This window comes from Sebastes fasciatus, chromosome 12 (assembly GCF_043250625.1).
Source record: "Sebastes fasciatus isolate fSebFas1 chromosome 12, fSebFas1.pri, whole genome shotgun sequence".
NCBI classification, from domain to species: domain Eukaryota; kingdom Metazoa; phylum Chordata; class Actinopteri; order Perciformes; family Sebastidae; genus Sebastes; species Sebastes fasciatus.
The window spans coordinates 15,769,810-15,911,496 of record NC_133806.1 but is presented as its reverse complement, the minus strand read 5'-3'; the positions used below and the strand labels follow the sequence as shown (position 1 = coordinate 15,911,496).

The window sequence follows — 141,687 nt, the reverse complement described above, 5'->3', positions numbered from 1 at the left end:
GTTACTCAGACAACAATAAAAGCAGTAACTTCCTTCTACCTCCAACTCAAATGAGGCAAATACTGTATATCGATTCTGGCATTAAAAAATCTATTTGAAAATCGTAAAAAAAAAAAATCACGATACAAAGGTGAATTGATTTTTTTTCCCTACCCCTAATAATTAGTTTGACATGCTGGTTTTTCAGTAACTTAACAGAAATGTAGTAGTAAAGTTGTAAATTGTTATGGTGTCATGTTGATCACTTTAAAATTGTTTTTGTTCACATCCCAAGCTTGTATATCAATTACAGTTTGACTAATTTTAAGTAAAAGAGAACAGTTATATTTTGTACTCCTTATAACACAAAATCTACAGTAATGATTCCTACAAAACCATCTTTGCTTTATCCTAATCTCCATCCTTCCTCCCTCTCTCTCTCGGCCCACACTTCACTCCCGGCCTGTTTAGATTTTAACCTCACATCTCCCTCCCCCTCTCTATCTCTCCCAAAGCCTACTGCTGCTGTATTTCCTCCCTTATCTTTTCCCTTATCTTTTCCCTTTTGTTCTCTGCTCCGTTGATATCTCTCTCTCCATTTAATCTGCACTCTCTCCTCTCCCTGCGTTTATCACTCCCTTCATCTTTGTTCTACTTCAAACACAAGTGTTCGTACATACACACACATTATACACAAACACACATAAACACACGCGCACACATCTGTTTGGTCACGCCGGCATCCGCAGATCTCAGTGTAGGTGAAATTAAAGTGTGATAAGCAGCTTACCAGGTGTGTGTTGTCATGCTTCACTGCTCTCCAGGCAGCACTCTGCTCCCTGTTCTTTGATTAGAGCCTAACCAAAGCCTACAAACACACACACACACACACACACACACACACACACACACACACACACACACACTTAGACGTACACACACTGTACTTCCCATAATACACTTGATGCCTAATGAATTATTAAAAAGGCACCACAGGACAAGTAGTTAACAATAACTGATACAGCAGAGGATCGATGCACATATGAAAAATATAATAAAAGTTTGTAGTAGTGATATTGATTACATGCAGAAGGTGTGACAGCGCTCCTTAGCCGATAAATTGGAACAGTTCCAGGGTTACTGAAATTGAGCCTGGACTGAAAAGAGAGGGAGTGAATTTGTTATTTATGTCCCGGCTATATTTATTTGCTTGCACACACAGTATGGACTCACATGGACTCAGCTGGGTACTTTCAAGGTGCAGCAGCTCAATGGTGATGCCACTTCTGTATAGTCAGTGTTACATTTTCAATTCAAAGTAGTGGTATGTTCGACGTAGTGTTAAGAGAATGACTCAAACAGTCCGTGTAGTTGATGTTTATCAGATCCACTGAGGACGTGTGCATGTTGTGTACGTTCTGTGTGTGTTTCCATGTGGAATCTAAGATGCCTGGCAGGCAGCCTCCCTATGGGGCAAAGCTATGATGAGCAATTATCCACTAGGGCGACTTTGTAGGCTAATTTAGCATATTTATGTGGTCAGCAGCACTGTTTACTATTCCCCTTCACTGCTTACTGCTGCACTTTCAATTCAGAACAGACCCCAGCTCCCTCTCTCTTTCTCTCTCTCTCTTTCATTTCCTCTCCGTCTCTTCCCTCTCTGCCATCCCTCTGCCTCTATCTCTCCCCGCCTGATGGGGTTTGTGATGTGTATCGCTCCCCCCCTCCCTCGTGCTGTTTCTCTATTTTTATCCTCACTGTGTGTGGGATGGGAAGGGAGTAGAGGGACAGGTGTAGAAAAAAAGTGTGTGTGTGTGCGTGTGCAAGAAGTAGAGAGAAAGAGGAGGAGCCAGAGAGCGTGATACAGAGGGGGTATGCAATGCGAGTCGAGGGGTGTTTGTGTGGCGTTGAGGACAGCTAAAACCAAGGGGGATTTAGCTTGTTTGTTATAAACAAAAGTATTTACTCTGTGTGTGTTTGTGTGTATGTGTGTGTGCGCTTGTGATGTATGTGCATGTGCATCTGTGCATGCAATATGGACAAGAGTGCCTGCCTCATATTTCATCACAAAATTGAGGCAGAATCTAATCATAGCCTCATAAAAGCCTGACCCTGGAGAGCGCCTGCTTTTCTAAGGCCTGACACACACACACACACACACACACACACACACACAGAACATTTGTATCTTGTCCAGTTTGATTATGTTTGTGTGTACACATGATTACCAGGTTACGTGATTGCTCGCTGCCAATTCTGCGCCTCTCAGATGCTGAGCCCTAAAGTAGCCCCAAAGTTGAGTTGAGTCCATATCACACACCATCTGTTTTGTAAATCCAGCCAGCTATAAAAAAAATAAATAAAAAATCTGCAGGGCCTATAGTTTCTCACATTCACAGATTGAAAAGAACTGTTTAGTTGCAGTTATCTGTCATCATTATGGCATCTGACGCTGCATGGACGTGCTTTGTTCTCTCGCAACTTAAAGCTGGCTTCAAACCTGGAGTGAAGCACAGCACGGGCAGCTTTTTAAATCCTGGATTCACACATGGCTTATCGCAAGATGCACACTTGAAGGTGATGAATTTAGAAATCAAAGCATGTCCAGTGGTCAAATTTGCATATTTGAACTAGACATTAAATATCGATACTACACATTTACAGATACAAATAGTTTAATTTGACTGATTATTGTAAGCACACAAGAGGGGATGTCTTTCATTTATGTATTTGGGTTTTTAAGGGATTATCAAGGATGAAAACAAGTGCCAGAAAGCAGAGTGAGCCAAAAAATCACTTAAATGCAGCGAGCTTTAACAGATGCCCAGATCTTGGGTCGGGCTTTGATCATTGAGCAGTGTCACTGACTTCCAGTGCCAGATCATATAGCAAGCATCACTCACTTTTTACATCAGTTACTGTAACATTCACCCTTTCATTTCCTTCCCCAAGCACAGATCTTATTGTGCTGCTTTTGGTACATTTGGCCACCAAAAATGTACTGAACTCCCTGAGTCTGGATTTCAAGTAAAACTAAAAAATCCTCTGCAGAGCTGTAGAGAACGATTAATCGATCAAATTAATCGGCAATTATTTTGATAATCGATTAATTTGTTTCTCTGATTCCAGCTTATTAAACGTGAATATTGTCCGATTTCTTTACTTCTCGATGACGGTAAAATTAATATATTTGAGTTATGGACAAAACAAGACATTTGAGGACATCAAATTGGGCTTTTGGAAACACTGATCGACGTTTTTCACCATTTTCTGACATTTATAGACCAAACAACTAAACAATTAATCGACAGATTAATCCACAGTTAAAATAATCATTATTTGCAGCCCTAATCCTCTCTAATATATGTTATTAAAAGTCAAGGATGATGTTCATACTGCCCATGTGAAACTAAAACCAGCATCCAGACACCTTGTCTCAGCATGTAATATTTATATGTCTGCACTAAGCCCGACGTATGGAGCAGGGCCCGTACAATGGGGGGTGAATGAGTGTGTGAATTCGTCTGAATGAAATGGGGGGTTAAGAGTGGTGGAGGAGGGCCATGAAGAGGTTTTGGCATGAATAGGGGTGTATAGACATGGAGGGGGTAGGGTGAGACAGGGGAGGAGCGGAGGAGGTCGGGTTAGAGGGAAGGAGGAAACAAGACAAAAGTTTGCCATAATGAGCGTGGAGGAAGGGGCAGGCGGGTGGTGCGTGGAAGAAAAGGGTTGTTCTGGGTGGTGGAGGAGTGGGAGGGAGTCAGGGCGCACTTCTGTCAGTTTAAACAGAGACATCTGTCAGAGGGGGCCACTGGTGTGTGTCTGCATATGTGTGTGTGCGTAGATATAAGTGTGTGTGTGTGATTAGGCAACAAGGGGATGACGGGACTTCAGTTGCACCTGGGGTGTGACCTCCGCTCTGAGGTTTCCTCTCTAACCACACTTCAACCTGCTGTCTCGATTATGGCCTTTCACACTGACCACAGGGCAAAGCTGGAGCTTTATACAGACCAAATTACACTATTGTTGATCACCACACACACACACACGCACACGCACACACACAAAATGCTCTGTCCAATAGCAGAAGATAGGAGGATAGGACAACAGGGCTTGTGTAGCTCTGGTGTCTTTGGTTTTCAAGTTACGTCTTGTTTTAATAATGCACACAAAGGATTTAGATTTACGGTTTTCGTATTTAGGGTTTGTTCAGTTCATGTAAAGTTTGATTTTGAAGCAGATTTTTAGTTATTGAACGTAAGAAAGTTAATACTTCTTCTTCGCTTTCTGTGTATGGTATATCACATTTTAAGGTTTGTGATAGGGCTGCATAATATGAAGAAATACATGATACGCGATTACTTTGTTGAATATCACAATAACAATATTACTTGCGATGAATAAACAGACATTAAACTCTACTCAGTTCTGCCTTTCTGCTTCTTTCAGTGTTCTGCTAAAATAATTGCTTGTTGAATTAAAAGAAATGAAAGGAAATTATTTCCAACATTCTTTTATTGAACAAATTAAACGTTGAACTGAACACAAAAGGCATCAATAAAATAAAGAATGATAGTTACATTTTAAAGTGCAGTTTGTTATTGATACTCTCTTTCAACTAACTAAATCCCTGGGTGCAATGTCTTTCACATTTATTGTGCAAATTGACATCGCAATGATGATAAAATAACAATATATTGTGCAGCCCTAGTTTGTGAAGTTGATCATAATTGAATAGGATTGAGATTTGGGTATAACATCTAATTGCCAGACATGTAATCTTTAGTATATACACCCATAGGCCTGTGTATTGAGTGTAAGACTTCAATCTGAATACTCAAATATGTATATAAGTAAATAAGTATTAAAATAAGTATTTTCTTCATTTTATGCCACTGTCCTTGACCTTGATTGATGAAATACCATCATCAAATAAAGATGTAAATTCACAGAGAGTTAGTAGAAAACAACAGCAGGAGAATTTAACAACATTTACAAGGCAAGCTAGACATTGCTTGAGAGACTGTCTTGCAACTGATTAGCCAAATATCTATCTTGTTAGTAAAGTGAGTTTTAGAAATTGTAAGTATGCCTTATGAGTTGTTCCCCTATGAAATAGAAGCGAGTAGTTTAAGATCAGATAAAAAACACACCACTATAAATTAGGGCTGTCAATCGATTAAAACATTTAATCCCGATTAATGGCATGATTGTCCATGATTAATCGCAAATTAATCACACAGTTTTATCTGTTCAAAATGTACCTTAAAGGGAGATTGGGGGCAAATATGTTTGCTTTTTTGCAAATGTTTGTATACATTTATTATTAGAAATCAATTAACAGCACAAAACAATGACAAATATTGTCCAGAATCCCTCACAGGTACTGCATTTAGCATAGAAGATATGCTCAAATCATAACATGGCAAACTCAAGCCCAACAGGCAACAACAGCTGTCAGTGTGCTTACTTGACTATGACTTGCCCCAAACTGCATGTGATTATCATAAAGTGGGCATGTCTGTAAAGGGGAGACTCGTGGGTACCCATAGAACCCATTTTCATTCACATATCTTAAGGTCAGAGGTCAAGGGACCCCTTTGAAAATGGCCATGACAGTTTTTCCTCGCCAAAATTCAGTGTAAATTTGGAGCGTTATTTAGCCTCCTTTGTGACAAGCTAGTATAACATGGTTGGTACCAATGGATTCATTAAGTTGTCTAGTTTCATATGATAATAGTTTCGATTTAGCTTTAAATCTAAGCCTGCTACAACATCTGAAAGATCGATTGTGTTAATGCGTTTTTAAGAAATTAGTGGCGTTAAAACAGATTATTATCAACCCTACTATAAATACATTTTACTCCTATGGTGTACACATAAACAGTTAGAGTCAATATTAGGCTGTTTTTCCTTCTGATTAAACCTTCAAAAGAGCATACAGGTCATTTGCATATTTGGCTTGTCTAAATTTTACGGGATGCTGCCTAACGCTGTAACCGTCTGAGCATCACTGGCGCTGTTCTGAATGTAATCTCAGTGAATATGAGATTTTTCGCAATCATGAATTTGTATGGCTTTGAGCAGCCTTTTTAATTCACCAGCTCATTTCCCAAAGGACTTACACTTCCTAAAATAGAAAGAAGGTCCAAGTGCATAGGTCTAACAGTTATCCGCTATAGTGCTGTTGGATTATGTTGGGCTAAATCCAAAGGATCAAATTTCAGTGAGTGCTCCACTGCTGCATGCAGAACGTCCTCATTGGGGTTTGACAAAAACAGCATAATATTATAGGGATCAACAGGGTAGTTAGTTCTGCTATATGCATGGTTTGCTACCATTACTATGGAGAGTGATAAAGGCAAAAAGAGAGGAAGAGAGAGAGGAGAATATGTTGGTAATCCACGCTCCAGTAGAGAGGCTGATGAAGGGTTAACAGCCAGATAAAGTATTGAGTGGAGGAGAAGGAGGGCAGACTTCTCAGGTGTGAAGAATGGAATGAGAGAGACAGAGGAAGGAAGGATGAGAGCAGGGGGATGGGCTGCTCCAGAGCTTGTATTATGGTTGCAGGCCCCCGTTGCCTGGCAACGGTGCTGAGCGAGATGCCAGGTTGCTAGGTAACCTGGGGGATGCAAAGCCTAACGTGGTGCGATAGAGAGAGGTGGGGTGGAGCCGTGCTGCTGGGCTGCTCCACCTTCCCGCTCGCTCGCTCTGTTTCTCACATCTCAGTGTTTCCATCCAGCTGTGAATGAGAGCCGTAAACTCGGTGTCATCAGGGAGTCAGGGTGTTGCATGCTACAATATCCACGGAAATATAAACACACTGAAACACACAGATGATACCTGAAATAGAGCTGATATATGGATGAATCACTGATACTGGGATTCTTATTATTTTGGTAATTAGTTATCATGATATGTAGTATCTTTCTGTCTTTTACTGGATTACAGTATAAAGTAGGGGTGAAAGAAAATATCGATACACATGAGTATCGCAATATTATGTGTTGTGATATTGTATTGATTCTCCAAAACACTGTATCGATTTTTAATTGACTGCTTAAACATCTGATGGCCCGCTTGCGGACGCAGCCGCTATTCCATCTTTCAGAGGATGTAACGGGCTCAGTTTTAGAGCTAGAGTGAAGATACTGGCATCATGTCATACTAGCTTGTCTTGAAAGAGGCTAAACAACGCTCCAGGTTAGGCTACATTGTGACGAGGAAAAACTGGCATTGGGATTTTCTAAAAGGGTCCCTTGACCTCTGACCTCAAGATATGTGAATAAAAATGGGTTCTATGGGTACCCACGAGTCTGCCCACTTTAACGTAATCACATGCAGTTTTGGGCAAAAACCATGCACTTTTTCTGCATGCAGTATATTTTTGTCTATTATAAAATGGTGTATTTCTGGTGTGTTCTTTATGCTATGCCAGTTTTCCTAAAATTTTTCTTTTTTTTGTGTGGTATTTTTGCTTAAAAAACACGTCTTAAATTATGAATTTATTGTTAAAATAGTTGCATATTAATTCGCTGACAGTGTTTTAATTCCTGAATTTATCAGAACATTCTACCTGTGTGAAATAAAAAAATGAATTCCCCTACCGTCATGGTCATCATATGCATACTACAGATTATTGCTTGTCAAATGTGTGGGTCAATATCTTGTGAAAACACCAGCAGTTATCATCATCAAGTTATTAAATCAGAAATTAGGGCTGCAGCTAACGATTATTTTCATTGTTGATTAATCTGCTGATTATTTTTTCGATTAATTGATTAGTTGTTTTTGTCTATAAAATGTCAGAAAATGGTGAAAAATGTCGATCAGTGTTTCTCAAAGCCCAAGATGACGTCCTCAAACGTCTTGTTTTGTCCACAACTCAAAGATATTCAGTTTACTGTCATAGAGGAGTAAAGAAACCAGAAAATATTCACATTTACGTAATTTGACTTTTTTTTCTTAAAAAATCACTGAAACCGATTAATAGATCAAAATAGCTGGCGATTAATTTAATAGTTGACAACTAATCGATTAACCATTACAGCTCTATCAGAAATATTATGATATTTTATTTATGTTATAAGTATTGCGGAGTTCTAGCGTAAAAACGTGTACAGTCTAAGCTATTTCACTTATACTGGAGCAGAAACAATCGATACAGCATCTGATTTTACAGTAATCAGCTTGAAAAGTAAATTTCAAGTTTAAAATCAGGGCAGAATTATATTAAAAATGAATTTAGTTTTATGTAAAACAATGTTTTTTTAAGAGGGAAAAAATATGGGGTGAACAGCCCTTCTATTTAGCTCAATTTCGTTTTTTCCAAATCAACATAAGGGTTCACTACACTGATGATAATGAGTTTGTAGGCCTGTGAGGCATGTTACGTCAATGATTGAGAAAAAATGAGAGAGCGACACGAGAGGAGGAAGAGAGAGAGAGAGAGAGAGAGGAGGGAATGGAGGGAATGGAGGGGAAAAGATAAAAAATCAGAGATGCCCATGTCATCAGGCAGGCAGGGTATGGAGGGATTATGGAGTTGAGAGTGGAAAGAGGGGAAGAGGAAGAGGGAGAAATAATGCTAGATCGTGGAGAAGGGATAAAAATAGTTTTCCTTTCTTGTGCACTCTGGAAAATGGACATCTGAAATTGTATGGATGGAGTGTTCCAGAGGGAAATTGAAGGGGGGAGGGTGTGTGCGCGTTTGTGTGTGTGAGGAAGACAGATATGAAGAGAGAGTGTTTGTGTGTCACACACACACACACACACACACACACACACACACACACACACACACACACACCATTGTCTGTTGTCATGCCGTACACTGTAATCAGTTTTATATTTTTGTTTGCGGGGACCTTTGTGGAGAATTGCCAAACTGATAACATTGATTTAACACTACTTTAATCCATGTTTCAAATAGTGCATGTACACACACACACACACACATTTTACATAGATACGCACACTACCCCCTACCCTCATGATGTGGCGTGATGGTTTGTTCCACTGATTTTGCGTAGGTGGGGGAGGGGGTGGAATACGATTTGATTGGATAATCCAAGGATTTAATATCCCCTAATCCTGGCACAATCCTCTCTGCGTTACTGCAGGGAGTAAGATTAACTGTATGTTTGTAGGATGTTTGTCTCTGTGTGCGCAAAAGGGCGGGCGCTCTGTGGTGTGGAGAAAAGTGTAGTGTATATACAGTGTGTGTGTGTGTGTGTGTGTGTGAGTGACATGTACTGTTTGTGTGTTTGTTTTGGCACCACACAGCATGCAAATGGAGCTGCAGGGTTTGGTCATGCGTGTGTCAGTGGACGTGCCTCCACTGAGCGGTCATGCAAGCTCACACACACACGATCATATATCACATATCTCGCCCTCGTGCATCGTCGCGCCGCTGCTCAAATACGAATTCCCTCTCCTCAGAGATCCAGAACGGGGCTTCTTAGTATTCAGCAGGACAGATCAAACCTCGCTACAGTACGAAGCCAGCTCCTTGTACGTGCGCACGCTTGCAGATGGTTACTGTTAATTAAGTCTTAATTGGAACGTGAGTAATTAGAGGATAATTTTACTTGAAAGGAGCGTGTGGCCGTTCATGTGTGTTGGAGTAGAGGAAGGGAAAAGAGTGGAGTACAGTGTGACTGACTAGCAGGGACTGTACTTTATTTGCATTTTTCTCCCAGGCTCAAGGGAATTTTAATTACTCTACTACAATATAGATTCAGTTCCCTCACCTTCTCTTGCTCAGAGCCAAATCACACTTACTTCTTCCCTCTGGGTACTGCCCACATCTCTACATCATTCTCATAAATCTCCTGTTCTCATACATTTTTACTCAACGCTCACTCTTCCCTCCTAACATGAACTCAGCGAGAGATAAAATGGGTCGGGGAGAGATGTTGAGGAGGATAGTATGAAGCCAGCAAAGCACTCTCTTTGTTTACGCGAAGAGCACAGCAGTCGCCCTTGGCAACCAGCATCCTTGTTTACCTACCCAGTGTGCCGTCATATCATTGCCATGACAACGAGCCGGTTGCCATGCCAATTTTCCGATGCCATTGTGTTGTCTTTGTAGCAGCGGTGTGCACCTCTCACCTGCTGTCTTGTGTTCGGTTTCTTTATCTCCTCTGATTATCCCGCTCATCATTTGAGCTTTATATTATCTGATTACTTTAAATCATCAAAAGGTCAGTGCAGTTCAAGCAAACACATACACACAGAAATAGATTGATAAGGCGTGATTGATAAGCTGTAGTTGGGAATCATTAGGTTTGTCTGTTCAGTCTGTTTTACAGTCACGAGGATGAGCTTGGATAGGGCTAATGAAGGAAGTAATGGAAGAGGTGATGGATGGATAGACGGATGGAGAAAGGGTTAGTGGACACAAATCTAGCTACAATCAGCCTGCTCTACAACACAGGCTGGAATCAATGAACAAGACACGACTGATTGATGAGTTGATAGTGCAAGATGGATGGCAGCGTGGATGGATAGCAATAGGACCAGGACTGGGATATGATGGATGAATGGATGGATGGCTGGATGGACAGTTTGAATCCAAGGTCACTGGAAGCTGTGAAGACGGGTGTATCGGTAACTTTGTTTATGACAACAATTCAAGTCAATAAATGTGCGGGTTAAAAATGTGCATCATTCCTTCCTCTGCAGACCTTGTGTGTGTATTTGTGTGTGAACGTGAACGTGCGTACAGATGTTTTTGCATCTGCGTGGGTTTCGTTCCTCCGACTGTGTGTGATGGCCTTGCCTTAGATCAATAGCTTTGTGGTGACAGCTAAGAGCTGATTAATCAAATGTATGGATCTGTCTCTCTCTACTCTGCCCTCTCCTCAATTACCAGCTTCATTACATTGCCTTAACACCCCACTGGGACCTCTCTCCATTCTTCCTCCTCCTCATCCCCTCCCTTTCCCCTCCTCCTCCTCCTCCTCTCTGTCCCTTTTCGTCCCTTTTCTCATCCTCTGTTCCTCCCTCTGAGTTTTTCTCCTCCCTGTCATAGATGCAAAATGCATCTATTTCAACACTAAAATCACTTTTTGACTGGCAGCGAGACAAGGCATTAATTAGTACATTTTACACGTTGTTGCAGCTGAGTGAGGAACTTTAAAATCTGAGCCTGACTGATAAGGATGTTTATTCAAAAATGGTTGTTTTGATTTGTTTTTTTGCATCATTTCAAAGCTTGGATTGGAAAATATGAGTGTCTACCCCACAAGCACGCTGTGTTCTTCTATTTTTGGCTTTGTGTATCCATGTTGCTCTCCTCCTCTGGATCCATCCATTTTTCTCCCTTCCTTGTGCTTCTTTCCTCTTTTCATCGCCATCATTCTGCAGCCCTTCTCCTCCCCCACCGCATCCCTCTGGCATTAACACTCTGTCTCATTGCCTCAGTGCTATGACTAAGCACTGTGTGTGTGTAGCATGTTTGTGTGTGCATTTCTGTGTGTGTGTGTGTGATAAACCTGTGCATCTGTACATAGTATATGCATGGGTGGGCCATTCAGAACCTGTGTATGCTTGCATGCATTAGCACTCAAGACGATGGATCTCTGTAGTCGTGACAGTTTTTAGACTGAGCGAGTCACGACTGAATCACGCCCCGCTCCCCCCTCCTCCTCCTCTTTCTCTTTCTATTCTTTTTGAATCATCCTCTCAGGGGCAGCTTTGCTTTCATCCTCCCACTCTCCGTCTCTCCGTCTCACTCCTCCTGTAATACTTCTTTTTTCCAGTGTTTCCATTCACTCCCCGGGTTCCTCTTGGCCTCCACCTGCCCTGTCAGTCGGTCGAAGTCAGTCGGGGTCCCCCAGGCCTGACTCTCGTTCTCTATCCTTTTATTTTTAGCTGACTGCGCCTGTTCGCTTCACACACTTGTCATCTCATCTCCCCCCCTCCTCCCTGCCCCCTCTCTCTTTTCTCTATCTCAATCTACTCTTGTCCCTCATCTAATCCGTAGTTCTTCTGTAATCCAGATCAGCTGGCCTGCATCCTTAATCTCGTCACTTCTCAATCCCCCCTCCACCCTGTGTGTGTGTGTGAGAGAGAGGAATCAGAGGTAGTAAGGTTATGTGTGTTTTGACAGAGAAAGAGAGCAGACACACCTGTCACCTGCTAACCTTGATTTATCAGTAACTAAAACACACACACACACAAACACACACACACACACACACACACCATCAGTGCCGTAATTAAAGTTTTAACATTTTATTCAAAAGCCTCCGTAAGAAAATAATTTGTCAACATAGATCCCGACTTCCTATGCTAAATATAAAATGTTATTGTTTTTAAAAGCTATTTAATGCAGGTCAGTAGCTGACATTTGATATATTTTCATTTACTCTTGCAGTTGTATTACTATCTTCCACTAGTTTCTCATTTCACTTGCCACTTTTTTTGGGTTTCAAAATAGTTCTCTGACCTCTGGCACATTTACAGAAACGTTGATTAATGTGCTTAAAAATACGTCCATGAAATATATAATGAAATAACCGTGAAGCAAATGTCACTAGACTGTTTACTGTAAGTGGAGTCAATCCTAAAGACGTGTCCCTGTGATAAGACAAATGGAGAGAGACTTGTTTATGTTGACCATCTGTGTTGATGTTGTTTGTTCTGCAGATGAACCGGCCAATCCAGGTGAAACCGGCTGACAGCGAGGGCAGAGGAGGTGAGACAAGCACCTTAACATAGTTACACACACACACACACACACACATTTCATTGTGGCAGAGAGAGAGAAGGGTAGATGTCAAGTTGGATCAGATATACATGGAAAGCAGTCAACGGGGTGCTAAATACACACAGTTACACATAGACACACATTCAAATCACATTATTTCCACTCCCCTCTCTCTCATTACCCATCTAGTCAATACTGCTCCCTGGTGGACACAAATAGCAGCTTCCACTTCTATTAACTCTATTAACTGCTATCGTCTGATCAACATAGGTGTGACCAGTTTAGGGGAAATATTGTTGATTTCTTATCATTTCCTTTAATTTCTTCCACATTATTGGCCTCTCAGAGGACAGGAAGTTGTTTGTGGGCATGCTGGGAAAGCAACAGAGCGACGAGGACGTCAAAAGACTGTTTGAGCCCTTTGGCAGCATAGACGAGTGCACTGTGTTGAGAGGACCCGACGGCACCAGCAAAGGTAAAACACACACAGTGCATTTGCTTAACTACTTTATTTAATTTAGTAGTAATTGAATGCAGTCTGTGTCGCTGTGACTGACTCTGTTTTGTTGCAGGGTGCGCTTTTGTAAAATTCCAAGGACACGCTGAAGCCCAGGCTGCCATCAACAGCTTGCATGGAAGCCGCACAATGCCTGTAAGTTGAATGCACGACATTACAAATACACACACACACACACACAAGGCAACCCGTACAAAAAAGTAGTATTCTTTAAGTTTATCTTATGAAGTATATTTCATAAAATAATAAATACTATATATACAATATGTATACTAAAGTTCAAGTATATTTCCCCCAAGTCTACTTTATGTAGTAAGAATACTAATATCAATGTACTAGTAGTATAATTGTAAGTGTACTTCTTCAGTACTTCTTGGGACTAAATTGGCCCACTTTTTAGATTATAAAAGTATACTTTTAAGTGTACTTTAAGGGTAAGAATAGTAAACTTTGATTACACAACTAGTGTACATCTAAGTTGTATTTTGTACTGCAACTATACTATGAACTATACTATAAGTGAATAGGTAAGTAAATTCGTATCAAAACATTCATTTACAAACTCTACAAGCCAAGTATACCTTTCTGCAGGCTTATAAGGCAAGAATACTTAATCATACTTTTCTTAAGTATATCTCGATCAAAAGATTAAGTACAAGTATAAGCCAAGTATACTTAGACTTTTCCCTATAAATGTTAGTATAAGCTAAATATACTTAAGTATATCTCTGATAATTACATAAAAAGTAAACTGAAAGTATATTCTCTTATTTTAAGTTTAAAATAAATATACTAATAGCACGCTTGAATAAACTTCTATTTGGTAAGGGAAGCACACACACGGTCTTCAGAAGACATGTGCATGAGTCACGTGGGACAGTTTAAATTTTCTGTAGGTAATAATGTAAGTAATGTAATCATCTGTCTTCTTTGGTGCTGCCCTGGGCCTCATCAACATGCTGGGATATAGGCCTGAGCCCCATGTGAATCGTAAAAGGATTAAGTGGATAGAGAAAATGAATGAATTAATAAACATGGAGCTCGGTCCCATTAACACATCAAGAAGATAACATGTAACATTACATGCAGTTGAAACGCACTCTGTCTCCATCTTTCGCTGCACAGGGAGCGTCGTCCAGTCTGGTGGTGAAGTTTGCCGACACAGAGAAGGAGCGGGGGCTGAGGAGGATGCAGCAGGTGGCCTCCCAGCTCGGCATCTTCAGCCCCATGACCCTCAACTTCCCCGCCTACAACGCCTACACGCAGGCGGTCAACGCACAGGCAAGCAATGCACAAACACTCACTGCACCGCACGCACGTATACACACTAAGTTTGTAAGGGGAGTGCTGTGCTTATGAAAGGATGTAATAAGTTTGAAGAGGCTATCAGTGGTCTAATTGGGGCTAATGTTATTACCCAGACAACAGAACATACGTCATCTGGCATTAGCTTTCCCGCAACACACAACCATTAACCCACTGACTCAGGACATAATGGCCTTGTAATTAGATCTCTATTCATCTGTTCCTCCATCACTCCCTCTCCCTGCCCCTTCCTCTCTCTTTTCCCTCTCTTTGTCTCTCTCTCTCTCTCTTTTTCCCATATCCATTTAACTGTCTTCTCTGTCTCTCCCTCACTTTTTTCCCTCTTTCTCCTTCCCTCCCCCTCTTTTTCTCCATCCCCTTCCTCTCTCTCTGTTTCCTTCCCTGTCTACAGCTTGTCCAACAGCAGGCCCTGGTTGCCCAGTCAGCGTACTTGTCTCCTGTGGCAACAGTTGCCTCCTTACAGATGCAGCAGATGGCGGCGCTCAATGCCAACGGAATCATTGCCACACCCATTACGCCCATCACGCCGTCCTCGGGTAGGCTCACACACACACACACACACACACACACACACACACACACACACACACACACACACACACACACACACACACACACACACACACACACACACACACGCACACTCACATGCCATGCATACTCAAAAACACTTGTATGTGGTCAGACACATTCACAGGAGCTGTAGAATATAGTGGTTTGTAGATGTAGTTATCAGCTGTATATTATAGCACAAAACGTGAAAGTATTTTCATTATGGTCAGCAGTCTTTCCGCTCAGATGCTTTGCTTCATCACAATAAAAATAGAAGTTTAAAGCACTTAGTTATTAATGTGATTTACAGTATTTTGTATAGGCACAGCAATGTATAAAAAAAGGATTTTGGAGGTGTATAAACAGGTGTAGTTATATAGGAAGTATAGTTAAAGAGCTGCAATGACAGAGAGTCATTATCTGGACTGTGATCTGCATCTGTAGGTACTAACACTCCACCAACCATCGCAGCAACACCTGTACCAGCTCTCCCTCCGCCGCTAGGAGTGAACGGTTACAGCAGTCTGCAGGCCCAAACCAATGGACAGCAAGCAACAGAAGCACTATACACCAATGGCGTTCACGCATATCAAGGTTTGTTTTTTTTATAAGTCTTTTTACTGGGTTTTCCAGCAGACAGTACAGTGCAATTCAACATGTATAAATATACATAAGATGTCTGTAGTATAACATCCCAGTTCCCCCCATCCAGCCCCCCCCCCCCATCAGTTGGTCAAGGTCACTAATGGAAAAAAAGTATATAAGACATATAAATAAATAAATAAAACTACAAAAATAAATGAACGAATAAAGAAAGAAAGGAAGATGGAAAGATGGAGAATTGGATTACTGTCATTCTCTCCAACAGGTTTTACTCAGGCAACATAGTGAGGCTATTAATAAAGTCCAAAAGGGGATTCCAGGTCCTATTTTTTCTAGCTTTATGCATTCCAAGATTTCCTGTATCCATCTGTCGTGTGTCGGAGGGGAGGCATGTTTCCTTTTAAGAAAAATGGCCAACAGAGAAGTAAACACGATGACATGCTGTGTCGTGGTGAGAGTATATATTCGGAGTTGGGGGCAGACCGAACAAAGCTTGCAACACCGCATTATGTAATAACTGCGCAAAATGATAAAAAAATAAATAAATAAAAAAAAAAAAATGTTTTCACTTCATAATGTAATAACACCAGCATTTTGTAACAATCTGCTGCATTTTGTATTTAACAGTCTGAACGCAATGTGTAATAAATGTCCCCGCATTTTGTAATAAATTATTACATATCGCAGTGGTTATTACACAAAGTGGGAGTTGCACTTTTTTTCATGAAAATGTAATAAGATTAGATTAAACTTTATTGTCCATTCACATGAAATTTTGTCTTGCATCACATACTCCAAACAATCAACACAATACACAAAAACAAATTTAAAACAGCACAAAAAACATCTGCAAGGTCACCCTCCAGCAACCATCAGAAGACAGTTACAGGGTTGGGGTCAAATATTAAAGTATTTTGATCAAATCTAAGAAGCATACAGACGTATAGACTATTGCAACTGAGACATTAAGATAGGGGAATCCGAGATTTATTATCACATTGCTTGTATTTTTTTCATTCTCACTGTTTTTCTATTTTCTGGATCTCCAGCTCAGAGTCCAGCGGCCCTGGACCCCCTACAGCAAGCGTATGCAGGCATGCAACACTACACAGGTTGGTGTAAGTAAGACCGGTGACAAAAATGATCAGATGAAGTTCGTTGGGTTTGACGCCTTCTCACTGTGGGTTGGGATAAATGCAGTTCATTCAGTAATGAGACACATTTGGCCATGTTAATTACAAGTGTCAATGTAAAATCTAATCCACATTAAATTGTGCAATCAGAAATAAATCTTCATGTGCAGCTCAGCAGGCAGCTCATGCAGTAGGTTAAATCAGGATACATGTAAGTAGGGAACAAGGAAGGCCAGGTGTCTGCTTTCAGTTTGACCGCCATCATCTCAAGGATGGAAGTGTTTCAAGGGCAATTGGTTGAATTAATTTTGTCGTGATTTATCTGATTTCAGTGTCACACGACAAGAGACACATTAATGTCAATGGTAATAATGTAATCCAACTAATGATACCTTTACATCACCCGAATACATGATGCATACTTATGGAGTAAATGGGGAATGTAATGTACTAGTACCAGACTCAACAATGTCATTGTTGTGTCTTGCTCCATTCGAGTGTTACATTTAATAGTTTTCACCTTCAGCAGGAGACGTTTCAGTTCTAACGAAATGATTCTATTGGACGCTGCTATGTTGCCACCTGTTGTTTTCACCCAATCACAATTTTGTTACTGTCTCTCCCAATAGCGGCCTATCCTGCTGCCTACGGATTGGTCGGGCAGCCGTTCCCCCAGCAGCAAACACTGGTTGCCCAGCAACACCAGCAGCCCCAGCAACAGCAGCAGAGAGAAGGTGATGTGACTTCCTGTCTGTCTGGGGGGCCACACCCCTCTCTCCAATGATCTTATTCAAAGTTGTTTATCACAAGGTTTTCACAGCCTGAGAGAATTTATCACGCTCTGCCTAATGTGTGTGTGTTTCAGGTCCAGAGGGCTGTAACATCTTCATCTACCACCTGCCTCAGGAGTTCAGTGACTCCGAGATGCTGCAGATGTTCCTGCCCTTTGGCAATGTCATCTCAGCTAAGGTGTTTGTTGACCGAGCCACCAACCAGAGCAAATGTTTCGGTGAGACGCGCAGGCGGGGGAGAAAGAGGGAGGGAAAGGGGAGAGCAGAGAAAGGAAAGGACGAGTGAAAAAGACAGGGTGACTTTGTGGAGCATAAGATATTGTGTCTGTTTAAAGGGTACCTATTAAGCTTTTGTGCTTTTTGTCTTTCCTTCAGTGTGTTATATCGTTTTTTTGTGCATGTAAAAGGTCTGCAAAGATACAAAGCCCAAAGTCCACGTCAAAGGGAGTTACTCTCCCCCACAGAAACATTGCTCCTGAACTGCCTGAAACGCTCTGCTTTAGCCCAAAATACTAGTATGCACCTGGTCGGCATGGTGATGAAGAGAGGTTGGATTAAAATAACAACTCTTCTTTTCCTCTCTCTTCCAGGATTTGTGAGTTTTGACAACCCAGCCAGTGCTCAGGCTGCCATCCAGGCCATGAACGGCTTCCAGATCGGCATGAAAAGACTGAAAGTGCAGCTCAAAAGGCCCAAAGATGCCAACCGCCCATACTGAGTGACAACCAAGAGGAGGAAGAAGAAACAAAGAGAGGTGAGGTGGTGGTGAGGAGGTGATGAGTGACACGACATGAAGAGAAGTGAGGTGTTGTATGTTGGGGGAGCAGGAAGATGAAATTAGGTTAAAAACGTGGATAAGGTAGCATTAGCTTTGACACTGCAATGCTAATTGATGGTACTACAAAGTTAAAAAGAAAAAAGGCTTAACATGACATATCAGTGAATATACGTTGGGTTACTCATATTACAACAACTCAGGAAAAGTGAAAATACTAAAATATTGTTTTCCTTTTTATTTTCTTTCACAATCTTATTTACTTTTCTTTCCTGCTGTTTTGATCTTTTCCTGAAACGGCAACTTACCTCACCCAAGATCCTTCCGTCCAATCATAATTCACGAGGACCCCATCGCTATGGCAATGGTTGCCTAGTGACCGATAAAGCCCCGACCCCCCCTTCCTCTCGCATTGTTGTAAGTTGATTGGTTGGCCTGTGTTTGGGTTGCTGTGGCGATTGATTGCCTGTGTTGGTTGCCCTTGGCAATTTTTGTTCTGTCACCTTGAGCAACCAGCCATGCGTTGACCTGCATGTCCTGTTGCTGTAGTGACCACAGACTGTGTTTGGTGCATTGTGACTTTATTTTGTATTGACCTGTGCACATACTGATCAATAACTGTCAATAGCCAGGACTGTACTCAGAATCAATTGATTAAATTGGATATTTGATACACTTAATCATTGTATAGTCATTTGATAAATTCTGCAGCAACGCTCGTTATTATTTTGCAGCTTTGTTTTTGATCAGTTTCTGTAGTGTTCTGTTTGGTGTCATTATTATTTGAACAAATTGTTTGGGTTAAAGTAGTGAGTGTGGGCATCTATGTGTACATATGTGTCTGTGTTACACTGTTAGTGTGTAATGCAGTGAGTGCATAATCCTCGTTGTACTGGTGTCTGTAAAGAGAGGTTTCCAGATGTTTCCGGTGGAGAAATGTAGAACAGTTTACTGCAAAATATGACATTATTTTGATGGGAAAAAAAGTAACATGCTAGTATGATTTTTATGCAACATACAACAATGGCAGGCCATGTTGGACAAGAGGCCATGAAATGATTATGCAGCACAGTACATAGACGTTTAGATAAGGCTACAAACAGGTTAGGACAGAAAAAAAGTTTTATGACAAAAGCACACTATTTTTGGGCGAGCATGCATTTTGTTGAGCTGTACTCTGATAGGCTGAGTTTTATATTCCTGGATTCTGATTTGTTACACTGTTTGATGTGGCACTTCAGTTTTTTTGCTCCTTTGTTTCTCTTTCTTGGTCTCTTTTACATCTTCTATCACTGCTTTTGTGGTATTTCCTCCCTCTCCCCCTTCACTCCTCCCCTCCTCCTCCTCCTCCGGTCCCCTTTTCTCCTCCTACTTGTTCCCCCTTTTCTCTGTCAAATACTTTCTATCCCTCTAGCTCGTGTTTTGAGGTAAAGGGTATGTGGTTGTTATGGTGGAAAAACAAGTGCCTCTTGCTTATTGGAGAACAGCCTTCAACTATAGGAATTCTGGGAGAAATATAACAAAGAGAGAATAGAGGATATCTTTAGTTTGAGGTAAATTCAAACCAACACAAACCCCAACCTTTACCATAGAGGAGAAATGTGTAGCTGCCGTGTGTGGATGCACCGTCACACGGCAGCACACATTATTAATAAATGATTCTGTTTCTATTTCTAGACAAAGTTTTACATAACAAATCAGTGTGCGCCCCCTACATCAGTCAGAATAAAATTATCACCCAGAATTTCTATACTGCAAATGCCAGAGAGTGATGCATGTCGGTAGTAGTGTTTGCTTGCCATGATCCAAGGCACACGAGTGCAGCACATGCTCATAAGATCACCCACACATATGGAGCTCTACAAACACACGCATACCTCCAGACACACACTTCCAAATCACACAAGGACACGAATAACGGTTTTTCACTGTATTGAGTTGCATGATCCAGACACTGTGTGTGTATGTGTTAAAGCACCATGATTTATTGCTGTTGAAAGACGAGAGCTTTACAACTGTGAATGATGCCTTCTTGATTTAACTCACCCGAGATGAAACTGAAACAAAGACGAGCTAGGAGCATCCTAAGGTGCAGTTTGCCGCCAGACGTATGAAAAGCAGTTCAAGTCGTGCCTACAAGAGTTTTGTTTGACGGGAGGAGCATGTCTGACAAGATCAGACGGATATTTATAACTTTGCTCTCTAACATATTCTCCCTCCTTCTCTGTCCCTCCCTCCTTGTTTATATATCACTCCCTCCACCCCCCGACTCTCCCTCCCCACTCACAGGTGACCTTTCAGAGTCCAGCCGAGGTGGAGTCCCAGGGTTCATAGTGCTTTCAGACTGTCTGCTACCTTTGAGCGTCCGGGGAGTGCAGCCACACACACACACTCACACGAATACACATGCACTCTCAACACTGAACCTCGAACGGTACAAGGCTGATATACAAATGTACATAAAGTGCACAAACACACACACACAAACACACACATACACGCCAACACAGAAATACACACGGTTCACACGAGTCAGTAATCTTACCCTTACAGCCAAGAGTTGGGTTTGACCACGGTCTGTGTGGAGTTTGCCAACAGGGTGTTTAGTACAGTTAAGACAACTCAGACCGAGCATGTATGGAAAGGTACTGATGAAAAATGATGATATATCACTTCAGTAGACTTTAACATGTCTATACCATGTCTATTCCATGACAAATATAGAGGGGCTGATGTTTCATAATAAAAAAAGAAAGAAAATACAAAAAAGACGACTACATGAGTAGGTTAGAGAGACTTTGGAGAAAATCCTAATGACCTGTAAATAATTTAGTTTACAAAGAGCAGCATTTAAAAAACAAGAAAAAATGCAAAAAGAATACTACTTTAGATAAACACTGAACAGGACACAGCGACATTATTATTATTGTTATTATTATTATGATTATTATTATTACCACTAGTAACATCATCATCCTCATAAAGGGATATTACATTCCAAATTGTAAAATGGGAAATCACTAACCTATTTTAAATTTCTACTTAGATTTTAGGTGAAACTCGGGGGAGGGGGGGATTGCACTTTTATTCGGGAGGTTTTAATATTTGAGCTATTTTTTATTTATTTACTAATTTATCAATTATTTTGTTTATTGGGAGAAGGGGTTTGAGTGGGTTGCAATATTTTGATTTTAGAATTTTCTAGAGAAAACCTTTTGAGGGCCTGTTTCTGTCAGACTCTTGCAATCGAGTAATTATAATGTATGTATTAATTATTACAGCAATTCTATTTATTTCTAATTTATTGAATCCTGTTTTTGATCCACTCTCTTTTTAAGTTAAAATAAAAAGTATCATACTAAATGTCCTAATGTGATTTGTTAAGTGTGTATGTGTGGAAGAGAATGATAGAGAATGTTTTAATCACTATTTTACACGAAAAATTGAAGGATTCAACACAAAAATGCCACAGAAATGAGAGAACACGTCCATCTTCTGACCAGAAGGGGGCGTGAGTGCAGAGCATGAGAGAGCAGGTTTTCACCCACAATAAGCTGAAGTGCCAAGCTTATCTCCTTTATTCGTTTATGGGAGTAGGCTACTTATTTATCAGCAGAATTAAATAAAACTGGAATTGTTTTATCTTGGTTAACATGCTTCCAGTGAACTGTCCTCCCTCTGGGATGAGGTTTTTTACTATTCTTTTTCGCTTGATGAGCTGATCTCAGTTCAATTTACCAAAAGAGAAAGAACATGTGCAAGTGCTCAGGCCAAATTATGAGTAGAGATATGATTATTACTGAGCTTGATGACCATATAATAAAGTATTTCAGCCCAGCCCTGAGGTTAGTGACAGACAAAAGCTTTGGCGATTAGACTCCATCAATGTAAAGCGGATATTAAAGTTTAGTTCCAGGACATTTTTCTTTAACTTCATAAAGATGTTTAATGAGGCAGTTGTGGGGTAGTTGCAAGGAACCTACTTTAATGACAAACTGTTCATAATTGACAACAGTTGGTTAATTTTTTTGACCCCTTGGCTTCCTGACTCATTCAAAATCTCCCATGACCCACTGGTGAGTTGCAACCCAGACTTTGCCTCTCACCTTCATACAAGGAGCTGTGGCAACCTCACTGACCTCGTCCATGTGAACCTGTCACACACGTGCAGTCTGTCACTATCTGAGCTGAGCTCATTTACAGGCTCTGGGTTTGTCAGACCTTACAAGCCATTCTGTACTGCATGCCTGCCTATAACCCCTCACATGCTGTTTTTATAGTTCACTGTGGGTCACAAGGATAGCACGATAGTCTTCCTGTTATCCCCTTTGAAAAACTGCTGTGGCTCAAAGACGGCCAACTGCAATGCAAACAGTACAGAAAAACTTAACTGCCCTGCTAAGGCAAACATTTGGAATTGCTTTTGTTTCTTTCTTTAAATGGGTCAAACGTCACTTGTTTTTAAATAAGTATATTTGCAGATGCCACTGGATGATAACCTGTTAAGTCACTCACCAAACACTGTTTTCCAGACAGGAGATGATTTGAGGTAACATCAGTGTTTCATCACAAATGTAGGTGTTGGCCGGTGGCTCTGAAGGCAGCTTAAACCCGCTGTAAGCAGAATAGTTTTGGCATCATTCGGCAAAAATTCCATAATAACCTTTCAGCATATTGTAATTCAAATGTTCTGAGAGAAAACTAGACTTCTGCACCTCCTCACCGTTCAATAAAATTTATTTTACATTCAGCTGAAGAAAATGGGTGCGACAGTAGATCATGCTAGGTTTTTTTTATTTATTTATTTTTATTATTATCATTTTTAATTTACTTATCTTTCTGTTTTTGGTCCTTTCCTTTTTCTTCTCTTTTTTTTGGTATATGTTTCATTTATGTTTCTATCGGATTGAATTCATTTATATGTATAAATGTAATTGTTTATGAAATTAACTCCGCTTATTTAATGGTGCATTAGGGACGGGGGGGGGATATAATTTGTTTATACAATTATTTCTGTGATTTATTGGATTTTGTACAGAATACCAATAAAAAAGACTTTGAGCAAGATTATGCTACGTTTGCAAATAACAAGGAGGTCAAAGGTCAGCTCCATTAAAGGGAATGTTTGTAACTTCTTACACGTATAAATCACCCGGGTCGGTTTCCCATGCGCGCTCGCATATGCGTGCTGGCGTGTGGGTACGCTGTTCAGACAAGACTCCAACACAAACTACACGGAAGCACCAAAACCGCAAAGTTATATCTAGTGAAGCCTGTCTTGCAAAACAGTGTTGGCCGCGGTCAGAGAACGCGGGGGAGACCATAGCTTTGGTCTCCAGGGCCGGAGTCTCTGCTGTACTCTGCTCCTCTGCCTGCCTACCTGCCTTCACTCAGCTCGCTCCACCTCACATGCATGTGCGCACACTACACACTGCAGGAGAGTTAGTAGCTCTGAGAATATCTAGTGAATGTACAGTGGACGTTTGTGCAGAAATAACTGCTGCAGCTCCTCCAGACCAACAGAGGTTTTTCGTGTCTTGTGAAGTGACGGAGATCCGCAGCGAGAAACGTTATTGTCTCCGACCGGGTGCCGGTGTCTCCCCTGTTCCCTCCCCGGCCGCGGTCGGGAGGCTGAAGCAGGAAAAGCCAACACTAGGATCAGCATTGATTCATGGAGAGACCTTCGTCTGGTCAGCTAACATTACTGCCAAGCAGATGAAATATAGAGTGATATTGTGGTTTTAGCTGACGTGTGTCGCCTCACTGTTTTGAGCGATGCTCGTTCACGTCTATGTAGTGCGAGCACAAACGCGAGCCCGACGCTGACTTTTGTTGACTTAACGGCCACAGGTGTCGCTGTTAACAAGCATTTCTGATTCTTACAAACAGTCCCTTAACTCTGCTTATTTAATGGTGCAGTAATATTGCTATAGAGAAGGGGGGGGGGTATAATTTGTTTATACAATTATTTCTGTGATTTATTGGATTTTGTACAGAATACCAATAAAAAAGACTTTGAGCAAGATTATGCTACGTTTGCAAATAACAAGGAGGTCAAAGGTCAACTCCATTAAAGCTGGGGCAAAAACCTGTGACTCTAGAAAAATAAGTAGTTTTATCATCCATGAAAATACAGAATAATAGGGCTCGGGGGGGTTTGCTACCCATTAACTCATTTATACAAAACAGGGGGGTAAAACTTTGCCCCGAGCGGAAACAAAAAGCGGATGTGTGTGTCACTGTGTGTGTGTGTGTGTGTGTGTGCGCGCGTGTGTGTCACTGTGTGTGTGTGTGTCACTGTGTGTGCGTGTGTGTCACTGTGTGTGTGCGTGATTGTGTGCGTGTGTCACTGTGTGTGTGTGTGTGTGTGTGTGTAACTGTGTGTGTGTGTGTGTGTGTGTGTGTGTGTGTGTGTGTGTGTGTCAGCCAAATGCTCTCATGTGCTGCCTCTTGTTCGTCATCATCCTCGCAGCCCCTCCCTCCCCGTTATCCCCCCTCTCTCTCTCTTCCCTCTGTCTCACCCGTCTCCTCTCCTCTCCTCTCACTCCTACTCACCGTACCGGCCCGTCCTCCGCCTCTGCCCGGCCAGACACCCAGTCAACACCCCGCCGACGACTCCACCAGCGGGGACACAGTACCCATAGTGGGGGACAAACTAGCTGGGACACGACGAGACAGAGAGCAGAGAGTTGGGAGGAAAAACTGCGGGTCGCATTGCAGCATCTCATCTTTTTACCTTCCATCAGTGTTGTTCTTTAAGAGGAGAAACTAACTTTGTCCGCCATGGAGAGATGAGAGATGAGAGAATCAGCCCGGAGACTAAACTTGGACACAAACTGCGCCCTTCTGAGCAACAACCAACCAGCAGAGCAGAGGACCGTTAGGTTGTTTTAGCTAGCTAGCTAAGGTGGGACCCGGACGGACGACTTTGTGGACATTTTTATAACAAACAACACCGTCTTCTACCGCGTCACTACGGCGGGACAACACCAAAGTAAGTACCCGTTAAGTGACCGTTAAGTTACCGTTTCACTTTCGAATCTTTGAGAGTAGCAGTTATTCATTTTAATGTGAGCGTGAGTGGGTTATAACGGTGAGCGTACGTCATTACGTCATCACGTAGTCATGTAGTAGAGGGTTAATTAAACATAACTAAGAGGCTCCTTTTTGGGGGGGGTTTAACGACACATGTCGGTGTATTGTTGTAAATATGTGAAAGTACGTTAATAACTGTTAACCTTTGTTGTATAATGTGAAGAAGCCTGGCTCCTGGCCCACTGGTGGTGAGTCTAAAGTTTGCTAACTAGCAGCAGATTATGTCACATTATCACTAAATATACACAACTACAGGCTGCAGGATACAACATCATGAGGTGAAATATTCAGGGTGATACCACATGTAGACCCTTTTAAATGATATCTACTCTTAAATTAGAGATTAGTTTGAGTTTGGGACCCCTCCTGCTGCCATCATCTTCACTTAGCTATAGTTTAACTCCCTTCTGAACAGCTAGCTACATTTAAGATAGATAGATAGATAGTAACTTTATTGATCCTGAGGGAAATTAAAATTCGCAGCATCACAGTTCCATAGTGCAAAACATGTTAGTAACAAGGCAGTAAAAAAGTTAGTAGTGCAAAGTACAAAAAAATATACCAGATAAAAAATACAAGGAGATGAAGAGACTGTTAAAACTGAATATAGTGCAGGGTAACTCCAGTAGCTTAGTCTAAAGTGTACTGTATGAACACCACAGTGACAGAAAGACACATTTAAAAGATTATATGAGAATAATAATCCCATGAATGAATGACTTTATTTCGAACATAAAAATAAATAAAAATAGATACAAAATAATAACAAACAAAACAAGAGTAATAGTGTCCAGATAAAGGAGTAGGTAGAAGTAAAACTTATATTTCCCTACCCCTTCCTCACTTCTCCTCTAATAACTCACATATCATAGAATGATAATATAATATAATATATAAACTATTCCAGATTTATTTACATCCCAAATTAAATATATGAACAGCATCCCAAGTTTATTTACAACCCACATAGACCAACCCTTAACACAACCTTTATCACAACTCTTCCTCAACCATATACCTCCCAGAAATATCTTTTTTGTATAGCTTTTTAAATTGATTTATATTTGTGCAGACTGAAATACACATACTCTTATTTGTTGTACAAACAGAATGCTTTTTAAAATTAAATTTTACTCTTAAATTATAACCCCCCTGGAATCGAGATAGGGTAGCTGTAAACTCAGCCACTAGGAAGTCCTGATGAATATGATGGGAATAGTGTTGTTTTGCTTGTAACCAAATGCTTGTTTATACTGCCATGAGTTCACACTCAAATTAATGCAACTCTATGACATAATAACAAACAAATGCATTTGCATGCAGTCAAACATCCTGTTAATCATTAGTTGGAAGTCCCATGAAAGACTGGCAGTAGTGTTGAAACAATATGTCAAGTAATCAAATAGTCTTTTATTAGTTATTATGAAGTATTGAAGCATTTGATGGTTTTTAGCTTCTCAAATGTGATGATTTGCTGCTTGTCTTGTGTTATATATCACTGTAAATTGTATATTTTGGCGTCATAGTTTCATAGACAGATCAATTAATCCAAAGGATAATTGGTATATTAATCAATGATGGAACGTATTGTTCCCCAGACTACAAGATACTTACTTACCATATGTGATGGTCAATTTAAAAGACTAACTGAATAATTCATTCTGAAGAGAAACCCTCTCATTGATGAGAGAGCTCTGTGTACAGGTCAAACATTATGTTAGCCCCACAAACCCCTGACAGTCTAGAGAAAAAGAAAACATCTTATATATGGTTTTTGGTTTATCTCTTCCAACTAGCACCTGTCAATGATTACAACTTCTACTGCTACTAATCAGTAGTTGAGTTGAAGGGAAGGAATCATTACCATGTAGAGCTTCCACTCAGCAGAAAGAATAGCCTCGCATAGATATATACCCAGGGGCCATCTGATTGCTCTGAGCAACTGTACTTACTCAAAGCGCATAATTGGCCTGAATCCAGTCAGAATCAACATGACAATATATTACCCTCACACCTCCTGAGCAGGTCTATTCAAAATCAGTCTGCTGACTGATTGAATCTCCTCATTAATAATGCATGAGGGTCACAGATCGGTGCCAAAGGTACTGAAGTTGACTTTCTTGTGATCTCTATCTTTAACACAGAAGATTGCATAACAGTGGTGAGACAGATCACCACAGACTTGCTGTCTGCTCTTGGGATGATCTTACATTTTCTCCCACTTGCATTATATAATTTTCTGCAATCTCTTGTGTTTGCGTAACCACTGTATCTGGTACATTACATGTACATCTTGTAAATTGTAAAAACAGATGAGGATGAGGGATGTTTTCGGTGAAACCAAGATCCAGAGGAAGGTCTAAAATGTGAAGAATGTGTCTGACTCACCCTCCGAACCCTCAAAATGACCAAGGCATGACCTGAGTTACAGCTGACGAACCAAGCCTCCGGAAACTGACACTTCATCCCACAATATGTGCATTCAGGATGTCATAGTTTTTACTGTGATATACAAACTGAGGCTGCTTGTTGGACTACACAAAATGAAGGATGTCAGTACAGAAAGTTGGCATAGGCTACTTATTAATCTGCACTTTGACTGATGTTGAAAATGGCCACATTTTTGCACCAGTACATTACATGTATCCAGTGTTTCCATCAAATATTTTACTCTTGTCAGTGTTGAAATCACAGTATTACAGCATTTAAACTAGGGCTGCAGCTAACAATTATTGTCATTATCAATTAGTCAGCCATGTATTTTCTAAATTAATCGCTTGGTACTTAAAATATCCGAAAAATACTGGAAAACACCCATTATAAAATCTCCCAAAAGCCAACGTGATCTATTCAGATAGGTAAATGTAACAAACCAACAGTCCATATCCAAATATATTCAGTTACCATCATATATGACAGAGAAATCATAAACTATTCACATTTGAGAAGCTTGAAACAGTGAATAGTTTTCATTTTTGCTTAAAGAAATGACTGAAATGATTCATCAAATATCAAAATAGTTGCTAAATATTTTTTTGTCAATTGATTAATTGACTAATCCTTTCAGCTCTAATCTACCTAAATGCTACACTAAATACCATACTAATTAAATTAGGAAAGGTGACCCATTACATCATTTTACTACATCATTGAGTTAATTTACTAAACAGTCAGATTTATCAGTGAAATGTGATGCCATTGCAGGTTTATAGCCTGTTTTATTGTAGCTTTTGCAGAGAAATCCTCCATCACCTCAGCAATGGATGGCATTACTGAGAGCTAATTACTACAGTGCCATCATCAATGTCAGGCTTAGAGCTGGGTATCATTTCAAATCTTGTTATACTGGTGCTAATATGATACCTGAGTTTTGGCACTGACATCTAATTACCTTTTTTCATTACCTCACAAAGAAGTCTGATTGTATAGAAGTCTATGAGAAAATGAACCTACTTCTCACTTGATTTATTACCTCAGTAAACATTGTAAACATGAGTTTATGGTCTCAGTTACTAGTTTCAAGTCTTCTTCAATACAACATGATGTTCATTTAGTAAATTATGGACCCATTTAGCGTCAAAAAGACCATAAAGCAGGGTATGCTTTTGGGTGTGGCTACCTTGTAATTGACAGGTCGCTACCACGGCATTGTCCGTGTTTTCGTCTAAGAACTTTAACCCTTTCACAGTGTTTTTTTTAGTTCATGAAAGTTAATTATAACTCTATGGTCTATGGTTTTTCGCCAAAAAAAAAACACTCACCGAAATAAGCGAAACTTTGTGTTTAATTTCCTCTTATGGGGCCTTCAAATGGGGTCGTGTTTACCGTGTTCACGAGAAGAGAACATATGAACGCCCCCCTCTTGTGGTATTCACGACCTCGTGAAGTGGAACGTTTCTGAAAGCTCAGAGTTCACGAGTTTTGACGTGAATACTGACATTGTCAGGAATGGCGGAAGCAATGGAAGTTAATTTTTCAGTACATAATAAGTGAGTATATTGTAATTTTAGTCATATATTGTACTTCTTCGTAATTTTATGATGTCTGAGGAAAATGTTGATATTCCCAAAGTCCTCATCTTTTTCCTCTGTCATTATGCCTTTGTATTTACTGCATTATGTAATTGTTATCCTCTGTGGCTTCTAGACATCGACAGTAACGTTAATATTGCCGTTGCTTAGCAGCGGTGTTCTCACAACTTAACCACTTGATAGCCAAGCATATCGGGCTCCGATGTTGTACATACGAGCTCACGAGTTTCATTTGAAGGCACCATATATTTAAAGCACCCATATAGAAGAACTTTGCCTATATAAAATGCAATCTAGATTTCGCAAAAACAATTATTAATTTCAGCAAATATCTAATCAAGGAATAAGTAAACAAGAATCTGAACAAGCATTCAATGCCAACTTGACAGATCATTACTTGGGGCTACAGACATATTTCAGTCAGTACTCAAAAAGTATTGACCTCGATATCCTGTCCATACAATATTTAAAACCTATGAGCTACAGTAATGTTCAAGGCCATGATGACTTATCTGACAGACTCATTTTGACTCTTTGGTCTTGTGATCTTTTGTGATATCAGCATGTAGTCAATGTAACATTCTGTCTCTGACTTATCAAACCTTCAAACTTGAGGCACTGAAGAAGACTCTGCTTTGCCCTCTCATGTGTGCACTGTCCAAGCTTTCTGTCTCCCAGTATTTAAATGTTGCGGTTTGAATGAGTCATCTGTCATTTAACAGCTCAAGTATGGATGGATATGAGTAAATGGGTAGTTATGTGCACATAGATGGTATGTTATGAGTGACTCACTTCTATTGCCTCATGACTTATGTTCCTTTTATCAACTCAGTTTCCTGTCATTCAGATAAACAAATTATTGGGTGACTATAAAACGTATTCATCCGTGGAGAGTGATAGCTGGAGCGCTCCCTTGGTTTGGTGGCAGTATGTTTACATTCTCCAAATACTCCTGGACTCAGTACCAGGTTCTAGTCTGGTCTGTTTAGGTTTTTCTCTTCCCTTTATTTCATCCATTTTTTGAGAAACTGCATTATGAGTTTGTAAACCCAGGATTTGGGTAGAGCTGAGAAGAAACATATCAGTAACATCTGGAGCTGTCCTCTGCTGGCCTGAAGCTGGATCTGTGTTTACAATCACCACATCCGTTTAATGTATGGTCATAGTGAGGAGGAGAGAGGAGACAGTGAGATAACTTCCGTTCTCCCTCCCCTGCCAGAGGCATCCTTTATTTTTATTGGACCTTTGAAATGGTCAGAGTCTAGTCATGTGATCCTGTGGGCCAATGGGATACCTTGTTAGGAAAGCTATGGGGTGGGGGGGAAGAGCTTTAACATGCTGAATTCACTGGATGATCTCAACTAGAAACCCTAAAAATATCCTCTCGAATCCTAAATCGTCTCCACACAGCAGCGATGCAAAATATAAAGAATTTGTCCTTGTTTAGTTGCAAGTATTTCCTCCTTGATTGTTTATTTTTGGGTGCATGTTTGTATGTTGAGCCTAATTACAGCGGGTACACTTATTAACCGTTACAGTTCATTGTTATTAAGGGAAATCATTTAATACACAGACAAATCAACATAGTCATACCTGTGTGCATTCCTTAGCACTTCTGTCCCTTGAATCATCTTTACTTGTGCTCAGAAGCTCATTTCTGTTTTTGGTTAGATGATCACACTGCTTCTTATGGAGTCAGACTTGGACACAAACAAGCTGTTCAGCAGAGCTCACGAGATCTGTCAGGACACTCCAGGTGGAGAAGTGAGGTGTAGTGCTACTGAAGTGGAAGAGTTGGCAAAATAACTTGGAAAAAAGATGTCACTCTTCCCATCCACCACCACCAACTGTGCTGAGGAGAGAGAGAGAGAGAGAGAGAGAGAGAGAGAGAGAGAGAGAGAAGGGAAAGCCCAGTGCTCAGCCAGCCAGGCTGTTCCAACAGGAAACAAGGGCCATGGCTAACATGACATGATGTGGAAAATAAGCAACACACTCAAGCATGACACTGTCTCATCGAAAGTGTCAGAGCAGCAATATTCTTTATCTTTAGGACTCAATGAAGGGTGGTGTATCAGTGTCAAACACCAAGAGCTGATCTGAATAAGTTGTATCTAAAGAACTAATAAGGCAAAGATAAGGACATTGACAAAAAGGGCTGGGTATCAAACTTAAATACTTTTTTGGTACGAACCAAAAGGTGTCCATAAAACCGCCAAGCACCAAAAGCTGCCATGACGTATCTGGTCAGATTTCTGAATCTGACCAGATACAGAAATGTCCAGATTTCAATCAAAATGTTGCCAATTTTAGTCTAGGGATGCACCAATCCGACTTTTTCAGTCTCATTACAGATAGCGATACCTGGGCTTCAGGTATCGGCCAATACCGAGTACCGATGCAATACCAGTGTTTAATTAATAAGATGTATGCCTCACTGTATTTATGTGTAAGGCAACATCAGGCTTGACATGAACATTGCTTTCCTACCTTTGTAAAACTAAATGTGACCAATAAATACATTGACATAAATTTACTGAATTGTTATTTATCATTAAAATAATAAATCGTACACCAGCAACTTGGTTAAAAAAATCTTCAAAATTAACAGGAATTACAATTGAGGTGTAAACCTTTTTAATGCAGCAACAAATTGGCAAATTTATATTCCAGTATATAATGTAAATAGTATAAAAACATAGAATTGAATTTAATAGATCGGCCCCATTGTCACCAATATCCGATTCAGCTATTTGAGTCAGAATCGGCCCGATATCCAATTCGGTATCGGTAAAGTTAATGTGCGTTTGATTGTGTTAAGATAGCATTTTGCAAACTCTGAAAAGCTGAAATGATTAGGTGTTTAATTGATTTGCCCATTGTCAAGCAAAAAAAACTAACAATTTTGAATTCATTAATTGTTTAAGTCACTTTTAAAGCAAAAATGCCAAAGATACTCTGGCTCTAGCGTGTTAAATGTGAATATTTGCTGTTCTTCTTAGTCTTCTATGCTAGTAAATTGAATAGTCCATTTTCACATCTGCCATTTTGACATGTCATTGCAGGGTAAACACAGGTCTAATGAATAACATTGACTGGTATTGTTTAGCTGGCTCACTGGAATGGCTATGACACACTGAATAGAGCGGGATCAAAATGAATGTTATCAATTACACCTGTGTTTACCCTGAAAAATGGCTGCTGTGAAAAGGGCATATATCTTGGGGTTCGGGACTGTTGGTCAGAAGAAATGGTGCCTTCAAATGGGATCGTATTTACCGTGTTCACGAGAAGAGTCCATATGAATGCCCCCCTATTGTGGTATTCAAGACCTTGTAAGTGGAAAGTGTTGAAAGCTCCAAGTTCACGAGTCGTGACGTGTTTGTTGACATTGGAAGCTCATTTTTCGGTGCATATATATAATGTATAATTTAAAAAAAAATTTAATATAGTATATTATAATTTTAGTCGTATATTGTTTTTCTTTGTAATTTTATAATATGTCTGAGGAAAATGTTGCTATTCCCAACGGCCTCATCTTTTTTTTTTTTCTCTGTCATTCTTTTGCACTTCCTGCATTATGATACCCACTTGCTAGCTTGCTAAATTGTCAGCCTCTGTGGCTTCTAGACGCCAACTGTAACCTTAATATGGCCGTTGCTTAGCAGCGGTGTTCTCAAGACTCAACCACTTGAACGGCAAGCATACTATGTACACGATTTTCCATGTTGTAAACACGACCTCACGGGTTACATTTGAAGGCACCAATACAACCAATGTGAAGAAATCACCTTTGGATCCAGGAAATTTGAATTGGCAATTTTTTACATTTTTGTCTCTTAATCAAGGAAATAATCGGTAGACTAAAGTTCAATATTTGAAAGTGAAACTTTTGCCTGAAGCACACTGTTACTTTGGTTAAAGTCCTTGTCAAAGTTGTCTAACCACACTGCTTCTCTTTAGGCAAACCTATACCAGACCTTTGCATCCGAGTCTAATTTCAGCTGCATATTTTAAAGATATTCAAGGGGGGGGGGAGCATTACGCATGGCTCTCCAGGCCAAAGAGGGAATCCTTCTTGATTACTGGCAGGGAGCAGCAGGGTGGGAATGGGAGTGGAAGTGAAGCGGTTACAGGACTCTGGCATTTACAGCTGCAGTGGGTGGAAGGGGAGTTACTGTAGTTCTGCAAGGGGACTCCAGAGATGGAGTATGTGGGGGCGCCTCCACTGCTACGCACATATGGATGAATCATGACTCACATCTCTCAGACTCTGGTTCTCCCTCAACACCACCCCTTTTTACTCCCTTTCTCTGCCACTCCCTGAACTAAGCAGCAGAAATATTCATCTCTGTACTCTCTGAATAAAACTTTCGCAGCTGCTGTCAACTGTTTAGGAGGGCGGCGGTGTTGAAAGCACGAAGCTCAGTTGTTCGTCTGATTTGTCCTCCCTCACATGGGCCTCCTGAGCTGAGCTCCCAGCATGCTGCTTGTGCTCTGTTATATGCATTAGGAAAAACCTACAGGCAGGCTTCCAGTGAGAGGGAAACGTTGGTGTCATCATCTAATTCTCTTAATAACATGGTAGCAAACATTCCCAATCACAGATGTCTTCCCCTATACACAGCCCGGCCTGTATAGCTGCTGCCCCTATACACTGCCTGTGCATTCAGATTTTAGATAGAACTATATTTTTGAGGGTGTGGATTCTGCCTCGAGAACACGTGTACTGGTATCTTGGGTCTTGAGCCTTTAGCTTTACAGCCTAATAAACCCATAGAGTTGACTCCTTGTGTGTCCTGTGTTTGTTGTAGGATGCTGTCGGGGCTGAGCGAGTGGTTCTGGCAGGAGCGGCTGTGGTTTCCGAAGGGCCTGGGCTGGGCTGACCTGGAGGATCGGGATGGACGAGTATACGCCAAAGCCCAGGACTTGTGGGTGGCGCTGCCCATCGCTCTCGTATTCCTTATTATTCGTCAGGTCTTTGAAAGGTCAGTCCATTTTTCACGCTGTCTTACTGGATATCTGTGCCCCTCATCTAAGTCTTTGGTTATTAATTGAAACATTCGCTTCCTCTATATTTACACATTTCTTTCTGTCCAGTCCAGCTGCTTCCTTTTCTTTCTCCTTTAGTCTGCCCATCGGTTATCTCATCATCTGACCTCTAATTACATTGTATTACTCCAGGATTTTTATCTCAGCAATGATTTAATGTTCCCTATGCTGCTGTGCCGTACATTATATTAAGTAAAGCTCCATTCTTCCAAGTGACTGATATTGTTTATCATACAAGTACAGTGTTCCTTTTGTCGTTACAAAGTCCACCTGTGTTTTATTGCTAATGCCAAGAAGCTCTCTTCCTCATTATTGTTTTTGTTTTCCTAACTCTAATCCAATCATACAGTGGTAAAATATAAAGTGGGCTTACTGAAAATGTAATAAATATGATAAGAAACAAACAAATAACATTATTATTCCATTTACTTGTATAAACATGAATGATACTTGTTGCTCTTTGGGTTATTACGCTACACATGGCATTGAGGCCTTCACTGGGCAATGTAATCATTTTAGTATTTAACACTATCCTTGCGTCACCCTGACTTTCAGCATCTTAATCTCTCAACGTATCCTCATACAACGGTTCGTATGATGTCTTACGGAAAGTTATTCCTCATTTTTCGTGCATTTTCCTACGAATGTTCAGCAACATGTCAATTTCCCCTCGTTACATGCATACATTCTTTTCAAAATAAACTTCCGTTTAGGTTAACAAACAAAACTACTTAGTTAGGTTTAGGAAAAGATCATGGTTAGGGTTAAAATAACTCAGGAAGGGGCATAATTTAAGTATGGAAGTTACGCGACAATTGAATCGACGCTGACTTCTGTTTTCATCTGGGGTACGAACACCGGTCTCCTGGGCGAAAGTCTGGCCTTTTTTTTTTTTACCTACCCGTCCACCCCAACCTGCTCCCTATGTGGCGTTTGATGTTCTTTATACTTCCTGGTTCACGATTACGTGGATTACATTCAAATCGATTTTGTGGGATACAACAAGTTACTTTTCGTAGGTATAGCTACAAACGGTGTATGAGAACAGCCTGAACCTCTAATGACTTAAATTACTTTTTATGTCTATTCGCTTAGTTTACCTCAAATTTGAAATCATTTCTCACAAATTAAAAGAGTTTCCATGATTGCATCTGTACTGTCTTTAACTTCTCCACATTTCATCTCCTTTTAATCTCGACAACCTGTTTTGTGATTGCAGGACGGTGGCGACGCCCCTGGCTTCTCTACTTGGGGTGAAAGAGACAGTGCGGTTCAAAGTCCCTCACAATTCCACACTGGAGTCCTACTACTGTAACATTACCAAAAACCCCACACAGGTACATGTTCGCACACACCCATACACACTTCAAAAAAGACAGAGCGTGCTGTGTGTGTTGTCAGGAAATTAAATACTGAAATCTGACCTCTTTGTGCTGTTCCCAGACTTCAATAGCAAGTCTTTGCAAGCAGACCGGCCATTCAGAAAGACAAGTGCAGCGATGGTTCAGGAGACGAAGGAACCAGGACAGACCGAGTTTGCTCAAAAAGTTTCGAGAGGCCAGGTAAACACGCACACACACACACACACACACACACATACATATAAAAGCATAAAAACGTATACGGACATATGTCTATAGAGCTATGGAGCAGGTTGAAACAGCTGCAAACCGTTGCGTTCCTCGGGCTATATGAGCACATATCTGAGGGCAAAAGTAGCCCTCTATTTTTAACATGCACTCATTACAATGCCACTCTGCTGCTGCCATGCCCGTAGCCTCAACTCTCCTCACACAAGCACAAATTCAACCATCCACACTCATTAGCACAGGGCCTCTGCAACAGGGGCTCCGTCACTGCTGTTGGTTATTTTTATGTGCGAGCATTAATTGAGTTAAACAAACAGTATGATCACCTACTAATGAAACTAGCAAGTGTCAGCTGGCAAGATTCACACCGTGGCAACAGATGACACTTAGAAAATATGTACAGTGCTACAGATAATCATATCTACAAGAGTGCCATAAACAGCGGCAGATAGCATAATACTTTTAGCATCACACACAGGCAAACGTTCAGTAACATGCATGTCGACAAACCCTTTGATAGCTGATCTGTTAATACATTATTCCACCCCATGTGTTGTGTTCAATGTATAACTTCTCTGTAGTGACGTGACTATCATTAGCTTCATTGTCATGGTCATTGTTCATGTGTGTCGACGGATCCATAAAACCCTTTTTAAAAAAAAAAAAATGTTAACGTGACTTAAAGGATGAGTTCACCCAAATTACAAGAAGACACAAACCTCATTGGGTGCAGTTTTCACCGGAACTAAAGGGCTGTTTTTGTCACCCTATAAAAAGTGTTGACAGTGTGTTCTGTTATCCACATCGGTGACACTGTTGCTGAGTAATTTCATTTTTAAGCGACATCAGCTCAACAAATTAAGTTTAAACTTGCTTTCATGGTGTTGTGATGGAGGCAGAAATCTTGAGAAAGAGAAATAACTCAAAATCTGAGCAAATTAAACGAAATCTATCTGCATGAATAAAAGTTTTTTTTTGTAATTTTGGTGAAGTGATCCTTTAATCTGCAAGAAGAGGAAGTGTGAATGTCTCTGTTTCTGCTGTATATGTGTGGTTGGCAGATGATATTTAAGAAGATTGTTGTTCCGCATATGTTGCTTGTGTGGATGTGTGCAGACGTGCATGTGACTGCATTCCCCGGTTATGTTGTGTCTCGCTGTGCGTGTTGCGACATTTCTCTCCTGAATCAGCCTGTTGTTTGTGTGCACACAACAGGCTTTCTGTTACTCTCCCTTATTTCCCCCACTGGTGTATCTATCTCTCACACTCTGTGTATCTTCTTTCACTGTGTTCACTTTTCTGTTGTTATGTGTGTTTGTCTCTGCTGCTGTGTTTGCCCTCTTTACACCTGTACGAGAGGCTGTAGTGAGAGTGACCCCTCACTGTCTCTGTTACAGGATATTCACAGGGAGGAAACTGTCTGACAGCGCTCATTGTGTGTCAGCACGTGTTTGGCTGTGTGTGTGTCCTGATTTGACATTCTCAGTGCAGTTCACCAGATTTTTCCAGACTGTTCATTCAGCCTGGCATTTCTTTCCAACTGCCATTCTTGTGTGTTTGCGACTGTGTGAGCATGTGTGATGTGTTTAAGTGTCTGCAGGTAGAAAATGTGTCTATTGTCTATTCCCCATTGACTGAGTAGAAAGTGTGTTTGTATGTGTGTGTGTTCTCTTGCAGTTGGAGATTTACCTTTTACCTTCTTGCTTTCATTGCTGGCCTGGCCGCCCTCATCGATGTGAGTACTGCCATGTTAACCTCGACCCCTCCTCCTCCTCCTCTTCATCTCGTCTCCATATGTTCACTTGCTCATTTGTCACCTGCCCCGCCATCGTAACATGACAGTTTCCACGGTAGTTTGTCTTTTTTTGCTGTGATAACCTCACTTCTCGCACTGTCAGAGGGGCAGCGTTGACTCGTTGCCATGCTGAGTCAGTTGATATAAATACACCTGTCGAGCTCTGCTGTCTCATTCACAACACATCTCTCCTTGCAGAAACCTTGGCTATATGACCTGAAGGAGATGTGGCAAGGCTTCCCTGTGCTGGTAAGTCTCTGGGATGGCTATTTACACTGAATGCACCAGGGTTTCTGCAGAAAAGTCTTCAAAAGCATTGAATTCCCTCACAAAAAGGCCTTAGAAGGCATTAAAAAGTTTTCTTCAATGAATATTTTCTCTACCTACTGAATGTTCTTTGCCACTTATCTTGGTCCAGGTCATGTGAATTGATTCATGATTTTACTTGGAAAGTTTTATACAGCTGGGAAGTACTGACAAAATGATATAAATGTCGATAAAAACTATTATACTTATAATAGTCTGCCTTATTGTCCTTTCCATCATTCTTTGACTGGTATGACCGTGAAAAAGGTATTAAAGTGTAGAGATGTTCCAATACCATTTTTTCCTTCCTGATACTGATACCTGAACTTGCGGCACCGGTCGATACCGAGTGGCGATCCGATACCAGCGTGATAAATATAATATCTTCGTCACTTTTGGGCTATCTTTTTGGAATTTAATTAGTTTAACTGCCACGGTTTGTCCTTTTTTTCACCTTCTGCCTTGGGGAAGACGTTGTGCTTTTTCACGTGATGCGTCTTCAAATGTTCTATAAGATTGCTGGTGTTGAAATTGGCAACACATACTGTATATATCGCCGTTTTACTGTTGGATTTTCTACTGTGAAATATTGCCAAATGGCTTATATTTTTCTCACTCTGACTACCGTTACCAAAGAACGTACATTGCCAAGAAGTAAAAATCAATTGTTTGTTCCATTGCAACATCAGCGCCCAGCAGCAAAGCTACGCTTCCACCATTTTGGACTGAAAGCGACTACCGGACGCCAGTAAAACGTCTGCCTACAAAGTGCCGTACAAAAGTAAAACTAAATTATTACTAAAAGTGGTGTCAGCGGCTGTTGTAAAAAAAACACCGCCGTTTCGTCTCTTTGCTTCTATACTCTTTGCTGTTACCGTTACAATCACAAGAAATCCTCCTAATACAGAGTTACTAATAGAGCTGATATCATTAGTTCATTCATTTAGTAAAAATGCCAAAAAATCAACCGGTTGGTCTCTGTCTTCTGTAATAATCAACAAATATCTCTGGGTTTTTACTCTTAGCAGTACAAAACAAGCATTTATAAAGTGCTAACCTGGGCTCTAAAGACTTGTAATGGACATTTTTCAATATTTCTGACATTTTATAGACAAAACAATAAATCAACTGATCAAGAGAATAATAAGATTAATCAGAAATAGTGATGATAATGGTTTAGTTGCAGCCCTATAGTTCCCAATATAGATTTGCTCACATTGGTGTACCGATTTCAAAAGTAAAGCTCTGTTTTCTCTCCGTCAGACTCTCCTGCCATCTCAGTATTGGTACTACATGATTGAGCTGGGTTTCTACGGCTCTCTGCTCTTCAGTGTGGCTTCTGATGTCAAACGAAAAGTAAGTAATTTTATCTCTCAATAGTCACTCATATATGGTCATTACATGATTAACTGTACTCAAGAGGAAGACAAAGTCTGTTCTTACTCTGATAAGTTTGACATCTGGCATGGACTGTGGGCTGGACATTAGACTGTTGTTACACGTGTGTTTGTGTATGTATGTGTGTGTGAATGTTTGGACTTTGCTCAGCCGGGGTCAGCTGAGCGCAGTGGGGGGGAAATCTTGCCAAAAAAGCACAATGTGTTCCTCCAACACATTGTTCTAACCTAGATGCCTCTTAATCAGGATTTACACACACACACACACACACACACACACACACACACACTAAAAACATGCAACACACAAATATATTTTCCCAACATTTTTGTTGTCTCAGCATAACAACCATTTCTCCTTTCGCTTCCTCTGTAGGACTTCAAAGAACAGATTGTTCACCACGTGGCGACCATCCTCCTCATCAGCTTCTCCTGGTGTGTTAACTACATCCGCGCTGGAACTCTCATCATGCTGGTCCACGACTCCTCCGATTACTTCCTTGAGGTAGATGTCATTCATACATTCATAGTATATCGATTAGCACATGCTGCATCCCCACTGAGTTTTACATTTAGTTCACACGTGATTCACTGATGACACACTGCCACCTTGTGGAGGAAACTACACTTTGGTCATCTTTAGTTGAATAGAGGCAAACTGGATACCATTTTCATTATTCAAACAAATACATGATCTTTTTATCTGCAACTTTCCTGTTAAACACATTTTCTTTCTTTCTCCCTCTGACAGTCTGCAAAGATGTTCAACTACGCTGGGTGGCGAAATGCCTGTAACTACATCTTCATTGTATTTGCTGGAATCTTCATTATCACTCGGCTGTTCATCTTCCCCTTCTGGTACACACACGCACACACACACGCATTATAAATTATTGTTTGATTGTGTTGTTTTAATATGCACCTGTGTGTTAATTAAGCTACCTCCTCATTAATCCTCAATATCTCTATTGCAGGATTATTTACTGTACGTGGGTTTACCCAGTGACAATCTATGAGCCCTTCTTTGGCTACTACTTTTTCAACGGACTTCTGATGACTCTGCAGTGTCTACATATCTTCTGGGCTGTCCTCATCATACGCATAGCAATCCGCTTCCTCACCCACAATGTAAGCAAACAAAGAAATCAAATGCAAAGCTCAATACTCTGTTTATTCATCCATTTATTCTTTGAAATGTCAGCACTCACATCACATCTTCATCATCCAGCACTGATTCAAATACAAATATACAGTAAATAGAGATAAAAAAAATAAACTAGAAATAATAGTCGTACTAATGTACTACAAAAGAAGTTGAAGTTAAAATGAAGTTCCTCGAAGAAATTGAAGTTTCAGTGTAAGCATGTGTAAGTGTTAATTTAGGTGTTAAGCGCTGAGTGAAGTTGAAATGAAATTGCTGACAGGAGTTGAAAAGGGAAAGTGATGAATTGAGCTGGAAGAGTCAGTCGAAGTGAAAGTCTTGAGAGAAAGTAGTGCCAGTTCAAGTTTATGAACTAATAAAAATATGTCAGTTGAAGTGTCAACTAAAGTGCAAGCACTGAAAGGAGTTGTGTATAAACACTGAAACACTGTCAGCTGTGAAAAGAGTTGGAGAGTTTAAGTGTAATCACATAAAGCAGATGAACTCACAGTCAAAGCATTGCACTCCTGTAACATTGTCAGACTCACGATGAACAGTTTTTAAGAAATCATCAAAATCGATGCAGCAGAACCAAAGATATCGTCTTCTTTAAAATCATAGAAGTTTAAGAGCTCACATCCACATCATCCAGCAAGGACAAACAGAAATACCCATACATCCATCCATCCATTTTCTTCCGCTTATCTGGGGTCGGGTCGCGGGGGCAGCAGGCTTCGCAGGGAATTCCAGACGTCCCTCTCCCCAGCAATGTTTTCTCGTGGGGGACCCCGAGGTCTTCCCAGGCCAGACGAGATCTATATTCTCTGCAGCGTGTTCTAGGTCTACCCCACGGCCTCCTACCAGTTGCCCCGGAAAACCTCCAAAGGGAGGCGTCCAGGAGGCATCCTGATCAGATGGCCGAACCACCTCAGCTGGCCCCTTTCGATGCGAAGGAGCAGCGGCTCTACTCCGAGCTCCCTCCGGATGTCTGAGCTCCTTACCTAGCCAGCCCTGACACACCAAGCCGACGGTCGGACAGTTTGAGGCCGTCAGTGAGCGTCTGTCAGTCTAATTTTTTTGGTGTGCCCCGCACCGTCTGCTCTAGTCTGGCCGTGTCTGAGGTTTTTCGGACGATTCAGCTTGTTGAATCGATGGCGGAGCCCATCGGTGAGAGAAATCCTTCTGATTGGTTGTTCAGCTTAAATGAATTAGTGCTCGAGAAGAGAAACGGAAGTGAGGAAAGCAAGCAAACGAGTAAAGTCAATCTTTATCTCATCTGATCATTCCAATACACGGATATTTTCACAACGACATGCCCGTCTGGAATGAAGCGATGTCGTGAGTGAAAGTGGTGTGAACACTGCTTTATTTCATGTACGTATCATAACAACGGCTTGTATATCCGCAGTCCTCGGTCTTCCGGTTTCCCTTTTTGAATGACGATACAGACTACCGCGACCTGCTGGTGTGGAGCAGGCGCAGAATGTCGGTTCTAACTGGCTGCTGGCTGTAGTGTTTACAGTGTGTTCAAGTGCAACTTGTCGCCCAAAACAAAGGCGACGTGAAGCGACGCAACAGGCAGCCTTCGTCGCCGCTCGTTCTCTGATGTCGGGTTGGTGTGTCCCCAGCTGCCACCCCACAAAGGAAGCTCAAATATTGATACCCACAAGATCAAATATAACGCTTAAAAACTATAACTACATGCAACATAAAAATATATTGCATACAAACTATGAAAGAAATATGCATTATATATAATACATATTTCAAATTCATGTCATTTTACAGATCTCTAATGCACAACCAGATGTGCAGGCGCGCACACAAACGCACGCACACACACACACACATACACACAAACACACACACACACATATTTTCATGCATGCAACTGGATGGTTTGAGTTTGTTCTGACACTGGCCAGAGCTCCAGTACAGTTTGAACATTGATTAATGACGTTTTTTGGCCTCTTTTGTTTTTCCAGGAAAAAGTGGACGATGAAAGGAGTGACAAAGATGAAACAGATGAATCAGAAGAGGAGGAAGCAGAGGATGATAAAAAGGACATGAAGAAAAATGGGCCAGTGCAGAACGGCCACAGAGTCCACAACAACAACCACAACAAGACAGAGTGAAAGCAAACAAGTGTCGGGACGACCGAATGTGAGAAGGACTCATATCCCTCAGTGGGGGAGCCGGAGGGAGGGATGAACAGAGAGAGAAAAGAAGAAGGGATTGTGGGTTAGGGAGGGGGCAAGTCATTCCCTTAAAACCAAGAACAGCAGGAGGAAATTTGACACTGTTACTTTTGCACAACACAAAAACACACTCACACACGTTCATTCGTACTCTTAGAGGGCACAGAGATCCAGCAGATGGTATACACTACATTAAGTGGCATGGCTCTTTTGCTTTGTCATTAGAGAAAAATGTATCGTCGTCAGTCCCAAAATTTCAAAGAGACAGGGGAGAAAATGGACAGAGGAGGGGGGTGATGCTGCTTCTACTTTAGCTTTCCTTGTTCTGTGTGCCTTAGAGCCAGCTAATGGCTGTTAAAATGCCATTTTTAAAAAGCTTTCTGCTTTAATCTTTTGTTGCGTTATTTCATTGCACCTTTTTTTGTTTTCCAATAGAAGAAACAAAAGAGAATGAGTTTTAAGAAAGCGAGACATTAGGGCATTTAATTCCCTAATTTTCTGTCTATGCAATTACGTAAGTGTTCAGCTATTGCAACGTCTTTGCACAAACATACAGTGTCTCTTATATACTGTAATAACTTGCAGTAGGACTGAGTGCCTCTGCTCTCCAATGCGGCCTGTGCCATTCATAAATTAACCTGCCTTGTAAGGTGTAAGGAGTAAATTTGGGGTCAGTTTTGTAAATAAAATCAAGACGCTTTCTTGTTTTAATTTCAGTTCTATTCTTAATCCAGCAGCTAATTATGTTCAATACCTTCTTCCAAAAGAGATGTCTGACCTATAAAGGTCATCAGTCTCGGTTCTTTGCTGTTTGATCAGTCAGAAATGCCCAGAATCACTGCAATATAAATCACAGCTTCCTGCTAGTTCTGACGAAGCTGAATGTGTTTCCTCTCTGGTTTGGCTGAAGCTGTTTGATCCAGTTCAGAGTCTTGAATCACGCTGACGCTGCCATCCACTGAAAACCGATGATGACTCTCAATAAAAAATCATGGCGCAAGTGGTTTGCTTTGTTGAAAAGCCATGGAATGGGACAGATTTCCAGATTTTACAAACGTGGGCCAGATTTCTTCAATCCATTGCCTTGTAGCCTGGGTTACGTTTGTTAACCTGGGTTAGAATTTTAAGTGTTGATCTAAGTGAATGATTTTAGGTATGATTGTGTGTATGAAACGGGTTTTACAGGTTATTTGATGTTAAGGAGGTAAAATATACTGAAATCAATTTTTAGCAGTTTAGTGTTTGTGAGGGAATCAAGAGATGAGTGTTGCAGTTTTGTTGTTATGCTTTAAAGTTGTTTGTACGTCAAGTGCCTTATCTGTAATGTATGGCAAGCTCTCTCTGCTGTCTTCATGTCCGCTCGTTTTCTTTCCTGTCTCCACCTCACATCACAGATCCAACTCCAAGACTAGCATCTCCTCACTCCTCTCATCTCATCCATCACTCCTCTTCTTTATAAATTACCTTCCTCTCAGACTCGCCCTCATTCCACCACCACGTTCTTTTTTACTAACCCAGACCAACCAGCAACCTCTCTTCCCTGTGATACAGAAGAAACAGCTGTGTCCTAATTACAGTGTTATTTTTTTTCTTATTTTGTATTTTTTTTGTTTAATGATGCCTAAGTATTGTTATTAATAATAAAAGCAAAGATCATGAATCACAATGAAAACACTTTTTTAAAATTTGAACGTCATGTCTGCAGTGCAAACATCCCACATAGTAAATCTTTTAAGTTTCTAAATCTCAGTAAATAAAACATTAGACCAGTAAACACAAGTGTATCTCCATCAAAAGATTAAGTACAAGTAGGCCTATAAGCCAAGTATACTTAGACTTTTCTGTATACTTGTCAGTATGAGCCAATGCTAAAATAGTATATAATCGTTAAAATAGGGCCCTTAGACGCTGCTTTTTATCGGATGTGGAAAACCAAAAGTAATAGAAGACACTTCTGATCAGGCACAAATCTCACCATTGTGTGACTTATTGATTACACAAATGTAACCCGGTAGCTAAGGTAATGATTCAGGGAGTTTTTAAAGAAATTTCAAAGAAGTTATTAGCTAATTATCATCTATTTACCAGCAGACATTGAAATAAAGCATATCAATTAACTTTGTATTCTTTTCCTGGAAATGTATTAAATAAATTACCAGCTATTGAGAAATAGCGGAATATCATTATTAAATAATGTTTATAATAAAGTAATTTTCAATAAATTTCTAGGTAAATATTGGGGGTAATTTGGCAGTAATGACAAAGAAATTTCAAATAGGTTAATTGCTAATTATCACCTAATTACCATGAAATTTGTGGACCTGTAAAATGAAGTGTTACCATATATATTTAATTTAGGCTTTAGAATTGCTTTTTAAAAATAACATTTCTTAATATAAGGAAAGACCTTTCTGTATACTTGTCAGTATAAGCCAAGAATACTTTTACTTTTCTGTATACTTGTCAGTGTTAGGTATATCTCCGATAAGTACATAAAAAGTCAACTGAAATTATGCTCTCTTATTTTAAGTTTAAAAGAAGTACACTAATAGCCCATTTTAATAAACTTATTTTTGGTTAGGGTATCTACAGTATATTGTCCTATAATATAACACTGACAAGTATCATTCTGCACAATAACAACTTTAGATACTTGTATTTGATACTGTAGCTAGTTATTTCCATGAACACTTTAAATAAAGGAAGACAATTTGCCTGTCACAGGGTGTTTTATAGTGTGGTATTGTTCAGTAGAGGAACTATATTAGCAGGGAGGAGGAGAACATGGATTTCCCAACATTGTCACGTCATTAGTATCTGGCTTGTGTGACGTCCAATAGAAAGAGGAGGAAAGAGAACTAGACAGCTTGTGCTCTGCCAAGGCCTGTAGAAGGAGGTTAGGACACGGGTCTTGAGGTATGTGGTACAACACATGCGCAGTGTGACTCAAGAAGCGGTCGTGCGTTGCGACTTCTGCTATGTTATGAACCACCCAGACCTCTCAGGTTCATCTGGATCAGGTCTGCTTAGTGTCCACCAGAGTCAGAACTAAACATGCAGAAGAAGCAGCGTTCAGTTTTTATGCACAAGAACCAGCTCCCAGAAACCTGCAGGAAACCCCAACTCTGAGTTCTTTTAAATCAAAGCTTAAAACGTTCCTGTTTGCTGCTGCCTTTAATTAAACCAGATAATGATCTTATACTGCACTATAACTTTTACTCTTGTGTGTTATACTCTATGTTAGCTTCTATCCTAGCTTTTATTTTTAGCTTGTTTTTATTTTCTAATCTTTAATGTTTTTATAAATGTTTAAATTATGTCTTAATGTTCTTTTGCACTTTGTCGCAATGTTCTTGAATGTTTATGTAAAGCACTTTGAATTGCCCTGTTGCTGTAATGTGCTATACAAATAAAGCCGCCTTGCCTTGCCTTACACAGACACAGAAATAATATGTAGGGACAAGGACAATAAAGCTGGACCAATAAAGGTAAGGAATAGACTGGACTGTTATGTACACAAGTAGTGACAAAATATGTATCTATATAACTATTATAAAATATATATAGAAAGCACCAATTATCAACAATAAAATAAGAATAAAATGCCAAGTGTTCTGGAACTTGTAAACAATACAAATAAGTTTTAAAGGGACTGTTTGTAACTTTTTACAGGTATAAATCTACCGGGTCGTGATCCCATGCATGCCCGCATATGCGTGCCCGCGTGTGGCCGGAGTCTCTGCTCCTCTGCCTGCTTGCCTTCACTCACACACCGCGCGCGTTCTCGCTCGACCTCGAGATGTGCATGCTCGCTCACTACACACTGCTGAAGAGTTAGTTTAGCTCTGAGAATATCTGGTAAATGTACAGTGAACGTTTGTGCAGAAATCAACTGCTGCAGCTCCTCCAGACCAACAGAGGTTTCCCGTGTCTTGTGAAGTGACGGGGCTCCGCAGTGAAAAAAGTTATCTTCTCCGACCGGGTGCCGGTGTTTCCCCTGCGGGGGCAGTCGGGAGACAATAACGTTTCTCTTACTGCTTCAGCCCCGGCACCGACCCGCTTTTCTTGAAAAGCCAACACTAGGATCAGCAGTGATTCATGGAGAGACATTCGTCTGGTCAGCTAACATTACTGCCAAGCAGCTGAAATATAGAGTGATATTGTGGTTTTAGCTGACATGTGTCGCCTCACTGTTTTGAGCGATGCTCGTTCATGTCTATTTTGAGCGAGCACAAGCGCGAGCCCAACGCTGACTTTCGTTGACTTAACGGCAACAGGTGTCACTGTTAACAGGCAATTCTGAAAAAGTTACAAATAGTCCCTTTAAAGTTTTTATAACTGTTTTAATTATGTCTTAATGTCCTTTTGCATTTTGTCTCAATGTTCTTGACTGTTTATAAAAGGCACTTTGAATTGCCCTGTTGCTGAAATGTGCTCTACAAATAAAGCTGCCTTGCCTTGCCTTGAGTGCAGACCAGATTCTACTGCGCATGTGCAATGCCCCCCGGAGCCATGACGCGCTGATGACGCGTGTCCAAACCTCCTTCAACAGTCCTTGTGCTCTGCGAGCCTCGAGGCGCCATCTTGAATAGAAAGAGGGTTTAAACGGAGAGAAACAGGATTGTTTGTTTATGTTATTCCAGACGGACATGTCCTCTTCAAACACAGGTAAAGTGACATAAAACTCACAGCAACTATTCACTCACATGTGCATCTGTTAGTCTGCTATGGAGGTTTGTTCTCACGGACAGCTGAAGAGGACTCTTTCCCAAAGATAGCGTGACAGTGTGAGCTAAAGTTAGCTTAGCAGCTAAAGCCACAGCAAGGAGAGCTGGTTGTTGCATAAGTGTTCACTCTGCTTACATGCTAGCCAGCTACATTAGCTGCTATCTGGCTTTTAAAACAGCTCTGTTGGGATGTTAGTGCATGTCTAAATGAGGTAGGAAAGGGAGAAACTAAATATAAGTTAGCCATGAAGCTGTGGTTTGAATATCTCTGTTCAGTTTCTGTTTGTTGTGAAGCTAAGATTGATTAGCTTAGTGTCGTGGCTGTCTTAACTAGCTCTCTACTATCTGCAATCACGATTTAGGAACAGTCGAAGTGGAGCTTTTCTGTATACTTGTCAGTATGAGCCAAGTATATTTAGACTTTTCTGTATACTTTCACAGTATAAGCCAAGTATACTTAGACATTTCTGTTTACTTGTCAATATGAGCCAAGTATACTTAGACTTTTCTGTATACTTGTCACTATAAGCCAAGTATACTTAGACATTTCTGTATACTTGTCAATATGAGCCAAGTATACTTAGACATTTCTGTATACTTGTCAATATGAGCCAAGTATACTTAGACCTTTCTGTTTACTTGTCACTATAAGCCAAGTATACTTAGACATTTCTGTATACTTGTCAATATGAGCCAAGTATACTTAGACTTTTCTGTATACTTGTCACTATAAGCCAAGTATACTTAGACATTTCTGTATACTTGTCAATATGAGCCAAGTATACTTAGACATTTCTGTATACTTGTCAATATGAGCCAAGTATACTTAGACCTTTCTGTTTACTTGTCACTATAAGCCAAGTATACTTAGACTTTTCTGTATACTTGTCACTATAAGCCAAGTATACTTAGACATTTCTGTATACTTGTCAATATGAGCCAAGTATACTTAGACCTTTCTGTTTACTTGTCACTATAAGCCAAGTATACTTAGACATTTCTGTATACTTGTCAATATGAGCCAAGTATACTTAGACATTTCTGTATACTTGTCAATATGAGCCAAGTATACTTAGACCTTTCTGTTTACTTGTCACTATAAGCCAAGTATACTTAGACTTTTCTGTATACTTGTCACTATAAGCCAAGTATACTTAGACATTTCTGTATACTTGTCAATATGAGCCAAGTATACTTAGACATTTCTGTATACTTGTCAATATGAGCCAAGTATACTTAGACTTTTCTATATACTTTTCAATATGAGCCAAGTATACTTAGACATTTCTGTATACTTGTCAATATGAGCCAAGTATACTTAGACCTTTCTGTTTTCTTGTCAATATGAGCCAAGTATACTTAGACTTTTCTGTATACTTGTCAATATGAGCCAAGTATACTTAGACATTTCTGTATACTTGTCAATATGAGCCAAGTATACTTAGACTTTTCTGTATACTTGTCACTATAAGCCAAGTATACTTAGACTTTTCTGTTTACTTGTCAATATGAGCCAAGTATACTTAGACTTTTCTATATACTTTTCAATATGAGCCAAGTATAATTAGACTTTTCTGTATACTTTCACAGTATAAGCCAAGAATATTTTGACTTATCTGTTTACTTGTCACTATGAGCCAAGTAAACCTTTCTGTAGACCTATAAGGCAAGAATACTTAATTATACCTTTATTAAGTGTATCTCTATCAAAATATTAAGTACAAGTAGGCCTATAAGCCAAGTATACTTAGACTTTTCTGTCTACTTGTCACTATAAGCCAAGCATAATAAGACTTTTCTGTTTAAATGAGGTAGGAAAAGGGAGAAACCAAATATAAGATATGGATTAGATATGGCCTAGATCCATGGTACCTCTCAGCTGTTGATTATGTCTCAAAGGGCTTATTATGATGTTATTTATTTATTGGTGTATTGTGAATACTGTGTTTTTGTTGTTTGTTTGTTTTTGTCTGACTTGGTGGCAATCGCCTACGGGGATCAATAAAGCTGTCTATCTATCTATCTATCTATCTATCTATAAGTTAGCTACCAAGCTGCGTTTTGACCAGCTCTGTTCAGTTTCTGTTTGTTGTGAAGCTAATGTAGCTCTCTAGGATTGATTAGCTTAGTGTCGTGGTTGTCTTAACTACAATAAGATAAGTAAAATAGAAAAGATAAAGTAAGCTAAATAAATTAATACTTTAATACTACTTTTACTACTATTATTACTATACTACTTAATGCTTATACACTTATATGCTTTTCTAATGATACTTAGTTTTATTTAATGCAGGATTTAATATTGTAATAGAGTATTTATTACAGTGTGGTATTACTATATTTAAAGATTCTTACTACAACAGGGGGGGGAACAGTTAAGCAACTGTTGCTCCTACTCTGACATTTTAGTTAGCTCTCTGCAATCTGCAATCAAGATTTAGGATTTAGGATTTAGGAACAGTCAAAGTGGAGCTTTTCTGTATATTTGTCACTATAAGCCAAGTATACTTAGACCTTTCTGTATACTTGTCAATATGAGCCAAGAATATTTAGACTTTTCTGTAAACTTGTCAATATGAGCCAAGTATACTTAGACTTTTCTGTAAACTTGTCACTATGAGCAAAGCATACATAGACTTCAAGTAACTCAGTGCTGAATACACAGTTTGTGAAATTAAACCAATGTCAGTTGTGTGCGTTAATGCTAATTTAGCTTTTTTTGTATGGGGATCCACTGAGTGGTTTGGTTTCTTTTTGAGTGCTTGAGGCTCAATAGGAAATCACCTGTCATCCCTGCTACATTTCCGTCTCTCTATGCCCTCTGTGTTATTAATAGAGTTACCAGACCCAAATCTGGGTATGGGGGCAAGTGACCCAAGGAAGTGACTACATTTCAGCGAGAAAAATTGACCTGTTTACTCCACTGCATTATTTGACAGCTGGAGTTACTAGTAAATACTATTGTAGACACAAAACAAATATGATAATATAATAAAATATGAAGCAATGTTGTAGTTTAGTAGCATATAAAGTAGTTAAAATCTGCTCCACATTGACCAACTGCAACAGTGAAATGCTGCTTACACATGAATGCATCACACTTTAATAGGCTACTCAGCACAACTACAAGCCAAGTATACCTCTCTGTAGACCTATAAGGCAAGAACACTTAATTATACTTTTATTAAGTGTATCTCCATCAAAAGATTAAGTACAAGTAGGCCTATAAGCCAAGTATACTTGGACTTTTCTGTATACTTGTCAGTATGAGCCAAGAATACTTAGACTTTTCTGTATACTTGTCAGTATAGGCCGAGTATACTTAGACATCCCTGCTACATTTTGTCTCTCTATGCCTCTGTGTTATTAATAGAGTTACCAGACCCAAATCTGGGTATGGGGGCAAGTGGGACCCAAGGAAGTGGCGGGGCTGTTGTACCAAAAGGGACCAACAAAAGAAGAGCTGCGTAAGTTTGTATGGCAGTGGTGACTTTTGTGCTGATTATGTCAGTATCGTGTTGTGTGTATTTGCTGACTGGTTTAGTTTTGACACTTGTGGTCAAAATTCATGTGATAATATGTGTGTGAAACTACAGATGTGTCATCTCTTCTCTTTATCACAGGCCAGATTTTGACGACGACGACGACGACGATGAAGGAAACAAGCTGTTCAGGTACATTTGTCTCAGTTTGTTCTGCCATAAATCAAGATGAGGTGGTATAACAAGTGTTTGGTATTGTCTGGGGCTGCTGCGATAATGAGCAATATTTTCTCTGCTTTTCCTCAGGTGTGACGATGAAACAGGAGGCGGCAATGACAAAGAGCGCTTTGCAAGGTAGGAGGATCAATTGGGAGGAATAGATGTGTGTGGAGGGGGGTGTAGGTGAGCAACATTATTTATACAACGCTTACCCACATGCTGCTCTGCCTCTCTGTTTTCTTTTTTACTCTTACACTTATTTTATTTTGGTAGTGATTTTTTGGGCCTGTGTTTTAGTGGGTTGATTTCATTTCCAGGTTTTTGGAAGAGGATCAGAGTTTTGCGGATAAGGAAAAACAAGCCAGGTATGGCCTGTACCACTGTGGAAGGCTCTCTCTCCTACTTGTATCCATATCAATATTGAATGCGCTGATCGAATAGTATCCTGTCCTGCTGGAACCCCAGCACATTGTCACTTTGACAGCACAAAATCAGCGGTATAGTTCACTGCTCTGCGCGTCTGTTTTGGTGCCTGTCAGAATGTTATGCTTCTTTGCCCAAGACAGCTGGTTGTCTCTCTTACCTGACCACTGTTTTATGTGTCACTAACTGCTACGCTGTGTGTGACTAAGGGACTTTGGTAATCCCTTCCTCTTGAGCAACTGTCCTCTCTGTCTCTTTTCTCTCCCCCTTCTCAGGATATCCAAGTGGTCTTTCTCTTTCTGCACTTGCTCTCTTTTGTCACATCAACTGGGCTTGAAAGACCAGACTCTCTCGCCTTCTCACTATCATTTTATAGATAATTGATTTATAGTTTTTTTGCGTCTATTATTTCTCTCACCTGCTCTCATTCCCACCTCTTCTTCCCGATTGGCATACTTACATTGCAGCATTAACTCTAAACTCTACTCCATGTTGTCCACCTGCCCGTCTGTTTCCCCCATCTCGATCCTTCCTCTCTACTCCACTTCTGCCTCCCTCCCTCGTTTCCTCGCTTCAGGGAGAACCACAGTGAGATTGAGAGGCGGAGGCGGAACAAGATGACCGCCTACATCACAGAGTTGTCAGACATGGTGCCCACCTGCAGTGCACTAGCACGGAAACCAGACAAACTGACCATCCTGCGAATGGCCGTGTCCCATATGAAGTCCCTGAGAGGAAGTGGCAATACCAACTCGGATGGGTCGTACAAACCTTCCTTTCTCACTGACCAGGTAAGGGCAGCTGAGAGAGAAATGTAGAAATTGAGATGTGAAATATACATGTATTCCACTAAATCGACTTAGATTGAATTCACAGTGGGGAAATCTTCGAACTTGCTGAAGGCATGTTCAGAGTAGGCAACAGGTTTGGACAAGGCAGTACTACTTGTGTAGAAGTCAACAAAGTCTTTTATTATACAGGTCTCACAGTCACAATGTTGTTCACACGAAACCTCTCTGCTCAATGGAAATAGAGTGAAATAGTGAAAGTAGCACCTTTTTTAAGTCTGCAAGTTTTCTCAAATGATAGCTGAAGGGCAGTTGCTATTTTTACTGACTATCTTTGACTTTGCTGGTGTAATCTAAATTTGTAACGCCAAAACATAAGATATAAACAAAGATATTTCAATGTGTGTTTACTGCATGGTTTAGCTCCACCACCCCTTAAAGAATTTATTCTAACAGTTCATGGTGAAATAAGACACACAGGATCATCAACAGATTGAGACTGTAAATATACGTCACTGCTTGACACAGCGCGCTTGGTAGATACTGTTGGGTCTCTAAACTATGGTGTACGGTCATAGACCTGCTCTATATATAAAGCGTCTTGAGATAACTTCTGTTGTGATTTGACGCTATACAAAAATAAATTGAATTGAATTGACAACATTTGCTCACACTGCTTTTTCAGTTAAAGCATCAAAACAGTGGTATTATTGTGCAGTGCAGGTATAGTATATAGTACAGAGTGTATTTACACGTAATGCTAAAAGAAGACATAATATACAGAATAACCAGCTGGAGGTATTTAAATACAGGGGTATTCTAATCTTAATCACAAAAAATGGAAAAACACAGAGTCTTTAGATTCATGCTACATGATGGGTTTCTCATCCGCACTGCTTAGCCTGTCTTATCTGCCATCTGTCTATAGGAACTGAAGCACCTCATCCTGGAGGCAGCCGACGGCTTCCTGTTCGTGGTGTCATGTGAGACTGGCCGCATTGTTTACGTCTCTGACTCCCTGACACCCGTCCTCAACCAAACGCAATCTGAATGGCTCGGCTCCTCCCTTTATGATCAGCTCCACCCAGATGACACAGAAAAGCTCAGAGAGCAGCTCTCTACTGCCGAGAATAACAACACAGGTACAAAGCAGACACTAAATATGCAGACAGTAGTAGATTTGTCATCACAATGAATCCCTAAAGCGTCTCCTTTGTCAATATATAATATGTTGATTGCTTCATTACACCCATGATTGAGTCAATTCCGTCTCTTTTTACCTTCAAAGGGAGGATGTTGGACTTGAAGACGGGAACAGTGAAGAAGGAAGGCCAGCAGTCGTCAGCCAGAATGAGTATGGGAGCCCGTCGATCATTCATCTGCAGAATGAGGTGTGACTCACGCTACAGTTAATTATCCAGTTCATTATTTATATTGATGTGTGCCTAGATGCATAAATTGTCCATGTGGTGGCTTGTGTGTATTTGCAGGTGTGGCTCTTGTCCCGTGGAACCGTTGTCTATGAACAGACTGAACTTCCTTAGGAATAGAAACAGGTGACCAAACAAAAATTTTTCTTTTGCAATTTTTTTTTTTTTTTATTGAGTTGGAATTACTGTGCAGAAGATTTACATAAGCACAATTTTATTTCTGGCATACTAATAGGATTGATTGATTTTTCAGTATATTTTACCATTTCTTCCTTCACCTCAGGAATGGTTTGGGTACAGCCAAGGAAGGGGAGCCCCAGTATGTAGTGGTCCACTGTACAGGATATATCAAGTCCTGGCCCCCTTCAGGTAAACTAGTCATTTTTACAAGGGTTCAATTTGCTTCATAATATGGCTATGACCTGTAAATGATTCTAAATTTAACCAATCCTGTTCATGAGTTATTCTTTGTGGCCTATGTTAACAATTGTTTTGCATGTTTGTGTTTTAGGAGTATCATTAACAGAAGATGAATCAGACAACACTCAGGGGAGTCGCTACTGTCTGGTTGCAATTGGGAGATTACAGGTATGATGGAGGCCACGTGTGTAGAGATATGCATGTGTCTTTTGCGCTGAAACAAGTTGAGCAATGACAAAATCATTTCTAACTAATCGTATAAGTTAATCATTGAGCAGTATATATTTGATACAAGGAATAAAAGTTGTGTAATTGTAGAACTGTAACCTTTGGTATGGATCTTTACATTTTAACTGCAGATTTGTATTCATCTCCAACAAAGTGAAGTAATATTTGACCCTTGTATCAACAATATAAGAAAAAAATCACCTTTACTGGTGGTGGAAGCGATATGTATTCTTTTGAAATTGCATATCTACCACAAGGCAGTATTTTATGGTCACAATCTACAGTCCTATCTGAAGTGGATTAGGGCTGATGTTTGCACTGTTGCAGTGTGTTTTGAAATATTTTTTTGCCTGTAAGCAGTTGATTGTAGAACATTGACTTTTGAGTAAGCACTAAATACATACTGTAGGTAACCAGGTGAAATTGAGCATATACAAATATAAGTAAATGTGATTCATGCACAGTATGGCTTTTAAAGTATCTGACTTGTTTTGACCCATCAAACATTATGGTGGTAGTTTGCATCCTTTAGGGTATAATGCTTATGTTAATAATCGGTTTTCGTCTGTTCCCTGTAGGTGACTTGTTGCCCAGGTGACACAGACATCAACAGTATCAGTGTTCCAGTGGAGTTCATCTCACGCCATAACTGTCAGGGCACGTTCACCTTCGTAGACCACCGCTGCATGGCCGCTGTCGGCTACCAGCCCCAGGTAAGACTCTCTGCTGGTGGAAATGTCATGGCCAGACGGCATCCTCTAACAACCTTTGTGCCAGAAGTTGGTGTTAATGTCTGCTTAGCTAATGGTGGTTTCATTATCTGCTGTGTGTTTGCAGGAATTATTGGGGAAGAATATTCTCGAGCTCGCCCACCCTGAAGACCAGGGCTTACTCAGAGACAGCTTCCAACAGGTAGGAATGTGTGCAGCTTTTTGAGGACTGTTTGTACTCCCACATCAACAAGTTAACATGCACTTAAAGCCCCCTTCCAGCCACTGTTTTTTGGTTAATGTTCTTTCTCAAACAGAGAATGGGGGTGTGGTTAATAGTCAGACGTAATTCATTACCACGGCAACCAGATTACATCGTTTTACAACCCAGTTTAGACGAAACCAGCTACAGTAGCTTTGAAAACAGCTAGCTAAATGACACTGAATTTGATGAATTTACTGTTTATGACAAATAAGACGAGGATTAGCACAACATACCGACTCTCTCACTCGCTGTCTCCTTTACCGTCTCCTTCTGGCGAGGCGGCTGTCTGTCTGCTGTTGCCCTGAGGAGCTGTACGCCGGCCATAGCGCACCGTAGGACGGACATGTTGCCGAGGTTCACCGTTTGAAATGCAGTTGCGCATCGTTTTGGAGTTTTGGCCGGACACAACACCGCCATGCGGTATCGGCTGCTTTCCGTTAATTTATCTCCAGCAGGAGATCGTAAAAGAGAGAGCGTTAAGTAGCATGGGTGCACCTGCGCAACCTTGGAGGACGACGTATGACCTGCAGCTTCTACTATAGTCATACGTCATATTCCTGTCTAAGCAACAACTATCTTTTTTTAAATTTTAGCACAAAATTAAGTTATTTGTCAAAAACATTTGGGCGAACAGTGTGGCTAATCAACATTGTCAGGAAATGACAAGTAAATATGAAATATCATAGAAATGATAAAATACAGCGGATGGGGGCTTTAAAAGAATGAAAGAAAAGATGACTACATGTAGTGACCTTGTTTTCAGAATAAATTAATTCAAAGTCAGACCAAAGCTGACCTAAGTATCCTCTATAAGTCTAAATCAACCACAGCAGAAAAATTAACTGTTGGCAAAATTCAGACATATTCGTGCTGTAAGGAAAACTGCTCTCTCTCAAAGAGATGTAAAGTGTTGTCCAATTACCTGTGTTAGCTGATATCTTCCTACAACTCTGTTTCTTGTGTGCAAGTAAACATACTGCTCATTGATTATGAAAACACCAGATTATTATATGTTTGGCATGCTGGATTTGTGTCCACAGGTGGTGAAGTTGAAGGGCCAGGTCCTGTCTGTGATGTTTCGGTTTCGCTCCAAATCGAGAGAATGGATCTGGATGAGAACCAGCTCCTTCACCTTCCAGAACCCGTTTTCAGAGGAGATTGAGTATATCATCTGCACCAACGTCAATGTCAAGTGAGTCACACACTAATTTTACTAATACCGGTGATTATGTAACATGATTACACAATCAAATACAGTACATAATGAAACCATTGACGTCTTGAAATGTGACTGTTGTGAAAGATCCCTCTGCCTGAATGCTCACCTACCACCCTTAATCCCCAGTTCCTCTTACACCCATACCACAACCCCTTTTAAAATAACACACACTGATCACTCTCTCCCTGCACCTCTCCTCTGCACCCATCTCTGATTGTGGGGCGGTAGAAACTCGACTCAGGACCCCCTCACTCCCATCTCCTCCCCAGGGGGTTCGCTGCCCCCCTCCCTGGGTCAGAGCAGCCCAAACTGCCCTCCAGTAATGCTCAGCCCTGGGCAGGTGGCCGCCAGGTGAGACCAGGCCTGGCCTGACTATCCTCCCCCTGCATGGGAGAACAGGGGCTGCTTCTTCATTGGAGACTACTGCTGTTTCTAGCAAACTACAGTCCTTCTGTTTTAGTTTTCATTTCCCACTCTGGGTGATTCTTCTCTCCATTGTCTCTGTAGCGTTATAGAAAAAATAGTGCTGTTGTCTAATGAGAAGCATGTCTAGTAGTCAGTAGTGAATATGGACTTTTAACACAGGTGGTGTAGCATGGTAGCGGTATGTATTTGTATAACAGACCTTTCGTGTCACTGTCTTCCTCTTCTCTCCTCGTTTCTCGTTTATGTTGCCATGGTGACCGGTGGCGGGTTGAGTGCTATTCTGTCAGCAGGTGTTTCAGCTTTCTCACTCAACAGTGGAGGGGCATGGAAATGGAAATGAGGCTATTTTAGACAATCTCTCCTTCTTTCTCTCTCTCTCTCTGTCTCTCTGTTTCCCCTCTTCAGGCAGTTACAGCAGCAGCAGCAGGCCGAGGGAGGTGGAGCCAGAGACGGTCTGTACGAGGCAGGACCAATCGCCCTCTCACAGGTTAGGCCATGCACGTGTGGGGACACATGAATGTACATGTCCAGTTTGATTTAAGCAAAGATTACGCCCTGTTTCTCTTGGGTCCCTTGTCCCTTGCAGTAGTTACTGGTCAGAGCTTTTTTAGGGAAACAGTGACAGGATGTTGATCATTTGCTCAGCAGGAAAACAGAACCGGATGTTGGGAGAGATCCATTATCACAACTGACTGCCTGTTGTTCATACTTATATTAACACCTTCCCTCTAGTACTTGGTTATCTAAAGAAATTTGAAGCCTGGAAGTATTCAAATCAAAATTAAATTGGATTTGTTTGTAGGTTCATGACTAAAAGTGCCACATTTGATCACAATCTTGAATTAAAGGTACAGTGTGTAGGATTTGGTGGCATTTAGTGGTGTGGTTGCAGATTGCAACCAACTGAGTACCCCTCCGCTCACTCCTCCCTTTCTAGAACTGTGGTAACGTAAGCTGCCAGTGCAAAACCATAGAAACGCCGTTCACCTCTCTCAGAGGCCAACATGACGATAATAACACTACTTTAGGAGCAACGGAAGTCAGACGGCGGCTGGCGGTACCACGGTTTGGCTACTGCAGTAGGTAAACAAAAAAACACATTTGCATGAATTTGGATACAAAAAGTGTTATGACCTGAATCAGGTCATAACACTTTTTGTATCCAAATTTGCAAAGTCTGGGCTTTGCTGAAACTCTATCCACACACAAACACACACTGTTAAAAGCCTCAGGCACAGGCAGAGGCCTCTATCACACTTCAGTCCTACTCCTCCTCCCCCTCAGCCTCCTAAAAAGAGCTAAATTACACATCACACAACTGCACTCTGCAGCTCACGTTACCGCAGTTTCACAAGCGTGTTGGAGAACTACGGTGGCCTTCAGGTAACGTAAAAACATGAAAGGCTCTCGATAGAGCCAGTGTTTGGTTTGTTCGTTGTGGACTACTGTAGAAACATGGCGGAGCAACATGGCGGACTCTGTGAAGAGGACCCGCTCCCTACGTAGATATGAAGGACTCACTCTAAGCTAACGAAAACACAACAATTCTTAGTTTCAAGTGATTAAACACTAACGAAAACATAGTTATGAATATTATATTCAATTTCTGGTAATAGATCCCTCGAAATGTTACCGACTGTTCCTTTAAACTCCTCTTTTACCTCCACTATTCATGTAGGTGCACACCTATGCAGTCAGCTAGCCTTTGAACAACACACACGGATCATACGGTTATGAAAAAGTTAGGAATATGGAAACTGTTTTCCAGGCTTGGAAAAGGTTTGGAAAAACAAAAAATCCCAAAAGATTTTGGAAAAATAATAAACAAAAGGTTTTATAAAGATTTCAATGTGGTTTGATGAATATCAGTTTTAAACATGACCTGTGTTTTTTTTAAATCACTCAATGTTAGAGCAAACATGTGATCCACTTTTGGCCTACACTCACAGTAGTACCTTGACTTGCCTGACGTCAACGTCCATTCTAGGTTTCAGGCCACACGTGGGCATCTCATAGTTATATGAAGACCAAGCAAGATGTGGGTTGTGTGGGACAGCGCTGTGAGAGGATTGATAGTAGATTTATCATACACATAGAGTTTGAGTCTTCAGCAGACAGATATTTAACTATATTAGTCACTCTTTCTTGCTATTGCAGTTATATGTTATGAAATGCATCTGTCTCTTTCTCTATCTCTCACACCTTTGTGCTCACACTAATATCTCACATGACAAACAACAAAATAGCTACAGTCCCTACAGATGACAGTACAAAAGGGCATTTGAGGGAATAAATAAATATGCTTGTCAATATTTGCTTGGGCATTGATCCGACAAAATGGTGCATGTAACAAAATGTCAGTTAAACTGCCACGAAACTGTGCCAGTAGCGGTTGCTACTAGCAACAGGATGTTCAACTGAAACCGACTGCCGACGGCAGAGCACTTATTATTTACTTTATGTCAGTACTCTGTATTTACCCAGTGTTATGTTGTCCTAATTTTACGACTGCTGCTTCTGTCTACTCTGTAAGGATAGAGGGTTTTATATTGTACAAGTTGTGAAGACAAATATGTGGTTTTAGGCTACAAACAACTAAATAGAGCTTGGGAGTTGTGTCTCCTCCTACCATGATTGCAGCCTCCTCCATCTGCTGTGAATGTCATTAAATCAATTGCAGAAACAATACAGGCATTTGGGTGGGGTGCCATATTTGACAGTCTGATAACCTCAGGTAAACACTACAAATTCGGGTGTACTGTAGCGTTATTATTGATTTCAAGCAATTTAACTTTTAGGCCGAGATGATGAACGTCAAGATGGAGTCAGGTCAGTTTTTCAACACTTAAAAGCTTTTTTTGAGTGTGATCCCTGACTGATTATTTTTGGTGGTCCTCAGATGCCAGTGCAGGCAGTGACGGCGGCAGGGCCGGACCACAGCAAGAGCCTTGAGAAGCCAGAGCTCTACCCCTCCCTTTTCCAAGGCCCAGATCAGACCAAGGGCATGGCCTCCACCTCCGCTCCCAACACACAGATCTACCCTCCAGCTAATAACTTCGCTGCTGGTCGTTCCAATGATGCATACAGGTAGGAAGCCTTCTGTGTGTATGCACGTCTGTGCATGTGTTTACACGTACACCAGATCTTAAACCTGGAGGCTGTACTTCATCTTATCAATTTCTTGACACTCTTTCAGACAGTTAATACCCCGACACAGAAACCAGGAGCATACCTGTAGATCTTATCCTGTTATCTTGAGATCTGACTTAATTAGGTTATATTATTAAAGCTGGGGTAGGCAGTTTATTTTTGGCATCATTGAACAAAAATTCCATAATAACCTTTCAGCATATTGTAATTCAAGTGGTCTGAGAGAAAACTAGACTTCTGCACCTCCTCATGGCTCTGTTTTCAGGCTTTAAACAATCTAATCACAGGTCATATCAGAGAGAGAGCATTCCTATTGGCTGTTCTACAAATGCAGATGCATGTGTACGTCCCTTCAGATAGTGAAAACCTTTTTCAACGACGGAATATCCTGCAGAAAAAGTTGCTATTCCAGCATTGGCAACAACTGCCTACACGGCAAAGCAACCCAAAAAAGAAAGACGAACTTATCAAAAAGAAAGTGACAATATCAGCGAAGCGTTTCGGAGATGGAAAGAAAACGTTGCTATTAGTGTAGACTTCTGCTGACCGTAGCCACAGGCTCAGCTGCGGCCAGCTCACGGCTACGGCTAACAGAAGTCTGAACTACTAGCAACGATTTCTCTCCATTTCTGAAACGCTTTGCCAATATTGCAGCTTGCTGTCACAGTCTGTCATGTCAATGGGCTTTACAAGCCCACAAGTTTACAAAGAAACAGCAAGGTAGTTCTCATAGAACCACCGCTAAATAATGTTAATGTGTGAAGCGTTTGCATATGCTTCTCTGATTGGAGGGGCTTATTATTATTATTATTATTATTATTATTATTATTATTATTAATAAAAATAATAATAATTAAGTTTATATAGCACTTTAAAATACAGCAAACTCTCAAGGTGCTTCATACAAAGGGTAAAACAATCTTACAGCTTTAAAGCAATTTACACGAAACAAACATGCAATTAAAAGCTTTAAAATTGGATAAATAAAGTTATAGACAAAATATTTCAAGACCCAAGTGAAAAAGAAAATAAAATTATTTTAAAATTAGGACAGAGGGGAGAGCATTTTTTTTTCCTTTTCCAGAAAACTACCTACCCAGGGTTACCACTTGAATTACAATATGCTGAAAGGTTATTGAACAGGATTTTTGCCCAATAACGCCGAAAATAAACTGCGTTAACTTGGGATAACAGTGAATTTACCAACCACAGTTAGCAATGTGCTCGAGTTGAGATCTGAAGATAATGGGATTGTTATCTACTGTAAATTGTTGGAACAGCCACAGCGACTCCTCGCTGTAGTGAGGGTGAATGAACTGACACGTTTATGTAACTGGTTTGCATGTGTGGAGGTTTTGCTTATCAGAGCAGCGCTAGTTGGGGAACTTCCTTGTATGATATTGGTTTGTGTGCATCAACAGTCCCTGGGAAAACTCCAGTTCTCCCCAATTCGAGTCTGCCACATACTGTAGCCCACATGAAGGGTTTAGGAGAATAAAGGCTTCCCACATGTCTGTTAAGTGGGTACAGATGCTGCTGGACAAAGATGACGGTCCCTTCAGAATGTATTCCTGAAAGCAGTTATTATATAGTTCAAGTATATACTCTCAGTTTCTTTATTTGATACTAATCCTGAATTCAGCGTTTTGTTTTGTTTTTTGCATCAGAAGTGATTTCCAGGGTTATTTCAACAGAGTTTCTAACATCTATGATACGGGGATCATTTTTTAAAGAGGTCCTATTATGGTTTTGTGCTTTTTCCCTTTCCTTTAATGTGTTATATTGGGTTTTTTTGTGCATGTAAAATTTCTGCAAAGTTACAAAGCCCAAAGTCCACGCCAAAGGGAGTTACTCTCCCCCTACAGAAACACTGCTCTTGAACTGCCTGAAAACGCCTCGCTGGAAGTCCTGCATTTTCTTCCGTAATGTGGTGATGTCACCAAGTAACACATTATGTTCAAACAGAGCATTTCAGACAGAGGGTGAAAAGAGCCGGTATGAGAAAAGTAAAGCGTTTTTTGAACATTAAAGCATGTAAACATGTTCTAGCAGAAACCCAAAATACAAGAATGAACCTGAAAATAAGCACAATAGGTCCTCTTTAATGATATTATCTTCTCCTAGTAAATGACAGCCAGGTACCAGAGCTCTCACTCCTTTCACTTTGTCTGCAGGCCAGTCAGCATGGCTCCACAGATGGCACAGCCCGCCCACTCAGCAGGGCAGATGCTGGCTCAGATGTCTCGTCAGAATGGAGTCCCGCAGTCAGTTCCCCCTTCCAGCACCGGCAGCTCCCTTCATGGAGGACCAGCAGGAGGATGGCCTGGAGCTGCAGCTGCAGTTAGACCACAATTTAATAACCAGGTAAGCCAGTACAACAAGATTCATTATCTGACTTTGTTTTGCCTTTGGTGGTACGGTTTTAGTCAGTCTTCATTCACAAATTATTCTTTATATAATGATTAGGGTTGGGAAGTTACACCTATCTCTTGATTTGACACTATCATGATTCTTTGGTGCCGATTCAATAGGTAATGCAATTTTTATTGCGATTCTACTAATATTGTGATTCGATATTATGATTTATTGCGATTTCTGTTAACTTTTTTAGCACTAGACCATGAGATAAAGTTGAATCATACACTTCTAGGGACTTTTACTTTGAAAAATATCTAAATTAATACATTAAAATGTGAGAAAGTCAAATATATCAATCAATGTCAGGCATTATTTATAAAAACAAATTCCAGCAAGCTAAAAATTAAATAATAAAGACATTACCCTCACAAATTAGTGGTATTTTCTTTTTAATTTATGAGGAACATGTAATGTTTTATACTTCTGGTGAATGTTATCCAATCAATCTTATTTTCATAATGTATTTTGTATATACAGTTCTCTTTGTTAACACCTTATTTTGAAAACTGGACGTAGTCCCACGTGTACATTTCAAAGTCTGTCGCTGGCTCTCCCTGTCAGCTTCGGTCTCTTTATACATCCATGGTCAGCTCTGTTTGACTGTATCTACCATGAATGTCAGTATATGGGTGCTCTACAGTTGCGTCGGCCAATTTGTCGGCCAATTTGACCACGGAGATGCGAGTGGCGGCTGGCTTGACCGCACGTTACAGCTATATGATAAAAGTTTCCTGTCCATGACAGCGTTAGCATGCAGCTTTAGCCATGATGTCTAGCTCTGCTTTTCCTGGTAATGTGTGAAACCCCCCCAAAAAATCACGATACATAGGTAAAATGATTTTTTATCCCACCGGTAATAATGATAGGTTTATGTGTGTATCCCAGTTTTTGATCACACATCACTTATGTAACTTCAACCTCACCTATCTAGTCAGTAAATGGAGTCTTTCTTCCTATTTCTAACCAGCAGGTGGCTCCCCAGGCAGCAAAGACAATGTCTCCACAGTTTGCTCCCATGGGAGGATTTGGCGGTGGCTCTTCCAACTCTTTTGGACAGATGCCAACAGGTGCTGCTCCCACCCAAACCAACAATGCAAACTACCCGCCCATTAATGCACGTGCCAGCCTCAACACCAACGGTTATGGTAGGTTGTGTGCATATATACTGTATATATATATATATATATATATATATATATATATATATATATATATATATATATATATATATATATATATATATATATATATATATATATATATATATATATATATATATATGTGAATCTGTGAATCTGTGTCTCTGTGTTATACCGGTGCATCCTCTCACCCCTCTGTACTTCATCCCAGATGGCTCTCAGTCCGGATCGCAGTTCCCCTCTCGAGCAGCGGAGGCGGTGTGGCCTCAGTGGCAAGGCCAGCAGCACTCACAGAATAATGCAGAGCATCATCCTCATGCTCAGGGCAACCAGCAAGACATGTTTCCTGTGAGTGAAACGAGCCTAATCTCTCTCTCCAGCACTTTTTTTCCCTCCCTCTCTCTGTCACTTAAAATAATCTCTCTGTCTCTTTAATCTGATTCAGGATGTGTTGTCTATGCTGGACCAGCCTCCCAACTTCAACGGCGACGACTTTGAGATTCCCATCTACCCTTCGTTCGACCAGTGACCCAGTCGATACTCTTCTACCCGTTTTGTCTTGAGTGTTTTTGCCCTCACTCTTTCTTATATCATATAGCTCTTATAGCTCCTCTGCTCCTCTTTTTCTTCCTGTTCCTGGGAGTAGCACTCTTCCCTTTGCTTTGCATGGCTTAAATTGCACTGCCACAAGCCAGTTAAAGATGGAGGGATGTGTCTGACTGCAGATATAAAGGGGAGGAAAATCAAGGATTTGCTACTGACTAAAAGATCATTAATTTAACAATATTCCAGCCATTGTAAGAGAATTCTCTAGCTAGCACTGCCCAAAGCTCAACAACCTATGTTGTAGATATGTGATATATATAAATATAAATATATAATTAAAAAAAAGCGCACAATCACCCAACCACACTTGAATAGGAGGCACAAAAACACTCTCTTCCACTCTGGTAAACATAAACAGGAAGTAAGCACACAGACACACAACGGCCTTTTATTCTAATATGTTCCTAGTTTTTCTCAGGCATTGATGAAGAGTGTATTTTGCTGTTTTACCCTTTTTAGCGTGTCGACTAATCACTCCAATCGTTGATTTAAACTCTCAGGAATTTGCAGGGATATACAACTTTGGTAATTTTGTTTTTGTGTTGTTGCACGCAAACCACCGCTGTCTGTGCTAACGTCACTCACGGTTTTAAATCCACAGCATGTCTCTGCATGCCAGCACCGCTTTCATGGAGCGCTTCTACAATGTGTAGATTTATACTGCGTACAGTTTTCTATGTACATTGGTGGCTTCACCTATAAAGTTAATTATTTTGTTAATCCTCTTAAGGAACGTGAGGTTTTTCCTTAATTGAATGATGTCCTTCAACAACAGACAGTGTTACAGTGACTACACACTGTTTGTCTCGGTGCCCGCTGGAAACATGTACAATCTATATTTCTTTGCCTACATAAAACATATATACAGTATGCATGTGTGTATGTATGTCAAATGGATGCGTACAGTATCTTTATCAGCTGTAAGACAGTCGTAGGGTTTCTGACTTGCTTCATATTCTTCTCTCTGTTGCCCTTGCATTACTCTGTACCAAGTATGGGCTTTTGTACTCCTTTTGTAAAAAATCAAAAGAAAAGAAATCACACAGCAATAATTAACAAGCAGGAATTGTGTACTTTTAAAGCCATTCTTTATTTGTCGTCCCTTGATTAATGTTATTTTAAAAAATGGAGATATGTGGTAGTAATGTTTGATTTAATTGAAATGTTTCCCAAGTATTTTTGATCTCTTGACCTTTCCATTGCCATATTCTGATAAATTCTGATATTTAATTAATGGTTTGATCAGGGTATCCAGGATTAAAATGGAACAAACTGCTAAAAACAATATGATTTACAAATGAAAATGCTCTAAAAGATGTTCTCCTCATTTGTGTCAAACATTTTGCCACCAACCACCTGTGTTATACAATCATTTTTGGGGTAAATTTGTATTATAGAACAATGTTGTGAGATGAAAGATAATGCTTCTAAAATGATTAGATTTTTAACAAGTGGAATTAGTTTTTAAATTTGACCCTTTTCATTACAGTCTTCAATTGTCTGTATGAAACACTCACATACTTATAACAAATTATGTAATTGTATGTAAGCCCATGTTGATAATTGTCCCGTTTTCATCTTCAAGCGGATGGTATGTTGGTGTTGTTATTGTTTGCTCTGTATCCAGGTTTTCTTTTCCAATGATGTGAGCTTTTATCACTCATAGAAACACAAATATATAAATATGCTGTATATGAAATGCTAAACGAGAGAAAGAAATGTTTGGTTTTTGTATTAAATTGTTGAAAGTGAGGAAGCTGGACTGTGTTTTGAATGCTTCTTTTCAGCTGTGGTACAGAAGGTCACAGCAGGGTTAGTCCAAACACACAGCATCATTTAATCCTTAATCAAAGTCATATATATTTCCAGTCTTGTTCATGATAGCTGTTATTTAGCCGTGCACTCCACTGATCACACTCATGCAAGAGTCATGGCTGTTTTCAGTTACACCTGTGCGTGTATTCACTTTCTTAAAACAGTTTTAAGTTCTTTACTGGTGAAGAAACAAAAGACAACTTTGGTTTGATTGGACTGTATCTGTTTTCTTTCCTCATTCTGTTTATCGGCAAAGATTCAAGAGATCTGTGGGTGTCTCCTGGGATCAGTTTCCGCCTTCGTCTTTCCCTCCTCTCTTTCACAGCCTGGGGGTGAAAACGGATGGCATTAATGCTGGTACTGGTTGAAGATAGGTTTACTGTATCGCCCTGTTTGGGTTGCACTTGAGTGATGTCTTGTGCTGTAAATCTTGTTCTGCCGATATCATCTCAACACCTACGCTCTTCTCACAGTTTTCTTTTCACTCAGATCCACTGGTATTTGCATAGAGTCACTTTACTCTTAACTTGTGTGCGTCTCTGTAGAGGCATCAGAATACAAGCAATCTGCATTTTTTTGGTCAGGATCAGTTTCAACCCCTCTCAAGTGGATTGCCACTAAAGGCGTCATATCCTCTTTCTCTTCCTCAACCTTTTTCGTGTTCCTTTCTGCATCTTGACCACTATAGGCTACTCTTATTTTTCCAACATTTACAGGCCATGAAATGCTTGCATGTGTAGGGTGAACTGATTGGTTCAGTATAGACAGAGTATCCTAATCTGCAAACACTTGCTTTATAATGCTTTAAAACTTGTGTACGGCCACATGTTTCTGTCGTGTTGTCATGTGTCCAGGCCTTGTACTGACCAGGGATCCAGTGACTCCTGTTAAGGTGTCATCTCCTGTAAAGGTCTCCTCTCCTGAAGATACCAGAGAGATGCCTGATGGGTGTTCTAATCTCAGGAACGGCCTGATCGTTACCAAACCCCTTATTACCTATTCATGGAGGACACAGGTGCCAAATAGGGTTCTGTGTGTCTCGTCTTTGGGAGGACGACATAAGGTGTCAATGTTGGGAGAAAAAAAAACAGACCAAGACACAGAGGAATTGGATTGTTGAATTCAGACAAAACAGAATAAGAGTTGGTTTCTCCGATAGGAACTGCAGCAGCACGATGGGTTATATGTAGGCATCACTAGAGCCCATTCAGATAAAGATTTTTATATTTTTGATTTCGTAGAACTAATTTGATGGAGTAAACTATCGAGAGGAACCGAGGAATCGATACTTTTAGTTTTCTTGGGGGGTTGAATTTGTCAACATGGACCCTCCAGTCGACCCCGTGTCCAGGTTGGACGTGGATGTGGACCTTGGTTTTGCCTTCTTCTTCTTCTTCCTGCTCTGCTTCTTCTTGTTGGTGACCATAGTGCGCTGCTGTCATATGGTGCTCGACCCTTACAGTAATATCTCCGTCACGGCGTACCAGGAAGCACAATCAGAGGAGTGATGGACCTACACATTATATTCAAACTCCTCAAATGGGATTGCAAAAAGTTGAGTTGCCAAAAGCCAAAGAATATTTTGAGGCCTCTTTTATGACCGAGTCCCTCCGGTTGAGATTTGTCTCACACTATTTCAACTTTCATATAATTTCTATCAAAATTTTGTACAAAAAAGTTGTCTACCAGCAGCATCCAACAACTACAAATAATGTAAGTATACAATGTAAATTACAAAATATACTTAATATTTTGTGTTGTATATGCTTGTGAATAACACAAGGTATTCATGGTTTAAAAATATGAATATAAAAACACAGTTGGAAAACTCAAAGAGAGAGCATGTTGTTGAAACTCATTGAAATGTAAATACATGTATTTAAAATTACTGTTTACTATGTGTGCTGTATGGTCTAGACATAATTAAATCTTTTAACCACGTAAATTTTAAAAATTTAAAAGCTAATGATTCCATCCTGGTAGGTATTTCTCGTATGATAAACATAAATGCCTGCATATCCATAGATTGAAACATTTATATATTGAAAATCAGAATACAGTAGTACAAAGAGGCAACCAGCTCCATCCACCCAGTATCATACAAATAGCCAAACTGTTGACTATAACTACAGAGAACAGAAAGGCTGTCTCCAACAGAGTAAGTGTGATTTATTCATTATACCAGAATGTACATTGTGAAAAGCTGCTCGATAAAGACAGAGACAAATGTTTTCCCTTCCACACTAATATAGCACAGATGCTTCAAAGTTCTCAATGATGGAAATATAATACAAAACAGATGTTCAGCTCTTTGCCCCAAATTCTGTCACACAATGTTTTGGAGGTTTTGCACAAACTTTCATGAAAGTTGCTTGTTTTTTAACAAATTAAATAATCCACGCATGTGTTGGTAATTCATCAGTGGTGGGTCTTTCAATAGAGGCAGTTTCATAATAATAAGCAGAGCCAACAAAGAACCAGGAGAGATTATTGAAGTGCACCCTTAAGTGGTCCTCAAAGTGAATAGAAATTAGTGATTACTGATTAATAGTAATTAAAACTACTGGACCGTAATAATGCAAAAAGTAAGAGACATAGAACTGCCTGAAACACTTTGTTTCCTCAGTCCCCCTCAGTTATATGGGATTTCACAAAGTGGTGTGAGTTTACTGAAGCGGCTTTAACTAGCAATAAGTTGCTAGTTAAAGCTGCAGTGAGTAGAAATAGAGCAAATATGATGCAAAATGTTTTTTCATAAAACGGATACTATATCCTGACCGTAGTGCATGAGACAGGTAATCTGAAAAAAAAACATTGTCTCTGTGTCCTCCGGTGCTCCTAATGGCATCTGTAAGATTTCACAGACCGGAGGAAAACAACCAATCAGAGCCAAGCTGGAGCCTGCTGTCTCTGAGCAGCTGTCAATCACTGGCAAACTCCGATCAAACGGTCAAACTAGGCAGCGCTGATCAAATATGAATCAATATTCTGTTACTGTAATGCCTATTTCTCACCTCAAATGTTTTCAGAAACATCTTGTAGTGTACTGTTTAGCTGTAAAATGAGAAAGTTTGTGACCCGGCAGCCAATGTTGAGATAAGCAAACAAGAAAGCAAACATTCTCAAACATTCTCTAAAATATATATATATATATATATATAATTTTTCCTTCTTTTTCCTTCTTCTTCCTTTTCCTCATAACAAAATAAAATAAAATGAAATATGGTAAATAAATAAATAAATAAATAAAAAAAATAAAAAAATAAAAAAAACTTGTTTCTACACCTGGTTAACCCGTGTGGGCGGAGCTTTCCTCTTTTCACCGAACTCAACAAACACCGCCCACCTCTGCTACGCTGGGATACAAAGCTTGCATTCCTTTATTTCAGCTAGCCGGTAGCATTAGCTAGCTAAGCTAAGCTCATATATTGTGGAGCAGACAGGATGGAGAGCAGCGAGGGGTGAGTGAAGAGAGCCTCTCTACAGTAACCTCACCGTCTGATGTGTCTCTGAAGGCTCCAGAGGACTCGATGCTTGTTTGTTTTCCAGACAGCTGCAGCAGTCAGTCAAGAGAGGAGGTTATCTCCATGCTAATGCTAAGCTAACGAGCTAAGCTAACTCTCACTTGTATCAAGCTTCAGTTTGTTGTCTTTTAGCTGCTCTATTTGGACGTTATGTGTCTCATTAATGCATTATTGAAATTATGGTTGGTTAAATTAGCAGTCAAATTGATTGATTATTTAAATCGGAAGTAAAACAGCTAACGGTCATTTAACGGCTTTCCAACTGTCTCTTTGTGCTACCCGGTAACCGCTAACCGGTAACCGCTAACCGTTAACCGCTAACCGTTAACGTCTGCAGGCGACTCTCCATTCAGACTCTGCAGCTGCTTCAAGATTGCACCTACATTTGCTAATTGTTATTTTTTTAATGCATGCATGTAATTTCCATGTGCCACATTAATACCAACCCTTTCTGAATGGTGTGTTTTGCTTTGAGACAGCAGCGTTAGTTAGCATCAGCCCCCTGTGTGTGTCTATGTATGTGCTCAGGTAAACAAAGGCAACATCCACATAGTGAAAGTTAGGCTGAAACAGATGGAGCAGTGATCTGGAAACATGTGTCACCATGTGTCACCCTGTTTTTAACTGCAGCTCAACAACACAGGAGATGATCTGCATTGCACGCATTGATGCTGTAGTAGTGAGGCAGTGCCTCCTCCTTAGATGATAATACACCTTATGATCAGGGATGCAGTAATGTTTATTCTTGGAATTGATATACACTGACAGATATCAGCAAGCATTTGTCAGACATTATAAGCAGCATTACAACAACTAGGGTTGAGTAATATGTTTGGAAACAGTCATCATCATTATGTAAGAGGCAGTATTAACCGGTCTGCAGGACAGATAATAATACACACAGTGCACTTTCATAGACTGCTACTGCAGTTACCCTGCACTATACTCATTTTTAACAGTCTCGTCTGCACTATATTCACCTTTTTAATAGTCCTGAATCTCAGCTGTTACTCTGCACTATATTCAGTTTTAACAGTTTCTTCATCTCCTTGTATTTTTATATCTGGTATATTTTTTGTACTTTGTACTACTAACTTTTTTTACTGCCTTTTTACTAACATGTTTTGCACTATGGAACTGTGATGTTGGAGACTTGAATTTCCCTTGGGATCAATAAAGTTACTATCCATCTATCCATGTATCCATCTATCTATCTAATGTGGATGGAAGGGTATACTAAATAATCATACTGGTGTCCAAAACAATGACTTGTCTTTCAGTGTTGTGTATCAGATCAAACTCTTTAAATGAGTAAAAAAAATCAAATAATTGATTTAATAACTTTAAGAGTATGAGAACATGCTTACCATAAGGTGATCAAATAAATTAATGTCATTCCTTTATTGTGTTGCTAATTTGACTGCAAAGTGACATGCTGGTAGCAACAACAACATCCAAACTAGTGATGCACCAGATACCGGATCGGATATCTGGTTGATACTGACTCAAATAGCTGGATTGGATATCGGTTACAATGGGGCCGATCTATTCAATTAAATTCTATGTTTATATACTACATACATGATGTACTGGAATTTTAATTCCTGTTTAAATTTTGACCAATTTGTTACTGTATTAAAAAGGTTTACGTCTGAATTGTAATACCTGTTAATTTTGAAGATTTTTTTGCCAAGTTGTTAGTGTACGATTTATTATTTTAATAATAAATAACAATTCAGCAATTCAGCCGATACCCAAAGTCCAGGTATCGCTATCGCTATCGGTATCGGTACTGAAAAAGTCGGATTGGTGCATCCCTAATCAAAACATCCTAAAAATGTCATCTGTACAAATAACCAAATATTGGCAGTGAAAGTAATGGTAGAGTAATACAGTAGTACTTTTTAAACAACAATTTGCTGTGCAATTAGTCATTTATTAGCGAGACCTAAATGTTTGCCATGTGTAGGTATTTAAAATGGTGTTTTCATGTCCTGTTCCTGTTTATTTCTTCTCAGAATGGAGGTGGATGGCTGGGACTCAACTCTGGAGGAAGAGCTGGGCATTTCTCTGGATGAGCTGAAGAAGTGGATTGACGATGTCGTGGAGAAGAGCGAGATCGTGCAGAAGAAAAAGGCTCAGCTGACCGAGCTCAAGGAATGGGTAGAGCAGAAAGAAGAAGAGGGGGCGAAGGCGGACATGCTTCTCACCGATGCCAACAAGTAACTAGACATGAACCTTTTCCCAAAGTCTGTTTATTTCCTCCTGTCCTGTGTTTTAGTCTATATGTGTCAAAGCCGGATAAAGTTTTTTGAAGATGAAACAAAGCATTCAAGGCCAAGCATTGCTATGACACTAAAAGAAACAACTTGAATGGGCTGTGATTGTAGTGGAAACAGAGACTTTCGTACATTGATGAAGAAACTGTATTTAATGGGATTGGTCACATCATGGCCGTTATACAACCTGCTTAGTGTCTGCAGTGATACTGATCCCCTGGACAGGATCGGTGCATCCCTCGTTGTACAGTTCTTGTTTGTTCCAGGCTCCCATTTTTGCATTTTCAAATTTTTTCTCTCCACTCTTCCTCAGGTCCATATTGGAGTGTGAGAAACTCGTGAAGGCAACTTACCAAAAAAACGGTCTTGTTTACCCAGAGAGCAGCTCAGATGATGAGGGAGGCGGAGGAGGCGTGTTGTCCTCTGAGGTCATCGAGATAGACGATGACGACGACGATGATGTCATTGCTGTTGGCTGTTGTAAGTTGTGCTACTTTCAGTTACAATTTTATTGCTACTATGAAAACTATCAGGTTATTAAATATATTCTGTTCTTTATAATGTTTCAGTGGTTCCTCCAAAGAAGCCCGCCACTCCTGGCAAAGATCCAGCGGTGAGAACAATAGAAAGCTTCATCTGACTATAAATCATCTGACTATAAATCAAGGAATCGCTGTCTTTCTGTCTGTTTGTGTGTCCCTCGCATATCTCAAGAACCGTTCATCCGTTCTACTTCACACTTGACGTGTGTATTGCTGGGGAACCAGGGAACGCTTTGTCAAATTTGGTGCAATTTGGACACGCGACACGTTCAATATTAATAAACCGTGAATAGACAAGTGAATAGTGCTCTATTTGGGTTGTGTGGAGGTCTGGGAGGTCACTTTAATGGCCCATAAAATGTGACGATTAATGTCTTTTGATCACTCATGGCTGGGTTGTACAGCTCTGGATCGCCGGTTACGTGATTGGCCACCGCAGCATGAGGTTGGGTCACGTTCCTCAAACAGTTGATTCTGTTTCTACTTTTCCGCCGAATGCCGCTGCGTTTTTTTCCTGGCACCCCCTGCGGCCACCACAGCCCAAACGCACTACACCCTTTCAAAATGAATGGGGAAAAATTTCATTTTTCGTCACACCGCCGGATTTGGTGTGAATGCAGCCTAGGTATGATACAGTTCTTTTCGGGTACAATGAGTTAGAATCATAATACAATTCAATATTTTTCATATGTAAACATCATAATATATATATATCTGTTAGGGGCCCTTTTAGTTGGTGGCCCCAGGCAGTTGCCTACCTTGCTTAACAGTAAAGTCTGCCCCTGGTGTTTTTTTACTGTGAACCAGAGTGTATTTCACCGGTGTTTCTGACCATGTGTATGGTGTATTGCTCAGGACCCAGGGAAGTGCTGTGTCGAGTGAGAAATTGTTTGTATGAGCAGTTTTTGAGAAATGCAATGTTTTGAACGGGTACTGGACTGGTTATATTGACCTGTATTTGCATGTCATTGGTAAATGATTGCTGTCGGCTGTCTGATTGAGCGGAGTTTAGAAGTGTTGAAATATTGATGTTGCGTTTCACTATAAGCCTCTCTGGACTTGACTATTTTAAATCTTAATTGTTTGAAAACTTTGTTAACTTATTTCTAACAAATATTGTAGATTGTCTACCATAAATGATGCAGTCTCTGAGCCAATCAAAACAATATGTCTCCTTATATCCTGTAATTGTAGCACCCATCTCATGGCGAGTTGAATCATGTGGCCTACTTTTCTCTAAACCTATATCTTGAGATATTGTATTCTACAAGAAAATACAAGTAAACATTTGATCTACTATTCCACTGCCGACCTAGTTTAAAAATGTGACAATGGAGCTATTTAGATCAAATGTATTCATCCCAAACAAAAATGTTGGTCTATGATTCTCAATGTGCGTAAAGAAATGCATCGTGAAAATACACATACATTTTAAAGTAAAATATATATACATGCTAAAATATATTAACGGTAAAAGTATAAAAAAGAAAATAATTCCAAATTACAAGCAATTGGTAAACTGTACAGAAAAATGTTGATGTTTATGTATGCGTTGCAGTATGCCGTCTGATTTCACAATGGGGGACAGTTAGTGCTTTTTTACAGCTAAATTAACAGCTGCTGTGTGAGACAGACTTCTGGAAATGCTTACAAGGGAAACAATGGATATTGTGGGTTTGACAGCAAACATCTGTGGAAGGGTATCACCGCTCAGTGTATGCAGATGATGATGTCCTGTTTATTTATTTTACAGTTAAAAGAAGCCTCCTCAGCGCTACAGAAAACCTCCCAGCAGGTGCAGAAGTTGATCCAAATGGTCGGCAAGCCTTCACCAGGAGCTCCATTCCTCCGATCTCCATCACAGCCTCAATCAGGTGAGCACACAAATACTTCCTTAAGTTACATGCATCATACTTGTTTGAAATTATATATTGATGCTAACAGTATGTGTGGCTTTTCCTACCCTCCAGGTATTCCGGGTGCAGTGCCAGCAGTGTTTGTGTCCCAGGCTCCGTCTCAGTCCATGACCCAGCCGAACCCAAACGTAACAGAAGATGAGCTCAGAGTCGGGATGATGATTCTTGGAAAGAAACGCACCAAGACCTGGCACAGAGGCGCCCTCGTTGCTATCAGCCCCGTCGGTGTGTTACCAAAACACGTCATTCTTCTTTTATGTTCTTTAGGCTTCGTATATATATTATTATTCATTGTATGTTGTCTATGTTTTTTCCTGATGTGCTTATCTCTCGCTATATTCATCTTATTCTGTCTATATTCAGGAAACGGCATATTCAAGTATAAAGTGAAGTTTGATAAAGGAAAGAGTCTGCTCTCTGGAAATCACGTGGCTTTCGAGTACAACCCCACACTGGAGATTCTATATGTCGGCGCTCGTGTAGTCGCCAAGTACAAGGACGGCAACCTGGTGTGGCTCTATGCTGGAATAGTAGCAGAGATGCCCAACAACAAGAACCGTATGAGGTGGGCGGACAAGGCTAAAGAGTGGGGTAACTAAGGGTGGGGATGCTGATTGCATTTTCTTATTGATTGATGTTTGAGCTCTACCAATACTGTATTTGTGAGGCCAATATCAATGAGTTACAAAATCTGACATATTGACAATATATTGGCTATCATTCATTTTTTAAATAAACTCACATTTGTGGTCCCTTAAATTTTATTGGTAAAGAATTGTGACCAAGATATGTAGTATTTGGGACTTTTTGCAGTAGTTAATAGTTAATATATTTTGTTGTATGTGTTTCAGGTTTTTGATCTTCTTTGATGATGGCTATGCTTCATATGTGACTCTACCTGACCTTCACCCAGTTTGCCGACCATGTAAGTGCCCATTTCTCTATTCAAAGATTCAAAGATCATTTATTGTCCTGTAACACAGGGTTGCACAACGAAATGCAGTTGTATCCTAGTCCATTTATGCTACACAAGAAAAACATGACAAAACAAAACAGTATTGCATTTCTGTATATCGGCCGACATCCATTTCTCTTGTAATCTGTAAAGCCCAGTAAATTCTATCTAGCTTCTAGCTGCTTCTAGCTTTAAGATTAGTTGGATAAATTCCGTGTTAAATTGGTTGTAGGTTTTTGAGAGCCAAGCTGTGGTTAGAACGAATAAATTGAAAAAAGAGTGAGATTATCCTTGTTTTCACAGTAAAGCGTACCTGGGAGGACATAGAGGATGTCTCGTGTCGAGACTTCATTGAGGAGTACATCACTGCATATCCCAGCAGGCCTATGGTGCTCCTAAAGGTCGGACAGATCATCAAGACCGAGTGGGAGGGAACCTGGTGGAAGAGCAAAGTGGAGGAGGTGGACGGAAGCTTGGTCAAGATCCTCTTTTTGGTATGTCGGTGTAAAAAATTTAGAAAAAAACATTCATCTAGTTAGACAGCCGTCAAAATGAACAGAAGGGTTTGTGTCCAGTTTGTGCGGTGCCCGTTCGGAGCGGGCTGATTGGCTGAACGGCGCTGTCCGTAGTACTGAAACGGAGCGGAGATTGATAGATAGACCGACACAACGCGGTTTCGTAGCCTACTTGTTTTTCGTGGTTTTACATAAAACTTTCGGCCCTAATTCCATGTGCCCATATAGCCAGAATGGAATGATCCTTTGTTTCATAATCACATTTGCCCACCACTGCGATGATCAGGCTCCTCAGATCGAATCGTGAATAATCGACTATTCGGGGTCACCCCTATTAATATTGAATGTGTCGTGTGTCCAAATTGCATCAAATTCGACACAGCACTCTTCCTCAGCAACACACCCGCCAAGTCCGAAGTAGATCGGATGAATGGTTCTTGAGAAATGCGAAGGACAAAACCCACAGATAAACAGAGATTGCTTGCTTTATAGTTCGATAAATGTGCTGGATAATAGAGTATTTCTTGTGTTGTTTTGTGTTGATCAGGATGACAAGAGGAGTGAGTGGATTTATCGAGGCTCCACCAGGTTGGAGCCAATGTTCAACCTGAAGATGACCTCCGCCAACACCCAGGAGAAGAAGCTGGCTGGCCAGCAGAGGAATCGACCTAACATGGGTAACATTTTAATTTGTGCACCGTTAATCTGTTTCAAAAAGCCCCATTTCAACCGCTGTGATTTTGTATTTTAAAATAAGAAAAATAGATAACACTTTTTATAAGCTTTCTTTTAATGCCATGTTTTAGCGCACTAATTCATGTGTGCTCTTTTTTGATTTTCACTCCATCTCTTACTTGCCATTTCAATCTCCAGGGGCGTTGAGGAGTAAAGGCCCAGTAGTTCAATACACCAGTGACGGACATGTTGGAGCCTCTCCTGTCAAAACGCCGCAGGCCTCACCAAGCCAGCCTTCCCAGACACCACAACATCAACAGCGTCCTCAGCCCCCACAGCCCCTACAGCCCCCACAGCCACAACAAACCCAACAAACCCAACAAACCCAACAAACCCAACAAACCCAACAAACCCAACAAACCCAACAAACCCAACAAATCCAACAAACCCAACAAACCCAAATGATGCTTCATCCTCCTCAGCCCCCACAGCCTCCACGTATTGAGTAAGTGATGCTCACAGAACATCTAACACTAACACTACTAAAGACATTTTGTTCAAAGGTGTATACTTTGCAAAAAAAAAAGCTGAGGAAGGATTTACCTTTTGAGGGAACAATGTCTTTACCTTGCACGGCAGCTGGTTCTCGCAATATCACAAGATCATATGAAAAAGAGGTTATCATAAATGCTGATAGTATCAGTTACATCAGAACTGGAGAATATTTCTTCATTGGAAGAAGAGTAAAGAACAACACAGGAGGCTTTTCTCGATAGAAAACATGTTTTCGTTCTTCTCCCAAATGGCTTTGGCAAGAGTTTGTTTGACAGATGCTTCATCCAATCACCTTCCAAGTATTGTTAGACAGTGCCGGCGTTTTTCCAAACAGTTTCCAATGACGGCTTAACCATCTGGCAGGTCAGGTTAACAATCTCTAGCATGCAACCAAATTACCGTAGGACAGTTTTCTCAAAGTAAACTCAGTATCTTCTTATGACTCAGTTAGAGCCTCATCCTTACAGTGACCAAAACAAACTGAGAGGAAGATCACCTTGCAAGAATGGGAGATACTCATGTTCATGTGGGATGCTGCACTAACACAGCTGTTATCTTTTCCATTTTCATCAAATACTATGTTGAAAGAAAGTGGATATTCATCTGATCCCAGATTCTGGGTGTGGTTAGAGATGAAACAGGCTTGACATTTATTTCAACCAGAGAGGGCAGCAAAACACTGCTTTTCCACCTGGTGTCATTTATTCCTTATCAGCTCCTCGAAGCTGCATTCATTTATGTGTTTGTCCACTTGGCAGTAGCACAACATCTTTATAAAGAAGGCAAACTTGTTAGCAAACAGTTGCCTTCTTAATGAATCTTGTTTTCAGCTCCACCAACTCCCGATGGAAATCAAAACTATTACACATGTTAGTTTGATTCTTTGTTTGTGAAAACAAATATTGATAAAATATTGATATTGTTTGGCTTAAACCTAGATAATTTGAGAGGAAGTGGAGACTTCTGATATTGGCTGATATTGTTCATTTCTGTCCTCGCTGTCTTCAAGCAATAAACATCAGATGGCAAAGAAGAGCACTTCTCCATTTATCCCAGGGGTGGGAGGCACTCATGCCTCTAAAATGATGATGCAGTCTCTTACTTCCAGTCCCGGCAACCTCTCTGGGTGAGTCCACCTTATAGTTTAGTCTAATAAGTTGCTACTGTGACACAGAAAAAAAGAAAAGTGTTGTTGGAAGTGATCTCACTTTAGAAATGTGATGTTTTTAACTGTAACTGGTCTTTTTCTCTTTGTGTCGATCCGCAGTGCAAGAATTATAAGTGTCCAAAATATTAGTACACCCACTTTCATACAGTCGTATCAGAGACTGCCCACTCTGGTCTCCGTCCCCACTGCTATGACCCACGCGGTGGCCACTATCCCACATCAACCCTCATACCGCGCCCCGACGGACCGCATCTTCTACCTGGCACACACTTGTCAGCCTGCATGTCTGAATCGTGTTCGTCCTGCAAAAGCAGACGTGCACAGAGGAAAGAACCCCCTCCTCACACCTTTACTGTACGATTTCAGACGCATGACGGGGCGTCGCAAAGTCAACCGCAAGGTACATTTGAAGGAAGAGGAGAGTAATGTAGTGGATATATGAAGCGCTTAGCTAGAGCTTCTCCCTAACCTTAAAATATTCAGTTTTCCCTTAGCATCCTTGCAGTTAAACTGAATTGTACAACTCTTGTCTGTCCACCCTGCAGATGTCTTTCCATGTGATCTACAAGGCTCCGTGTGGGCTTTGCCTGCGTAACATGGGAGAGATCCAGCACTACCTCTTCCAGACGCACTGTGACTTTATATTCTTGGAGATGTTCTGTCTAGACCCCTACGTGCTAGTGGACCGGCCCTTCCAGCCACAGAGGCCGTTCTATTACATTCCCGACATCACTTGTGGAAAGGAGGACATCCCACTCTCCTGCGTCAACGAGATCGATTCCACCCCGCCTCCTAAAGTAGCTTACAGTAAGAATTACACTGAGATGGTGACAAAGGAGAGATTCATTTGGGCTTGTGCCGGGATCAGACTACACAATGTTTTTTTTGTCTTTCGAAATGATTACTGTCAGATTAGGCGAAAAAAGGAGAACTTCACCGATTTTACACATCAAATTCTGTTTTCTATGGAGAACATAACCTGCCAAATTAAAAAATGAATAAATAAATGACTCAATACATAAATAAATATGCCATTAAATGGACCAAAATAATGTTAAAAATAAATGTAGGCATTCATTAATTGATAAAATGGGACATAAATTGATATTTCTGTTTTAATTTATTTATCTTTGTATTAATTCCCCTATCTACTCTTCTATTTTAATTTTATCTATTTATTTATATTAACTTTTAAATTTATTTATTTATTTTCGATTTATTTTTAAATTGAATTTATTCATTATTGAATTGTATTTATTTATTTATGCAGGATTTTCTCTTTGCATTTCCCCCCATTTATTTCCCTAAACTTATTTATTTTTACATTTCTTTATGCATTTCTACCTCATTATGCAAATGAGTGGGCTGTCATTGATTGTGTGTCATGGGGTCAGAGTGCATAGATAATTTATTTATTTAATTTCATCGTTTCCATCTTTTGGGGAGTTCAAGTATATATGTGAAAACAGTTGTAAGAAGGCTTTTTTTGGCTCGAGACTCCTAAGTGAGCTGTGTAAAGTCTGATAATTTGCCTCAAATGGTCACTTGAGTCAGCATCGGTTGGGTCAGAAGACTAGATGAAAAAGATTTTTATCTCTGGTTCTGTTGCACCAAATTTGATCCTTTTTTAAACTGTCCATTGTGACTCTGACAATGTCGAATCGGTGGAGTACTCTTTCAAATTCTTTGCTCTGACTTGGCTGAGAGACATGACAGACTTCATTTATCACCCCGACCAATCAAAGCTTGCTAGTCTTTAATGGATAGGAGGTGCTAGGGGCCGATTCTGCCATTGTTCCTCCTGACAGCAACAACACCATTACTCTTTTACTTTGCCGTGTTTACAGTTGGGCACTGAAGAGCAGTCTGCTCCTTTCGATCAGCATCACAGAACATGTAGAAGTTATGAAACTAGGCGAGTGAAAAATGAAATCGTCTTGCTCAACGCTGATTTATATTCCCAACACCCAGCGTCTGTTAGGTTGGGCTGATATTTTGCAGTCTAATCCTGGCATTAGTTTGTTCTCTAATGGATGGATTGATGCATGCAGTTTGTACATATGAGTACAGCTAAACATGCAACAAAGAAATTTGTCAATTTTTCCTTTTTCTCCTTTCTATTTGATCCCCTGGTGTCTCCTCTATCCCTTTTTAAATTATTTGTAATTTATGTTATTTGTTTATCTTGCTTTTAGTTTTCGGAGAGCTATTTTCGTAAACCTTTAGCTTCCCGCTTCACCTGCAAGTCTTATGTGCAAAAAGACATTAAAATAAATCAACAATGATTACCTATCCATGCAGCTGACTTTTGTTGCCCCTACCTCCATTGAAAAATCACTGTGGAATAAGTTATTGCTTCCTCTCTTCTCTTCAAGGTAAAGAGCGTATTCCTGAAGATGGAGTTTACATCAACACCAGTCCAGACTTCCTGGTTGGGTGTGAATGCACCGACGGCTGTCGAGACAAGTTAGTTATTCACCCGTGACCCATAGCTTTTTCATGTTTCTCCCACTGTTAATATTCTGAAAACATGTCTTCTCGTCTTTGTTGCAGGTCCAAATGCTCTTGCCACCAGCTGACCCTTCAGGCTACAGGATGTACTCCGGGGGCACAGATAAACCCGAATGCTGGATTTTTGCACAAACGATTAGAGGAGTGCCTCCCAACAGGGTCAGACATTTTACTTCCCACTTGTGGTGTACTCTACAGAGAGACTAACTCACTCTCACTCCCCAAATCCTCTTAAGAAGATAATTACTTTTGAATATAACAGTTAATTTGGTTATCTAGTCTCGCAGGCCATTATCTCGTCTCTGTCTGATTTTTCCCCCCCTCAGTATCTACGAGTGTAACAAGCGGTGCAAATGCTGTGCTCAGATGTGCACCAACCGGTTGGTGCAGCATGGCCTGCAGGTGCGTCTCCAGCTCTTCAAGACCCAGAACAAAGGCTGGGGCATCCGCTGTCTGGATGACGTAGCCAAGGGCTCTTTTGTCTGCATCTATGCTGGTGAGGAAAGGGAACAGATGTGATGGAAAACAGACACGCATGCAGACATCTTCATCAGTTTATTCATAACAATACAACAGCAGATGGCTTGATTGATAAGTGACTTTTTCTTTTCTCCCTTTCTCTTCCACTTTACTAGGTAAAATCTTGACAGATGATTTTGCCGACAAAGAAGGTCTAGAGATGGGCGACGAGTATTTTGCCAATCTGGACCATATAGAAAGTGTAGAGAACTTTAAGGAGGGCTATGAGAGCGAGGCTCACTGTTCAGACAGCGAGGGGAGCGGCGTGGACATGTCGAGGTTAAAAATCCAACCATCCGCTTTAGTATCATCTAACCCTGTTGGGAGACCGCCCAGAAAGGGTGAGTCCAAGTCCAAAGGTGAGAGATCAAGGTGGTCCCTAGTGGACCTGGGTAGATTCTCTGCGGTGTTTGTTCTTTTAGCCCCAGCTGACATTTCATCCTCCTCTTTCTCCACATCATTTTTCATGTTTTTTTTCTGTCACAGCCCAAAACCCAAGCTCTTCAGGGGACAGCAATGACGAGGATGACAAGGATTCAAAGAGCGTAGAGGAAAGTGACAGTTCAGACGACACTTTTGTGAAGGAGAACTACTTCAGCTCCAGCTCTGTGTGGAGGAGTTACACCACACGTGGTCAAGTCAAGGGCAACAAGGAAGGTGAGCTGCTGGGAGGTCAGTGTTTTTATTTAAAGGAATAGTTTGACATTTTGGGAAATATGCTTATTAAGGAAGTAGTCCGGCACATAACCTTCTTTAAACGTGTTAAATTCCATATTCAGAGCATTAACATGGCAGCAAACAATTATTTGCTATCTAAAGATATAGAGGAGTAATGTCTACCTGAGCAGAGAATGAAGTCGCTCTCCATCTGTGTGTGTTGTAATTCAAGCTTCTCCGTGTTTTGCTCACATCGCCGAGCCGGCTGCTCGTGCTTTTAGTGCATGTGAGAGTGCCCCACTGGCTAGCTCATGGCCGCTGCTCTGCACTGCTCTCATACAACGGTTTTAGCTAATAACGCTATCCCGACCGATGGCACCGTTGCAGAAGCATAGCATCCACCCTCCGGTTCCCCCTCAGGTTAACACTGTTATCTCTCGCCATTGTTTGCACTGTTATCGTTGTTAGCACCATTAGCTGCGAGCCAACGGCTCGCCATCACCATGTTGAGAGCCGTTGAGAGACATTATAAATGCTCCCAATCCTGTATTTAGCACCTTTTTAAAACAAAAAATTTGTTCAACAGATTAAACAAATTAGATATGACGTGTTAATTAGTGAGCTTTAGAGAAGCTGAGGCAGATTCTGTTAAATGTGTTCAGAGCCAGGCTAGCTGTTTCCACCTGTTTCCAGTCTTTATGCTAAGCTAAGCTAACGGGCCTACAGCTTCAGCTTCGTATTTACTGTACTGACATTGCAGTATTGATCTTGGCGAGAAACAGAATAAGCCCATTTCCACATTAGACTTAGTTGTGGTCTTGGTATATGTATGTTAAATCGGTAGTCGATTAATGGGTGACTAATACCAGTATTTCATCGACAACAGCTTTTGGACTGTGTGAAAAGCTTTTCCATCACCTGACTGCACTGTTGGTGCAAAGCAGCCGCTGAGCAGATGAGCAGTAAGAGCTGATCTGAGGTCTGCTATCCAGTTGCTGTCTATGAGAGCCGGCTGTCAATCACTCGCGAACTCCGACCAAACGGTCAAACTAGGCAGCGCTGATCAAATATGAATCAATATTATGTTACGCTAATGCCAATTTTTCGCCTCAAATGTTTTCAGAATCATCTTGTAGTGCACAGTTTAGCCGTAAAATTAGAAAGTTTGTGACGCCGCCGCCATTGTGAAATCTGGTGAAGGAACGCCAAGTTCTGGTCACATGACCGGAGAACAGCCAATAGGAACGCTCTCTCAATGAAATGACCTGTGATTGGTCAAAGTCTCCCGTCACGGGCTAGATTTTCTTACGCCAACTTACGCCAATGTTGGTAAATTAAAGGTTCTATCTTGACATTGTACTGAATGTATCTATCTTTCTCAACACACCTGTTATTATGTGGAAATATCTACAGTGTTTCTCCTGCATTCATTTAGTGAATCAAAAGGAGGGTTTCTGTGTTGTCTTTTCACACACCTCTCTCCTTCCTGGCCCAGGGAGTCAAGACAGTAAAGACGAATTGAGCGCGTCAGCCAGAGGAGCCGATGGCGATAAGCCGCCGTCCATGCCAGAGGAGACGGGGAAAAGCAAGGTGGCTTCCTGGCTCACCAGCCAGGGGCTGAAGAAGGTGAGTACAGAGGAGATAAAACTAAGAACAATGTGTCGTAGAACTGAGCTCTGTGTGCACAGCCTTTTTAAAATAATTGCAGTGTCTCAAACAGAAATGTAAACGTAATCCATCTGCTCATCAGACCTCTCATCATAGATATGTTATCTTTTGTAAGAGGATGGTTTCGGTGGTTTTGCATTATGATTGTCTTGCAAAATGATCAATGACCCATCCTTTTCTGTTTTCCATCACAGGAGTCCAGAGACGGCAAGAGGTGTGTTGGACTTCCCAAAATATGCTTAAATGGATATTTAGATTTCCCTAATTTTAAACATTTTATTTAACAATAATTTGGCAACTCTGTGATCAATAATATCACCTAAAGGTAGATTGCTCTTAAGACTAATGTTGTGTTTCTTGCAGTCAAGTGAAGAAGCAGGATGTGATGACTCTCTCTGACAGCGACGATGTTCAGACCATCAGCTCTGGATCTGACGACAACAAGGAGAGAGAGAAAGTCACCCCGGGTGAGGATGAAGACGAGGGAGAGATGTGACACCACACTGATAATGACCTAATGGTTTTGACTGTTTTGACTTTTCTTTCTTTTCTCAGGTGTGACTAAGAAGCAGGTAGCAGTGAAATCAACACGTGGCATCGCCCTAAAGGGCGGCCACGGGATGATGGTGAAAACGGGTGCACCTGGAGGCGGGGGAGGGCATGGAGGTCAGGCAAGGAAATCAGGACAGCAGGGAGAGACTGGAGGAGGCGGGGACAACGCTCACAAAAACACCCGCCTGTTCTTTGACGGCGAAGAGTCCTGCTACATCATTGATGCCAAGCTGGAAGGAAACCTTGGGCGTTACCTCAATGTAAGTGTGTAATCTACAGCAGTCATTCCCAAAGACTGGGTCGGGACCCACAGGTGCGTTGCAGGAGATTTTATTAGGGTCACCAAATAAATTTGCAGAATTTCTTCCTTATCTTTTATTTAAGATTTATATCTGCAATACACCTCTGAGCCACATGAGGGTGCCTGAATCTTCGTATTGTTCTGATAATTGTAGCCTGCTTATAACATTGACTAATAGAGTGGTGCAGGAATGAAAAACACGGAAATGAGTTAGCACTTCCCGTTCCCTTGTCTGAAAGTCAATGTTTTTGTTTTTTTAAATGGGTTTTCAGTTAGATGCCTGAAATAAGGTCTATTGTTACCACAAGCTTAAGAGATTTCAATGTTTTGTTCTCCAACATAAAATACATCAATAAATACCCCACTTGTGAATTCTGAAGCCTTTATGTGTCTTAAAAATGGCGGTTGCTAACAAGTGGCTCAATGAGACTACTAAATGTCATCATGCCAACTCCGTCCGCCTTTACAGCCTCGTTGTTTTTACTCACTCTCATGCGACCATGGTGCAGTTAGTTTATAGCCCAACGTTAGCTTTTTACTTGTGAGTGTGCCTGTGTATGTCGCCTGTTTTTGTCGTTCGTCTCCTGTCTGTCTCACACCGTTTTCCCCCCAAATATGTTAAGCGTCTTTGAGATCCCTAAAAAGCGCTATATAAGTCTAATATATTATTATTATTATTATATTACTTCTGGTGATTGCATTTACACTTAAAAAGCATAAAAGTGGTGTTCATTTGTGGAGATTATCTTACTGAACAAAACATGTAAGTGTCATAAACGTGTGTTCGCCACAGAGCTTATTTTCTGCAATAATCCAAAACCCAATGGAAAAATCCCATTGGCTTTTTGTCGAGGGAACCAGGGCGAAGCTAACTTCCTGGTTGGCCTACACAAATACGTCATCCCTGGAGCGCTCTATGTGAAAGGCTAGTGTACATTCAGTTTGTATTACTGATGAGAGGGAAACAAAACGAGAGCTTGTTAACTCTGCCTAAATGCATTTATTTGGTCTCATCTATAAAGTATTTTTCATGTGTATATGTTTTCAATAACACATGCATAAAACAAAGTTGTAATTTATCAAACGTATATATCTCTTCGAAATGACTGAGGTTTACATATTCAAGATGAATATAAGATGATGTGGAAATGTCAGTAAAAATGGTCAGGAACCTTCATTTACGCACAAATTCGCTCTTCTCACATTTTATTGATAAGGCATGTTGTGAATTGGGTAACGAATGATGGTTTGCCATTTTTTAAAAAGTGGTTCCCCAGAAAAAAAGTTAAAGAAACACCACCTATCTACAGGCTCTCATTGTGTCACCATTTGTTGTCACTTTGATTATGTTCCTATGTATTTATCTTTTATTTGATCCGTTGTCTCCTCTTTGTATTACAGCACAGCTGTAGTCCTAACCTTTTCGTCCAGAATGTGTTTGTGGACACACATGACTTGCGGTTTCCCTGGGTGGCGTTCTTTGCCAGCAAGTGAGTTTTGAAGCAAATTTTAAGTTTTTCACAGATCTTGTTATACAGGTTATGAGTTTTTGTCAATCTCAGGATCCTCAAAAGAATGATGCTAGGTTTTATGGGGTGTTCCTATCACAGTGATTATACAGTAACAACTCCAGCTAGTCCAGGAGAAGGCAGTTATTAATGTAGTAATCAATGCACTATATGGGCTTTATGTTAACAAGCTCTTGTCCTGCACTCACTTGCCCGCTTGTGTCCTGGTGCAGGCGGATCCGGGCCGGCACAGAGCTGACCTGGGACTACAACTACGAGGTGGGCAGCGTGGAGGGGAAGGTGCTGCTCTGCTGCTGCGGATCCACTGAGTGCAGAGGAAGACTGCTGTGATCTGATCTGCAGCCATCGTGGACTTCACTGCCTTTACTGTATCTGTAGGAAACTTAGAGGAGCCCTTTGAACGCTGTAACGTTTGTTTCCGTTGTTTTTGTTTTTTAAGTTGAACTATGACTTTTATTAAAGCTGTTTTGTTGCCTTTTATTTTATATGAACATGTTTTCTGATTTGTGTCATTTTATCCATGACGTTTTTCTTTTACATCTGAATAAAATGTGGTTTTCTTCAACGAACCAAAGCTCCCACAGCTGCTCCTTTGTGAACATACACATACATACATACATACATACAGTAGGCCATAAAAAAGAGAAATGGTGCAATTTCAAGGTGAAAAACAGTAAGAAAGACACGCACATCAAGTGTCCAGTAGGATACTGGATCAAATAAATAAATAGCGGAATAGAGATAGATCCCACACACCAAATAGCTCCCATTAGCTTTTTGTGTGCGACTCTTATCTGTTTTAATTCTACAATTTCAAGGTAATCCAGTCTCATTATGGGAAAGATTGTAATGGAAAAAATAAATTCACAGTCAAATAGGAAATGTAGAGTTTATGTTCACAAATACATAATTTAATTATGAATAATTTTCACCACAGTATTGGTAATATATTTAATGCTGCACAGGTATTATGTTTAATGTAACTAGAACATCTTGAGAAAAAGGTTATAATTCAGTTATGTAATTATTTGATGATCAGCAAATTATATAAAATCTGTTCTTTTAAATGAAATGTAGACTACTGAGAACCTGTGTATTACATTTCTGACAAAGACTAGACTTTGTTTTCAGTTTACTGACCAATCAGCTTGTTCCAGACTAACATAAATAAACCCACAAACAGTTGTGTTACTATCACACAGTGGAAACCTGCTCTGATCTAAATTCATTTCGGCGATATCAGATATTTTATCGATTTTTCTGAAGGATTTTCTAAAATGTTTTACTACCCCACAGTGTTGCGTCGCCATACAGGATGCTTCTCTACAATCTGGTGGGTAAAAATGTGTTTATGACTATTTTAAATCGATGTAAAGTTTAGCTAGTGAAGTTATAATGTCCTGTCATGGTATGTCTTTGTCACTGGGGTGTATTATTAGCCCGTTATTATTATTAATGGGGAATCTCTCAAACTGGATTGTGATTGTGATTAGGAGGTTTTACAGACTCGACTTCAACGCTGCTGGTTTGTTAACTGGAAGTTGGATATAATATTAATATTAACAACTATTAAAAATCATCCTAAATGCCGCAAACACCTTAAAAATAACATTAAAATCACTTAAATTGAACTTTATGGCCTATAATCTTCCTTTAATCTCTTTAAGCAAAGTCCCTATTACCAAGTAGTCATAAACTAATAATAATAATAAAAGGAATATATAATAAAGGAATATCTTATCTTATCTTATCTTAGTCAAACACGTTAAAAGTTATTGTAAATGCTGACTGAAAGGAATTAATGTGTCCGTCGGTCTGTACTTTAAGGTACTTTACTTCAGAGATTTTTGTTCTTAAGTGAAAAATTGTCGCACTAATTTTCATATTTTAAAATATAAAGTATTAAAACCTAGACTCCTGCTTCTCATCATATCACACATTTGGAGCAGGCACACTTGGACATGTACAGGATGAGAAAAAAGAAATCCCAGAGTGCAGGTGCACCTGCTGTAAAGTAAACAAAGATCTGGCAACCAAAACAACACGTCTAAGCTTTGAAGTCCCCTTTAAGACAACTGCTTTGAAGATGAGGTGAAGGTCAAAAGGTCACATTATGAGAAAAAAAGAAAAAGATAACCTGTAGGCTTGTAGTTTCAAATATAACTGAAACAAGTACACGCTTTAATTTTATGTGTCATTTTCCCATGACCATCATTAATTACATTGTCAGGGCAGACTGACCAAGATTCAGTTGTTGAAGAAGTACTCAGAACCTTGACTTAAGTAAACAGTACTGATACCACAGTGGAGAAATACTCTGTTACAATTCAAAGTCCTGCATTCAAAATCTTCCTTGAGTAAAAGTATGAAAGTATTAGAATGAAAATATACTTAAGTATCAAATGTAAAATTACTTATTGAATGGCCGATTTCAGAATTAAATATATTATATTATTTTATTATAATTATTGATGCATTACTGTATACATCACATTAATAATGCAGCTGGTTATGGTGTGGCACATTTTAAATACTTAAAGCTGAAGAAGGCGAGATTGGAGCAAATATGATTAAAAAAAGTTATTTTTATAAAACGGTCGCTATATCGTGACAGCAGTACATGAAACAGGTAACCTGAAAAAAATCATGTGCCCCTGTGTCCTCCGGTGCTCCTAACGGCATCTGCAAGATTTCACAGACTGGAGGAAAACAAGCAGTAAGAGCTGATCTGAGGTCTGCTGTCCATCTGCTGTCTATGAGAGCCGTCTGTCAATCACTCGCGACCTCCGACCAAACGGTCAAACTAGGCAGCGCTGATCAAATATGAATCAATATTATGTTACGTTAATGCCAATTTCTCACCTCAAATGTTTTCAGAATCATCTTGTAGTGCACGGTTTAGCTGTAACATGAGAAAGTTTGTGACGCCGCCGCCGCCATTGTGAAATCTGGTGAAGGAACGCCAAATTCTGGTCACATGACTGGAGAACAGCCAATAGGAACGCTCTCTCAATGAAATGACCTGTGATTGGTCAAAGTCTCCCGTCACGGGCTAGATTTTCTAAAGCCTGAAAACAGCCATGAGGAGGAGCAGAAGTCTAGTTATCTCTCAGAACACTTGAATTACAATGTGCTGAAAGGTTGTTATGGATTTTTTGCCCAATGATGCCAAAAATATACTGCCTACTGCCACTTTAACTGTTGGGCAGCTTAAACCTGCAGTAGGCTATTGTGGGTCTCAGAGGGTTAATGTGAAGTCAGAGAAAGCATAGATGCATTAGTAAATATATGAATGTTTAGCAATATGAATACATACAATACAAAAGTTAAGTTTTATATAACTTTGTTTCCTGAAGGCGTCTCAGAGAGGGAGGTGTTTTGGGGAAGTAGGCGTCTTTAATTGCCTCCTTCGGTGCTCTGATCACATACTGTATATGATAACAGGTTATGTGATAATTTTAGTGTGCTGCTGCGAGAAATCCGCCCACACATGCTGTTTCTTACTGTTTCTTTTTTAATTGTTGACCAAAAGAGTTCTGTGAAAACCTGAGTGTGGTTGAGGGTTTCTGTGTACTGAACCTCATACAGGAGGAGGGTGTGAGTGTGGTCGAGGGTTTCGTTACACCAGAGACCTAAACCACAGCTCTTACTGGTTGCTAGTACAGTTTCAGAGGTTGCAGATTACTTAAAAATGAAAGTCAACGCTCTGTGTCCATTTCAGGCTGGTTGCTACGAAAGGCATCAAAATCACTCGCCGGGATATCCTGAAAGTCAACGTCAAAGGAACCTGGTAGGAAGATATTTCAGTCATTGTCACATATTCATATTACGCTGAACTGTGAATCCGTCCAGTTACAATGACGCTAATGTCCGTACAGTGATGACATCATGAAGTACGTGCTGGAGCAGGTCCCAGCGCCGCAGCCTGGTCTGCCAAAACCGCGCTTCTCCCTCTACCTGTCCTCCCAGCTCCAGTATGGCGTTGTCCTCGTCTACCACCGACAGTGTGCCCTCTTCCTGGGTAAGAAGTTATCAACAGACTATTTATTTATTACATTATGTCACTGGTTCCCAACCTTTTTCCTGATGGGACCCCTTTTCATAATATGGCAGCTGTCAGTGTGCTGACTTGACTATGACTTGCCCATAACTGCATTTGATTATCATAAAGTGGGCATGTCTGTAAAGGGGAGACTCGTGGGTACCCATAGAACCCATTTTCATTCACATATCTTGAGGTCAGAGGTCAAAAGACCCCTTTGAAAATGGCCAAGCCAGTTTTTCCTCGCCAAAATTTTGTGTGGAGCGTTATTTAGCCTCATCGCAACAAGCTAGTGTGACATGGTTGTTACCAACAGATTCCTTAGGTTTTCTAGTTTCATATGATACCAGTATCTTCACTGTAGCTTTAAAACTGAGCTGCTACAACCTTCGAAAGATCGATTGTTTTCATGCGTTAAAGACATTAGTGGCGTTAAAACAAATTTGCTTTAACGTGTTATTATCGCGTTAACGTTCACAGTTCTAACTGTAACACATAGCTCCTTCTCCCATGCGCCCCTAAGCCCCTATACAATAACTCATAGCCTTATACGATAAACTAAACTAATCTTTCCAGTTGTTAGAAATAACAGCTTCTCAACAGGGTTGTTAATTAATGTTGCACCGGGCAATATATAATGCCCTATCTGCAAATAACGAAAGAAGTCCTGCCTAGGGATAATATATTTCTCAATCATTCGTTCAAATGTCATCACCGCATTGTCCGAAAAATAAGTCCTTCAGCCTACTCATGCCATTATTGCCCCATTTTCTAAAACCAGCATCAGACAACCCAGGCTGGAAATGAGGATTGTTCACAATAAGGGTGAAAACAGATGTCAGTTTTGACCTTCCCTCGATTCGACACACTAATAAATGCACTGGTTCTGTGTCCTTCCAGATGATATTCAGTCGGTCGTGGGCCGGATGTTGAAACAGAGGACGTCCCAGAAAATCGATCTGGATGTGTCCACCAGGTGAGAACAGGTGTTCAACATTTCACACATTTGTCTGCACTTTACAAACACAGAGTAACTCCTGTTTTCTTGCTGCTGGGCCTCCTGTTGCCTCTCAGACAAGGTCTGGACTTCACTGATGCCCTGTCTCTCATGGAAGAGGCAGAAGGAGCTCTGGACCCTCTATTTGGAGTGATGTACATGAGGGATTGCGTACCCAGTCCCACCACACTGATACAGGTACACAAATACCCAGACAGGGAAGGAGATTTACCAGACAGTAAGTGGAGGTAAAGCTGGAAACCATCTAAATATTTGTACTGATAAAATGTGTGTACTCTTTCTCTCAGAGGGGTCAGGAGTATCTGAGAGAAACCTCTCCTGAACTTCCTGAACCGACCCGTCCAACTGCTGCTGCTGCTGCTGCTGCTGCTGCACGAGAGGCCGGTAGGATGACTTGATGTGCTGTAACGACACAAAAATAATGATCTCTTCAGGGCATTGGCTCACTGCAGCGACAGAAAATAGAATGTACTGTAGAAAATCACTCTTCAAATGACAGATTAATTGGCAGACAAATTAATAAATGTAATAAGATGCCTTAAGGGGAGACACCCCAGGTGAATAGGGTAAAATTAACATACAAATAGACATCACCATGAAACTTCCCCTGTTGATTAAGTGCATTAAGAGAATACGTTTTTGTATTACAAGTTTTCTGAAAATGTATGTTTAAATATGCAAATGAGGCATTATCTTATTAAACATGTGCACATTTGCATACATTTCCAGAACAGAAATGTGAACATCGGAAAAAGCAGGCTCAACATGCTTGCTTCATTTTGTTGACAAAATCCATTATCGCTATGTTTTTAGGAATAAAATGTTCTATATGAATGATATATGAACAAACCCCTCTGAAAAAAACCTTTAAAATATAGATAAGAATGAAACTGTAAAGTTTGGTGTGTGTTAGTGCTACTGAAGTGGAGATTTCTGGCTCAGAGTTTGAGAAAAATCTAATTTTGACAAAACAGCCTTTAAAGATGTGTATTGTAAAATCACATACATTTTGAAAACCCTACAGGCAAAAAAAGTAACTAATAGATATCACCATGAAACTTCCCCAGTTGATTACTTACATTAAGACAATTATTTTTTGTTTTCTGAAATGTTATGTTTAAATACGCAAATGAGGCATTATCTAATGCTAACTTTTGGTGAATTTAGGCGAAATCTACACACACAAATAGACAAAGTAGTAAAATAAACACCTGAATGTGTATTTTGGATGTTTTCTTTCCACTAGTATGAAAGAAGACATGTTCAAATAAAATAGCCCCTAATCTCAAAATTGTCCAGTTGCATGAAAAACAGTGTTTTTACCTGAGGTGTCTCGCCTTAAAAAAGGACAAATATTACTCAATGAGGGCTAACTTGAACTGATAACACTATACTATAATACAAGAATAATAAAAATGCTTTAATAAATAAAGCAAAATGCACATCAAGCTGAACATTAAACTCAATTTAAGATTAACTTCTGAATATATTTCTGACTGGATTTTGTTCCCCATCACTTATTACACTGGAAACACATCAAGAAAGGATCTTTTAATGTCCAGTGTGAACTAAAGGAATGACTACAACAAGCATGCTAATTAAAGAGAATACACAAGGCCTGTCCTGATGGTTTGATTATCTAATTAAACGTGTCCAGAAATGTACAATATGTTGGATTGTGTGCAGTGCTATGCACAGAAATACCAACAGGTCACAGGAATAGGCAGAGCTCAGCTCCAGAGCAGCAGAGGGATGCTGTAGGTCAGGTCAGGGCAGAGTAGAGCAGACTGCCTTCAACAACATCCTCCTAATTGGCCGATGCCGGAGTGTCAGGAAGTGTCGTGTAGCCGCATTTCACTCGGCAGAAGAGAGCACTTTAATTGCAGCTTGATTAGTTGTGTCCTCTCCTGCTGGTTTGTGTAGCTGTTGAAACATTTTTATTAATGTCACTCATATTTTCCTCCAGGCATAACTGCATCTCCAGAAACCATCACAATGAGAGAGACGGAGCCTTTCGCCATCCCCGTCGCAGAGGTACAGCTGTCAGAAGACGCTCATGCAAAGACATTTTTTTATCCCACTGGTCTTCACTGATCCATCTCCTCTCTTCCTTCCTCTCACTGCTAGTTTGTGGGTGAGGACCTTGTCCATGGGGATCAAGCTACTATTGACATCCTCATGGCCGAAACAGATGACTTTCTAGAAGGTGTGTGGCAAAACTAGGAGCTCCTTTCTCTCGCGAGACAAGGGATAGACAATAAGAGGCTTTTTCTTCCTTTAATCTTTTCTAACAGGAGATTTGGAGATGCTGAGAGAAGACGTGACACCGGTAGAGCAGGAGAGGGAGGTGGAAAGGGGCGGAAGAGAGGAAGACCTGGAGGGATCAAAAGAGCTCCCAGGATCCACTATTGAGTAAATTATCCAGATGCAGATGGAAAACATCAGCTCACACACAGATCCACATGAGCGCACACTGACTGTGTTTCTACTTGTGTCAGATTACAGGCCACCACGGCCTCCAGCGAGGAAGCCTTGTTGCCTCAGGAAGAGCCAGAGCTGTCCGTGGAGAAGCCTGGACCCCCGTCAGACCAGCTCACCCCCGTCTCTGTGCCCGTCGTCCCCTCCCCGCCATCTGCAGCGCCGACTCTGCAGCCAGAGGTGCCAGGTTTTGTTTAAACTTATGTGCAAGCACGCCAATGTCTTTAAATCAAATCTACATTGATAAAGCACCACGAGTTTCACATTCTAATAACCTGTTTAGTCTGCAGTTATACATGTTAAATGTACTATTGATAACATTCAGCCACTAGATGTTGCCCTCTCCCTCCCCTGTTCCGTTGCATTCACTTCACAACAAATGGTTGCCAGTTCGTTGCACAACCCGCATATTTTATAGTTGACTGGAATGACTCAGGCCCTGTTCAGACCTGGAATTAACATGCGTCCTGAGGGATCCGAACACAAGTTGACAGCTATAAGTAAGTCTCTTCACACCTGGCAATAGAATGCGTCTCCACATGCGTCTCGAGTGACCACTTGTGGTCCGATCTCACTTCCCCGCTCTATATGGTAATAAACACGTAGTAAACACATGGCTGAGACAGCAGACGTTATGACGTAATATTACAGGAATGTCAGTAGTAATATCCTACATATTCATGAATTTGGGGTCATTTTATGAACATCAAGATATAAGGTTATTGTAACAGCGGTTCCTGGGGACCTCCGTGCTGCCGGCACCGCTGCCTTTACCAGGCAACAGCGCGGTACAGAGCTTCAGAGAGCCAGGGATGAGAGCGAGCGAGCGAGCGGGTCGGCAGGTGTCAGCTCTGTGCAAAGCACCGGAACAAAAACACTGACACATCGCTGACGACGCAGAGATACCAACGTCGTTATATTATTGGCTCACAAGCCTTGTTAAAAGTGGGAACCAAACGTCAGATATCTTCCACAGATATAACCAAAACATTCATTTTGGACAACATTTTTTAATTGATTAATTCACAATCAGAATATATATATTTTTTTAAAAGCCATATTTTTATTCGGCTCCTTAATTTTTTTTTTTTTTTATATTCGTCTACATAAAAATGTTATCAATATAACCTTTAATAAATAATAATTACGAGTTGTTTTCAGAAGTGCATCAAGCTTGCACTTGCAATCGGTAATACATTGTTATAAAATAGATTGTGGTCCAGTGGTTAAAAGGTATATTGGACGAGTTTCCTGATGAATGAAAGAGCTAAGAAGACAAAGCAAATGTCAAGCTGAAGGAGGATAAATGCCAGCAGGCTTCCCACAACCTGGCAACCCAAAAGTTGTCCGTATTATAAAGAGGCACCTGGACTACAATTAACAGCTGGAGGAAAGTTCTGGTAAATTTACTTCCCACATCCCTCCCATGCCCAGGACGTGCCTCTTCCAGAGGTGAAGAAGAGGAGGGGGAAGAGGCAGCTGGTCTTCTTCGACCCGGAGACGCAGATCCGACAGGAGGTGCTGCAGAGGCAGATCAACGACCCTCTGTTCGAGACCAGCCGTCCACTGTACCCACCGCCACCTTCTCAAAGGATGCTTTCCGCTGCTGAGCTCTTCAACAATCCCTGCACCTGTCAGTAACACACCTGTAGAAAACACACATCTCATTTTACGCTATTCTTTCTTACAGACATGTTTCCCATAAACACCGAACAGCAGCCTTCTTCCTGTGTTGATCTGTGAAACATTATTTATTTATTCCATAACACACTTCAGCAGATTTCCTGTGAGATACAACCCAGTGGCACCGATTGTTACATGTGAATGAATATAGGCTGTTGATGGTGATGTCTCTAAAGTGTTATATTATTACTGTTGATATATAAAGTCTAACACACTTTAATTTGTTTCCTCATACGTATCTGCACCTAGTGCTATTTCAAAAAGACTCAAGTAACCTTTTCAAAAATAAACCTCAAAGCTATTTTTCCCCCTGCAGCCTTGCCCGAAGAGGTGCTGTCTCTATGGAGACGGGCTGCGACCATCAAGCCTCTCTCAGGTTTGGATCTGCAGGTCGGGGAGCGAGGGCCCGAGTCCACTGATTCTGAAAAGGAAAGAGAACGGGAGATGGTCGAGGCGGCTGAGGCGGCCGAAAGAGAGGAGGTGTTGAATGATGTTTATTTGTTTGTGAGACTCTGTGAAGCCTTTTCGTGCGGGGAGAAGAAGAAGAAGTCACAAGCTGAATAACTGATTGTGTTTGTCTGTGTGTGAATGCAGGTCCCGAGACATGTGGCAGAACCGGAGAGGTTTGAGATTTCAGGTAAACCATGAGACTATGCTGCGGAGACTTAATTAAAACCAGCACGAGCTGAAGTGGTTTGTGTCTTCAGTGGGGTGAAGCTCAGGTCAGAGGTCGGGGTTAGGCATGTATCAGTTATGGTGAAGGGTCAGGGCAAGCCTCCAGGGGACCAATAGAAGCCAATGCAATGTCCTCAAATGTGTGTATGTTTGTCCAGAACATGGTTCGCTGCCGCCGGACGTTTCCGACCAAAGGGAGGCGTCTCGGGAGATATCCCCCTTACCCACATCCGAGATAGAAGGGTAGGTAACTTAAAGAAACAACAACTTATGCTTTAAAAATGTTTAAAAACAAAGAAAAGAAAGAATGATACGTGAAGTGTGTGAGTGCAGCCGTGCTTATGTGCACATGTGTGTGTTGGCAGGTCCACTGTCTCCAGGCCTGTTTCTGTCCTGCAGGAAATCCCAGAGCTGCTGGACGAGCTGCCGGGCAGAGCTGCAGCAGAGTCTCCTGGGTAATGACAGCGAACACCAGCACCACTACTAACCAGTAGAAACTCACAGCTGAGAAGTTTGTTTTTCTTAATCTTTGGTTAGTTTTGGAGATAAGAATATGATTATATGCTCGTGTTTTCGTGTGTGTTTAGGCTGCTGCTGGATTTGCTTGAGCAGGAAGGGGCACCAGTGGTGTTTCAGTCTCTTTTGCCGCCAGCGGTCGACCGCAGAACAGTCAGCAACTCTTTTCTGAGGCTCCTGGGTAAGGCATCAGCTTCAGTTATCATGCCATCATCCCATTAATCATGTTGAAATCGTGTTAAAGGAGCAGTGTGTAACATTTCAATGGAATGTTATATTCATAATTATATTTTCATTAGTGTATAATCATCTGAAGTACTTTGAATTTAAAGTAGTGTTATTATGTGTTACCATGGTTTTGCACTCGGCGGCTCACGTTACTGCAGTCTTGGAAAGGGAGGAGTGAGCGGAGGGGTACTCAGTTGGATGCAATCTGCAACCACACCACTAGATGGCGTCAAATCCTACAATAATATTGTAGAATCAACGCCATAGGAAGCTGTTTAGTCAGGCCTTACCAAAATACCAAATGCTGTCTCTAGTGGAAACTTTAATAATGAGGTGGTAGGAGCTAAATAACTCACTGGGGTTCATGTTTAGAATAAAGATACAACCAAGTTTAGCTCCAGTCTATAATCTTTTTTCAGGTGCTATTACCCAGATTTTTCCTACATTGATCTTTTTGGTTTTATTTACGGTAAGTGGATGTTTTGAACTCTGTGTTTGTGTCTTGTCTGCAGAGAATTTATCGGACAGGAAGGTACGAGCAGAACAGGAAGTGCCTTATGGGGACATATTGATACTGCCTGGACCCAACTACGGAGAGGAGCTTCTGACTTTGTGAAGTGTTCACGGTCACTCGAGTCCCCACGTGCCTCCAAAACAAATCATTGTTAAGTCTGATAGAAGATTATTTGTCTGTTCCTGACTGTTCACTTCATCAGAGATGAACAAAAAAATGAATTTAAACAATGTAAAATAATCAAATAATAGTTAAGTCAAATGTTTTGTTACTGATTTACATACGATTTATTCATGTTTGAAATGATTTTAGTTTTTTAAAACACTTTACCTGCTGTTTCATATGAACTACCAAATAAAAGCTTTTATAAGAGCTCTGCCAGTTATTTGTGTAAAGTGTATATTGAAAGGTATGTGTAGCGTGCAGAGCAGGACAGGTGTGGCAAAACATGTTGCAGGGGTTAAGGAGGAGAGTAAGTAAGTTGAGTGAAACTGGATCTCTCCTCCCCCTGCACGACCACATCTTGATTCTCCTCTGAAGACTTTCTCAGGGGGTTGTGACCAAAGTTTATTATTAGCATCTGTCTCGGCTCTCTCACCGTCTCTATCTGTCCTCCTCCTCCTGTCTCTTAGTCTCATTTCTGTTCGTCGCTTTCTGTTTTTGTCTTGTACTTCGGCTTTCTTGTTCACTTGTGTTTGATTTTCTTTATTCCTCTCAAGCTATTTTTTCTTTTGTCGGTTTTTGCGTCTCACCTTTGCGTCTGGTTTTCCCTGACGAGCTATATTTTACTTTGTCACAACTCTTATTTCCTGCAGTTTCTTTGTGCCGTTGCTTTAATATTGTATCGTCCCGTCCTTTGTTGCTTTTTCTCTCCACAACTCCTCAGTCGTCTAGTTTTTCTGCTTTTGCTTCTCCTGCCTCTCTCCTACAACCCTCCTCCATCCTCTTCTGTTACCCTCAAGCTCATCTCCGAGTATCTCTGCACTTCTGCATAATGGGAAAGACAGAACTGTGCTCTCTCTATAAGGGTTTTCTGGACTGTATTTGCCTCTGCCTCTCTGTGAGTATCTCTATTTTCTGTGCATGCATTCGCTGTGTTCTTGCTTCTGTTTCTTTCTGCATCACGTTGACATCTGACCTGAAATCACCTGCACTGTGTGGTGAGGTTTAATCCATAATTTTGCCTTTTAAGCACAAATCACATGTGACTGAGTGTGTGTTGACATGCTTTTTGTGTTTGGTGTATTTAGTGGCCCGTGTCCTGCAGTAAGTGTCTCCTCAGCACATGCTGGGCTTCTGATATTAATAACAGTCTCAGTATGTGGATGGAAATAGAGCCTCAACTCCTCCAAAGAGGCCAGAAGTCATTTGACATTTCTTATTAACCTCCTTTAGAGCGAACTCAGGTCTTCAGGATCAACCTTGATGTGGAGATTTGTCTCCCTGTGTGTGCATTTGTCTGCATGTAAGTTTGAATGCATCAGTCTTAGCCAGGGGTAAATCCACCTGATGACCTTTGACCTTTGCCCTTTAAGCCCCAGAGGTCAGATGTCACTCACACCAGCATTTAGTAACACGGTGAAGAAAGACACTGATGCAGATTTTTCCTCTTTTGTCATAAATTTGACTTTGCTTCCAGCGAAGCAGCAGTGAAGCCGCAGTCGACAATGAGAGGGACACTGAGAACGGCCACCTGATCTACAAAAGTGGGGATGTCCTCGAGGACAGATGTAGGTATCAGTTGTAAGTGTTGACATCTGTCGTGAAAAAAGCTTTCATTTCACCTCCATCTCTCTTTCAGATGAGATAGTGGACACTTTAGGCGAGGGAACTTTTGGGAAGGTGGTGCAATGTTCGGACCACAGAAGGTAATTTCATCTAATAATGAAAGTTGGACCGATATGCAAACACGTGTTTACTGCTTTTGTTTTAACACACAGAGGAGGAAGTCGAATTGCTCTGAAGATCATTAAGAACTTGGACAAATACAGAGAAGCAGCCAAACTGGAAGTCAACGTTCTGGAGAAGATCAGCGAGAGCGATCCTGACAACAGACAGTGAGTAGTTTGTCATTTTGACTCTTTTTTCTTTCTGTCTCATACATTTCATCTCTGTGTTTCTTCTCCCATCAGTCACTGTGTGCAGATGCTGGACTGGTTCAACTACTACGGCCATGTGTGCATCTCCTTTGAGCTGCTCTCTCTCAGCACCTTTGACTTCTTGAAAGCAAACAACTTCCTGCCTTATCCCATTAACCAGATCCGACACATGGCCCACCAGATCTGCCACGCTGTCAGCTGTGAGTCCAACATGCATCACACCAACTGTACCACTTTGCTTTTTCTCCTGTACTTCTGTCAGTGGTGACAGTAAGCGGATTATAACAGCCGTCTCGCTGATGCAGCAGCGAACAAGCCAGGTAGATATTTCGAAGGTGACTGCTGTTACCTGAACATGATAGAAGTGTTCCTGATTCATGAAGATTAAAGTGAAACACAAACACAATAGGGCTTTTTTACCATCTAGAGGTAGTCTACAATTTTGATATAATGTCTATCTAAGTTAAATAATAAACATTTCTATTCTGCATCTTATCTTGTAACATCTCTATGCTTTGCCCGAATGCATCCACAGATCGACACATCTCTTTTTGAGCTGCACGTTTCTTATGAGAATCATGTGAACTGTGTCGCTTCATGTCGTATTTCACAAAAAACTCTGAGAATCGCCTCCCACCGGTTTATAAATAGTTTCACAGTCTCTGTTGGAGCTTCTCTTCCTTTTCTTTGTGGCAGTTTCCATCATAATAATAATCCACCTAAATCCTAATAGCTTGTGACTTTGCAGTGACTCGCAATTTTCTCCGTTGGACATAGCATAGCAAAGACCGCTGCAAGGTCAACCTGTACTTGACCCACGTATGCGCAGATTGACAGCAAACACAGCGCCGTGATGACAGCCTTTCCTGCTTTCTTCACAGCCATTGGGTTTTTAAAAAGCGTCTGTCCTGCAGTGGTTTGACTTTTGAAAACTAGAGCCAATGAAAATGTGGGACATCGTCTCAATATGTGGGTCGTGGGACAAGGGATAAAAAATGCTGTGCAGTTCCTCGTAAAGTGGGACACCTGGTCACCCTACTATCATAACGCCTGACTGTTTAACCAACCGAAAGCTCGACCAGACGAGGGCATTAACTCTCTCCTGATAAATCTCACTTTCCCTCCTCCCTCCGTCTCCACTGCAGTTCTCCATGACAACAAGCTGACTCACACCGACCTGAAGCCTGAGAACATCCTCTTTGTCAACTCAGACTACTCCCTCATATACAACGCTGAGAAGGTAAACAACTGCAGGCATGATGGCTGGGACACTTCAGGGGTGAAAGGAAATCAGGATGTTAAATAAACAGGGATTAATGCAGGCAGAGCAACCTGGGAGATTTGCTTTGTTGTTGCCCAATTTGATGCAAATTTTGCTAAGCAGAACCTGTGAAACAACCACATGTGTTCCCTTTACAGGCACACCTATTTATCAAGGTTGTGTTTGCTGACCTCTGTGGAACAAAGTGTGGCATCTTAGATGAGATATTCAGTGTTTTAATTCTCTGAATAAACTAAAAAGGAGTCATATGAGACAATCACAAAGGTTAACCAAACTTATTTGAGTTTGAAAACAAACACACACTGTATAATTATTGCACAATCTCCGTATTGTAAACATCATTTGCAGACTTACTGGTTAAACTTTGACCCATCGTTCTTAAAAGAAAAGTTCTACATTTTGGGAAATATGCTTATTCACTTCCCTGCCGAGAGCTAGATGAGAAGGTTGATAACGCTTTCATGTCTGTACAGTAAATATTACAGGGCGAGCATGCATAAGCTTCAGGTTACCTATAATGACTGTATGCGGATATTACTTGAAAAACCCAGGTGGTGTAGTGCAAGCGAGTAGTTCTGTAATGTAGGAGTCAACACTTTCCAGGCTTTATTGAGAAATCTGATGTACAAATTTATCTGTCGGCTGAATGATTCTCAGAACGCCATTATCATGCTACTGTCAAATCCTAGTGTTAGTGTTATGCGATACCAGTCGCCCCTGTGGAAACATTAGTATAACTGTCTTTTATAAAAAACTGGCAATGTTTCTATTTTAATGTACGTATGTATTGTTGTTCATGTTGTATGTTTTTCTAATGGACTTTGAGTCTGTCAATAAATATTAACTAACTATTAAAGGTCCAGTGTAGGATTTAGGAGGATCTATCAGCAGAAATGGAATATAATATTCATAACTATTTTCATTACTGTATAAAGAATTGTTGTGTTTTCGTTAGCTTAGAATGAGTCCTTCATATCTAGATAGGGAGCAGGTCCTCTTCACGGAGTCCGCCATGTTGCTGCGCCATGTTTCTACAGTAGCCCAGAACGGACAAACCAAACACTGGCTCTAGAGAGAGACTGTCACGTTTTTACGTTACCTGAAGGCCGCCGTAGTTCTCCAACACGCTTAGAAAGGGAGGGGTGAGAGGAGAGGTAGTCAGTTGGTTGCAATCTGCAACCACTCCTCTAGATGCCACTAAATCCTACGCACTGGTCCTTTAAGCTACAGTTAGCAGCTGTTAGCTTAGCTTAGCATAAAGACTGGAAGCTGGGGGAAAAGCTAGCCTGGCTCCGTCTGAAGGTAACAAAAACCCACGTACAAGCTCCTCTAAAGTTCAGTAACTTTGTATTTAATTGTTTAATCCGTACAGACATCGAGGTGTAAATGTGTGCTCAGACAGGAAGTGAAGCGAATTTTCGCCTCATGTTAGCGCAGATTTGGCTGCATTGTTTGTACAGTTTGTGTTCATTTGCCCCGGACAGCCAATGTAACAACTGTACAGATGTTAACTTTAAGTTAGCTAGCTACGGACACACCGACTGCATCTATGGGAGTGTGCTTTTGTGTTTGCGTTTAGCTCGGCGTCTTTGTTCCGTTAGCATAGTTGTGTGTGCACAGTTTCCCTTTGCAATTACTACAACATAGGTGTACTCACTTTCAGTCTTATCTCCATGTAAAGTGCTGTAGATCTGGCTAAACGGTTGGCATGTTTACTTCCTGTCTTCCCTCAGAAGTGCAATGAGCGGAGGATAAATGACACCACAGTGCGGCTCGTTGACTTTGGCAGCGCCACCTTTGACCACGAACACCACTCCGCCGTCATCTCTACGCGTCACTACCGAGCTCCAGAGGTCATACTAGGTAAGAGATGTTGATTTAGACCGCGGTCAGTAACCAGGAGCTGACAGCCCTGTTTTAGTGGCCCCTCTTCTCTCTCCCACAGAGTTGGGTTGGAGTCACCCATGTGACGTGTGGAGCATCGGCTGCATCCTGTTTGAATACTACGAAGGCTTCACACTGTACCAGGTCACATGTGTGATTATATGGGTTAAATGACAGCATGCTGCAAAGCTGTATGATTTTAATCTTGTTTACATGATCTTCACTTTTAGACTCATGATAATAAGGAGCATCTCGCTATGATGGAGAGCATTCAGGGGCCGGTTCCTCAGAGAATGATCCAAAGGAGCAGGTAACACACTCCTGTACACTGTTACACAAACACACACAAACAAATGTTATTTGACAAAAACATAATTTTTTCTTCACAGAAAGCAGAAGTATTTCCACCGTGGGCGTCTCGACTGGAATGAGTGCTCCAAGGCCGGACGCTACGTGAAAGCCAAGTGCAAACCGTTAAGGGTGAGCTGAAGCAGATGCAAACTTTTAAACATAAACAAAGTACGTTAACACCCTCTTTGTTTTTCAGAAGTACTTGTTATCACACGGAACACAACACCACCAGTTATTTTACCTCTTGGAGACGATGCTGGACTACGAGCCCTCAACACGCATCCCTCTTTCCTCCGCCCTGTGTCACCCCTTCTTCCTGCCTCTTCATCACCCAGGAAGGAGTCAAGTCTGGAGGAACAGCTGTGACATGAGCAGATGACCCTGAATAGGCTCTATGAGGACCATACCAGTGTTTTTGCAAGTATTAGTTTCTCAATACAAATCATGTATACTTTATATTACATTTCAATCAGGAGAGACTGATGGAATCAAGGGCTTAAAAAGTTACACATTTATTTACTTGATATAGTGTGCACTATAGGAAAGGTTACTGTATGTGAGGAGGCAGAGTAGATTGGTTTTATGGGAGTAATCATGCCGTGAGTCTTGTAGGATTATTCCCCCGATGGAGTCGGGTGATGGTGAAAGAGTGAAGAACAATAGGTGGAGATTTGGATGGATGTGATTCCTCATGAGCTCAGTGGAAGGACCCTTTGGACATGTGGTCCTGATGAAACTGGAGGTGAATGGGGTTGAGGTGGGGCATGTCTATAACAGCATGAAATAATATAAGTATGTATGTGTACAGTATATGAATTAACAGCTGACAGCAGCAGAGAAGGGAAGAATTGTTTGACACCAACAAAATGATGAAGTCAGCTGACTGAGTTATAAGTGGGAAAGAAAACAATCTAGATAATTAGAGACTGTTATTAGGCCATTATATAGGCATTATCGGTGTACTGTATATAAGCCTAGTAGTTATTTTAAGCCAAAACACAATGTTTTTCCCTAAAGAAGTTGTTTTGTTTGTTAAAAACATAATGTTTCATTCAGTTACAACGTATTAGAACGTGTTGCTTTTAAGTTTTGCTTTCACTTTTACAACTTAGTAGGTGTAGTAGGCCCCTAATGACCCACATCTATGGTGCTAATAGTGGGCGATAACGCCTATTTAATGGCCTGATAACAGTCGAATCGAGGGCGGCGAGAGACAAATCAAGGCAATTTAATTCACAGTATGAAGCAAATTTAAAAAACATGCAGTAACAGATTTTTTGGCCACTTTGTGGATACTGGAAACAAGCTGTGAACACAATTCTGATATATTATCTTTAAATTGATAAACTTTTTAGCAAAATGTTGCTTATTTACACACCCAGCAGTTACGGAGCAACATTTCCGTTGCTGGCCAGCTGGTGAAGTCGAAAGTTCACTCTCTTTTAGCTCTGGTTTGGTCTCCGCCAACTCCTGAGGGAAATTTCTGTCTCTTTAGATACTAAATGCTCCACTATGTTCACCTTTGTCTGCCGTCTGGTGCTGATCAGGTAGCAGAGTCATTATACGTTTTATATTGAGTCAATATACGTGAATGGAAGTATATGGGCTAAAACATGCAAAACCACTGGGTATCGTCTGACTGATCCTCACATGCAAGTAGATCAAGTCTGCTTCAAAATGTTAAACAATAAAACTGTATCTCTAAAATTTAGAGGATTAAGATACAAAAGCTTATATGAAACTTGAAAAAGTATCTTTTTAGTGTTACGTTCTCAGTCACTTTATAATTTTATTTATTTGTAATAAATTTTGTATGGAAAGACTTCTTTAGTTTTTTTCATTGGTCCATCTGTGCGTGTCACACACACACTCCTCGCTTGTAAACTGGCGTTTACTCACTGAACCTCTTCTGGCATCTTGATTGAGTGTAGCTCAGCAGAGAGCACGGTCACAAGGCTGAACGAGTGCGTGCGCTCGCCAGTTTTCCTTTTCAGCCTTGGCAGAGCCGAGAGAGACTTATTGTCAGCGTATTTGTGTTGTTTGATTGAATAAGACTTTATTTCTGAATTGTGTGGGAGGTTGTGTGTACTTGCATGTGTGTATTAGAGAGGGTATGTATAAGTTTGTGTCGTCTTCCTCGGCAATGCTAAAAGTGATTTTAGGTTGTTAATGAGCAAGAATGGTGCAGAGACTTTTGTACGAGTGAATGGAGACTTAATGAAGGAAAGTAAATCAATATCTCTTTGTGAGTGTGAGCGTAGACTTGATCCCATTTGCTTGTTGTTTCTCAATACAGAACTTGTTTTTTTTAACATTTACTGCAGAATGCTTTAGATCAATTTGACTGTGTTTAAATCTTGGGACTTAACAGGCGTGAGAAAAAGGACTGAAGTATGAGTCAGGTTGTTCATTATGACCCTGAATGACACCCAATTTTTGGTCCAATTTCTTTAAAGTCATCACAACAACTTGACCTGCAGGCAGGTACGCCTGGGTTGACTAGGAGGCTGAGGCCGCCACTGAATAGGGCTTAAACAGGAGGTTTAACAGGCTGAGACGCCCTCCTGCGGTGCACACTGCTGGCATATGTACCATGCCTTGGACCAAAAGGTCTGTGCTAAAACTTTTCTTAATGATGAGTATTTAGATTAGATCCTGATGGGCAGGTTGGCACCTTGTATGGCAGCCTCTGCCATGAGTTAATGGCTGAATGTTGACATGTTGTGACACTGTTTGAGAGGTCAGAAGACTAGAAAAGCGCTATATAAATGCAAGTCTATTTACTATTTACCATTATTACACGGCTATGTTGAATACTCGATTCTGATTGGTCAATCACAGCGTTCTACTGTCTGTTATTTCTGTATAGCAGACCGTTGCTATGGACGCAGTTCAGATGTCTGACTCTGGCGGACCGTTTTTGTGTCAAATTATTGAAGTAAGGGTTAGTAAGCGGGTACAGCTAGCGGGTCATTGTTGTGAAAGAAACCCAAATTGCCCTGTCGGGGTTTCTTTCACAACAGTGACCGGCTCGCTGTACATTATCACCACAACTCTGGTATCCGTCCGCAATAATATGATATAATATGATATAATATGACCAGATACAAATTTTAATAATTAAGATTAGCAACCAACCAGTAAGAGTTAATAAGACGTGAATTAAAACCAAAATAATGAAATAAAAACAAATCAATTAATTAATGAATTAATAATTAATACCGGCAACCACTGTGCAGAAGACACGACAATCATGAGTTCATGTATGAGAACGTGTGTGTGTGTGTGTGTGTGTTAATGTGTTGGTGTCAGTGACTGTCTGTCACGTGTTGGACACTGATGCACATGAGAATCCCTTAAGTGTCTCTTTTCGATGGGCTTGCATGGAAGCTCTGGTTCTCACACATAAGTTGAAACTATAAAAAGGATTTGGGTGCATTCCTCATCAAAAATCCACTTGAGCATGATAATAATTTACAGGAGTTGACTTTGCTTGATTTGTCAAAATTATTCAGCTTTGCATGATGTCATAAATTAGACAAAATTAACATATTTCAGATGTAGGGTCGACAATGTTCTCAACCTCTGTTTCTCCCATCTGTGGAGAAATACTGCTGACACACGACCGATAGATGGATGGATGGATGGATGGATGGATGGATGGATGGATGGATGGATGGATGAGTGAACTGATCCCAGATCTGTCACTGAACATGGCTGGAGGAGGCGTGGCTTTTCTTGGTAATCTTGTTAAAGCATTAAAGCGTCCTCACCTGTCAGAAACCAAAGTGGTCTGGGCGGCAGAGGAGAAAGCACAGGAGTGAAACAAGGGATGGAGGGATTTTAGGTGGGTTGGTTGAAGTGTTCAGAGGGTATTTGTGTGCCAAATAAGGCATTATAGTAGGACGTAGAGCACAAAACTCACCGAGGGGAGTCATTCAAAGACATTCAAACACAGAAAATGTGTGACACTACTTTAAGTTCCCCAATTTAACATTCATCAGCTGTATATAAACATTTAATAAATTGCTTAAAACACACTATTATGTAGCTGTAAACAGATTTTCTTAATGTTATTGTTAACAACTACAATGAATTATAATATAGTAAAATACAAGTGTAATAACATAAAATATGTCTTCATAGGAGAAGTTATAAATGTCCATATAACTGCTTGCTTACAACTACATTATAGTGTATTAAACCATGAAAAAGACATAAACCATTTAATAAATGTTTATATAGTACCTTTTATTCTATTTTGTTTGCACACAATGACAAAATATGAAATGTGTCAGGAGAGGTCAAGAAGCCACGGGCTCATACAACGGACCTCCCCTCAACTTAAGGAGAAAAACAAACGTTAACAAGAAAGTGGGAAAAAAGAAAACTAAGATACCAAAATTTAGAAAAATACAAAAAGAAAAACTATAAATAAAAATATAAAATATATGTGTGTGTGTGTGTGTGTGTGTGTATATGTGTATGTATATGTATGTGTGTGTATATACAGTATATGTATTTATCTATGTATATGTGTATATATGTGTATATATGTATATGTGTGTATACAGTATATGTATATATGTGTGTTTGTATATATATGTATTTGAAAATGTTGCTAAAACGATGATGATAGAGAAAAAGGCAAGAACATTTTTGACTATTATTACCATTATTATTATTATTATTATTATTATTATTATTTTTATCATTAATATACTTCTACTACTTCATTCTAAATATAGGACATAAAGTAAAGTTCTCCGAGTGGAATACTGTAGAATCTACAAACTGTAATTATTCAATAACATACAATGAAAAACAAAAAAATCAATGGATTAGTAGAAATATTTGCATGAATAAGGATAAAAAAGGTTTCATAAATGATTCATAAAGAAGCAGAAAGAGGAGTAAAAAAGTCTCAGCACTGACATTTTGTTGTTTGGTGGAGCAATCGAAGGGATGACCTCGCTCTGTCACCTCCTCTTTAATAGTTTGGGCAGCTTTTTGGTCCAGCTGTTTGTAATTTTCTCTTATCTCTCTATGACGCAGATGCAGCTGTCTCAGGTCAGACCTCCATCACCATCCAGGTGGCTCTTTGTTTCATTTCCTCTCCCCAAATTTGAAATCTCTTCATCTCTGAATATCCAGAGAGCCAAATACTAATTGTGTTCTTGTAAGGAACCAAAAAACATGTTATATATCTTGAGAAGAATCTGAGTTTAATTGCTATCTGGTTGGCTGAGTTTGAAGACCACTACCTCCTTTATCACCTTCCCAAAGGTAGAGCTCTACTGCTCCTAAACAAAAACATAATGCAGATAATGCAGCGGTTCTACAGGAACAACGCTGATGTCAGGCGTCTGAATGCATACGTGCGTCAGTCAACATGACGTTCAAATCTTCATCACAAACACGTGAGCCATCGGGTTCATTATCTGCCACGGCTAACGGGATTCCCCTCATTAAATCCTTTAAGTGCTAATCTGTATAGGAGAGTCGGTGGAGTGAGTCTGGAGGAGCGAAGCAGGAGAAGTAGAGGCTGAAACCTGGATCAGCAAACGGTAGTTTACTCCCGTGAGGGTCAAAGAGCACAGGAACAACGTCTTGTGTAGAGTCTTTTGTTGTTTCTTCTTGTTTTCTCTGATTTGTTCGAAAGCTTTTGGGGATTGTCTGGTTGCGGTGGAGGCCATCTGCCTGGAGCTTTATCAGGATTTTATGCCGTGAGCCAACTGTGACCACCTGCATGGGTAAGAAAACTGTGCACTTGACAAACATGATGATGTTGTGTGTGGATAAATAGTGACGAATGGCCTGAATGTGGTTTCCATCTTTCTCTTGTCCATTCCCTCTAGATGGCAAACACTTTGTCTGTGTATATTTGTAAGCAGGCAGTGTGTGTGAGAGTGTTTGCTAAGTCCATGTGTCTGAGCCATGTCTGACTTACACCCTTGCCCTTGGCAGGTCTCAACCTGAGTTATACCCACAGGACATGCGATTGTGTGTGTCCTCCTGAGTTCGTCCTGTCAGAGCAACCCAACATGAGCGAAGGAGAAAACATTTATACATCCACCCATCATCTGTCCAAGAAGTAGGGGTGCGGTCGTTCCCTCCTGTCCTGAGAGCTCCGGTGCATCATGGAGTCTGTGCTGAGAGTGAAAAAGTCGCTGAGGACGCCCATTAGGAAGCTGACCCGCTGGGTGTCGAGGGTGAAGGAGAGGAGGTTGAGTGCCAAACACAGGAACAGGAGGAGCAGACGTAGGAGAGGAGGAGGAGGAGGAGGAAGAGGAGGATGCAGCAAGTTGGGGAGGACCCCTCTTCACCGAACATCACACCCCAAAGAGCCGTCAATCACCTGCGTGTACCAGGCGGACCTGGAGAAGGAGAGGCAAGTGGACACACAATCTAGAAACATAACATGCCTTTACTTAAAGGGGACACATCATGCTCATTTTCAGGTTCATACTTGTGTTTTGAATTTCTATTAGAACATGTTTACATGCTTTAATGTTCAAAAAACACATTATTTTACTCATACTGTGTGTCTGAATATACCTGTGTTCGCCCTCTGTCTGAAACGCTCCGTTTTAGCGCCTCCATCTTTAAGCCTCCCTCCTGAAAAAGCTGCTCTGATTGGCTTGTGAGAAAAATATTTTAGTTCTCAAGCTGTTGGCGATATATTCTAATGAGCCTGCAACTGACATAGGAAGGGGAGCCAAATCTGAATGGTTTGTTGAATCACATGTTTTCTGATCTAGACAGCCCACAAAAAACTGACTAGGCTGTATTATTTCACAGTTTGTGGGTTGGTAGGTACTCCAGATTCCCAAATGTATGTAAACAAGCACTGAAAAAGTTAGTTTTTCATGATATGTATGGAGGACGGAACCTGCCAAAATAAAGAAAAAAATAAAATAAATATGCCATTAAATGTACCAAAAATAATAATAAAAATAAATGAAGGCATTAATTAACTATTTAATTTTCCCATTTATTTATTTATATGAACTTTAAATTGTATTTATTTTATTTTATTTATTTTATTTATTATGAAATTGTATGTATTTATTTATTTTAGGGCTGTCCAAGTTAACTTGATAATAACGCATTTACGCAAATTTGTTTTAACGCCACTAACTTCTTTAACGTATTAACGCAACTTGCGATTATTAGATTGTAGCGGGCTCAGTTTTAAAGCTAGAGTGAAGATACTGGTACCACATGAAACTACAAAACCTAAAGAATCCATGTCATTTTCCCTTGTCGAGAAGGATGCTAAATAACGCTCTAAACTTACACCAAATTTTAAAGAGGAAAAACTGTCATGGCCATTTTCAAAGGGGTCCCTTGACCTCTGACCTGAAGATATATGAATGAAAATGGGTTCAATGGGTACCCACGGGTCTCCCACTTTATGATAATCACATGCAGTTTGTGGTAAGTCATAGTCAAGTCAGCACACTGACACACTGACAGCTGTTGTTGCCTGTTGGGCTTCAGTTTGTCATGTTATGATATGAGCATATTTTTATGCTAAATGCAGTACCAGTGAGGGTTTCTGAACAATATTTGTCAATGTTTTGTGTTGTTAATTGATTTCCAATAATAAATATATACATATGTTTGCATAAAGCAAGCATAGTTACCCACTCCCATGTTGATAAGAGTATTAAATACTTGAAAAATCTTTCTTTAAGGTACATTTTGAACAGATAAAAAATGTGCGATTAATTTGTGAAAACTTGAAACACTTTATGGCAACAAAACCAACAACACGTGCTTTGACTTCACATTGTTTTTCAATGAGACATTTTCATAATGTTACCGTCTGCAGCTGCTTTCATTAGAGACGGCAGCTGAAATGAATCTAGTTAATTCTGAGTCACAAACCTGAGTCGCTGCTGTGGCAGAGATGTTGCTTTAATTAAATTCTGTCTGCGATATGTCAGGTGTATTTGTGTTTTTGTCTGCTGTGTTTACAGAAAGCTGCGGGAAGCAACGAACGCTCAGAAGAATGCAGGGAGAGCAACTATGAGAGATCACTTCAGGAGAAAATATCAGCTGTCTGAGGTCTGTGCTTGTGTTTGTAATGGAGATAAACAGGAGATAAATTATCATTTATGTTTTTTCTCTAGTTTGTTTTAGTCCGCTGGACGTCTCATTAAGACATTTCAGGGAGCTTGAGGGTATAGTATGGGCCGGGGAAGGTGATGTTATAAATAAATTATAAAGCACTTATGCACAGATATTTTTTTCCAATATTTTTTTGTCCAACATGTTCTGTATATATCAATATATCTATGTTCATTTCCACACTGATTTATCTCTTTTGGGAATTTTCCACAAAACTTAAAAGCTCGTTCTGATTTGTTTCATAACATATTTTAAAGATCCTGAAATCTTTTTTTTTTTAATAACATTTCTTACTGTTTTTGTAAAAAAACTGAGATTCTTACGTGTCGCCTTTCTACAAGTAAATCCCCGTAGTTTTTTTTAACATATTTCAAACTAATTTAAAGGGTCTCTATATTGAATTCAGAGCATTTCTATTGCTTCCACACGGCTCTCAACATGGCAACGGTTGAGCCGGCGGCTCTCAGCTAACGGTGCTAACAGCGCTAACAGTGAAAACAACAGCAACAGTGCTGACAGTGATAACAGTGTTTACCTGGGGGACCGGAGGGTGGGTGCTACGCTTCCTTGACGACGCCGTCGTTATCAGCTGTAACGGCCATATGAGTGCAGTGCACGCTCACATGCACTAACATGAGCTAAAAGGCACGCACGGCCGGCCCAGCGATGTCAACAAAGCACAGAAAAAAAAAAACGCACACAGAGGGAGAGTGACTTCATTCTCTACTCAGGTAGACATTACTCCTCTATATCTTTACATAGACAATTGTTGTTTGATGCTATATTAATGCTGTGGATATCAAATTTAGCACCTTATGCACTCAGTGGTTATAAGCCTGACTCATGTAACATTGCGCACCATTCAGTCATTTACAAAGCCCTAATATTCAAAATACAGAATCAGCATGATATAGGGCTGGGCAATATGACAGTATACAGTATATCATCAAAACGATATAAAAATGTCTATCTTATATATTTTTCTATATCGTTTCTATCGCGATATAGGCTAGACCTATATTTATTTATTTATTCTGTATAATTTCACTTAAAAATGTTCATTTTGCACTCAAGTTCTTAAAATATGAAAATACTCTTATTAATCTCAATATTTTTAATTTGTTAAGTATTTATTAATTCACACAGGAGTATACAAAAACAGGCTGTACCATGTGGTTATTTCATATAGACTATTCATTTATTGAGTTAACAGAACATATGCCATATCGTGATATATATATAGTTATTGAGATATGAAGTTACCTATTTCGTGATAGATTTTGGCTGTATCGTCTCATCATGTGTATTTTGATGAATACAGTTTCATGTTCAGATGGAGATTAAAAACATTTCTATTAACAAAATCAATTTAAAGGACTGTACAGACTTTGTGGAGGCATGTGCTGTTTATGTTACTTTAAAAACAAACAGAACTGCACTTTACAGGTGTATTTCTATTTGTTATCCATGCTGTATGTTGGTGTAGTGAGTACATGAGTAATGTAGACAAATGCGTAGTTAATTTAGCTCATCAATTTCTTATTATTTGTCACACGTTCAGCCTTTCAATCGTCTTCTTCTGCTTTTTTTTCTTTATGATTAGAGCCCAAAGGACACAAGCCACCTGAGGACTGCAGGAGGGAAAGTGCCGCTCCCCCGCGAGCTGTCGAAGATCATTCATCCTAAAACCAAAACCAAGGATGACGGCTTCGACCTGCTGAGCGCCTTTCAAGGCCTCAGCTTCGGCACAACAGCACTCACAGGGAGGAAACACAGCAAGACGTCCACTCCTACACCACCAACTTGTAAAGTAATGTGATCAATATGTGATCACAGGGATAATCACTACACCGCCTTCTCCCTGTGACTCTAATACATGATATAGCTGCTTCAACATCTTACATACAATCATCCCTGTCACACAAAACATCACGTCATTCAGACTTTCCTTTTGTACTTTTATTTTGTCTTTTATGCAGCAATAATAATATTCCAGATAATTTTATATCTTGTATGATGATTAATTGTTAGTGGGTTGAGAATGTGTTAATTCCCTGATAATAATCAGATGAATACACCAGTCAGTGAAAGTTACCTGTTGTTTAAACTGATGATATAATAATGATATTGATTAACAGAATAATGACTCTTATCCTAATAATTAGGGTTATATATATGTATTACATGATCAGTTAAAAACATGCAATACGCTTTTGTTAATGACATTCATAATGAGGTTTTTTCACATTTTCTGTAAAAGGGTTGATCACAATTTCACCACTGTTAGATAATCATTTTTGTAATTATAATAATAAGTTGATGATATTACAGTATGTGTTATATAATGTAGAAGCTACTGTAGCTAGTTTATTCTTACTGTCTCTCTAAATGATATAGATCCAAGTGAGTGATCTATTCACAAGTAAGGAACCTCAGGGAAACACAAACACATTTCTTCACACATTCACACATGTAATGACATTTAATATACTCGTTTTGTATTTATGATTAACTGAGAAAATGGTTTTACTGTCTCTTTGTCTGTATATATCTATATATGTATATATATATATATATATACATATATATATATAAATTGTATCTGTACTGAGCCAAGTTTTAAGCCATTAGTTTCTTATTTTTGTGTTCAAATTTTATTGGTTTTAAAGATATGCATTGGAAATTATTAACATGTTTTTTACATAATTCAAAACAAAAACTGTAATAGAAAAAATACAACATAAAAAAAATGTAAATAAAAAATAAAATTATTACTAATAATTATAATAATAACTTGAAAATGAGTTGTTTTTTTTGCTTAGTTTTCTGCTGTCTAATTAAATGTTTTATACAACAGGAAGCAGAGACCAAGAACTCACCTCAAAACCTTGTAGAACTGATGAGTAGGCAGTCATGGTCTTTTTATTTTCAGTTTAATAGCTGTCACAAAAACTTGTAATAAAGACAATTTTGGACAAGCTGGACTCACTCTTTTTTGGCCATTATGTATGTGTGTGTGTGTTTGTGTGTGTGTGTGTGTTCAGGATCAGCCTGACATTTGGACTCTGTTGTGATTCTCTTGAACTCTGATCTTCACATCCATAAATCATCGTCTGCTATCAGTTCATCAGAGCGATGGAGCACATTCAAGGATACGAGGTTGAGGATGACGGAGGGAGATATTCGGTCCTACAGAGCTGACAAAGCTCCGTGTCACAACTCTGGATGAGACCGACGGACACATCTTGTTTGGACCATGAGGAGCATGTACATCCGAGTGACTGTGTGCGTCAGGACTCGGGGCACCTGCGGGTCCAGAAATCTGCTTTGTGGTGTCGCTCCACAAAGAGCTCTTTGTGTGACGGCAGCGGGGACGGTGGCACATGGAAAGTTGGAGGGGAGTACAGGAGTTAGAAAGAGGGGTGTGGATGGACGGGTGAGGAGCTTTGAGGAGATCCCTCACACAGGGAGGAGCGGCTGGGTCAACTTGTGGAAGTTCTGGAGAGAGGACCGTTTCCGGCAGATCCACAAGCACAGTGAGAGGACCTTCAACGCCCTAGGCCCCATCTACAGGTGAGCAACGTTTTCCAATATGTTAATGTAGCAGTATGAGTTTACACCATAACCTTTCTCTCTCTATGTGTGTGTGTGTGTGTGTATGTGTGTGTAGGGAGCATGTGGGCACCCAAAGCAGTGTGAACATCATGTTGCCGCTTGACATCGCTGAGCTGTTTCGCTCAGAGGGCCTGCACCCCCGACGGATGACCCTTCAGCCCTGGGCAACACACCGGGAGACACGCCAGCACAGCAAGGGAGTCTTCCTCAAGTCAGTACCACACTTGTATATGTACATGTGTATGTACATGTATGTGTGTTACTCATGTTGTGGTGATAAATCTGTTTAAACTGTCAATGTGGGGACTCGCCTCCCTTTTGGGGACAAAATACAAGTCTCCACTATGTAAATCAAGACAATTTAGGTTGGTTAGGTTTAGGGTTGGGTTTATGGTCAGGATCAGACATGTAATGGTTATAATGGGTGGTTTTAATGTTTTAATGTTCAGGTTAGCATTAGGTTCAGGTCAGGGTAAGGGACGGGGTCAGGCATTTAGTTGTGATGGTTAGGGTAAGGGGCTAGGAAATGCATTATGTAAATGAGTGTCCTCACAAAGATAAAAGTACACGGCTGTGTGTGTGTGTGTGTGTGTGTGTGTGTGTGTGTGTGTGTTTGTGTAAGTGCATGTAATCACTTGTGTCATCACCATCTTGCTCATTTTTGGGGGTCATTCAATCAGTTGTGGAACGTATTCAGCTCTACTCTTGTTGGTGTATCTTTTCAAAGCTCTTAAATGTAGAATATTGATATGATTGAAGCGTCTTTCAAATTATTCTGATGGCATAAGTTTTTGTTTGTAGAAAAATCAGCCAATTCTTTCAAAAAATGACTGCAAAATGATCACAAGGACACAAAACAATTACGAATAGACACAAAACAGCTACAAAGAGACACAAAACAACTATAGAAAGACACAAAATAATTACAAAGAGACACAAAACGACTACAAAGAGACACAAAATGACCACAGAGACACAAAATGACTACAAACAGACAAAACAACTACAAAATAGACACAAAACTGCTACAAAGAGACACAAAACGACTACAAAGAGACAAAACAATTACTAAGACACACAAAATGACCACAAAGAAACACAAAATGGTTACAAAGTGACGCAAAGCAACCACAAAGAGATGCAAAACAATTACAAAGGATGTGGCCATGAGATTTGTGTTGTTTTGTGTCTCTTTCAGTCTGGGATTCTTGCTTCTACTTAGGAGGGTCGGGGGGCCTTTTACATGTCTGTGCTCAGGGGCTCATTGTCTCATAATCAGTCCATGGTCTCAGGTTAGGTTTGGCTAAGCAGTGTAGAAATAACTGGATGTTAACGCCTCGCTCAAAATCTTCTCTCCACAGGAACGGTGAGGAGTGGCGAGCTGACCGCCTACTGCTCAACAAGGAAGTGATGATGAGTGCGCCCGTGAGGCGTTTTCTCCCCCTGCTCGATGAGGTCGCGATGGATTTCTGCCAAATGCTGCGGGCAAGAGTGGAGAGGGAGGGGAGAGGCGAGGAGGGGAAACGCAGCCTGACCATGGATCCCAGTCCTGACCTCTTCCGCTTCGCACTGGAAGGTCAGAGGTCGTCGCCGCCAGTGATTTGTGACCTGTGGTTTCTTCTGTGTGTTTTTGTGCATGATTGCACAGTTGAAGTCTACATGAATTCCTGTTTTATTTACACATCATCGCCCACAGAATTCTGTCTCTTTTTCTATCCAGGAGATGTAGAAAGATGTAAAAGGGTCTGATGGGGACATCCCACTTCTTAACTGTCATGTCTCCTTTTCATCCAGCAATGATCCACATTGAAGTCCCGGGGGAGGGGAGGCGGTGTGGATTAATGTCTCTTTTGACACCCTTCCATTCAGCCTAACTCTCAGCCCTTTGAGTTGAGTCACAAATACTGACGTAGGCTGTGACCGCGTCTCACGCCAGAGGAATTACACAATCTGCAGGAACATCACCTTTTTAAAAATCTTTCCCTTTGCTCACTGCTTCTGCTCTTTCTCTCTTTAATTCAAAAGCTTCTGCTCTTTCTCTCTTTAATTCAAAAGCTTCTGCTCTTTCTGTCTTTAATTCAAAATATTCTCACCAACCCTCATTTTTACCCGAGGCATATCTGTCGTTAACATATTCTAGACGTAGGAAGTCAAGGAGAACATGCACCTTTAAAAATAGAAACGCCGACAAAGACGATCAAAGCTCCAGCGTTCCTTCACCAGGTCTGCAGCGTGGCGCGTTCACACGTGTGAAAGCTTGTGTGACTCAGTGTGCTGTACACTCATGTATGCACCTGTGTGTGTGAGAGAGAGAGAGAGAGTGAAGGAGGGAGAGCTGATGACTTTGAGTCATGCTACTCTGCTCCTAATGGACTACAGCACACGAAGCCGGGTGCTAAGCCGGGATAGGAATAGACCTGCACGAAACTCTATTCCAGTCAGTGATGTGAAGTTAATGTAATACAAGCATGTCTGATAGGTGATGGAGGAGAGACAGCTCCTCTGAGACGATGTTTGCACTCAGAAAACAAAATGGTCTCTCTGTGTGGAGCTGGATTTTAAAAACACAGAATATTTTCTTGCTGTCACAAACACAGGCCTCGTTTTAATACAGTCTGCTCAACCCATAGGGCCACGTAATCCTTCAAAGCTTAAATTCAAAACATGAAAATATGAGTCAGGAGGTTTATAATCTACTTAAAAAACTGTCAAGTCCATTTTTCAGTAAAGCCTTAAAACATTCTCAAAGACAGTGTTTCAACTTGTTTTAACCTTTCACCTTGAAACACGTCAGTTGTCTCTCACCTTCACTTACCTATACACCCTCACTCTCCTCTCCTCTCCTCCCCCCTGTAGCCAGTTGCCATGTGATCTACGGGGAGCGGATCGGCCTCTTCTCCTCATCGCCCTCCCTGGAGTCCCAGAAGTTCATCTGGGCCGTGGAGCGAATGCTGGCAACAACCCCTCCTCTCCTCTACCTGCCCCCTCGCCTGCTGCTCCGCATCGGCGCTCCCCTGTGGACCCAGCACGCCAGTGCATGGGACCACATCTTCAGCCACGGTAGGTAGACTACAAGGCAGGAGATAATGGATCTAGTTTATCTTACTCTCTTCTCTATTCCCATCTTACCTGACTCTGTCATCCTGTCCTGATCTTCTTCCAGCGGAGGCGAGGATCCAGAAAGGGTACCAGCGCCTGACTTCCTCCCAGGCTCGGGGGTCTCCGGCTGGAGCAGCTGGAGGCCGATACACTGGGGTCCTGGACCAACTCATGGAGAAAGGGCAGCTATCTTTAGACCTCATCAAAGCCAACGTCACTGAGCTGATGGCTGGAGGCGTCGACACGGTGAGTGTGTGTGTGTGTGTGTGTGTCTTCTTTGGCCTGTGTTTGCATACCTGATACTGAGTCCATGTCACCTCTCATCCCGTCCTCTCTGCAGACGGCGGTGCCCCTGCAGTTTGCTCTGTTTGAGCTGGGCCGTAACCAGGAGGTGCAGGAGCGGGTGAGGCAGCAGGTGAGGGCGTCGTGGGCACAGGCTGGTGGTGATCCTCAGAAAGCCCTGCAGGGGGCGCCGCTACTGAAAGGCACAATCAAGGAGATTCTCAGGTACATAATACTCAAGACACATCCACCTGCTTAAGGCCTGATTAACCTATTTGTTGACCACCTACATAAACACACACTTTGCACCATCTCTACATTGTGTGTATGTACCCTGTCGCCTCCAAGTTCCAAGTACACAGCGTTAATCACACTCTGGATGTCGCCTTCATTATATTCCCAGAAAGCAATTAATAATCACATGCTGGGATATTGTTTAGCTCAAAGTGTTCTGTTCGTGGACATAACTTTATTTAGCAATATACACCGTATTATAAGAACAATATAAACTAGAATAATGAATTTGACAAAACAATCCAAGCTTTTTCCTGAACTTTCAACTGTCTTCATCAGTGGATGGAGTTTGCTCAGTTGTCATGGAGACAGATCCATTGACATGTGAGCTCAGTATGATTTTTTTTTTTTTTTTCACTTTTAGGACGTTCTCATCTGTATTATCTTAAAAATGTAATTACAGTTTGTTTTGAAAGGATGGACTCATAACAAACTACTGAGCTCTCGTATTAACAGAGCCATCTCCATGACAACTGATCAGACTCCATCAACTGATGAAGGCTGTGTGATGCGGTTAAAAGACTTGGAAAAGTGTGTAAGTGGACCTCGAGTCGGGAATGTTTTGTCAAATTAATATTTACAAGGTCCAGACTGAACTTTCATGTTTAAAGTAATTATGATTTCAACAAGGTAGGGCCAGAAGATAATGCAATAATGCCGCACTCAGCTGCTTTAGTGGTGCAAATTCCCAAACAAATATGTAATTAATCAGATAACTAACAACCAGCTGACACACAGTGAACCGAGGACATTTGAGGAACCCGAGGACCTGCAAGCTACCCTACATGAAACCTTCCTTTAACCTGAAAACATGCATTTGCTGAGGGGATGGATGTAAGAGGAGGAAAAAACTCTCCTTCAGATAAAAAACAATCATGCCTTGAGCTTTGGAACAGATGATGAAGAGTTTGTTTCCATCAGAAGTGTTTTCAACAACAATGAGAATTGATTACCAGTAATCCTGAGTTTAGTGTTGAGAATGAGTCAGAAGTCAAAAATAACATCTAGAAAACAGGAATCTGTGTGTGTGTGTGTGTTTTGGGTTATGTCAGGTTATATCCGGTGGGAACAACAGTGCAGCGGTATCCGATCAAAGATATCGTTCTTCAGAACTACCACATTCCTGCTGGGGTGAGTGATCAGACTGGGATTTTCACATCGTGCAAACACATTCAGGTACATTCAGTGCTACAGACTTCAGTTTGTTTGAAGGTCATTAACTCTCCCCTCAGACGATGGTCCAGGCCTGTCTTTACCCCCTGGGAAGGAGCGCCGAGGTGTTTGAGAATCCACAGCGCTTTGAGCCCGGCCGGTGGGCCAGCGGCAGAGAGGAAGGCCAGAGAGGAGACGGGGGAGGAGGGTTTCGCTCCCTGGCGTTTGGGTTCGGGGCGAGGCAGTGTGTCGGCAGGAGGATTGCTGAGAACGAGATGCAGCTCTTGCTCATGCATGTGAGTATTGGCAGATGAGAGGATGAGGATGGAGTCAGAGAGGAAGGATGTGATGCAAGAGGAAAGAAAAGAGTTGAAAAAGGCTGATGTTGAGTTATAAGGATGGAAATATAGAAGATTAAACAAGCTTAATCAGTGTCTGCTGAGCAGGAAGAAGCACCCAGATCCTTTACTGAAGTAAAAATACCACAATGTGAAAATACTCTGTAACAAGTAAAAGTAAGTATTCATACTGATGCCTCAATGCATAAGTACCATTTCTCTGTTTTAGCTGGTTGAGGTGGAGCTCATTTTAAACACTTTACATACAGTTAGTTAATTAGTTCAATCCAGTGGTTACCAAGCTAGGGGTCGGGACCCCTCCAGAGAGCTGATGAATCTGGAGGGTCGTGAGATGATGAATGGGAGAGGAAAGACAGTTCTGCTGCACAAATTTGTATTGATTTTTCAGACTTTTCTCAAATATATTGCATAATTTTACCTCTTTGGGCCTCAAACAGTTATTCAAATGAAACCATGTGAGAAATTTAGAGTAAAGGCGTATTTTTGGTGGGTTTGCTAACAACTCATAGACATTGTTTATTAACTGGAAACCCCATTAGCTTAGACGCCTTGGCGACCGCTAATCTTCCTGGAGGCCACAGAAAGGACAAGACATCATAATTTAGTCTAGAGCTGCAATGATTAGTCAATCGACAGAAAAAAAATCGCCAAATATTTTGATAATCGATTAATTGATAAAGTAATTTTTCATGCAATAATGGCAGAAAATTTTGTTTTCAATCTCTCAAATATGGATATATCCTGCTTTCCTCTGTTTTATATAATATTAAACTGAATATCTTTGTGTTTTGGACCGACAACAAAAGACATTTAAAGACATCACCTTGGACTTTGAGAAACTGTGATGGACATTTTTCACTATTTTCTGACATTTTATAGACCAAACGATTAATCGATTAATCTGGAAAATAATTGTCCGATTAATCGATAATGAAAATGATCGTTAGTTTGAGCCCTAATTTGGTCATTGCATTCATAACTTCTTCAAAGAAGGATCAGAAGGCAATAAAGTTCCAGTTATATGGTCGGTGGCATTAGGTGTACCTTAAATCGTTTTTTAAATTACATTTTGTTACATGTTTAAGTCATGTGAGGAAGCAGTGAGTTCCCAACCATTATTGAACAGTAGATAACATTTGACATCTGAAATGTGACCAGGAGCCTCAACTAGAGACTGCTTTATTGTAAGAGGTCACAAACCAAAAAGGTTCAGAACCTCTGGTTTAATCTTTAACATTGTGTTGTATTTTATAAGCCTATGATATGTTTTTAAATGTAACATCTTAATCTGTAACTAGTAACTAAAGCTGTCAAATACATGTAGTGGAGTAAAAAGCACAGTTGAGTAAATGTACTTCCTGTGATCTTTCCTAACATCTGCTCTTCTCCTTCTCTTCCATCCTTCGCCTCCATCGCCTCCTCCTCCCCCTCTGCCTCTCTTTATCCTCCCTTCTCCTCTCTCATCCTTCTCTCTGTCTAGATCCTGCTGAGCTTCCATCTCAGCGTGTCGTCATCAGAGGACATCAAAACCATATGCACCCTCATCCTCCAGCCCGAGACTCCGCCAAGGATCACTTTCAGCAAACTCTGACACAGACACTCTCTCACACACACACACACACACACAGACACACACACACACACACACACACGCACACACACACACACACACACACACACACACACACACGCACACAGACACACACACACACACACACACACACACAGACACACACACACACACACACACACACACACACACACACACACACACACAGACACACACAATGTAGCCTGTTTTAATCTTCCAACACAACAACCATATTTCTGATGATACTCACCGTGGCTTATACTGAGCTTTTTTGCATCCTCATCCTCTTAATGCTGATGAATAAACCAGTACCAGTTCCTCTTCCTGTTGTCTTCATTGTGGCAAACCTCGCAAAAGCAACATTTAACACTACTGTCCACCAGATGGCAATAAAACTCACACCAACCCACTTATTTACATTAGACTATGCATTAGACCTGCCCATCCCTCCTCACCACTCTTGGCCTGATTCATCAATCCAACAGGTTGGTTGTTTCCTTTCTAAAGATCCAGGCTTTACAGCCTTACTTCCTACTGTGCCTGTGTAGCCTGCTGTGTATATGCACTTCTTTCTCTACTTTGCTGTTTATGTAACATGATTTTTTGTTAGATTGTTTTATTTTTCAGCTGAAAACCTTTCCTGCTGTTTATTCCTCTCGCTCCAACAGATATCGATCACTCTACTTTTCCACTTTTGTCAATTGTTTGCTGACGAGTTCCAGAAAAAATACTTAATTTTCTCCTGAAACAGGCAACTGACTCACAGGTTAACATGAAGTGCTCGATGTTAGAGGCTAAAAGGTTTTAATACTAATAATGCAACCTGACCCCTGTATTTTATTATTCTAAGTGTTGTAAATTGAAGTTGCATGTAATATTTATTGCACTTCAGTCTCCGTGCGTAAAACCGACCTTCACTCCATTCTGGTAATTATGTTCAGTGCTATTATATCATACGAGGTGTGTGCCACACAGAGCAGAGGGCTGCAGGGTTTCTCTACAGGTACAAAGGTCTGTTTGTCCTTTGGCTAACGATTTACACCCTCTGTCAGCCTGCCGGGTTCAAGCGTGACTGTGCATAGATACAACTCTGCAGAGTGCACTCTAGAAACTGAGTAAACTGTGTCACTGAGTGGAAGACACATCATCTCCATGTGACACCTCATTTATCAAAGTCTCACACTTATATAACATCAGCTCTTATCAGTTCTCTAAGACGGGTTTGTGTGGTTTCTAATAAAACAGCAAAATGCTGCAGTGGCTGAATGCAAATTGTGGAGGAAAATAAATAAGTAACGACACTTCAAAACTTTCTGAGATCAAGAACCTCAAAGTAAATCTGCATTAAACTCCTTTTGAATGATGATGTGTTTTTCTAACCTAGGAAGGTACCACTTTCTATTAAATCACCCTTTAAAAAGGGTATAATAGCTTATGGTTAATTAATAAATTAGCCTAGTAATACTTAATAGATCAGTTATAAGCCATAATAAAAAATACTTTTGGGTTGCCAGGTTGGGCTGGTGTTTATTCTTCTAAAATGATGACACATTCTTTGTCTTTTTAGCTCTGTAGTTCAGTATGTGGATTGTGAATTGACTGTTTGACCTCTGACCTTCGCTGCAGGATATTGGGCCCAAAATGTATTAATAACTTATTAACTTTTATAACTGCTGACGTGAATATTTGTAAGAACCATGTATAACTGACTTATTAACATTTACAATTATAGATCATTTACTTACTTTTGCTTTTGGCTTATAGAAAGTAAGAAACTCTTTTTTTTAATTATTGATTAATCTGTTGAAATTTCTTTCTTTTTTTTTACGGTTAACTGATAAAGTGTTAGGTCTAAAAAATGAAAGAAAGTAGTGAAAAAGTCCATCACATTTTCTCCGAGCCCAAAGCGATGTCTTCAAATGTCTTGTTTTGTCCAAAACCCACAACAATATAAAAAAAAAGAAAAGCAACATTTCCCCACATTTTAGAAGCTGGAAAGAGCAAATATTTGGAATAAGACCTTGATGAATGACTTTAGTCAATTGTTGATTATTACTCTGTTGATCGACTTATCAGTTAATCAACAAATGTTTCAGCACAACATACGATCTTGTGAAAAGTACTGCAAACATACTCCGTGTCTGGGGTTATAGGGTGTTATAGGGTGTGTTTGGGGTTATAGTGTGTCAAGCTCAGAGTTACAAGGTTACATAACCTGCAGTGATGCAGCAAAGCATCACCTTAGTGCACCCTGATAGTTTAGTGTCATCGCTGTGACATAAAGTTTCTTCTATTTTTGGCATCATCTTGGCCAAGTCAGGCTACTAATTCATCTAATATCTGTTGCAATCATTGGCCTGACTCCAAATGGTGCGAGTGGGAGGAGAGACGAGGGGGCAGCGGTGGGGTCAGAGGGTGAAAATGAAAGAAAGAGACTGAACCCGGCTCGCTCAGGTGTCACAAGACTTAGACAATGACAAGTGCACGACCTGAGCATAGACGAGGATAAAGGCAGAGGAGGAACTATAGAAAAAGTACAGAATAAAAAAACAATAGAGGAGGAGGAACTGGATCTTATAAAAAAATGGATAGTTTGATGAAAACCATGGGTAAGTGGAACAGTGATTGTGTTTTGTATTGTGGATGCAGAGATAGTTTTGTACATTATCATACAACTTAAGCATGATTAAAAATCAAAAAATGACCTTTTAGGATTTGAATTACCTGAATTGAACCTGCAATAGGCAGAATGTTTTTGGCATCATTGGGCAGAAATAACTTTCATCATATTCTAATTCAAGTGTTCAAAGAGAAAACTAGACTTCTTCACCTCCTCATGGCTGTGTTTTCAGGATTAAAAGAAATGTAGCCCGTGACAGGATACTTTGGCCAATCCCAGGTCATTTCATTTCATTTCATTTCATTTCATTTTGCTCCGGCTGGTGGGCGGTGCTTGGTATTTCCTCAACTGATCTCAACATGGCTGCCAGGGCACAAACTTTCTCATTTTACAACTAAACAGTACACTACAAGATGTTTCTGAAAACATTTGAAGCGAGAAATAGGCATTACAGTAACAGAATATTGATTCATATTTGATCAGCGCCGCCTAGTTTGACCGTTTAATCAGAGTTTGTGAGTGATTGACAGCTGCTCAGAGACGGCAGGCTCCAGCTCGGCTCTGATTGGTTGTTTTTCCTCCGGTCTGTGATATATATAAATCTTGCAGATGCAATTAGGAGCACTGGACGACGCAGAGGCACATGATTTTTTTCCGATTACCTGTCTCATGCCCTACTGTCAGGATATAGTGACCGTCTTATAAAAATAACTTTTTAAAATTATATCTGCTCCAATTCTCCCCACTGCAGTTTTAACTGTGAAAGTGAACTGCAAGGACAAAGGAGATTTGTTAATTAGGTGTATCTTAGTCTAGTGGCTAATAATTTATCATTTTCCAATATCCGTGGTTATGCAATTTCAAATTATATCATCATATAAAGTACCCACTTGTAGGTCAGATAGTGCACCGCTGTGTCATTTGTCAGATGCTTTTGAATTTTGCCGGTCGATTGCACACATGCACGCTGACCTGCGTTCATGCAAGAATGTGACCCGCTGCACACAGGCCACACCCGTCACCTTGTTCTTATCAGTCATAAAAGCTGTGCCTCGACTAATATTTTGCAACTGACCTGCTTTATTTATAGCCTTCCAGTAACAGGTGCCTGAACCTATGTGTGTGTGTGTGTGTGTGTGTGTGTGTTTCTATGTTCTGGGATGTGTCAGAGGAGGATCTCTCAGTGGGACACGTAATGATGTGTGCAGTGTAGCGGCAGAACTGGGTCACAGGGAGGTGGAGAGAGAGAGAGAGAGAGAGAGAGAGAGAGAGAGAGAGAGAGAGAGAGAGAGAGAGGTAACGACACGAAAACGACAAAGAGAGAGAGGAAATACTGACAGCTACCGAATCCACAGGATGGAGGAGCTGTGTTTGTTCACATTATCCTGTAAAAGTCCCCATTTTCATTCAGGGAGTTTCCTCTGCAGACTTCAAGCGTTGACCTTCCGTGTTTCTGCATGTCCATCCTGTCCATAATTTATAGCTCACAATTAAAACGTGGCAATTATTAAATTAGAATCGTTCAACAAGATGTAAACACTGTGACAGGAAGTGCAAAAAAGAGACAACCTTAAGAAAATTTAGCTTTTCTTATTTTTCCTCCATCATGGATGTACAGAGATCTTCCTTGACAGATTCCTCCTCTCTTCACCTCCTCCTCCTCTCTCCTCTGTCCTCACCTCTTTGCTCCAGTAATGCTGTTAGCAGCGACCTTGTCTGTCTCAGGCTCTCCTCTCCTCTCCCTCCATCTCCTCGCTGGTCTTTACTCTCTCCTTCTCTGTGGTGGAAGAAATTGCAGGCTTGACTGATTGTGACATCCTATAAAATGGATGCCATTGTTCTGTCTCAAAGCCCTCAACCAGGTACCACAATGCTTTGCATGAAAGACACCATTTACTGGTCTGTACTCTCAGGCTTCATGCAGCAGTATAGTGACAGGCGGTCTCACCGGGTGTTGAAAGGCTTTACGAGTCTAAGATTTTAAAAGGTGAAAGGTCATAAAATAAATATAAAAATGTAGAGAAGTTGCTTGAGTGAGGTTTTATTGTAGTTTGATTTATTGTAGTAGACAGAAAATAATCTACACCATCAAATAACGGAGAAATTTTATTTTAAAGCTGCTCTAATCAATTTTTTCAATTATCACCTGGCTGCAGTTTCCTGCAACTCTACGCAGCTTTATAGCATCTTTCAGCTCATTGTTTTGGTTTTATTACCTGTAACTTTAAAGGTAGGGTTGGTGGAGTTGTTCAAATAATTTTTTTGTAATATTTGTTGAAATTGCAAACAGCAATCAATAAATCAAATGCTCTGACACACAAAAAAAGAAAAAAAAACATCTGCTATCTTTGGCCATAAGCCCATTCAAACATTGGACGGCCTACCTGCCTGCGTGCACTCTGCCCGGGCACTCATTGCGTGTCACTGAAGTCTTCCACAAGCTACTACCTTGTCAGCTGTGAGTACTAACAATAGCCATGTTTGTTGTTTAGGATCATTATGATATGTATACTTTCATAAGGATCATTTTGGGGGAGTGGCTTTGGAGGCCTGAAGGGACGGTCTGTCAGTGTTGCCAACTTGGCGACTTTCTCATTAGCTTTTCGGGCTTTTGGAGCTGGTTCCCTGCTAGAGCTGCTGACTACTTTCATAGGGAATGTGAATGTGACGTAACCGACAGCAAGTCGGCCATTTTTGGAGGAAAAAGGGTAAAAGTGGCATCCGCTGGCTGTTTACTGCAAGTGTCAAAAGATAACACAAAACACTGCACATTGAATAAGATTCAAAAGCTGAATTGTAGTATATATAGTGTCAGACACAAAGGTATGCTAACGTTATGGGTTTCATTTAGCAAGATACAGGTAGATTAATTATGCAGTATTAACCGATGTTTTAACTATCTTATCTTTGTCTGGATGATTGTGTAGGTGGCATTTGGCTTGTAGATCTTAATGTCATATACCTACCCGTTTGTAAATTGGACATTGGCCTTCAAAGATGAACATATTGTGAACTGCTGACAGGGGTTCACTAACGCCTAAACACACATCAGTGACTGTAATGGGTGGCAATCTGTCATGGTCCTCCTAATTCGTAAGGATCAACTAACTTCAATTTTGTAATATACGGCCCCTTTGTCTCTGTCAGCTTCTCTTTATATGGATTTTTTTTTTTTTGCACATACTTTATACATTTCTGGTGTTGAACGATTGACAGATGAATAGGCTGGTGACAGATAATGAAAGTCTATTGGAAAAGAGTTAGAAACACTGGGTGGGGTTTTACGGTTGTTTTAGTTCACTCTCGCCGCTCTCGTAGCTTCATTCCAGCAGCAGCAGACTGTCCAGTAGCCTAACGTTACCTGTCGGACACCAAACAGCAGAGAGACAAAGTTAGCGACTAACTAGCTGGAACATTCAGCAGATAAACAGCCAGATATTTCCCTCAGAAGCCAGCGGAGACCAAACCAGAGCTAGAAAGAGAGTGAATATTGGACTTATTCATCAGGTGGCCAGAAGCATCAAATAATACGCATGTGTTGCGTTACAGCTTGTTGAGCTAAGATCAATTAATGCAGGTTTAATGAGCATTACTTAAAACTTGGTATCATACTAGAACTGTCGTTGTTTTTTAATGACAATTAAAGTTTAGTTTTCATACTGGAATATAGTCATTTCGTCATGGAGAATGTTTCAGCATCGAGGTTTTCAGGATTGAGCAGAACATGCAGCTCCTACACCGACAGACTGGCCGACAACAACAACAACGCAGCCAAAGCCTTGGCATCTCAGACATCTCAGTTTGTCTTCATTCCTTCTTCTGTCACAGTCTGTCTCTCTGTCGCTCCTCTCCAGGCACATTCCCTGTTTCCCAGGCCCTTTCATTTCTCATCCAGTCGGCATTTGGCTCCCTGCATGTCCCCGTTACCCCACTCTCTCCAGCCGTGACATCTTCAGTAGAGGGGTTGATGATATTGTATTAAACTGCATGTCTTTCTTCTAGCTGTCTGAAATACAGCCTTCTTTATATTAAAGGGTTGCTGGTGTGGAGACTCCTTTTTGTATTTTCATTTGTTTCAAATGTCACCACACAGTTCATTTCCCGTAGCAGCCTTCTGTTGTCAAGTGTCAAGTGCTTGTTGAAGAATATCTGCTGAACTGCAGTGTTTTGTTTTTATATTACTGACTCGTATGACAGCTGAATGTCACCATGTAAATGTTCATGACCCCCGCACGCTGTGGTTAATGTCAGGTCAGTGTCTGTGTGTCATAGTTTATGTTGCCTCTGCTGTCACAGTACATTCAAAATCTGTGGGTGATGGGCGACATTTTTACTAGAAGTGGTGTTCTTCCTCATCGCTTACACAGAAATGCACTCAGTTTGAGGTGTTCAGTTCATTTGTATTCGCAGCTGGAGTTGGCAGTAGAGTTGGCAGTAGAGTTTTCATGACTGACTTCACCCCGCTGACAACTCTTCTCTGTCACTACAGCTACAGCTCGCATCAGGCGTTACTCCGACGCGATGACAGAGCCGGACTCTTTCATCCAACGCCAGCAGCTGGATGCCAGCATGGCTGACACCTTCCTGGAGCATCTCTGTCTGCTGGACATCGACCAGGAGCCAATCACAGCGCGCAACACCAGCATAATCTGCACCATCGGTGAGTGTGACGACCGGTCGCAGACAGCGAGTCTCAGTTTCAAGTTTGTTTTCTGGCAACTGTTGTGTGGCCGTCTGCCAGCCAGCCAGCGTTCGGGTGCTGCTGGGTGCTGGCAGGGTTTGATTCTTGGCTGTAGAGCTCTCTCTCTGCTCTTCTTCTACCCAGACAAAAAGAGAAAATGATTTAGAATGAAATACAATACAAATTGCTTCTTAGTTCTCTCTCCAGATATTACCTGTGATTTCTCACAAATGTGTTTCTTTACTGCTCACTGAAGGGCCAAAGTCCAAAGTGATGAAGCAGCAGGTAGATCGACCAACATAGTTCATTTTCAATGTAATCTCTAGCCCTAACTCTAGCCCCGTAAACTGAAATACCCATCAAACATCACAATGGTTTTAAGGCAAAATTAATATTTTTATTTTCATAAATAACTGTATTTATCATAAAAATACATTTAAAAAAAATGCTCCCTGATATAGTTGGCTTAAAGGTGTTTAGTCAGTTTCACTATAATTTATACTTTTAATAACAAATAAGTGCGGCGAAAGAGAGTTACAGGGGTGAAAAGTGTATTTCTTTCTTCATGTGTTACCTCAATGCAGAAAATGAGGAGGGGCGCCCACCGGAATTCTTTTTAAAAATAATAATAATTATTATTTTATTTTTTTTAGAAGGCAACCAGTGCCCCCCTAGAAGGTGGTGCCCTAGACGAACGTCTATATGGCCTATGCCTTAAGCCGGCCCTGAATCCAATTACTTTCTTGGCCAATAGAATATCAGGAAATAGTGGAAAAAGGTCACAAGTTGACGATATACAAATTGTTTATTTTTTCTTATCAACAGTCCAAAACCCAAATGTATTCAGTTCACAATTACAGTAAACACAGAGAAGCAGCAAACTGTCACATTTGAGAAGCTGGAATCAGTGATTTTTGGTAATTTATGGCTGAAAAACGTAAAGATTTTAATGTAAAATGTTCTTTCTCTTACTTCGGTCCCTTTCAGGTCCTGCATCCCGATCGATCCCCAAACTCCAAGAGATGATCAAGGCAGGAATGAATATTGCTCGTCTAAATTTCTCTCATGGCTCACATGAAGTATGTACAGTACTCCTCTGTGTACCGTTTCTCACAATTACAATACTTATACACACATGTTTTGGTCTCTTCCTTCAGTCATGTATTGATTCTCTGTCCTTCAGTACCATGGTGAAACCATCAAAAACATCCGAGAGGCGGTGGAGACGATAACCTCTGACCCCTTGTATTATCGGCCGGTTGCCATCGCATTGGATACGAAGGGACCAGAGATCCGCACCGGATTAGTGAAAGGGGTAAACATGTTACGCTTCATCTATCTAACAGTTTAATCAACCAGTCACATTCAGTCAGCTGAAAATATGTCGACTGCTTTCTATCATCATCATCATTTCTTAAAGGTTGTTACCTACATTTTTTGGGGGGCAAAACGACAACTGGTTGTGTGTCCTCTTTTGCTTTTTTCATCATCTTATTTTGTTGTTCTTTGTGTTGCTGTTGCATGCCGTCTCTGCTCTGCTGATCAAATAACTCAAAGCTCTTGGAAATCTCTTCATGCCTTGATTAGCTTACGAAAGGATCTGCATGAGGTGTGAGCCGCACGCTGATTCTTGCATGTTGTGTCTCTTATAAAATCTGTTTAGGAAGATAAAATAACACATGTGTTACACAGAATTGTATGTTTATTATATTTTACATTATATATTATCTTTTTATCATATTCTTACCAATTCATTTTAATTCCTTGGTCTGACATACCATGAACACTCATGTCTTATCTGCATGTTTAAGCAGATGACATTTTACATTAACAGGAAGAATGTCGATCGGTAGATGACAGGAAGGATTTCACATACATTAAAACAAAATAGTAAAAAAAACAAGCTGTCGTTTTTAACCCAACAGTAACACAACAAGAGTGGACATCAACAAATGATTGGTCAAAAGCAGTTGACTTATTTATGGAACAATTATAACCCCGTACAGTAGAAGTCTGCCACGTTATCATTGAATTACCAGAACTATTCAGCCATCATAAAACACACTGGCATGTTGTAGCTCGGCATGCCATTAAATCAACAGCATGTGGAGCTGGATCAAGCAGGTTTCAGCCCGGCTCACATGCAGGTTGTGGTTTTGCAACAGCAAACAAAGGAAGATTCTCTCCCAGGACGAGAAAGCCAAATATTTGATCTTGTGTTTTTTGCACGAGCACCAACAGATAAGAGGTACATCAACGTACTCTATAGACGACAACATCAGAAGTTGGAGGGCTGCCGTACTGTAATTCTTAAAATATATTTATTTAGAAAAATATCAATTGTCTCAGTTTGTTGGTTCTTATGTTTATGGCAAACAACAGCAGCTTGTATATCTGTCTGTGTGTCACGTTCCTGCAAACTCTGAAATCACACTTGGAAGAAACTGTACCTGCGCCACACCTTTCGCCTATACACACATGAAACCCATGTGAAGATGTGTGTTTACATAAAAATGCTATTCAATGCATTATAGAGATGATAATAGTGTTTACTTAAAGGAAGTGTTTCTTTCTTTCCACGTTGTGTGTGTCTTTGTGTAGAAAGTGGAGGAGGAGGTGGTGCTGGAAAAGGGCAGCCATGTCCGTGTGGTGACAGCAGAGAGTGACAAAGACAAGACAGATGGGAAGATTATCTGGGTGGACTACTCCAGCCTGCCCAAAGTCCTCAAGAAAGGAGGCACGATCTACATCGATGACGGTCTCATTGGACTCAAAGTACTAGAAACAGGTAACACACATTAAAGGAACAGTGTGTAGCATTTCGGGGGATCTTTTAGCAGAAATTAAATATAATATTCATAACTATGTTTTCATTAGTGTATAATCACCTGAAACTAAGAATCGTTGTGTTTTCGTTTAGCTTAGAATGAGTCCTTCATATCTACATAGGGAGCAGGTCCTCTTCACTGAATCCGTCATGTTTCTCCGCCATGTTTCTACAGAAGCCCAGAACGGACAAACCAAACACTGGCTCTAGAGAGAGCCTTTAACTTTTTTACATTACCTGAAGGCCACCGTAGTTCTCCGACATGCTTGAGAAAATAAAGTAAGGTGAGCCAAGGAGTGCAAAACCGTGGTACCGCCAGCCGCCGTCTGACTTCCGTTGCTCCTAAAGTAGTGTTATTATGGTCAGGATGTCCTCTGAGCGAGGTGAACGCCGTTACCATGGTTTTGCACTCGGCAGCGCACATTACTGCAGTCTTGGAAAGGGAGGAGTGAGCGGCGGCGTACTCAGTTGGTTGCAATCTGCAACCACACCACTAGATGCTGCCAAATCCTGCACACTGCTGACTTTTACAAACCTACATACAGTACATGCTTGTATTTCTTACCGCTTATTTGCTGGTTTTATATATTTTGTTAATTTTTTTTGCAGTATAAATACAAAAAAATATCTAATAAGGAAATCAAGGAGAAAACAACAATATACAGACAAAAAGAAACATATACTATTACTTACTACTATTACCGCTACTACTTACATATACTACTTAATTTCTCCTATGTTCTATTTTGTTGCTATAATACATTAATTCATAGCATTAATGTACAATAGACCACCTCATTTGGTCACGTAATGATCGGCCCTGTCTGTCATTCTGAATGAGATTTTTTCAAATGAGGAAACCTCGCTGAGCTGAATAACCTTTTCATGAAAAGATGGTTCCCCTGGAGTCTTTCAGCCCCTTAACAAAGATCTGCTTCCCCACCATTATGCCAGTCTGGATCATATCTGCAGCTCTGCGGTCTGCTATAATTAATGGGTCACCTAGTACAGTGGTTTTCAAAGCGGGGTCCAGGGACCCCCAGGGGTCCTTGAGGGGGTTCCAGAGGTCCCCAGTAAAAAGGGAATCATTTATTTTCAAAATAATTTAACCCATAAGTAACACAATGACAGACTGTATGACTATTTTTGGTCATGGGTTTAATGCACTCTCTGTAATAAAACATCTAAAAGTAATAGGGCTGTCCTCGACCAAAGAAATTTTGAGTCAGCCAACGCTCATACAATTTAGTCGACTAATCAATTCGTTGATTTAATCGACAGATCTGTAAAGCTGAGTTTCTCCACAAAGAATAACACAAAAGCACCACTTTATCTTGTGTTTACCAGAGATGTGCTCATAAGTTTCTTGGAAATTAGTCATTCAGCATGAAAAAGCATTAAAAAAATGACTAATCGACGAAAGAAATCTTAGACCAGACCAGATTGTTGAGACCAAAACGACCGATTAGTCGACTAATCGACAAAGAGAGGGCAGCCCTAAAAAGCAAAAAATGCTATCAGATGGGAGACCCTGGGACAAAGTCTTATCAAATGGGTGTCTGTGGTCTAATTTGTGTCAGATTAGGGGACCTTGACGTGAAAAGGTTTGGGAACCACTGACCTTGTATATACAGTCTAGGTTTGAAAACAGATTTAGAAAATCCTCAATGTCCTTAATGCATTTGAGAAATCTCAAATGCATTAAGGACTTTCCTCCAGTAAGTCTGAACTAACGTGTATGCATAAATCTGCATTATTTCCTACAAGATTATTCAAATTTATTCAAATGTAATAAACGTTTTCATGCTGAAGAGATCCACTAGAGTTAAGACTCCTTTTATCATTGCAATCTTTACAAAGAGATGCAGCCTTATTTCCCTTAACTCGTCCTCCTCTGCAGGCTCTGACTGGGTGGATACGGTAGTGGAGTCCGGTGGGCTGCTGTGCAGCCGTAAAGGCGTTAACCTCCCTGGCGCCGACCTCCTCGGCGTGCAGGCGGTCAGCGAGCAAGACGAGGCCGACCTGAGGTTTGGGGTGGCGCAGGGTGTAGACATGGTGTTCGCCAGCTTCATCCGCTCCGCCCAGGATGTCAAAGATGTGCGGCGAACTCTGGGGGCACACGGGCGAGAAATCAAAGTGATCAGCAAGGTGGAGAGCCGACAAGGGGTCCAGAAGTGAGTCAAGGAAAATACTTAAGAATTAAAAACATTAAGGCACATTTAGAGTAGCTGGAGGCAGTGAGAGTTTCATAATGAGGCTGTGACAGGACCTAAATCCCCCCTCCTGTGGACCGCCAGCTGTCAGTGATGGATGGACACATCTATGATACGCGATCTGTGTGTCTGTCTGTCTGAGTTATAGCTGCCACTTAATATATCTGACACAATTTATGTCACAGCTCTCTCATGTGCATTACTCATCTCTCGCTTCCTCCTGCTGCTCGACGGCTGCTGTCAGTGTTTAACTATGGCTCTAATTTAAATGGGATATCTTTTTATATCGGATTTTAGGATTAAATCTGACATGATTATGATGCTGTGTATCAACATTTGGCATAAAAAGTCCTGTTTTACGACTCCTGCGGCTGTATTTTGTTTCTTAAATCTGCATTTGGATTGATGACTCACATATGCATTTGGTTTTCGTCCAGATGTTGTAGGATTTAGATCACAATACAACATCCTCAATATGTTTTCAAGATGCAGAAGCTGTGAGCAAAATCCTATTTTTGCACATCAAGAACTGCATTTGAATAATAATAATAATAAAGCACAGAAACAGCATTGTCATCTGCCTCTGCTTCTTCATCCCTTGCTCACTGCTCCTTTTGTGCTCTTTTCCAACTCCCCTCATTTTCATCCCAAACTCTGAATCCTTTGCCGCCTCATCCTCGCCCTAATCTGTCTGTCAGCTTTGAAGAGATCTTGGCTGAGAGCGACGGCGTGATGGTTGCTAGGGGCGACCTGGGGATCGAGATCCCGGCAGAGAAAGTCTTCATCGCCCAGAAGATGATGATTGGACGCTGCAACTCTGCCGGCAAGCCCGTCATCTGTGCCACACAGGTCAGGGATGAGCTCACACAGAAAAGGATGCAGAAATGATAAAATATGCAGATTTACACTCTTAAATACAGTGTTGTCCAATCAAATGTCAAATGGGTCCAACATCAAAACAGGCTCACATTAACCACTCCTACATAATGTACTCACACAAACACTTGTCCAATAAATTCATCCTCAACACATTTCCTCTCTTTCACACCCATCTCCCGTTACACACACACCTGCACAAACACACACACTCCCGCAGCCATATTGAGTCACAGTGCTATGTCTTGCTTATGCTACAGCTACTGACTCAGAGTGACAGCGTTATAGCAGGTTCGTTACTCAAGACCTGAGCCCACAAACATCACCCACGCATACGCTAATCAGTCACAGCTTTTTAACTACTGCAAAAATTGCAGTGAGTTTCTCGGGCAACGCTGCGAGAGATCTCATTTTCCAACTGTCTGCCTCGCTTATTGACCATAATACTGAGTCTTCGGTATGTCAATAATGATCTCGCCAAGTCATACTGGCCTGCCTCGGTCTAAATGATCTCTCATTTCTCCTCCACTACTGTCCAACCATCCACAAAGCCATTACCGCCTCGTTTCATTCTCTCTTTAAAGCCTGTTCGTACATTATACTTTCTCATCTTGGACAAAAAGTGACATACAAAGTGGTTTATTTTTAATGGATTAATTGACCGAGTCCCTTTTACACTGTGCATTCTGGTTGTGGTGAAAAGACTAATGTGTGTTTGTAGATGCTTGAGAGCATGGTGGCCCACCCACGGCCAACCAGAGCGGAGGGCAGTGACGTCGCCAACGCCGTGCTGGATGGAGCCGACTGTGTCATGTTATCTGGGGAGACCGCCAAGGGACTGTTTCCTGTGGAGGCAGTCGCGATGATGCACTCGGTGTGTGTTTCTGTGTGTGCATGATGTCGATTCTGTTGCATCAGTCTTATAGTAGAGCCCTCTGATAACACTCCCCCTCCCTATTCTCCCCCTCTGTCTCTCAGATCTGCAGGGAGGCAGAGGCAGCCATTTTCCACCAGCAGCTCTTTGAGGAGTTGCGTCGCCTCACTCCCCTCTCCTCTGACCCCACAGAGGTCACAGCCATCGGAGCTGTAGAGTCCTCCTTCAAATGCTGTGCTGGGGCCATCATAGTCCTCACCATCACTGGCAGGTGTGTTTACCAAACCTATCACCAAACAAGAATGTATGGTTAAAGGAATAGTTTGACATTTTGGGAAATACACTTTCTTGCAGAGAGTTAAGAAGATTGATACCACTCATATTTGTACAGTAAATATGTAACTCTGTCTGAAGGGAAAATCACCCTACCAGCACCTTTTAAAACTCACTAATTAATAGGAGTGGGAATCACCAGAGGCCCCACAAGAAGATATTATCACGATACTTTTAACTCATGATGCAATCTTATTGTGATTTTAAACATTTTGCGATATGCTGAGTATTGCGTTAAGATATATTGCGATTTATTACCTTTTTTCAACTGCAAATTATGCAGTTTGTCAACATCTGTTTTATCTAATAAGATACAGTTTTTACTCTGTTGATCTCAGAGTTTTCATTCTCACATCTTGAGGTCAGAGGTCAAGGGACCCCTTTGAAAATGGCCATGCCAGTTTTTCCTCGCCAAAATTTTTGCCTAACTTTTGGAGAGGTACAGAAGGTGACAAATGAAAGGAAAACATAATAAATGCAAATTCTTCCACACAGGCGCACTGCATGATGCGACATCCTATCATGCTCTGTGACATGTATACAAAGGTTGAGCAGATGCAGCTGACCTTGATTTTGGATCAAGGTTGCAACAAAACAAGACAAAGTGTCTACAGTGATGCTATCAGCTCTATGAGGCACTTAGAACAGTGCGTTGAGCTGAATGCTAATGTAGACATGCTAAGATGCTCACAATGACAAAGCTAACAGGCTGATGTTTAACAGGTACAGCATTTACCATGTTGAAAGTCTTAATTTAGCGTGTTAGCATGCACGCATTTGCTAATTAGATGGGAATGTTTTGCATGTATTTGGTCATATACAGTCGGCAACCTCCAGTTCTGAAAAGTAAAGCCAATGCGGGAGTGCCTTAAACTTGCATTCTTTCTAATAGCCAGCAGGGGGCGACTCCTCTGGTTACAAAAAGAAGTCTGATTGTATAGAAGTCTATGACATAATTTGACCCTACCTCTCACTTGATATATTACCTCGGTAAACATTTTCTAGTTTCAAGTCTTCTTCCATACAGCATGATGTTCATTTAGTAAATTATGGTCCTATTTAGAGTCAAATAAACCATAAAGCAGGGGATGCTTTATGGCGTGGCTATCATGTGGTTGACAGATCGCTACCATGGCGTCGTCCAGTCTGGGAGTTGTCCGTGTTTTTGTCTTACAACTTTAACCCTTTCACAGTGTGTTTTCTGTTCATGAAAGTTAATTGTAACCTTTTGGTCGCCTAAAAACTTCTTAATCAGCGTTCGGTTGTACTTAGCTCCACCCTCTTGTGTCACTTCTGGTTGCAAAAAAACAAGATGGCGACGGCCAAAATGTCAAAACCGAGGCTTCAAAACAGCAGTCCACAAATCTATAGATGACATCAGGGTGACTACGTCCACTTTTTATTTACAGTCTATGATTTCGATCTAAGGGAATGATGACATTTAGGACTCCACCATCATCATCAAACAGTGAATTATGTTTTCAGAAGAATGGTGTCCATCCCTTCAGTAGCGTTCAGAGACTTGAACAATCAGTGCCAAGGAGCGTTGTTCTGGCAGCTGGAACAACTCTTAACTAAGACACTTCATGTTGGTTTTTCCTTCCTTTAATTAGTCACCTATCTGTACATGGAAATGCTGTGCATATGTGCCAACACTGATAATATATTTTCCCTCCTTCTTTCCTCCTCGTCTCTCCAGGGCGGCACATCTCTTGTCCAGGTACCGCCCTCGCTGTCCTATTATTGCCGTCACCAGAAGCCCTCAGGTACAGTCTGCCTCTGTGAAGCAGCAGTGTGTTTGTCTTGCCTGAAACGCGACTTAATTGGTGATGACTCACACTTTTCAGAACTGAACAGTGTGTGATACAGTCAATATTTACTCTCAGTGTCTAGTGCTGTCACCGTTTACAACAACAAAGATGTCAGATTGGCTTCCTCACCGAGCGTATTTATGTGTGATATTTGACTGGAGAGTGTTTCTGTTTTATGGGACAGTTTTTTTAAAACTTGTGGTCAGAGCATAAGATGTGTCACAAATGACTTTAAAGTAGATTTAAAGTCCTGTGGAGTTAATCCATATAAGAACTCCCCCTTCATGCTTAATGTGCCACATGGAGGTCAGAGGTCAGATTCAGAGCAGCACATCTGGACCAGGTGTGGAAACATTCAGTACAGTGGATGGCTGCTTGCATGCAGGCTTGACCCTGTGACCCCACTTAATGACAACACCCATAACTTCTCAGATCACGAAACTCACTGAAAGCAAGCTCTCTTTTGCAGGAGTACCCTGTTGATATACAAATAATAAGAAGTAGTCGCGTGAGAGACAACATTTACATTAAAAATAAAACAATAATGGTTACAAGCGATAATAAGGGATGAGACATTTTCTTTAATTTCCATACCTCATTTAAAAAGGATTATGCAATTTTAGTGCCCATTTTTGTCCAAAACAATTGTTTATCAGGAGCCTGCTTATATGATATGTATGAAAAACTGAAGCTTGTATGGACAAGACCTGTTTCATAAATAAAATAAGGCTTATAAAGTGTCCAAAATGGAGAGTTTACTCCTCAGGGGAGAATGTGCATTTTAAGTCGCATGATATGTATTCAGGCTGTTCTCACACACCGTTCGTAGCTATACTTACGAACGGTGTAGTGAAAAGATGCAGCTTTTTTATATTTCAGACTGTACAACATTTACAATTGTGGTTGCATCTGCTGCCTGCTTGACGCCCACTGCTACCATCAATATTATCAGCCTTTTTATTATTAGTAGTATTAGTTATATTTCTATTATTATTACAGCTATTAATTCCGATAGTTGTATTATCACCCTTTTACATCAACTGCTATTGATTTTTGTTATTAGTCCTACTTGTAATAGTTCTTATAGCTGCTGTGCTATTATTGTGGTTGCTGTGCATCTCTTCATCTCTCCCACCCCTTCCCTCTGTCTCTCTCTCTCTCTCTCTCTCTCTCCCTCTCCCACCCCTTCCCTCTGTCTCTCTGTCTCTCTCGCTCTCTCTCTCTGCCTCTCTAAACGGGGAGTTTTCCTGGCCACAGGGCATAACAATGCAATGCTCATGGGGGATCTCTTGTTGGGTCTCTAAAGTATAGGGTACAGTCTAGACCTGCTCTATATAAAAAGCGTCTCGAGATAACTTCTGTTATGATTTGACGCTATATAAAAATAAATTGAATTGTATTCAAATTTTCGAAACACTTTCTAAAGAAAAATTAAGAATCTGAAAGTGTAAATGACAGGTTGTTATCAATTGTCAGGACATAAAACCAATGATCTGTTGATTTTTACGAATCAGGACTCTAACAATGGCATGTTTAAATCGAAAATCAAATCAAATCATGGATTTGAAGAACCTTGACACCCCTAATTATAACCTATGATGAGGGGTCACAAGAAGAGATTACTATATTTATTTTATGTAGTTAAAAACCAAATTAGTTGGGAACCGCTGTGTTGGGTCAGGGGGTCAAAGTCTTGAATGGACTGACGAACTGACAGACGTTCATTGCCGTAGAGGCCCAACCACAAGCATTTACTGTATTTATACCAAACAATTTGTAGTTATTTGACACATAATTATTCACTGTAATGTAAGAAAACCTTGACATTAGTGCGTCTCTGTCCTCTCCCTCAGGTGGCCCGTCAGACTCAGCTGTTAAGAGGAGTGTTTCCTGTCCTCTTCCACCCGCTGCCTGCTCCCGTCTGGGCCGACGACGTAGACAACAGGGTCAACTTTGGCATGGACATAGGTCAGTGTGTGTGTGTGTGTGTGTGCTGTTTCTCTGATTGTACGCCTCCATTAGCTCATTAATATGTTATGATACTGTCTCACTCACACACCCTCTTCTGTTTCCACCTCCTTCAGGGAAAGCAAGAGCATTCTTCAAGTCGGGCGACATGGTGATTGTGGTGACAGGCTGGATCCCAGGGTCCGGTCACACCAACATTATGAGAGCAGTCAATGTCCCGTAACAACCCGACCTGACTTGACCGTAAATGTGACTGACATGCTGACGTATAAACCTGAAAACCACCCCTTTTTAAATTAAATAATAACCACTGTCACTTACAGATTAACAGCATCATCATTGTTATTTAAACTCAGGGTTATGGTGGGGAAACACTTGCCACTGGAACTGGTCTCATGAATGTTGAATGTGTGTATTGAAAGCGATGACTCCCTCCAAATAAAACTTGAATTAAGTTTAACTCGCTGTTCTTCTGTTAGAATTAAGCTTCACTAATTAAGCCGTCTTTTCTCTTTCCTTATCTGTTATTTGTGGAAGTAACATTGAATTGAAAATGTCTCCTTGCCTACTGCCATTGTTGAAGCATATCATTATTGGTAGCCTTTATAGAATTTGAAGATAAGGCTTTTTATTCCTGTTCATAGTCCTGTGAGCTTAACTCTGTGACGGCACAATTCTTTTGGCTATTATGAGCCGTGCCGGGAGATACATGGATGATGACGGGTATTGAACTACATCCTTTTGTCCATTGAGATGACCCAGATGCCGACATCATGCCTACTGTTCTCTCGTAAACTAATTATATCTGTTCCTGCATGGGGCTTTTCTCGTGTCTGATGATCCTTTATGTATGGCTTTTCTTCTGCAGGCTGCCTCCTTCCTACAGGGTTTCCTAATGCGCCTTGAATCCTCCTCCCTTAGATTACCTATTCTCTTTCTGTCCGTCCACATTCACATTCATAGTGAGCTCATATCTGGGTGGTTGGCTGTACGACAATTTATCTTTCAAAATGTGTTAGCAGCAATTTAATGTTGTAGCAGGTTGAGGTGATGCTATTTTCAACTAATTTATATAATGTTGGATGGATTGATCTATAAAAATGCATCATATTTTATAAACTAATATGTTTTGTTATCTTTATCTCAAAGTAACTAGTTAACTGTCAAATAGTGAAGTAAAGAATATTTGCCTCTGAAATAGTGGAGTAGAAGTATAAAGTAGCCTAAAATAAATAAAGTACAAATATCTTAAAATTGTAAGTAGGTGTAACCTTAGCTACTTTCCATTACTGGATTTTAAAGTAGGCAGCTTTCTCTGTCAACAGGTGACACATTACTAATTGTGTAGGGGAGAGCGGGGTCGTTTGGGACGGTGCCTTTTTAGCAAGTTAGAAAGCAACTATGTATGACGGGTGGAGATACCACAAATGAATTGATAAAATTGGAGGTGATGTTAATTGAAAAATGGAGTGATAAATGGTCAAGTGATTTGATTAATTTATAACTGATTTGACTAAAACAGTCATATGATGAAAACAGCCATGTTTCATCATTTTCCCCATCATATTTTCCCAGTAATTTTTGTTCCGACCCCTCACAGCTATAGCTAGCCTATATGTCATTTATCTTCACCATGCCACACCCTCTTCACTTTCAACCTCAGAGTGGAGACCTTCTGACTAATCCTCACATTTTATTCACAGTTTTGAATTATACACTTATACATTTGTTTGGATTTTTTGTTATTTTTCTTCTACCATACTGTTTTCAGTTATGCCACATACAAAAAAAACATATTTTTGGAAAGCTAATTTTCTGGCCTATCAGTTGATGCTAGTGTTAGCCATAAGGTTTTCTTGGTAG

The 141,687-nt window shown here is 40.6% G+C and overlaps 9 protein-coding genes across 26 annotated transcripts in view; all 9 read left to right on the top strand.

The window, feature by feature from the left end:
* LOC141778954 (CUGBP Elav-like family member 3) overlaps positions 1 to 21,755 on the top strand; it is a 29,494-nt gene extending 7,739 nt beyond the window's left edge. For 2 of the 8 annotated variants that reach the window (XM_074653532.1, XM_074653533.1), the window contains exons 5-15: positions 12,634 to 12,683; positions 13,033 to 13,169; positions 13,267 to 13,346; positions 14,337 to 14,492; positions 14,929 to 15,073; positions 15,534 to 15,683; positions 16,742 to 16,810; positions 17,455 to 17,559; positions 17,691 to 17,834; positions 18,207 to 18,370; positions 20,681 to 21,755. In XM_074653532.1, the coding sequence (XP_074509633.1) occupies positions 12,634 to 12,683; positions 13,033 to 13,169; positions 13,267 to 13,346; positions 14,337 to 14,492; positions 14,929 to 15,073; positions 15,534 to 15,683; positions 16,742 to 16,810; positions 17,455 to 17,559; positions 17,691 to 17,834; positions 18,207 to 18,334 (1,164 nt within the window). In that variant the 3' untranslated portion in view covers positions 18,335 to 18,370; positions 20,681 to 21,755. Of the gene's footprint in view, positions 1 to 12,633; positions 12,684 to 13,032; positions 13,170 to 13,266; positions 13,347 to 14,336; positions 14,493 to 14,928; positions 15,074 to 15,533; positions 15,684 to 16,741; positions 16,811 to 17,454; positions 17,560 to 17,690; positions 17,835 to 18,206; positions 18,371 to 18,709; positions 18,809 to 20,680 lie in introns of all 8 variants that reach the window. The other 6 variants (XR_012596158.1, XM_074653538.1, XM_074653536.1 and 3 more) reach the window with 6 other exon arrangements.
* Positions 21,756 to 24,880: 3,125 nt separating this feature from the next.
* On the top strand, positions 24,881 to 44,664 carry cers2b (ceramide synthase 2b). Its single transcript, XM_074653539.1, has 11 exons — positions 24,881 to 25,385; positions 34,329 to 34,502; positions 35,786 to 35,903; positions 36,010 to 36,128; positions 37,833 to 37,890; positions 38,149 to 38,199; positions 39,520 to 39,612; positions 40,030 to 40,158; positions 40,405 to 40,511; positions 40,628 to 40,781; positions 42,780 to 44,664. Exons 2-11 carry the CDS (start codon positions 34,330 to 34,332, stop codon positions 42,927 to 42,929), a joined length of 1,152 nt encoding a protein of 383 aa, XP_074509640.1. The 5' UTR covers positions 24,881 to 25,385; position 34,329; the 3' UTR covers positions 42,930 to 44,664.
* Positions 44,665 to 47,519: 2,855 nt separating this feature from the next.
* Positions 47,520 to 66,394, top strand: arnt (aryl hydrocarbon receptor nuclear translocator). Of its 7 annotated transcripts, none has more exons than XM_074653525.1 (21): positions 47,532 to 47,660; positions 51,093 to 51,186; positions 51,343 to 51,393; positions 51,508 to 51,555; positions 51,738 to 51,785; positions 52,421 to 52,634; positions 53,560 to 53,773; positions 53,920 to 54,022; positions 54,122 to 54,187; positions 54,345 to 54,430; positions 54,573 to 54,649; positions 55,288 to 55,422; positions 55,547 to 55,621; positions 56,725 to 56,876; positions 57,132 to 57,254; positions 57,735 to 57,816; positions 60,229 to 60,416; positions 62,654 to 62,843; positions 63,868 to 64,042; positions 64,248 to 64,384; positions 64,482 to 66,394. In XM_074653525.1, the coding sequence occupies exons 1-21, from the start codon at positions 47,624 to 47,626 to the stop codon at positions 64,563 to 64,565; spliced, it is 2,379 nt and encodes a 792-aa protein (XP_074509626.1). In that variant the 5' UTR covers positions 47,532 to 47,623; the 3' UTR covers positions 64,566 to 66,394. The 7 variants fall into 7 exon arrangements, with proteins under 7 accessions (XP_074509629.1, XP_074509626.1, XP_074509625.1 ...); XM_074653524.1 differs by having other exon boundaries at positions 63,865 to 64,042; XM_074653528.1 differs by lacking the exon at positions 57,132 to 57,254 and having other exon boundaries at positions 47,520 to 47,660; positions 63,865 to 64,042.
* Positions 66,395 to 69,785: 3,391 nt separating this feature from the next.
* setdb1b (SET domain bifurcated histone lysine methyltransferase 1b) lies at positions 69,786 to 86,892 on the top strand. Of its 3 annotated transcripts, none has more exons than XM_074653523.1 (25): positions 69,786 to 69,918; positions 72,000 to 72,203; positions 72,574 to 72,740; positions 72,830 to 72,873; positions 74,556 to 74,676; positions 74,773 to 74,943; positions 75,082 to 75,283; positions 75,570 to 75,643; positions 75,977 to 76,167; positions 76,736 to 76,865; positions 77,062 to 77,368; positions 78,428 to 78,544; positions 78,686 to 78,986; positions 79,132 to 79,393; positions 80,962 to 81,052; positions 81,140 to 81,256; positions 81,424 to 81,593; positions 81,733 to 81,957; positions 82,103 to 82,288; positions 83,769 to 83,899; positions 84,136 to 84,155; positions 84,305 to 84,408; positions 84,497 to 84,753; positions 86,196 to 86,284; positions 86,536 to 86,892. In XM_074653523.1, exons 1-25 carry the CDS (start codon positions 69,902 to 69,904, stop codon positions 86,651 to 86,653), a joined length of 3,816 nt encoding a protein of 1,271 aa, XP_074509624.1. In that variant the 5' UTR covers positions 69,786 to 69,901; the 3' UTR covers positions 86,654 to 86,892. The 3 variants fall into 3 exon arrangements, with proteins under 3 accessions (XP_074509624.1, XP_074509623.1, XP_074509622.1); XM_074653522.1 differs by having other exon boundaries at positions 81,733 to 81,975; positions 82,103 to 82,273; XM_074653521.1 differs by having other exon boundaries at positions 81,733 to 81,975.
* Positions 86,893 to 87,435: 543 nt separating this feature from the next.
* LOC141778953 (meiotic recombination protein REC8 homolog) lies at positions 87,436 to 97,823 on the top strand. Its single transcript, XM_074653531.1, has 17 exons — positions 87,436 to 87,656; positions 90,045 to 90,113; positions 90,202 to 90,344; positions 91,266 to 91,341; positions 91,440 to 91,560; positions 91,671 to 91,767; positions 93,350 to 93,417; positions 93,511 to 93,589; positions 93,678 to 93,795; positions 93,882 to 94,041; positions 95,296 to 95,494; positions 95,861 to 96,036; positions 96,139 to 96,181; positions 96,378 to 96,462; positions 96,585 to 96,674; positions 96,807 to 96,916; positions 97,476 to 97,823. The coding sequence occupies exons 1-17, from the start codon at positions 87,601 to 87,603 to the stop codon at positions 97,577 to 97,579; spliced, it is 1,794 nt and encodes a 597-aa protein (XP_074509632.1). The 5' UTR covers positions 87,436 to 87,600; the 3' UTR covers positions 97,580 to 97,823.
* Positions 97,824 to 98,101: 278 nt separating this feature from the next.
* On the top strand, positions 98,102 to 104,906 carry clk2b (CDC-like kinase 2b). Its single transcript, XM_074653520.1, has 11 exons — positions 98,102 to 98,537; positions 99,117 to 99,207; positions 99,279 to 99,345; positions 99,418 to 99,534; positions 99,610 to 99,776; positions 100,722 to 100,816; positions 102,592 to 102,721; positions 102,804 to 102,886; positions 102,973 to 103,052; positions 103,132 to 103,222; positions 103,290 to 104,906. Exons 1-11 carry the CDS (start codon positions 98,472 to 98,474, stop codon positions 103,470 to 103,472), a joined length of 1,170 nt encoding a protein of 389 aa, XP_074509621.1. The 5' UTR covers positions 98,102 to 98,471; the 3' UTR covers positions 103,473 to 104,906.
* A 2,926-nt stretch (positions 104,907 to 107,832) lies between these two features.
* Positions 107,833 to 113,089, top strand: LOC141778948 (complexin-3-like). The gene is made up of 4 exons (XM_074653519.1): positions 107,833 to 108,846; positions 109,061 to 109,488; positions 111,083 to 111,166; positions 112,833 to 113,089. Exons 2-4 carry the CDS (start codon positions 109,234 to 109,236, stop codon positions 113,046 to 113,048), a joined length of 555 nt encoding a protein of 184 aa, XP_074509620.1. The 5' UTR covers positions 107,833 to 108,846; positions 109,061 to 109,233; the 3' UTR covers positions 113,049 to 113,089.
* A 1,280-nt stretch (positions 113,090 to 114,369) lies between these two features.
* Positions 114,370 to 121,755, top strand: cyp11c1 (cytochrome P450, family 11, subfamily C, polypeptide 1). Its single transcript, XM_074653515.1, has 9 exons — positions 114,370 to 114,802; positions 114,900 to 115,055; positions 116,206 to 116,420; positions 117,701 to 117,904; positions 118,008 to 118,189; positions 118,284 to 118,450; positions 119,572 to 119,650; positions 119,752 to 119,967; positions 121,511 to 121,755. Exons 1-9 carry the CDS (start codon positions 114,486 to 114,488, stop codon positions 121,619 to 121,621), a joined length of 1,647 nt encoding a protein of 548 aa, XP_074509616.1. The 5' UTR covers positions 114,370 to 114,485; the 3' UTR covers positions 121,622 to 121,755.
* A 322-nt stretch (positions 121,756 to 122,077) lies between these two features.
* pklr (pyruvate kinase L/R) lies at positions 122,078 to 140,284 on the top strand. 3 transcript variants are annotated; one of them, XM_074653518.1, is made up of 12 exons: positions 122,078 to 122,106; positions 128,731 to 128,901; positions 129,910 to 130,001; positions 130,106 to 130,237; positions 131,524 to 131,710; positions 133,650 to 133,923; positions 134,661 to 134,811; positions 135,560 to 135,712; positions 135,817 to 135,983; positions 137,745 to 137,811; positions 139,710 to 139,824; positions 139,941 to 140,284. In XM_074653518.1, exons 2-12 carry the CDS (start codon positions 128,763 to 128,765, stop codon positions 140,045 to 140,047), a joined length of 1,584 nt encoding a protein of 527 aa, XP_074509619.1. In that variant the 5' UTR covers positions 122,078 to 122,106; positions 128,731 to 128,762; the 3' UTR covers positions 140,048 to 140,284. The 3 variants fall into 3 exon arrangements, with proteins under 3 accessions (XP_074509619.1, XP_074509617.1, XP_074509618.1); XM_074653516.1 differs by lacking the exon at positions 122,078 to 122,106 and adding an exon at positions 124,062 to 124,230; XM_074653517.1 differs by lacking the exon at positions 122,078 to 122,106 and adding an exon at positions 126,592 to 126,699.
* Positions 140,285 to 141,687: the final 1,403 nt, after the last annotated feature.

What these genes read in the sequence shown, in the direction of transcription:
- cers2b (XM_074653539.1), top strand. Translation starts at nt 34,330, where the DNA reads ATGCTGTCGGGGCTGAGCGAGTGGTTCTGGCAGGAGCGGCTGTGGTTT. An exon ending in AAAAAGTTTCGAGAGGCCAG is followed by an intron (nt 36,129 to 37,832) that starts GTAAACACGCAC and finishes GTTCTCTTGCAG; the next exon opens with TTGGAGATTTACCTTTTACC. An exon ending in GCCTGGCCGCCCTCATCGAT is followed by an intron (nt 37,891 to 38,148) that starts GTGAGTACTGCC and finishes CTCTCCTTGCAG; the next exon opens with AAACCTTGGCTATATGACCT.
- arnt (XM_074653524.1), top strand. Translation starts at nt 47,624, where the DNA reads ATGTTATTCCAGACGGACATGTCCTCTTCAAACACAG. An exon ending in TGCACCAACGTCAATGTCAA is followed by an intron (nt 56,877 to 57,131) that starts GTGAGTCACACA and finishes GTGGGGCGGTAG; the next exon opens with AAACTCGACTCAGGACCCCC. An exon ending in ACCAGCAAGACATGTTTCCT is followed by an intron (nt 64,385 to 64,481) that starts GTGAGTGAAACG and finishes AATCTGATTCAG; the next exon opens with GATGTGTTGTCTATGCTGGA.
- setdb1b (XM_074653521.1), top strand. An exon ending in CTCCTGGCAAAGATCCAGCG is followed by an intron (nt 72,874 to 74,555) that starts GTGAGAACAATA and finishes TTTATTTTACAG; the next exon opens with TTAAAAGAAGCCTCCTCAGC. An exon ending in AGTCCCGGCAACCTCTCTGG is followed by an intron (nt 78,545 to 78,685) that starts GTGAGTCCACCT and finishes GTCGATCCGCAG; the next exon opens with TGCAAGAATTATAAGTGTCC.
- LOC141778953 (XM_074653531.1), top strand. Translation starts at nt 87,601, where the DNA reads ATGTTTTACTACCCCACAGTGTTGCGTCGCCATACAGGATGCTTCTCT. An exon ending in CTCCCAGGATCCACTATTGA is followed by an intron (nt 93,796 to 93,881) that starts GTAAATTATCCA and finishes TACTTGTGTCAG; the next exon opens with ATTACAGGCCACCACGGCCT. An exon ending in CTTCAACAATCCCTGCACCT is followed by an intron (nt 95,495 to 95,860) that starts GTCAGTAACACA and finishes TTCCCCCTGCAG; the next exon opens with CCTTGCCCGAAGAGGTGCTG.
- clk2b (XM_074653520.1), top strand. Translation starts at nt 98,472, where the DNA reads ATGGGAAAGACAGAACTGTGCTCTCTCTATAAGGGTTTTCTGGACTGT. An exon ending in AAGGCTTCACACTGTACCAG is followed by an intron (nt 102,887 to 102,972) that starts GTCACATGTGTG and finishes CTTCACTTTTAG; the next exon opens with ACTCATGATAATAAGGAGCA. An exon ending in AGAATGATCCAAAGGAGCAG is followed by an intron (nt 103,053 to 103,131) that starts GTAACACACTCC and finishes TTTTCTTCACAG; the next exon opens with AAAGCAGAAGTATTTCCACC.
- LOC141778948 (XM_074653519.1), top strand. Translation starts at nt 109,234, where the DNA reads ATGGAGTCTGTGCTGAGAGTGAAAAAGTCGCTGAGGACGCCCATTAGG. An exon ending in ACCTGGAGAAGGAGAGGCAA is followed by an intron (nt 109,489 to 111,082) that starts GTGGACACACAA and finishes GTTTACAGAAAG; the next exon opens with CTGCGGGAAGCAACGAACGC. An exon ending in GAAAATATCAGCTGTCTGAG is followed by an intron (nt 111,167 to 112,832) that starts GTCTGTGCTTGT and finishes CTTTATGATTAG; the next exon opens with AGCCCAAAGGACACAAGCCA.
- cyp11c1 (XM_074653515.1), top strand. Translation starts at nt 114,486, where the DNA reads ATGAGGAGCATGTACATCCGAGTGACTGTGTGCGTCAGGACTCGGGGC. An exon ending in CTTCCGCTTCGCACTGGAAG is followed by an intron (nt 116,421 to 117,700) that starts GTCAGAGGTCGT and finishes TCCCCCCTGTAG; the next exon opens with CCAGTTGCCATGTGATCTAC. An exon ending in TGCAGCTCTTGCTCATGCAT is followed by an intron (nt 119,968 to 121,510) that starts GTGAGTATTGGC and finishes CTCTCTGTCTAG; the next exon opens with ATCCTGCTGAGCTTCCATCT.
- pklr (XM_074653516.1), top strand. Translation starts at nt 124,206, where the DNA reads ATGGATAGTTTGATGAAAACCATGG. An exon ending in CCGTCATCTGTGCCACACAG is followed by an intron (nt 134,812 to 135,559) that starts GTCAGGGATGAG and finishes GTGTGTTTGTAG; the next exon opens with ATGCTTGAGAGCATGGTGGC. An exon ending in CAACTTTGGCATGGACATAG is followed by an intron (nt 139,825 to 139,940) that starts GTCAGTGTGTGT and finishes CACCTCCTTCAG; the next exon opens with GGAAAGCAAGAGCATTCTTC.